The sequence below is a fragment of the Microtus oregoni genome, unplaced genomic scaffold (genome assembly GCF_018167655.1).
Source record: "Microtus oregoni isolate MIOR12 unplaced genomic scaffold, Mior012 000117F_ref0000505, whole genome shotgun sequence".
NCBI lineage: Eukaryota > Metazoa > Chordata > Mammalia > Rodentia > Cricetidae > Microtus > Microtus oregoni.
Genome location: NW_024544746.1, coordinates 2234728 through 2356623, shown reverse-complemented (window position 1 = coordinate 2356623; position 121896 = coordinate 2234728). Strand labels below are relative to the sequence as shown.

The window sequence follows — 121896 nt, the reverse complement described above, 5'->3', positions numbered from 1 at the left end:
GTCAGAATCAGGCTGCAGCCTCTGAGGCACCCTGAGGCTGGCCTCTGTTTCCCCCTGTACCCAGGCCCTCAAGTACTACCTGTGCCCTGAACTCACATCTGCCTCCAGATTGTGGGCGCAGCCTCACCCTGGTCCTGCCTCTCCCTTCTGGTCTGAACCCCTGAGCTGAGGGCCCTGGAGCCCACATACTGAGCTACAAGGAGACGGGGTGTGGGGATATGATACCACACCACACATGATCTCTGAGGAGCCCCGGCACAGAGCAGGCCAGGGGCTCGGTCAGCAGGTGGCCCTTCGTAGAGCAGCCGTGGACTCGTCAGGTCCGCACAGGTAGCAGCTTCTAGGAAACAGCAGAGTGGATTGGTAGCCAGCTAAAGCTACTATACACCCCACAGAGCCTTCCAGGGCTCTGGCCCAGGGCCATGCCGGTTTGTGAAGGCGTTGGTGCAGTGAGGCCTGCTCACAAGACCCTGGCCACGCCAAGGCTCTAGGATTCTGCCTCCCGTGTGTGGGCCGAAGTCTTCCCAACTGTGTGGGCAGGCCACTTAGGTTGGGAAGGAACAACAGCCCACCAAGCAAGGTAAAGGGTACCGAGAAGTTCTGGGGTCCCAACACCCTCATGGGTGGCTCACAGCTGTCTGTAACTCCAGTTCAAGGGGGGTCCTATGCTTTCTTCTAGTCTCTGCAGGTATCAGGCACACTGGTAGGACACAGACATACATGGAGGTAAAACACACACACACAAACTTTTTAAATGAATAAATAAATATTAAAAAAGAAACTGCCAGGTGGTGGTGGCGCACGCCTTTAATCCCAGCACTCAGGAGGCAGAGGCAGGCGGATCTCTGTGAGTTCGAGGCCATCCTGGTCTACAAGAGCTAGTTCCAGGACAGGCTCCAAAGCTACAGAGAAACCCTGTCTCAAAACCAAACAAAACAACAGCTGAGGTTTCTGGAGTGGGCTAGAGACACAGCTCCTTCCAGGTGAGTCCGCTACACTCTGGAGAGGTCACGGGGGGAACACATGGCCACTGCCTGCTGGGGACTGGCGCTGAGAGCAGAGAGGCTGGCTGCAGGCCACTTTCCTGCCAGCTTGGACAGGTGGGACAGGGAGAGGCGAGAGTCAGAGCTAGTCCTACGGCTACGAAAGGGGGCTCTTTGGGGTCTCCAGCTCCTTGCCCCCCAAACCCAACCCAGTAGAAAAAGACAAACAGGTGACACGAAACATTAAAAAAAAACCTAAAAAACTAACTTATTTTACTATAAAACAGCTACAGGACGCTGACAGTGGCGTCCTGAGCCCTGGAGTTCCATGGAGGGGAGGGGTGGGCCTCTCACGCCAGCCGCTGTTCTACCCTTAGCCCTGGACACCAGCTGCAGGGCTGAGCGTCTGCTCAGGTCTGGGTTTCCGTCCCAAGGGTGGTGTCATTTAGCATTCAAGGACGGCCGTCTGTGTTGCTCCAGCAGCTCTTCGAGGTGGTTGACCCGCTTCACAGCAGCCTGCGACACAGTCCAGTCAGGCCCTGGATGCCCCCACTCCAGGCTAGACCATCACAGACCCACGGAGGGACCCACCTCATGCTGCTTCCGGAGACTGTTAACGGCCTCCTCCTTCCTCGTGAGAGCTATCTTCACCCTGTGATGATGTGCAGTCCCAAGTCAGCCTGGGGGCTGTCTCCTACCGCTTGGTCTCAGCCCTGCTGACCCTGACCTGAGCAGCCGGCCCTGGGCCACTGTCTCCAGGAGAACCAATGCTAAAGTGGCCCTAGGAGGGGGCTGGGCATGGCGCCGCGCAGACCAAGACAGATGAGAAGTCACCTCATGGCTCTGCCTTACTCTCTGTTGGTCACGTAGGCAGGCAGCCTCAGAAGGACTGAGAGTCTGGGTGCTCCAGCCAAGACCCTGCCCACCTCCCTGGAGAGGTACATGTGGGCCCTTGAACTAAGTGACACTCGGGCGGAGGACACCCAGCGTTCCTGAGCACGAAGCTATGTCTACGTAATGTGGGAGACAGTGTCAGGACTTCAGGTAGAAAGACGCGTGACTGCTCCCACCGTAACTGCTCCCCATGTCCCTACCTGAAGTCCTGACCACCCACCTCTGATGAACCTCATCTAGCTCCATCTGCTGGTGGGCACGCAGCTCAGCAAGCTCCGCTCTCAGCCTCTGGTTCTCCTCCTGGGAGGCTGCCAGCTGGTCTGTGAACTCCTGCCGGACCACCTGAGCCAGGCTGGCCCGTTCACTGCACATCTGTGTGTTCACCTGGACGGCAGGGGAGGCTGTGATCGGGCTGCAGGGACGGAGGGCTCATGGAGAAGGGGCCTGAGGCTACTCACCGCCCGCACGTCTTCCAGCTCCTTCTCCTTCTGCCGCACTAGGGACTGCAGGCGCTCCTTCTCCCCTTCGGCCTCCCCAAGGCGCCCTTTCAGCTCCGTGCACCGTTCCTGGAGTCTCCGCTCGGACTGTTCCAACTCGGAGAGCTCCACTTCATACTTGTCCCGCACACGCTTCACACTGGCAGGCGGAGGCAGGTGGCGGTATGAGGATGAACTGCAGCTCCCACAGTCCAGCTCCGGCCCTCCCTATCGGCGGAACCAAAGGCAGGAGGCAGCTCACCGGCTCTCGGCGGCCCGCTCGCTCTCCTCCTTGGCCAGCGTCATGTCAGCCTCCAGCCGGTGGATGACCAGCTCAATCTCCTGGTCTCGGCCTTTTCGGATCTCCTCCTTCAGCTCCCGCTCCCTGGTCAGCAGCCACGCTTCCTGCGGGACACACAGCGGTGAGAGAATCCGCCACCAGGACAGAGGCAGAACAGCCTCGCGGGCTCTAGGGAATGGTCCCTGCTTTGAGCCACAGGGAAATAAATACACCCATAGGTCAGGGGTGAAGGACTCCAGGCTGCCTAGACCCCCAGAGGGCAGCATCATGTCTTCAGGACCTCCTGGGAGCACAGAGGCATGGGATAGCCTTGGCTAAGGAGGCTGTTCCTTTCTCTCAGGTAACTAGAGTCCGAGACAACTACTACTACTGCCTGCTAGACAGGCCGAGCCAAGGTGGCAAACCTGCCCTGTGGCCAAGAGGCACAGGGTCTTAAGGGCACAGGTGGGGTGACTCCTGGAGAGAGGGACACGTCCTCTCAGGTCCCATTTCCTCCTGTTCTGCTTCTAACCTTCCTGGATCCCTATGTAGGCAGCGGGCAGCATGGCACAGCTGGGGATGAACCACCATGCCCCCCAAGCAGTTAGGAGTGACCCCCAGAAGCCAGCGCCCAGAGGGCCCTGAACAGCAGCCCACCCTGGCTGGTCCTACCTCCTTCTTGGTGCAGTTGGCCACCCACGCCTGTCTCTCAGCTTCCAGCTGGTCCTTCAGGGCTTTCAGCTCCATCTGGAGGGGACAGGCTGTCAGCTGACTGAGGGCCACTCCAGGACCCCGGTCACCCTGCTGAGGGGTCGGGCAGAAGGGACCCGTCCTCCACTGGAGGCCAGCTCGCTAACCTGGTGCCTCTGCTCTTGCTCCTCCCGGCTCCTCTCAAACTCGGCTCTCAGGGCTCGCGTTAGCGTGGCGCTGCTCTCCTCCAGCTCTGCCCGCTGCCTGCAGGCCAGTGCGTCAGGGAACAACGGGCCATTGTAAGAGGGGTTGGGCAGGTCAGGGGCAGCTGAAAGAACAGCCCGCAGTGGTACCTGGCTGCCTGCTGGCCCAGTCTCTCCTTCTCTTCCGCCACCTCGTTGTAGAGCCGCCGCCGCTGCTGCTCCAGGGCCCGATGCTCCTGCTCCAGGTGCTGCTCAAACCTGCAGGATGGTGAGGATGCTTACACCCACGGTGGGCGGCCATGGGAGTCAGCGTCTGCAGTTGGGGGGCTGCAGCCCCCTTCAGCTGCAGTCTCATTCAAGGCTGTGAAAAGGCCTCAGCCGGTGGCTCGCTGTGTTCCACACACTGGCCTGGCTCTGCTTAGTTCCACTCTCGGAGGAGAGCCAGGGACCAACCAGAGACTTGATCCGAGCAAGCCCCTGCCATGGCTGGTACCCTTGTCCTTCCCGAAAGTGGGAGAGCACAGGTCAGCCAGACGTGTTTCGAGGGCCAGTAGGTCACGTGGGAGGAGCCAGGCTGGAGGCACAGACAGTGGAGGAGGGGTCGTATACTGCTCACTGGTCCCTCGGCCACCAAGCCCAAGCTGGACATCACAGCCTGGTCACACCTTAGGAGGTGAACCCTCGGGCTGAGAAAAGGAGGCAGCAGAGCAGCCTACCCATCACCCACACATCACCCACACGTCACTCTGGGCTCAGCTCAGCAAGTCCGGCTATCTGAGTTTCATGTGACCCCATGAGGGAACCTCACAGCATTGGCCTGGTAGGTGGGCTGCATGAGTTCTACCCAGGCTGCTGCTGCCCGCGGGAAACTCCAGTGCCCTCCTACCGCTGCTGGGCGCGCTCCCGCTCCTGCTTGCCCAGCGCCTCCTTCTCCCGCTCCAGATGCTCCCGCAGCTCTTCTGCCTGGCGCAGGTGGCGCTGTGCAGCCTGCTCATCTCTCTGCAGCAGCTCGGCCTCGTGCAGGCCCCTGAGCCTCCGCACCTCCTGCTTGTGCTTCGCAATGAGTTTCTGGATCTCGGGCTCCAGACCTGCAGAGACGGAGGTTGCACTGGAGACAGGGCTGCAAGGCCCCTCCGTCCAGCCACAGCTTCAAAGCATAGCAAGCCTGGTATACTATGGAGAGAAGAGCCAGGGACTGCATCCCAGAAACCTACCTCCAGGAGTGTCCTGAACACAGTGGCTTTCCCAGCCTGCGGTATGCACGGCTCCCCAGCCCCTTGGTGTGTCTCCCAATGGCACAGTGCCTAGGATCCTGGTCAGGCCAGGTTAAGAGTGCTCCCTAAAACCACCTAAGAGTCCATAGTTTCTTCACATCCCAACTCTGTCAGCTTGAGGGGTCCTGGAACTTCTTTCCTATGCTTTTCTCTAATGTCTGCGTGACCCACACGACTGCCTTGCTGTTCCCGCACAAGCCTCCACAAGGTGGAGGCCCCCCTCAGGCATCTGGGACTGAGGGTCAGCAGCTGAAATGGAGTTTGTATCTACCTGCCACCGGCAGCCTTAGCCAGGGACAGCTCTGCTCGGTACCACAATACATGGGACAGGAGTTACCATTCTCTCTGTAAAGTGAATGAGGAGTGAAGGCCCCACCTCTGACTGTGATTTCTTTGATCTTTTTCGTCTTCTCGTTGATCCACTTCTCACGGCGGATCTTCTCAGTGGCACTCATGAGCTCTTTGAGTTTCTTAATCTCCTGGGTAAAGAACACAGGAAGTCGGAATGCAGAGATGAGGGGGGCATCCCGAGCCCTGTTCCCTTGCCTTCTCCTGGGCCTGTGTTCTGCAAGCTCCTTCCTCTCCCCAGGTAGGGCGATTACAGCCACTGGCTTGGAGAAGTCTCATCCCGAGAGGGATGCCACCACACCCTGGAGCTGAGACCTTACCGACAGGCAAAGAAGGGGACACAGGGAGGAAAAGCCCCTCTGTCTGGGAGCTGCTGTGCCCTTCCTGCTGACAGATGCTAACCACAGGGACGAAGCAAGCTTTCCTAAAGACACCGCCCACAGAAGCATTAAAAGCAGCAAGGAGACTAAAGGCAAACATGATCACGACCTTGTTTCAGCGGCTCTCTCTCATCCCGAAATCTAAGCCTCATATATTCATCCTGCAACCTCACTTAAGAAATTCTTTGACCCTTCCTTCAGCCTTGCACACTACACTCTCACGGTGTAATGCAGAAAACTGCGGGCTCTCACAGTCACCCACTGTGAAGAGAGCCCAGCTCCGCTTGCAGGAGCCCGCTCACACCTGTAGGTCTTTCAAGCACCTATATCAACTTCTAATAAACCCCGACTCTGATGGATACCAAAGCTCTTTTCTACAGGGAAGCCAAGGACCAAGGCAGAGAGGGAGTTCCTTGGGCTGCGTGGATGGTCTGGAGCAGTGACTCCATTCCTGCCACTACCGACAGGACCCAGGACCGCCTGAGAGCTGCAGTCTCCAACCCTGGCTGCGGGCTAGGGATGCTGGGTCTCTTTAACAGAGCCAGCCCACCCTCACTTGGGTCTGGGCTCCAGCCTACAGGGCCTTTGGGGATGCCGAGCCTATGCTCTGGGGACAAGTGCAGCCAGGTGGCTGAGACAGACTTTTAACCAGCTTCTGCTGGCCAATCAGGTGGGAGCTGAGGTGCCTGGTACTGCGAAGATGGGTGGGTTCTGTTACTCAGGACTTGACTGGAGCAGGCCAGGCTTGGACTCCTGTGAGAAGCAGGCCACTGTCCTGTGAGAAGGGCCAGGCGGGCCGTGCATGCTGGCCCGGGATGTGGCAGCCCACACCTTAGGACCTGTCCCTGTTGAACTTGGATACAGTTCAAGAGGGAGAGAAGAAAAAAAAAAAGCTGGGTATGGTGCCATAGGCCTTTAATTGCACACTCAGGAGGCAGAGGGAGGCAGATCTCTGTGACCTCAAGGCCAGCCTGCTCTATAAAGTGAGTTCCAGGATGCCAGGACTGTTACATAGATAAACCTTGTCTGAACAAACAAACAAAATCTCAAGAAGAGGGGAACAGGAACAAAGGAACCGGCGCTGGCAATCCTGACCTGCATCCTCAGGCCATGATGCCGTGTGCCCAGAACCTGCTCACAGCCTGGCACCAGCCAGGGGGCTCACCAGTTCGTGCTGCTCCTGCATCTGGGCCACGCGCTCCCGACACCGCTGGTCCCCTTGCTTCAGCTCAGCCACCACCGCCTCGCACTTCTCGCTCAGAATCTTCTTGTCTTCGATCAGCTGTGATGGGGGTGGGGTGAGGCTCTTGATGCCACCCCAAGGCACCTCTAACAGGCCCACTGGAGAACCACGCTGGGGCCTCGGCCACAGAGGTCCTGCGGTCAGCATTACGCTCCAATCTCGGGACAGTGACACCAACCCTGGGTCTGCAGACCAAGTGCTCTCACCCCACATGGCCTCCCAGAGCTGGGTCACCTGGTCGATGAAGGACAAGTGCCGTTGGATGGTGGCCTCGTAGTGCTCCTTCTGCTGTCGCAACTGCCGGCTCAGCTCCTTCTCTGTCTCCTTAACACGTCGGATGGTGAGGTCACGCTGCTGCTCCTGCAGGGGGTCACCAGACCATGTGGGGCATAGCCTCAGGGGTGACGATGGCTCAGACCTCTTCCGCAGGGTGCTGGCAGTCCCCAGCCCACGCACCCTGGGGTGACGGCTGATGCACTCACCAGAGCTCTCTGCAGTAGAACCATGGCCTGCTTCTTCTCCTCCATCTCCAGCTTCAGCCGCATCATGGATGCGCTCCCCTCAGACCCCAGTGCCGGGGGCCTTGGGCCCGCCTCCAGCACTAGGCCCTAAATACACGACAAGCCTCAGGCAGGCCACCCAGCAGCTACTGCCCGTTTGATGCCCACCCTCCACGGGGAGTCACTGTGTCACAGCTCCACCCGGCTGTGAGGGAACAACACCTACACAGGGCATCTGGTCAAGGGGCAGTGGGTGACAAGCCAACCCTGGGAACTGTACTTGTTCCTCGGTGCAGAGAGAGGCTGCAGCCTTGACACTAACACAAGTCACCAGATAGGAGCGATCTGTTCACCCCTGACCTTCTTGCCCCCACGGAAACAAGACATCACTTATCGTTGTCTCTGGTGTTCACTCAGGAAAGACAGCCCCAGGAGACCAGAGCCCAGGATGTCAGGACCACCCACCTGGACAGGATAACCCCGTCTAGACAGGAGCCCTGAGAGGGACAAGAACTCAACAGTTGGACTGCCTTCTGCATAAGGTCCTTGCAGGTGATCATGTCCCACTGGGCACCACCCGGGACTGGCGGCTGGCTACCTCCCGCTGGGATGCCGGCTGGTCCTGCCCCGACTTCTCCATCTCATCCAGGAAACTCATGATGCTCTGGAGCTTGGCCTCCGAGAGCAGAGTCCCGTCATCAGGTGGGCCCGGGGGTGCACTCAGTTTCCCAAATTTCTCCAGGTTGTCGGCTGTCAGGGAGTTGGTGTCATCTTCCTGCAGGTGGCCCAGCATTGGAGGCTGTTAGGGAAGCTCGAGTACCTGGGGTCCCTCGGGAACAGCGGGCAGTGAGGTGGGTCATTGTGTCTCAACCTCAAGGACCAGACAGGAAGGGAGAGCAGAGGTCAATAGGCCACACCTGGCCCTTGTTAGGGCCTTGACTAAAGCAGGGATATGGTGGCACCAGCCTTCCCTGACCCCTGTGGAGGCCTCTCGACCTATGCAGATGGTTGTCAGCGCCAAGGGCCTACTCGCCTCGTCGATCCAGGCATATCTGTCTTTGTGATAGGTCTTGGGGCGGGGCAGTGGTTCGGGCTCCTCCTCCAGTAGCCTCAGTGTGTCTAGCAGCTCATCCAGGGTAGCTCTGGCCCTGGCCTTGCTTCTGGAAGTGCCCAGCACTCCCAAGTCCTCTCTGACTCCATCCTGGGACGGGACGTCCTATAGCAGAGAGGCAGGAAGGGAGACCAGCAAGGCTGGTGGAGACCAAGAGCCGCCCCACATACAAGGCCCACCCAGTGCGGAGGGGCAGGAGCCTTTGTACCCATCCCCAGTGGTCAGCACATCTATGTAGCATCTGATACACATCGGGAGAAAGGCCCCGCCCAGTCTCACACTGAGCAGCCTGTGGCCTTGCTCCCCTTTGATGGGAAGGAACACAGGAATCCTTCCCCAGCAATGTGAACTCCTAGCAGGATTCCAGAACAATTCTGTGAGACCTCACTTCAGCGAGACCACCAGGCTGCTATCTGGCATCCCCCTGGGTACCCTTTCAGGACACAAGGAACCCCAAAACTGAAGAGAGGGCAGGGGAACGGCAGCTTAGGTCACCCAGGCATGGACATTGCCCCAAAGCCAAAATCAGAGGGGAAAGGAAAAGGCGCTATGTCCAGACCTGTGGCTTGTCCTCTGGAGGCTGCTGGGGCTCTGGGGACGACTCAGAGACAGGAGGGCAGGGGTCTCCAGGGCCTGTGGGGCAGACGCTGGCATCTGTAAAACCAAACACTGTGTCATCTCTCCTGGAGATGCCCTGGGAAGGAGTCAGGTATAAGCTCAGAGACACCGAGGGGTCCCCTGGCCTTCCAGGGTACAAAGTTGAAGGGAACAGGCATAATTCCACAACGCCGGGCCTCAGCTAAGAGGCCCCACTGCCAGGATGATTTGTCGAGGCCTGGGCACTCTCCAGTCCAGCGCCACAAGTGACCCAGGCAGAAGCAGGCGGGGAGCAGGCCAAGATCCCAGTTCTGCAGGGAGAGTCACAAGCCTGGCCACATGAGGCCCGAAGCTCAGCAGAGTGCGCAGTTTCTCCCACAATCGGGTAGACTGAGAACCACTCACGAGCATTGTTGGCCTTGGGGGCCTGGTGGGTGCCGCTGCCCAGCATCAGCGGTGGCTCCTGGGTGGGTGGAGGCTGTCCTAGTGCTCTGGTCTCGGGTCTGTCCTTAGACAGCCTGCGCTCAGCCTCGCTGGCCTTCTGGGCTCGTTTCTGCTGTAGTTCCTGTCAGAGTAGAGCCACGTGACCCCTCACCCTATGCAGCCCACCTGCCCTGAGGCTCGGTGTCCCCAAGCATCGGTGTCACGCAGAATGGGCCGTGAGATGCTACCCGGTACCTGAATGGCTGCCTGCCTGGCCCGGCGAGCCTTTTCCTCCCGGGCCTTCTTCCTTGCCGCCTCCTCCTGCCGGTGCAAGTCCAGAAGGTTCCCGCTGCCCAGCCGTTGCCTCTGCCCCTGCCAGGGAAGCCGAAGCCATGAACTTTACAGAACTGGAGGATGACAGAGCCCTGGAACGAGCTGGGAGGTCTCCACAGGACCCTGAGAGTCATGGGAATCTGCAGAGTTCACTAGTGGAGAAGAAATGAGAGCTGAGGGCACTGGACCTGCCACCTTGGCTCAACAGAGAGCCAGCCCCACCCTGAGATGCAGGGAGGCACAGCAGGGTGACAGCTCTGTACCCCTCAGCCAGGACTTGCTCAGAGAGTCATCCTGCCAGGAGCCGGTATCCTGACACATCAACCCCAGCAGCAGCCTCAGGAACCAAGCAAGGCCCACAGAGGGGGTACGTGCTTGAGGGTAATCCCAGATCTGTCTTAACGACTCCACTGTATGCTGTGAGACCCTGAGGACCCATGCCCAGTCCCTGGGTGAGCTTAGGCTGACTTTACACAATCACACTGACCTCAAGCTTGGACGCCAGCAGGTGTTCAAGGTTTGCTGCTCCTGCGCGGCGCTTCTGTACCTGGCGGCGGTACCAGCGTTGGATGGTGACTGCGGCCTGGTTTACCTGGTGGATAAACCTGTCCAAAGAACCAGAGTCAGGATCAGAAGGGGTCCCCAAATCCCTGTGCCCTAGAACAAGAACCTGTTAGTCAAGAGTCCATGTGGAAAGAAACACCGGAGGCTCACACAGTCCTTTCCCATCAGGCCAGGATGTGGAAGGCCAGCCCCTCTGGGCTCCTTTCAAACTTAAACCCACCCTCCTGTGAAGCTGCCCGGCTGGCTTTGTGCTTATCATCAGAAAGGGAAAATGGCCAATGAGAGCTGACCACAGGGTGAACAGGGATGATTCCAGGCCACAGGATACTGCTCGGGAGCAAGGGCAAGCACCTGTGAGTCGTGCTAAGCACAGAAACCCTGGGGCCACAGAGAGGCCAGAACATCAGAGCACATGAAAACAGGTCCGTGGCTGCTGAGGTCAGGGCGGACCAGGAGATACAAAGGGTGGGTGGGCCGGGCGGTGGTGGCGCACGCCTTTAATCCCAGCACTCGGGAGGCAGAGGCAGGCGGATCTCTGTGAGTTCGAGGCCAGCCTGGTCTACAAGAGCTAGTTCCAGGACAGGAACCAAAAAGCTATGGAGAAACCCTGTCTCGAAAAATCCAAAAAAGAAAAAAAAGAAAACAAAGGGTGGGTGGGCTGAGGGAACTGAGGGGAGATGAAATAGTCTATTTTAGTGCTGTTTGTTTGTTTGTTTATTTTTTAAGGCAGGGTCCACGTAGCCCAGGCTGGCCTCCTCCTCCTCTGCCTCCTGAGAGTCAGGATTAAAGGCGTGCGCCACCCACGGTCTCGTATTTGTTTTTGTTTTTTTTTTAATATTTATTTATTTATTATGTATACAATATTCTGTCTGTGTGTATGGCCAGAAGAGGGCACCAGACCCCATTACAGATGGTTGTGAGCCACCATGTGGTTGCTGGGAATTGAACTCAGGACCTTTGGAAGAGCAGGCAACGCTCTTAACCTCTGAGCCATCTCTCCAGCCCCTCTTATTTGTTTTTTGAGATGGTCTTGTGTATTCCATATGGCCTCTAATTCACCATGTAGCCAAGGATGGCCTTGAACTCCCGATTCTCCTGCCTTTACCATTGAAACACTGGGAGTGCGAGCACGCACCACCACACACGCTTGTCAAGTGGGTACATCCTACAACTGAACCCCACGGGCTGGGAACAGAGCTCAGTGGTGTATCCCCTGCTGAGCACGTGCAAGCCTCTGGGTCTCAGCCCAGCACTGGAAGAAAACTGATTAAACAAAAACCCGTCAACCCTGACAGAGGGCGGAGTAGATCCATTTACCACAGATGCCAGCAGAGGTTCAAGTGTTTTCGGCTGCCTGCAATAGCAGCCCTGGCTGTGGAACAAGGCCCAACCACAGAGGAACACCAAGATGGAGCTTTGGGGAGCCCACGGCACCCCCCCTCCATTGTCTACTTGCAGGACCCCTCCCCTATACTCAGTCTTGAGTCACAGGCCAGGTAGGTGGTCTGGGTGGAAGTCCCGAGACCACCTAGGAGGCTCCAATGCAGCTATTCACCCGCTAAGGGGGCCTGGCAGGGAGCCACCATGGTAGCTACAGACCTCTCCGCCTGTGCCCACCCCTGTAGCCCCAGAGGGCACTACCAAGGACAGCCCCACAGGCAGGTGTTTTGTTCTGCTCCGTCTTTTATCTTCTTTCTGCTAAATGTGTTTTTAATTACCAGTTCTACCGAGGTGCAATTACCACACTATAAAACCCTCCCGTTTGTGGCGTACAATTCAATGCTCTTTACAGCAAATTTACAGGGTTGTGCATCCATCAGCACAATCCAATTCTAGAACATTCCCATCACCCTAAGAACAATCCCTGTGGTATCCCGGTTCCTGCCAAGTCCCAGGCAACCGCAGCCCCCTTCCCTGCTACATAACCATCTTGTCTTTGCATTTTATACACATCGAGTCTCACCAAGTGTGGCCTTCCCAACCCTGTTGTCTAAAAACCATCAAGTGGAAACACTGATCACTGGAATCATAGGTACCAAACCCTTGCCCCTTGCCCCCCACCCAGCAGTCACCTCTCAGCTTCCTCCTCCGTCACCTCCTTCCGCCTCAGCAGGCCGGTGGCGCCCCTGATGGAGTGATTGGCGCCAGAGAAGTTCTTCCGCGGCTTCCCAAAGTCGCTGCCCTCGCTGGCCTCGCGGGCTGCAGCCTTGATGAGGTTGCTGACAGAAAGGGAGAGAAAGGACCCTGACTCTGTCCCCGGCTCCGGGCAGGGTCCCTGAATCATCCCATGGCTCCAAGACTGGAGGAGACCCACAGGCCATGGTGCCCAGAACACCCTGCATCCCCAAGTCCCACTGACTGCCACCCCGGTAAATGTTAAAACAGCAAGAGGTTCTCCATATAGGTGTCCAGAGCCAGACAGACTCAAGAATTCCGAGGGTCACTGACTCTAAGTAAAGCCCTGGCAAGGGTACAGGGCTTCTCTGCTGCTTGGTTACCCCAAACTGTGGTCCCTTTCTGGTTCTGTGTGTGGGTAGGGGCTTCCTTCCAGGGCTCTACCCTGAGCAGAGGCCTGGCTTCCCCAGTCAGCTGCTGTTCTCCCTAGGGAGCTGCTTTAGCCCAGAAGGGAACAGCACCATCACTGAGAGCCAAGAGCCCTGTCACATCCCTGTGCTCTCGCTGTGCGCCCTACCTGGGGCCCAGCCCAGCCCACATGCTTCCTGCATGCATGCAGGCAGGCCTTACTTGAGGGAGGGGGCTGTCTGGTTGGAGCTCTTGGGGGGTGACACCTTCTTCAACGAGCCATAGTGGTTATGCACCATGGTTGTGACACAGTTGCCCACGGCGCCTTTGTTGCTCCTGCCAGAGAGATGGTAGGGAGAACACGATCAGGCTTTGTCTGCAGCACACGCGGATAGAGAAACTTGGTGTGTACAGCGGCAACGATCAAGCACACCCAGGACCCCATGGCCTGCACCCCAGTGGCCAAGCCTTTTTTGGGTTAGAAAAGCCCTTTCTTGTACCCAAAGGAGGGGGATGGTGTCCCCTGACCCCCAAGGTCAAGGGACACACAACTGCTTTGTAGGTGGCCTAGCCTGTGTGGCTTCTCCTGTCTACCAGGGAGGCCTCCGCACCAGGACCTCCCATCTTGGCTACTGTTCTCAGACAGGCTTTGATCTGTCATGTCCCTGCTGGGCCTGACCCCAAGAGTGACAAGCACAGCTCTGATACAGGCTCACCCTTCCTTGGCAGGCAGGCTGGGAGCCCAGAGGTGACACAGTCCCACCTCCCCAAACCTGATAAAGCCTCCAAGTCAGATATAGCTGGCTCTGAAGGAGCCTCCTAGACCTGAAATTTCTGGAAAGCACAGCTGGGTGACTCTGGCCTTTAGAAGGAAGGACAGAAGAGGGGCATTCCCGGAGGTCCCTTCTGTGCGGGATACCACCTGAGAGCCCCTCCGCCACTCAGTCACTGACTTCCCCAGTCATCACAAAGTAGCTTCATCCAGCAACATAAAAGACAGGAACGACAGAGCTCAAGGACCAGGAGTGTCCCGTGGAATGATACCTGTTGTTAACGGTGAAGCTGGGAGCCAGAGTACACTCCTTCTTCCGTGGGCCCAAGGCAGAGTCAAGGGTGCTGGGACTCTGGTCATTGGCTGGCAAAGCAAAGCCCCTAGGCTGGTCATCCTGTGGACCACACAGACACTTCTCAGCCTGGGACACTGGGGACACAGCCCAGCCCAATACCAACAGAGGGCCCTTAGCAGCGAAGCCCAAGGGACCAGTGTCAGGATCAAAGCTCACCAAGCCCAAGAAACACCCTCTCTGCGGCTATTGCCCCTTTCTTTGCAGAGGCGGGAAGAGTGTGGAAGGAACTGGATGGTGATCCTGGCAAGAATACCAGGACTCACGGCTGCCGCAATCTACCCTTACCAGGACATTCCATGAGGCTCCCTTCTCACTGGGTGCCTTGCTGAGACTGGCCACCCTCCTTCTTCCACTGGTACCACCCTCAAAGAGCATCAGGAAGTCGCTGGGCTCTGCTGGCCTGTGTCAAAAGAGAGGTCAGCACACAAAGTCAGTCGTCAGAGATGCCAGGAAGGAAGACAGGCCTGCGTCTTACAGAAAATAGGAGGGCATGGCTTCAGGACAGGAGTCTGGTCTCAAGGCCGGTTTACGAGCTGTTTCTTGGGGGCTGGAGAGTTGGCTCAAAGGCTAAGAGCACTTGCTGCTCTTGCACAGGACCGAGGAGGTTTGGTTCCCAGCACCGACACAGAGGCTCACAACCCTTTGTAACTCCATTTCCAGAGAGTCTGACACCTTATTCTGGCCTCTGTGGGCAGCAGGCACAAACGTGAGCACATATACTCATATAAATGAACCTGATGGCAAGTTCAGGCTGTGCATAGGGCGGCCCGCTGCAGCCATGCTTAGGCAAAGCACGGGTGCTATCGCCTCGAGCCTGGAAAGCACGACACTTCGGGAAGGGCCAGACACCGGAGGCTACGCTGCATCTGACTCTGGTTATGAGAACGTCCCAGGGACAGGATGCAGACTGTGGCCGGCAGGAGCTGGAGGACACAGACGGCCTTAGCAGACCTGGAGTAATGAGCTCTCTCGACAGGACACTGAAACTAGAGTCTGGCGTTTGCCTGGTGCCTGCATGGCCCTGGGTTCCATCCCCAGCACCAACAAATTAGCACACCTGTGAGGTGCCCTCGAAAGGTGAGCTGTGCGGCACAAGAGCTACATCCCGACAAAGCGGACAGGCAAAAAGCAGCAAACGTGGCACCCCCCAGCTCTAGGCTGCCATGTCCACACCCCCAGCTCTAGGTGGTACCACAAAATCCACTTCCCTGCGGAGAGGGGTGGACTCACTCTGCATGAACACACAAGGCAGGGAGGTAACAGGGGAGGGACAACTTGTCCTGAGTCACAAACAGTGGAGGAGAGGAGACTAGACACACTGTAGTGCTGACATCCAGCATGGCCGCTGGGCACAGAATCAACCCTGAAGCCCATCAGACACAGGTGAAGAAGACCCAGCACACAACAGCAGCAATGTAAGGCCCTAGACCATCTAGTAAGAAAGATGCAGACTCTCATGAACACTTGGGCTGGTGGAAGATGGATCAGAGCGCACACGGGAGTGGAAACAAGCAAGGCTCTTCTCTACTAAATAAGCATGGGTACAGAGGCCAGGAGACAGAATGGGGCCGGCACAGTTAGACACAAAGGGCAGGGGATAAGACATGAGGCCCTCCAGAGGCCACGGCACTACGGAAGCAGAACACTGTGGTTTGAATCCGAAATGTCCCTCATGCATTCAGTCCCCAGCTTGTGGGTCAGCAGGCCCAGCCTTTCTGACATACTCCCACCAGGCGGACCCACTTCCTAAAGGTCACACTTCCCGTTCAGCATGCTCCTCCTCACCTCTTGTCGGCCACAGCCCACGAAGTTGCCATCCCAAGCCCCCACTGTCTGGTGATAGCCATGCGGTACACAAGGAACACAGAGAATGGGTACAAAAGAGGGGGGCCGTTCTGTGGTGAACGGAGCCATGCTGGCCTTGGGAACCGGTGTGGGAACATTTGGATTTGGGGCTGTAGGCAAGAGAAGCCCTAGGATGCTTTCAGCAGACCCAAAATGCTGATGGAGATAGCAAAGACAGCTCCAGGGGCTTCAAATGGAAACAAGGACCTTGTGTCAAACGGCGGCTATCTATGTTACACTGTAGCGACAGAGATGGCTACATTTTGCCTAAGTCCTGAAATCCTAGGTGAGGCTCAATTCAAAAGCAACAGACTAATGTAGTTGGCGGGAGAAATTTCATGACAGCATAGCTGAGACTTTTAGTCAGATTTACATTGAAAACTAGTGGGGGAAAAAGGCCTGCAGAAGAGTCTCAGGGATGCCCTGCCCCAAACAACCAGCTAGGGAGGCATTTTTCTGCATCTGGCTGCTGAGGCCCTATGAAATCCAGATACACCTGGAGTTGGCAGAACTTGGCGCTGGCCTCATGGTGTCGGTATTATAGCATGCGGAATGCAAGAGTCACAACGGTCAAGGAGGCTGTGTGAAGTGAGGGTGCATGGAGCACTTGAGCCAGCAACGTATGAGGACGTCATGGTGAAGACTAGGTTGCAGTGTGGACCCAGAATGTGTGTCTGGGAACCAAGCCTTTTGAAGTCCAACTGAATACACTATGAGCCCCCAATGCCAGATACGGCTGCAAGACTCGCTGTCTGCCCTGCTGGGTTGCAGTTTGCACTGCTGTGACTGTTTCTTGCTGTGCACTTCCATTTTGGAATAGGGATTTAAAAAAAAAAAAAAAGATTTATTTATTTATTTATTTATTTATTATGTATACAATGTTCTGTCTGCATCTGTGCCTGTCCACCAGAAGAGGGCACCAGATCTCTTTATAAATGGCTGTGAGCCACCATGTGGTTGCCAGGAATTGAACTCAGGACCTCGGGAAGAGCAGCCAGTGCTCTTAACCTCTGAGCCATCTCTCCAGCCCTGGAATTGTAATCTTACTCTGTGCTCTCACGTATTAGATATATGTAACTTGTTTTTTTTTATTTTACAGGAGCTCACAGTTAAATTTATAGCGACTTTTAAAATTGGACTGAATCCAGGCAGTGGTGGCACATGCCTTTAATCCCAGTACTTAGGAGGTAGAGATGAGCATATCTCTGTGAGATCAAGGATAGCCTGATCTACAGAGCAAGTTCCAGGACTGGTTCCACAATTACTGGGAAATCCTGTCTCAAAAAACCAAATAAATAAATAAATAAGTAAAGTTGTACTGAAAGCATTTTATATGAGGACACGGTCAGGAACCTAAGAGGATCAGGAGAGAGACCGTGGCTTAAGTGATGTGTTTGGCTGTCACGCCGATGAGGGGTGGAGTTGTGCTAGGGTTTGTCGTCTGCCTGACAAAATCCACAGTCACCTGGGAACCGGGCCTGTGAGCCTGACCGTGTGAGATTATCTGTGATCCATTAATGTGAGGGAGGGAAACAGGCCCACTCCTCCTTCCCAATGTGGGTAGCACTGCTCTGTGACTGCGATCCTGAACTACACGCGTGGAGACGGGGCTGAGAAGCAGGTGTCCTGAACTACACGCATGGAGAAGGGGCTGAGAAGCAAGCATCCGTTACCCTCCTCCAGTTGCAGAGGTGACGTGACCAGCTGCTTCAGGCTCCGCTGCAGTGATGGACTGGATCCCTGCACTGTGAGCCAGAATGAACACTTTCTTCTTTAATGGCTTTTTGTCAGGGTATTTTTTTTTTTTTTTTTTTTTGGTTTTTCGAGACAGGGTTTCTCTGTGGCTTTGGAGCCTGTCCTGGAACTTGCTCTGTAGACCAGTCTGGTCTCGAACTCACAGAGATCCGCCTGCCTCTGCCTCCCGAGTGCTGGGATTAAAGGCGTGCGCCACCATCGCCCGGCTTGTCAGGGTATTTTAAGAACCAACAGGAAAGAAACAAAGCCAGACATTCAACTGCTCACACAACCAGGCCTGCTCTCCACCAGCCCGAGAAGGGCAGGTGTGTCTGCAAAGGGTTTCCTGGATGTCATTTAATAGACATAACCACAGACCACACACATGCACATGTACACAGACAGACGCAACCACACACACCACACACACACACACACACACACACGTGCGCGTGTGTACACGCACACACACGTGGGCAGACCCGCACACACACTACACATACCGAGCCCACTACAAAACACCACGCAGCTGCACATTCATAACCCCACCCACACCACGCAAACACACCACAAACTATGAATGCTCACACCACACACGAAGCATACTCTACAAACCCGCATGCCACAGACATGTGCATGTATGCATCCCGTGTCTGGCATTGTCGCGTGTGCCCAACACCCTCAGTGGATCCTGCACTTTCAGCCACCGGCAATCTGGCAGAGTGGACATCCTGAGTATGGCACACTGTGGCACACTGTACCAGCAACAGTCCCAGCCTATTCTCTGCTACGTCCACCCTGGCCCCCGAGGTTGCTGCCTGGTGGACACTGTGGTGTTGAGGAGGCCTGCATCTGCAGTTCCCGTGGGAGGGCTCATCTCTGTTGGCTCAGAACCTATGAGCATACGATTGAGTCACACTGAGTCTCTCACTGCTTGGGAACAGTTCATGCACGAGGGCCTTGCTGCACCCTCTCAGCTCAGTAGCACTGGCCACTGCTGGCTCTCTGCTGGCCTTCCCAGCACTGAGGTTCCAAGACAGCTACACTGGTTGAAAACGTGCAGGGGGTCTGACGAAGGTTCAGAAACGTTCCGATACCAATGCCTCCTATTAACAGTGGGTTTGACATCCAAAGGCCAAGAGAGGCTACGGATGAAAGATGTGGAGATAAAGACCCACTTGCATAACCAACCTCACTGAGTTCTCTTGAGAAGGTAGGACAGAGAAGAGGTGGAGGAGCAGGAGGGACCAACCCAGAGCGCCCAGGATCTAACGTCCAGCACAGATGTAGCGGAAGAGGATGAATGCTCTCACTGCCCCCAACCCTCCTAGCTCAAGAGAACAGAGTGGGCCACCAAGGCCAAGCAGTGTGAAGGTCACCAGACCCCACTGCCCAGCAGAGACCATGGCCGATAGAGCTGGAGGAAGAAGAGGGGTAACTGGCAGTTGTGGGTGACCCGGAGTCACAACAGATTACCTGGGGGAGCCGGTCCATGACTGGTTGACCTGTGTGGTGCTGTTAGATCTTCGAAGATTGTTGATAGCCCGAGAGCCCCCAGGCCCCGTGGCCTCCTGTAGAAGGGGAAAAAGAGTCTAGTTAGGAGAGAGGACCTTAGACACTTGCCAGGATGCTCAGCCAGACCAAGCCTTAGGGAAATCACTGGGGAACAAAAGAAAGCTCTGGGTTCCAAACCAGCTGGGAGTCTCTGAAGGAGGACATGGTCACAGGACAGGATGGGCAGTAAGCAGTGTGAGGCCCAGCGATCACTGGGTGTGGGACACTGGGCTCCAGCCTCTGAGAGCCTGGGTATATTGTACAAAGTAGGGAGCCCTTCGCCCCTGCAGCGGGGAGGGCCCAGGAAGAAGCACAGGGCCTGACTAGGACCTGTGCGCTGTGCGCCTCTGCTGTCATCAGTGGTACGCTTAGCGCTCTCAAGAGGTGGAAAAGCTGCATTGCCGGGACAGGGAGAGCAAGAAAGCACAGCGGAGCATGCGCCGTCTGCAGGCCAAGACTGGCTAGGCGACTCTAGCAGCAGGCTCACCTCTCCCTTCTCTGGCCCTCTGCACTTTAAACAGCAGCACGTCTGACCGACCCTTTTGTTTCTTCCCCCCTGGTTTTCTAAGACAGGGTTTCTCTGTATAGCCCAGGCTGTCCTGGAACTCACTCTGTAGACCAGGCTGTCCTGGAACTCGCTCTGTAGCCCAGGCTGTCCTGGAACTCGCTCTGTAGACCAGGCTGGCCTTGAACACAGAGATCCGCCTGCCTCTGCCTCCCAAGTGCTGGGATTAAAGGTGTGCACCACCACTGCCTGGCCTGACCTACTGTTAATAATTGCTGACTATATCAACACCCAGCATCAGCACCACAGCAGCTGGTCCAGGGATGCCCCCCTTTCTTTTCCATTTTCCTGATGGCAGGTTTATGGTCTTCACACCAAGGAAAGAGGTGAGCCTTGTGATCACCAAAGTGGAGAAGAAGTGTATGTTAGATAAAGAGGGTCATGGGCTACACACCTGAAATGCCTGACTGACTTGACGCCTCAGGTCCTTCCTCCACTGCAGGAACCTGTCCAAACCAAAGGTCCTCTACGGGATGGCTCTCCCTATCCCAGAACTCAGCCTACCCCACCTGACACAGGGATGTAGGCCTACCCCACCTGACACAGGGATGGTTCTTTCAGGAAGTTAGGGGAGGTGAGCCTTTTATCTAGGAAGGAAGCTCAGACTGTCAACCAGCCCTTCACCCTCAGCAAGGACTACAGCCAGCATCGAGGCCACGCCCAGGCTCCTCCCTGTTCTAGAAGTTCAGGCCAGACTCAGGCACAGCCCTGGTCCCCAAAGGACTTGGCCTGGCTACAATGCCTAGCAGACAGCAGCTTTTGGTGGCAGGAGTCCAGCTTGGCCACTCATGGTCACCTTATGGATCTCTGAGTGACACCCTGACCCATGCCCCACAGGAACAGGCTGGGGAAGGAAAGGTAGCTATCCCCAAAGCCCCAGTTCCTGCCCATCTGTCACCCACCCAGTTTCTACAAGGCCACAGTAGCTTGTCACCCTCCCAGTGGTCCACTGACTCAGAGAACCTAAAGGCAGTAGAGTAGGAAAGGCAGGATCCAACGACAGAGGATGAGGATGAGGGTCTGCCCCAGGGCAGCTCGCTAGGCTTGTGTGGGCCAGTACTCCTTGTCCACAGGATGACCATGGATATGACACAGATGCTCTTGTGAGGAACCAGAGACCAGATGCCACCCCAAAAGGGCCTGGCTCCCACACTCACCAATGCCCTTTTCCTCGGCTCACTGCCCGTGACCACAGACACGGATCGGACGATAGACTTGGTAGCAGAGGCACTGCTGGGCCTCTGGGACACGGGCGGAGGGAGCCCAACCAGACTCAAGTCCATACCTTCTGGGCTGCCTTCAGGGGGAGCACTAATAGTCCGTGAACCTTTCATGGTGGACCAGGCTGGCCCTGAGAGAGAAACGAAGAGATACAATGAGACATCTCCGTAGGGGCCAGGGATGTGGCTTAGGCTAATCTCCAGCATGGTGTAGAGCCAGGTATGGTGGGATATGCATGTAATAATGGTGCTCAGAGGTGGGGGGAGGTGGACCAGAAATTCAAGACGATTCTCAGATATATAGTAAATTCAATTCAAAGCTAGCCTGGGCTACAAAAGACCTTGTCTAAAAACAATGGGGATGGGGCTTAGAGACGTGACCTGGTGAGTGCCTGCCGCTCTTCTAGAGGGATACAACCAAACATGCATTTTAAAATACGGCAATTATACCTGCATAGTCATATTTTTTAACATAAAAGATAGTCCCTGTTCCTATTTTACAACCTCCTAATTCATTAAACCTGGTAACTCCAGGACCAGAGGATCTGAGCCTACACTATATATAGTCCTGCCTGGTGCTGCCATGCCTGCCCCACCACAGAACAGGGCTCATGGATGTTCTGTGGTCTCTGGTCTCTTCCACACGACATCTCTGATCCAGCCACTTGGTCCTTGCCTTGAACAAGTCAAGCAGCCCTAGCTGGCCAGGGCTCAATCTCACATCAGTCTGGCATTCTCCTAAACTGTGTCCAGCTTACTCCACACCCTAGGGGAAACGGCTTCTCAAGACAGCAGAATAAATCTGAGCACCTGGTATGTCCAGCTCTGACCCTGTCCTCTGCACCCGCAATCCCCCTGCGCCCACACTGCCCATTGGATTTCCTTCTATCAGACTTTGCTCTCTAGGACACCCTTGAAAGGGCAGGGACCAGGTGGTCTCAGCCCCTGGCATGTGGGGCGCACTGAAGTGGTGAGTTCTCAGGTGAGAGATAGGGACACGGGGCACATGCTAAGTGATTGGACCCTTGCAGAGCCCAAGGGTCAAGAGGATACATTCACTATGGTCCAAAACGATGCTGCCTTGGTCCCAACATCCAGGTGTGTGTGGTGCGGGGCAGTGTCCCCACTCTGAGGTTGTCCTGCCATCAATCTGGCCAGCGTCCTCAGTTACACATTTCTGGTTGTGTGGGTGAAACCTAACACCTTCCCCTTCTTGGCACTGGTCACACCCGGGTGGACTCTGGCTGGCTCCTGAGCTGATGGACATGGCTTTCCCAACCCCTCGTGCAGCCAGTGAGGTTCCGGGCGGTAAACATAGCCTCTCCCTGGAAACCGCCAAGCCAGATGAAGGAAAGGCTGGTGAGGCCAACCTCACCCTGGACAAAATCGTGCCGCAAGCCCGCAGAACCCAGAGGGGCAGGAGCCTGCTCCCAGGCCCTCGGGGGGCAGCTGACCCCCGAGCAGGGCCCTTGAGCAGTCCAGTGCTGCGCTCCCCCGCAGGCAACCCGCATCTCCCAGGCCTCTCGGGGTTTGAGGCAGGAGTTGCGGGCCGCCTGAATGGACCCCACGACGATCTCCGGGGGCGAGGGGTACTGCGCACAGGCCATCCTCGCTGCAGGGCCCGATCCCTCACCGCGCGATGCCCCTCACCTGCGCGGGCCCGGCCTGGGGCGCAGGGCTCGTGGGCTCGGCCTGGCGGGTACGACTGCAGAGCCACCCGGGGCCCCACGGGGCTGGCCTCGGCCGTGGGTGACAATAAAGAGGCGTCCGCAGGGGCGAGTGGCGGCGGCTAGCAACCACCCTGGCGCCTCCTCCGCTGTCCGTCACGCCGGCCCGCCTTTACAAGGCGCGCCGCTCGGGGATTGGCTCTCCGGGCGCCCTCGGCTTGTCCGGCAGCTCATTGGGCCGCTAGGCTGTCCTGTAAGTTCCGGCGTGGGAGGAGCAGCCGAAAGCTAAGGTGGAGAGGAGGCTGGCGGAGGGGCGGGGCTTCGCGGGGGCGGAGCCTGCAGGCTCCTGCTCCTCCAGAGGCTGGGGTTCTAGAAAGCCAGGCTTCCCGCTTCACCCTGTGTCCTCTCCCGGGCTTCCCTGGACCACGAGGTGGTGTCTGTTTTCGCCTCTTCCATTCTTTCCTAACTGCTTTCAAAAATGCTTGCCGAGTCTCCGGTGGCCCCACTCGCTGCCAGGTGTGCAGTTGTGGGCTCTCCTCCCTTTGCCCAAAGGTCTCAGGACACCGAAGCTCAGCTGCCCAGTTCAACAGAAGTTAGTTAAATAACAAGTTTATAAATTCAAATGCTTAAAGAAATTATCCGTATATAGTTATTGATTTGTGTGTGCGCGCGCGTGTGTGTTTGGGATGGTGACCCAGGGGCTTGCACATGCTGAAGTAGGGCTCTGCCACTGGCCTCAGCCAAGTTTGCTTTAAGAAAGGTCGCGGGTTAGTAGTACACGCCTTTAATTCCTGCACTTGGTAGGCGGATCTCTGAGTTTGAGGCCAGCCCGGTCCTCAGAGAGAGTTCCAGGACAACCAGGATTACACAGAGAAACCCTGTTTCAAAAAGGAAGGAAGGAAGGAAGGAAGGAAGGAAGGAAGGAAGGAGAAAGAAGAAAGAAAAAGGGTCTCATGTAGCTCAGCATGGCTTCAAACTCACCACGTTGCTGAGAATGATGCTGAACATCTCCCAAGTCTGGAATTACAGGCAAAGTGCCACCACACCTGGCCTTTGCGTTCTTTCTTCTTCCTCCAACTCCTTTTAAGATTTATTACGTAGCCAGGAGGTGGTAGCAGCGAATGCCTTTAATCCTAGCACTCGGGAGACAGAGACAAAGTCTGAGTTTGGGGGTAGCATGAGCTACAGAGCGAATTTTAGGACAGGCTCCAAAGCTACAGAGATACCCTGTCTCAAAAAAAAAAAAAAAAAAAAAGTGTATGTGTTTTACCTGCATGTATGTCTCTGCTGGGAACCAAACCCTGGGTCCTATGCAGGAACAGTGTATGCTTTTAAACATTGGTGGCTTCTTTGTTAACAGAAAGCTTTGATTTCTACATATTAACATTCGCATCCTTTTGTTGCGGTAACCATCCCATCCGCTCAGACGTAGTCACTCTTCTTCCTCCATGCACAGCCCTGTGGAGTCTTTGTCTCACGCCCCACTTCCAGCACATAGTGTTTTCCTGTCACCCCACCGGAAAGCTTTGGGGCGCATGCTGTTGCCGCTCTCCCCAATATTCCAGCCCGTGATGACGTTACCTTTCTTATCTCTAGAATGACCCAGGGTTTCATCCATGTTTGAGTAAATATGATGGAAGCGGGTGAGGACACTGACCGACTTTTGTATAAATATAGCTTTTCACTTGTCTGCGCAAATTCCTAGGACAGGAATCAGTGCTATTTGAGAAGCTGCCGAGTTGTTTTCCAGACCCTGCATGGCCGGTGTCACATGAGCTCCAGCTGGTGTGTGCCCCTCAGCTCTTGGAGGTTAAGATCCTGTTCTTTTAGTCCATTAACAGGCGAGCGGTTGTAAGTCACGTGGCTTAGCTGAGCTACCTGCTTAGATGGTGATGATCTATGTGTGCCCTTACCTGCCATGCTTCCGACACATTCCTGCATACGTCTGTCCAGATCTTCTATACACTGTGATCTGGGTGGTTTTCTAGTTCACACCATGGGATCCATGTAGAGGTGTGGGTGTCAGTCTAGGTTCTCTGGGGCCACGGAATTCACAGAACAAATTAATCTTTCTCTTTCTCTCTCTCTCTCTCTACACACACACACACACACACACACACACACACGTAATTTATTGGAATAATTTACAGGCTGCTAGTCCAACAATGGCTGGCTGGGAAGGGAAAGCCCAAGAATCTAGCAGTTGCTCAGTCCCACGAGGCTGGTGTCCCAGCTGCTCTTCTGTAGATGCTGGGATCCTGAAGAAGTGGACTCCAATCTGAGGGAATGGATGTGCTGGCAAGGCAAGCAGGCAGAGAGAGAAAGCTTTCTTCTACATCCTCTGTAGACGTCCAGCAGAAAGAAGGCCTGTGTCTTCCCATTTCAAGATCAGGATCATGCTGAGTGGCAGGGTGGTGGTGGCGTATGCCTTTAATCCCAGCACTCGGGAGGCAGAGGCAGGAAGATCTCTGTGAGTTCCAGACAGCCTGCTTTATAGAGTGAGTTCCAGGACAGCCAGGTCTGTTATACAGAGAAACCCTGTTTAGAAAAACAAACAACCAAAACAACAACAAAAGATCAGAATTAAAGGCGTCTCTGTCTTCCCACCTCAGAGGTCTGGACTAGAAGTGGACTCAACCACTTCAAACTAGCAGAAAATCTCCCGCAGGTTCGGGAGAAAACCTCCACTATTCTGGATTGTACCTCATTCCAGAAAAGCTGACAAACAAGAACAGTCAGCATAGCTCAAAGGATGACCCTCGTTTTCCTCTTCCAGCACGAAGGTGCCAGGCTGTGTGCAGGGCAAGCACCTTTACCAGCCTGGCATTACAGTGACCCGTGTTCTTGACAAGTTTTCGCGTTGGTCTACATGAGACATCTGACCGCCCTAGAACTCCCTCTGGAGAGCAGGCTGACTTCAGATCCACAGAGAGTGGTCTCTCTGCCTCCTGAGGGCTGGAACTAAAGGGGTGTACCACTACAGAGCGTGTCTGATACTTAGGCTAAGGCTCACTTTAAGTCTGAGGGGTGGACCAAGGCGTTTTAAGTCTTTTTTTACACATTGACAGCTCCAGCCCCACTACTGGAGGGCACTACCTCATCGCTGAACTCCTGCAGCTGCAGAGAGCCACCTGACTAGGAGTGTGACAGACCGTGCGGGCACCTAACACCCCAGGCTCCACCTCCAGGATGTGGACGCTGTTGTTGACCCTATTTGTGTAGATCTAACATCTTGTTTAAGACCTGTTGCCAGTCTTGGCGAGCATAGCTGTGGTGAACCAATCAGCCACAGGAGACCCTTACCGTATCCGTTACCATTTCTCACAGGAGGGGAAGGACCGCAAGCACCTCCCCCCACCTGTCATCAGCAGTTACTAGAAAAAACACTCCAGCAGTTCCCATGAGCCTTCCTCTGCTCTTGCAACCCCGATGGAACCCTGATTCACCACCTGAACCTGTGTGGAAATGTTTCTGTATCCAGGGTTAACAGAAAGACTCCCAGAAAAAGCCACACTGTAGAAGTAATATTCTGGGGCTGGAGAGATGGCTTAGAGGTTAAGAAGACCTGGGTTTGGTTCCCAACACCATGACGGCTCACAACTGTCCGTAACTCCAATTCTAGTGGATCTGACTTGCTCACGTGAACACACCCACAGGAAAACACCAATGCCCATGAAGTTTTTCCTGTAAACTCTGGTGTCTGTTCACTACATAAACATGAAGCTAGGGGGGCTGGAGAGATGGCTCAGTGGTTAAGAGCATTGCCTGCTCTTCCAAAGGTCCTGAGTTCAATTCCCAGCAACCACATGGTGGCTCACAACCATCTGTAATAAGGTCTGGTGCCCTCTTCTGGCCTGCAGACATACACACAGACAGAATATTGTATACATAATAAATAAATATTTAAAAAAAAAAACATGAAGCTAGGACTACAGCTCAGGGGAACAGCACTTGTGTCTGAGACTCTGGTGGGGTTTGGGACAACACCTCACGTTCATAACTCATCCTGAAGTGGGGTACCCACAGCTTCCATTCACGACATCCTGTTGCCCCTTGAGGGTGAGCACAAAGCAATACCAAACACTTAAGGAGAAAACATCCGTCTCACTCAGGAAAAGGAGTCCCTGAAGTGCGCCCCTTATTAGTAACCACCAGCCAGAGCGGTCCGTGTAAACATTGGTGTTTATTGGGAAAGTGCACGCCGCCGCCTCACAGCCGCTTCTGAGATGGACAGGAAGGTTCACTGGACTCTCCCAGGGTCTGCAGATAACTGTGACAAGCTGAGCATCCAGAGCAGGGTCCGACAGGGACCCGACACTGGACATACCGCAGGGCACTTGGCTAAGGAAGCTGAGAACCAGACCTTTGGATCACAGGCACAAGCCCCCAGTGCCCTACCCTGAAGGCTGTGGCTCCCAGCTGCTGTGACCTCCCTGCAGGAGGATCCGAGGTCAGAACAGAGTCAATGTTTCCAACCCTGACAAGTGCTCATTTCTGAGGGGCAGGCAGGCAGGGCTTGCCCAGGGCACCCAGGTCAGCACCTCAGCCCTGCTACCTGCCAGTTGCTACCATAGGAACTCAGGTCCACACAGCCACTGCCAGCACCTAGCAAAGGGACCATCTGGACAGGGACTGAGGTAGTGGGGAGGGGCGAGGGAAGGGTCCGCCTCTGTGTTTAGCCTTCTGGAGTCAGAGCAGCATGGGGCCGAGGCACTGTGGCCAACAGCCCTGAGGAAGCCCTGGCCTGGAGCTGTACCACATGAAGAAGGAAATTTCTGAGGTGGCTCCAGCCATGGCAGACCTCTTGCCAGGAGGAGAAGGGAGGCCAATCCCAGGAGCATGGCCAGAGTCAACTTCCCAAGAAGCCACGGGGATCTAGACACCCTCTGAGGCACCATGACCCTCTTTCCCACACTTCCATCTTGGCTGGTCAGCACTGAGGGCCCATGTCTTCTTCAGTGACTCTTCTGACCACTGGATGGCCTCACGGGGCTCGGCTGGCTCAGAGACTGCTTTACCACAGCTTCCAGGTGAAAGAGAAGGGCCAGAGGGGGCGAGAGGACCACTCTGTGGTGGACACGAGGCCATGAGGTCCTCTCAGTCCTCAATATGAGGACCAGGGAACTCTGAACGGCAGGGCCCAGAGAGTCACATGTTTAGAAACGAGAAAGCGGATGGCTCCGTGGTCGCCTTCTGTGGACCCAGCTGGAGATCCTGCAAGCCGGGGCAGGGCAGGCGGGGACAGGCCACCAGCTCCATCCCCTCAAACAAAGAGTTGGGGCTCCACAGGCACGTACTGGAGTTTCCCTCTGGGGTATCTGTGCTCTCCAGGTCCTGCTCACATCCTGGCCCCTGTTCACTAGAACATACTGACTGGGTTTCGACCGCACTGGCATCCTCCAGAGCGGGAGGAAAGGTGTCTGGAGAAGGAGCAGGCACAGGGTTCCTGGGCTCAACTGTGGTAGAGCTTAGAGGCTGGAGGAAGACCTGGCTCCCAGGAGGAGGCACAGGGCTGGTCAGCAGATCCGCTGGGCCCATGAGGGTAGCTGCAGAGCTGGGCTGGGCACAGGGCCTTAGGGCAGGGAGCTGCTGTCTGCAAGAGGCTTCAAAGTGTCTCAGGATCTAGAGGAAAACAGGAAGGAGGGGGTTCCTGTTTAGTGCTGGGAACAGTGAGGCCGAGGCAGACACCCAGCCGTGTGCTGCTGGAACGGGACACATGAAACAGATCCCACTGAACAGACGCACGGGCAGTCCCAGCCTCAGAGCCCTCCAGACATCACGGGAACTGAAGGTCCCGAGGAGACCCAACGTATCTGGTCACTCTGGACGTGTGTTCCTGTGATGTCACCCCAGGTTTACTTGGTGGCGTGACCAAAAGGGAGCTAACAGGTGCTAACGGCATAGCCAACCTGGACTAAGTGTCTGGGACACTGCAGTTTAACAACGACAGAGAAAACACCCCATCTAGGTGGCACACGCCTTTAATCCCAGCACTCAGAAGGCAGAGGCAGGGGCAACTCTGGGAGTTTGAGGCCAGCAAGGTCTGCAAAGAGAGTTCCAGGACAGCCAGGGCTACACTGTGAGGCCCTGTCTAGAAAGGTAAAACAGAAGCGGCTAGGGATGCAACCAAATAGCCAGGAAGGGCATGAGGGAGACTCCCAGGGACATGGCCGAGACCCTAGTTTGTGAAAGAACGGAGAGCTGCAGCCGAGGGAGACTTTCTGGAGAAGGTGGACCGTGTGTCCGACAGGCGGGGGAAGAGCCCAAGGCACCCACAGTGCCAGAGCCCAGGGTAGGCGGGCACCACACACTGAGCAGGGCTGTAGGAATGCGCCCACCAAACACTGATCGCGGCCAGCTAAGGGACCACTGCCAGGGCAGTGGGTGGTGAGAGAGACTCTGCTGTTCCCAGGGCCCACTGCCCACCTTGGTAGCTTTGTTCGTCACAGGTCCAGGGCTGCCTGCACCAAGTTCCTGCAGCTGTTGCCGGCAGAGGAGAAGGACTTGCTCCTGAGGCAGGAGGTCAGCTCCCCCAAAGGAGGCAATGGCGCACAGCGCCCTCTGTGGGTAGGAAGCGGGGTGGAGGTGTGGCCAAGTCAACTCTCCCTGGCTCTACACAGAGGATGCCTGGGGCCCAGCATCCCTACCATCCTCCACAGCATCCCCACCATCCTCCACAGCATCCCCACCATCCTCCACATCTTCCACAGCATCCTCCCCACCATCCCCCACAGCATCCCCACCATCCTCCACAGCATCCCCACCATCCTCCACAGCATCCCCACCATCCTCCACATCTTCCACAGCATCCTCCCACCATCCTCCACAGCATCCCCACCATCCTCCACACCATCCTCCACAGCATCCCCACCATCCTCCCCACCATCTTCCCCACCATCCTCCACAGCATCCTCCCCACCATCTTCCCCACCATCCTCCACAGCATCCCCACCATCCTCCACATCTTCCACAGCATCCTCCCCACCATCTTCCCCACCATCCTCCACAGCATCCTCACCATCCTCCCATCCCCTGCTCCCTCAGGCTGGTCCTCACCATCTGTTCGCACTCACTGGTCCCGACCAGCTGGCGGAGGAGCAGCTCCAGCACAGCCTCACAGTTGAGCAGCCCACACCTGCACAGGGAGGGGACACAGAGGAGGGATGGGGACAGTCATAGCCAGCTCCCCCACCCCTCAGGGGCCAGGCGCAGGCGGGCAGCTCACTCTTTGATGAAGTGCTGGGTCTCCTCACGGCTCAGGAAGACACGCGATCCTTGTGTCACGGCTCTCACTAGGCTCAGCTCTTGCTGGCAGTCATTTAGGGCCATGGCCTCAGCCCTGGACAGAGCAAAATGACATGGCCAAGTCAGGATATCAAGGTCTCAGGTAAACGGGTGGGACAACAGCCCCTAAGCTCCCACACTGGGGGTCAAGGAACCTGCTGGCAGCCCCTCTGGGAGAGGCGGTGGGGTGGTTTGAAAGAAAATGGCCCCCAAAGGAAGTGGAAACATTAGGAGGTGTGGCCTGGTTGGAGTGGGTGTGGCCTTGTCACAGGAAATATGTCAGTGTGGCTTTGAGTTCTCATATGCTCAAGATACTGCCCAGTGTTTCAGACCACTTCCTGTTGCCTGCAAGATGGAGGACTCTCAGCTACTTCTCCAGCACCACGTCTGCCTGCATGCTGTCACGTGTCCCACCACGATGACAATGGACTGAAACTCTGAACGGTAAGTGAGCCACCCCAATTAAATGTTTTCCTTATAAGAGTCGCCACGGTCACAGTGTCTCTTCACAGCCATAGAAACCCTGAGACAGGTGGCCACGTATCCCACACACCTTTCGGTCAGGTCGCTTGGCTCGCGGCTGGCCCCAGAGTGGCTGTCGCTGCCAGACCGACTGCCTGAGTCCGAGGCCCTGCTCGGGTTGCTGGTGTAGGAGGAATTCTGGGAACTGGGACCACTGTCCAATTCGTCCCAGCCTCCTCCAGCCTGCCCAGGCTGGTGTCTCACAGCTGAAAGACAGAATGGTAGACAAGACCCCAGGGCTTTCCACAGGCCTCATGCCGCCTCCTTTAGGCTCTGGCCTAGGAGACAAGGGGCTGTGGCCTAAGCTTACAGGGCAACTCCAGAAACTCCAGGCACAAAATGGGTGGATGTTTCCTGCTGGGTAGGAAGCCTGGGGCTCCTGCAGTCAGGGCAGCGTTAACATTCATCTCCACACCTGTAAAGTGTCTCACTCCCTGCCCTAACACCTGACAAAAAGGAAGGCCCCAGATCCACAGAGAGGCAACCCTTGCCTCCATACCTTTGGCCCCAAGGATTAGATTCCCAGTGCTGGGATGTGTGTGGCCAGTTGAAGGTGTCACTGCAGGCTGGTAGGTGTCACCGCGTGGCAAGGGCCCCTGGGTGCTGGGATTCTCAGGCCCAGAGCGCACAGCATTAGCCACTACCTCTGCAGCCCTCTGGATCGTGGAGAGGAAGCTTTCACCCGCAGAGCCTGCAGACAGCAAGCTGGCATCAGCAGGAGAGGGTGCTCACACCCTGGCCCACCTTCCCTACCTCCAGTCAGGCTCTCCAGGATGAGGCCAGGGCAACTGCCTGCTCGGATCCAGGGAGGTAAAGGCATGTGCTGCGGGTACCAGAGCTGCTACCATAGATACTGGGCATCGTGGTCTGGACACTTAGTCTACAGCAGCCACGGTGAAGGGTGTTCTAGGGGAGCTGCAGGAACTGAAAATGTCCCAGGCCCTTCACTCAAGTGTTGGGGGCCCATCCTCGCTTTTGAAGAAGGGACAAGTGAAAGCATCAGTCAGAGGCCCCGGAGATGCACAAAGGCCCATCTGTAACAGCTACAACACACAGCTGGACACAGCTGGACACGGCCTCGCATTCTGCCCCAAGGACAGCTGAGGTTACTTGCTCCGTTACGTGCTACTCTATAGACCTTCGACAAATAAACTTCCAGTGTCTGATGGCACAGGTACCCACATACACAACACTGTTACAGCCTGCACAGGTGACCCTCTAGGTCCCTGTCACAGCCTGGACCCTTGCCCCTCAAGCAGCAGAAAAGGCCGACACAGCCAGCTGGACTTAAGTCTAGTTTCTCCTTGTCCATCAAGTAGAGCCGGCCAGCCTGCCTTGCCTTCCTCCCAGCTGGGCAGAGGAAGCACAGGAGAGTGCACCGGGAGGTGGGTCCACAGGTGTAGCTAGGAGATGCTCATGAGATACCAGTGAGGTCTGACCCTGGTCCCTTCACATCCCTACCCAGGAGCCCTATGCCATACCTGTCCGGCCCCATGTCTTTGTGTAGCCGAAGCCCTGGAGAGCACTGTTAGGTCTGGCCTGGGCACCCATGCCTAAAAGAGGACACTGGCATCAGTGTAGGCCTCCATGCAGACCAGCCCACGTGTACCAAGAGGGATCACCCCCGATGGTGGCTGGGGGTGGTCACCAGAGCGGCATACCTGCTGGAGGCAGGGCCTGGGGAGGCTGGGAAGGAAGCAGAGGCACGGCGTCTGAGAACAAGGTGCTACCCAGGTCCTAAATGAAGAAGTGGTCGCTCAGAGTCCCAGCTGAGATTGCCACTTGGCCCATCCCTACCAGCTCTGTCGCTTTAGACACCTGTCCTGAGCTGCCCCACCAGGCACAGGGGCTGTGGCCCGGCAAGGAGCAGAGCCAGTTCTGTGTGGCAGGACCACAGCAGGCCCCTCACAGACATCCTTCCTCTCCATGTGGCAGGGCCACAGCGGGCCCCTCACAGACATCCCTTCCACTCTGTGTTCTGTGCTCTGGTCCTGTCCTGGGCTCACCTGGGCAGCTGCCCGCACCTTCTGGTACAAGCTGTTCCCATGAAGAGGGTCAGGGGGGCCCGAGAAAGCTGCAGGGCAAAAGTCAGACGGGACAGGCTGAGCCTGGGCATTGCTTACGACCCACAGAATCCAAACACAACCTTCCCAGACGGGGTGACCCTGAGACCCTCCTCGGGACCTTCAAACATGGCCTCTTGACATGTTTGAAGCAGCAGCTCCACCATCTACCTCCACAACAGTCACTCTGTCTGCCAGAGACCACGCCGACACCCACACACACTGGAAGGAACTGCTTCCTTGGGTCCATTCCCTCCCACCTACCTGCAGCAGGAACCTTTCAGAGGTTTCTCAGGGCCTGGATGGTAGACCTGAGGTCTCTATAGGGCCTTCAGGTAGGATCTATACACTGACTCCTAGGCTGGTGTGGCCCGAGCTAAATTCCCTCTGCTAAAAAGTTTCCATCATGGAAAATCGGATTTTCTTCCCTCACACCAAGCCACCCCCAAGCTTTCCCTGGCTCAGGCCCTTGCACATGCCACAGCCCCTGTCCATGGCAGTTCTGCGTCATCCCTCCAGGGCTAGGAGCCACTCCCCAGAGACCCTTAGTGGGCCCCTCCAGCCCAGACACATTTCCATTTGTAAGCCTGGGCCAATGGCGACCCCAAGCCCCAAGCCCCAAGCCCAGCACGAGGCTTATGTCTCCCCACCCAGGGCTGCTTGCCCTGGGCACACCTGTGTCTTTGCATGCCTGTGGCTTCCTGGATGAGAGCAGAGTTTCGTCTGAGGATGAGCAGGAAGGAGGAAGAGCCATGACCACACAGGTAAAGCAAGATCTTCAGCACCTGGAGAGTGGACAGATTCCTGGGGCTGGCCTTGGCTGGGCAGTGGCTGAGCCCTGTTCTGCTGTCTACTACGCGGGGACTCACCTTGAGCTTCACGTGGCCAGAGCTACTGTCCAGGCGGTTCAGAAGGTACTCTAGTAGGCACTGGCTGCTGCCCAGGGACTCGTGGGAAATTTCTAAGAGTCATCTGGGTTAAGGAAGAAGCAGACAGACACCCACCAGGCGAGACAAATCCTCCCTCCTGTGACCATGACCCTGTTTAGGTCACACAGCCTGAAGATCATTACCATCTGGATCCTGAGAAAAAGCACTTGGTGCTCCTGGGATAGCAGAAGAAACCACCCTTGTCCCGGTAACACTTCCCGCTGTTGATAGGGTGCCACTGTTTACTCTCCCCTGCCCCTGCCAACGCAAACAGTGCAGAAGGATACTGGCAATCTCTTCAAACAGGTAGCCTGGACATGGGGTGTCATCATCTGAGGTCCCCTTCAAGAGAATGGGGAGCTGAAGAGGAAAGAGGATCGTGAGGAGCTGCCACCTTACACAGGGTAGGTCCCAGCCACCAAATGACACGCAAGCAAGTCTCAAGCTTACTGGCGCTAAAAATGCCCAGGAGACTGCCTACGAGGGACCAGAATCACCCTAGTACAGCTTTAGCCAGGCTCTGGCAGGGATGAGTGACCCCAGGAAAGAGGGAAATCAATACAGGCTCTCTTAAGATCAAGATGAGGTTTAGCCCCAGCCTCTTACAGTCCTAAATGGAAGGATATTTTAAATACACCCATTTATCAACCAGCAGCAGCAAGAACCTCAGGGCTTTCCATGTACTGGATGGGCGCAGTACCAGACCCAACGAGTTAGAACTGCTCAGCCTGATGGGTTTTGTGGCTCCTCAAGAATGGCTAACTTAAATTCTATATAGTCATGCAGTAACATGGCCGTGTTGGCCTGCTGGCAAGTGTATAATATTTATTTGGTTGAAATCTGTAAACATGTGTTTCTCATGACTCAGTATCTGGGCAAGAGGGTGGGGTTTGGGAATATTTCAGACAGACACTGCTAGGGTCCCACACAACCTCACCAAGCTCTCTGTCCACAGGGATGGAGGAGGCGCTCTGCAGAGTTCAGTACATAAGAACCTGCTCGGGGGCTGGAGAGATGGCTCAGTGGTTAAGAGCATTGCCTGCTCTTCCAAAGGTCCTGAGTTCAATTCCTAGCAACCACATGGTGGCTCACAACCATCTGTAAAGACATCTGGCGCCCTCATCTGGCCTTCAGGCATACAGACAGAATATTGTATACATAATAAATAAATATTTAAAAAAAAAAAAAAAAAAAGAACCTGCCCTAGCCCCTACATAAGAGACCTGACTTCTGCAGCATGGCTTCTTAGCCGCCTAAGAAGGATCCCCGGGGCCACTCAGTATCCTCAAGCTCCAGTCAGGAAGCTTAGGGCAGTCAGATTGTTTCATTCAACAGCTGACCATAGGGCCCAGCCTTGACAAGCTAAACAGAGGCCTGAGTTTCGGTGGTTTACCCTAAGGCAATCAACACCGGGTTCCGACAAAGACCACAAACTGAGACTACCCAGGAACAGACCGTCCAGAGAATTCCTAACGTTCCAACCTGTTGTGGATAGGGTCACCCGCCAGCACACACCCACCGCTTTTCACCAGGACACCCCTAGACAAATGTCAGCCAATCAGGGGTCCTGAACCTTATAAACCCCTCAACCCCACCTCTGCTACTATAAAAACCCAGCTCTAACTGAGCTCGGGGCTCTCCGACCCCTACAATACGTTGGACACACGGAGAGACTGAGTTTGCAAACTTGTGTAAGAATAAAGGCCCTTTGCTTTTACACAGGACTCGGGTCTCCTGGTTGGTTTTGGGGGACTCCGTGATCTGGGCATAACACTGACCACAGGCTCCGCCTTCCCCACCCTGTAGTTATGGCCTTCCAGATGCCTCCTGTCCTCCAGAGATGTGCGAGTTTCCAGGATCATTCTCAGGAATGAAGCCTGGGAAGCCGAGCGGGCCCCGCCGGAGATCGCCCGCCGCCCTTGGCCTCCTAGTCCTCCTGGCAGAGCAGGCTCGCTCGTTCTCGGCAGCTGCTGGGCAGCCCGTCCCCGCTAACCTAGCGAGATCCCCGGGCGCCGGGTGTCAGCAGCCCCTGCGAACTTCACTCACCCTCTGGAGGAAGCTCAAGCGGTCCCGGAGCGGCGGCGCTGCCGCCATGGTCCAAGGAACTCCCCCCAGCCTGCCCCGCTTCCGCCAGGCTTCGCTCCTCCAATCACCGCGCAGCTCTGGCTCCTCCAGCCAATCGGCCTCAGGAAGGGGGTCCCGTCCGAAGTCCCAGTTAGAGACGGACAAGGACTAACACCAATGACTAAAGAACAGGCCAGCGACTCTGACCAATCATAAAACAGTATGGGCGGAGGGGCCGGATGTTTGCCGATTCGACGCCGGAAGAGGCGGGAGCCAATATGGCGGCGTCCACAGGAGCCTGGGAAAATCGCTCATGTCCGCCAACGGAGCCGTTTGGGGGCGCGTGCGGAGCCGCCTCCGAGCCTTCCCGGAGCATCTGGCGGCCTGCGGGGCCGAGGTAAGCAGCAGGCTGAGCCGGATAGCCGGAGGTGGGGAGGATGGTGGCCCTGGGGAGGCCGCACTACCGTCGGGTCTTCCCTTAGGCTTCGGCGTACGGCAGGTGCGTGCAGGCCTCCACCGCCCCCGGAGGCCGCCTGAGGAAGGATCTGTGCGCGCGCGAGTTCGAGGCCCTGAGGAGCTGCTTTGCCGCCGCGGTAGGTGGGCGCGACCCGTTTGGTTTTCCCTTTCCGATGTTTGGTGGGTGCCGCCCGATAATGGGGACTTGGACTGCAGAAGTCTTAGGTCCTCATTCTAGGATAGGTTCCTAGAACGACACTAATGCTGGCCGCCTCCCGGAGCGCCACGAGTGTTACCGAGGGCGGCTAATGCAGAAACAGCACCCAGTAGAACGTCCACTCAGTCACAGGGTCCAGGCTTTCATCTTTTAGGTGAGCTCAGGTGCCCCACGTACACACCAGCACCTCAGCTCTTTAAGGTGTTTGGAGACTGCAGTATTTGATGTGGTCGGGGCTTTTAAACCATAGCTAACTTGGACATTAACCCTTTCTCTTTCAGGCCAAGAAGACCTGATGGAGGCACCTAGGAAGGGCTGTGGGCACAGGCGCCTTGTACTGATGACACACGGAGAGCTTTGGGGACTGAAAGAAGGTGTGGCTGGAGGCGGTCCTGGTGTTTATGTTTCTTCTAGGCTTGAACCTTGGGCAGGGCAGGGTTTGTTTATCGATCTGATTTCGATTAAGATGTAACAGAAACAGCAATGAAGATTATTTAATTCGGCACAGTTTCATGTTTTTATACACAGAGCATGGTGTACGGAACTGGTTTCTCCCAAGAACAATGTATCCTCAGCACACCTGCCCCTCTCCCCCCCACACACACAAAAAAAGCAGGTGGCATATCTGGATCATAGAACTCTGCCAAAGGATCCCACTTAGAACTGTTCTCACCAAGGGCCAGAGAAATGGCTCAACAGTTAAGTCAAAATTCATTGCTTTCTTAGAGGACCCAGGTTCAGTTGCCAGCACCTACATGGCAGCTCACAACCATCTCTTAACTCCAGTTCCAGGGCATCCAACACCCTCTTCTTGCCTCTGCAGGCACCAGGCACACCCATGGTCCAGACATGAATGCCGGCAAAACATAAGATTAAATAAATCTTTTTTAAAAAAATCCAACCGTTCTCTCATCAAAAGTATTTATTCTCAGCCTAGCATACCAGGTCCTGGATCCAACTTCCCGAAGATGCCTCAGCAACCACACAAGGGGAGCGAGCCCAGTGTGACAAGTGCCGTTCAGATGGCGGTCCAGGAATTGGGCAGAGGCTTTTCTGGGCGAAAAACAAGGAGGTTCTGCTTCGGACTTGCAGGGCGGGGACAGCCATCCCTGCAGCCTGTCCTGGGGGATGGCTCCTGGCTTTCCTTCTTCCCCTCTTCATATAGTAAGTTTAAAAATTCAAAGTGTAAACACACCTTTAATCCCAGCACCTGGGAGGCAGAGGCAGGCGGATCTCTGAGTTCAAGGCCAGCCTGGTCTACAGAGGGAGTTCCAGGACAGCCTGGTCTACAGAGGGAGTTCCAGGACAGGCTCCAAAGCTAGAGAAACCCTGTAAACAACAAAAAAGCAGAGCGCAACAAGGGATTCCGCGGGCACGAGTGCCACCTGCTGGGAAGCATGGGAAGTGCTCGGTCCCACTTCTCGGTGTGGAGATTGTGCTGCTGTCCTTGAACCAGTTTGCACCTGTCTGAGAGCCTGGGTTCTGGGAATGGGGCCAGAGGCCGGCGTGCCCTACACTTTACGCCAAAATCGGCCTCCCTGCGGCATCCAACTGCTACTCTGGAACTGGCCTGGCTTAGCAGGCTGAGAAAAGCCAGATTTTCTAGTTTGAAATGTATTTAACGCTTATGGGTATTTTAGATGTATGTGTGTGCACTGTGTGTGTGTTTGGTGGCTGGGGGAGGAGGGCACAAACAAGATGTTGGATTCCCTGGAACTGGAGTTAGAGGTAGTTATGAGCTGCCACATGGATGATGGAAATCGAACCTGGGTCTTCTCTAAGAGCAACAACTGAGCCATCTCTTCAGCCTCTAGGAAACTGTGTGATAGATACTCTTGAGTCCACCTCCAGACATGACTTCTTGGCTATTGCAGACAGCCAGGTCAATTAGTTTCTGTCTCAATGGACAGTGGTGTCTGTTCTCAAGGGACCTGATGGTGTGACTGGACGGTTGCCCAGGGATACAAGGTTGCCCACCATAGAAGCACCACCTACTCAGAGTTCTCTTCCCCACTGTTGAGACTTCCCAGCCTTCCACAGCATCCTGAAGTCCTCGTGACAGCTCAGAGTATAGCTCCTTTCTCAAGTCTTCCAACTCGGCCCCACTGAGCTCAGGTCCCCTCAAGCTTGTCTGGCAAACTGTTCTCTCTTGCTGTCTCTTCATCCTCCCCTCTGAAGTGGCAGGTAGACATCCACTGCCATTCCCGGCCCAGCACAGTCCAGGCCCACAAACTCCGCAGCCCGGCCTCCACTCCATCATCATTTGAATATTACATTCCTGTACACACCCAAACCCAATTCTTAGTCCCCAGCTAGTGGTTCTATTTTGGGAGGTTCTAGAAATTTCAGGAAGTAGGTCACTGCAGGCATGCTCTTGAAGGTTGTGCCTGATCCCCAATTCCTGTCCACTAGGCTGTGAGTAGAACCCTGAACTAGGGGTTTACAAAGAATGCGGTGCATTCCTCGCAGCCTGGAAGCCCGGAGGCTAAAGGTGAGGCCCTCCTGCTCAATGTTCAGGGGACCGAGGAACGCAGTAAAAAAGATGCCTCAGAGAGGATGTACCTTTGTATCCTAAGCTCTTAAAGCCTCCTGGTATACTTACTTGGAAGCCCCGAGCTTTAGAGGGGCCACACTGAACCACAGCAGATGTCTTGGCCTCAGATGAGATCTCTTGTTCCTTTTTGTTGTTTTTCTGGAACTCACTCTGTAGACCAGGGTGGCCTTGAACTCAGAGATCTGCCCGCCTCCTGGAGTGCTAGGATTAAAGGTGTGCACAGCCACGTCTGTTGTTGCTGAGAACTTTAGCTCCTCTATGTTCCTGTCCTGCTGTTGCCCCGGGAACAGAAGCATCCCTGGCCTGTAGCACGGCAACGAAGAGTACCTGTTCTATAGCAGAACCATCACGGGTAGGCACCACATCGCAGTAGCCTACGCCAGGTGACCCAATACCAAAGACTGCACTGGCAGGTGGCTTCCTGGTGCCCCAGCCTTACAGGACCCAGATGGAGGTGCTGTCTCCTTCAGCACTTCTGCAGTTCAGCAGTAAGCCCCCACCCGCCGGTCTGTGCCTTCTGGAGGAAGTATTCTCATCTGAAGGCTGTTGGACAAGGGCTAGGGGGGCAGCTAGGAGGCAGAGATGGGGCAGGGGCAGCGCCGTCTGCTCTACAGCAGATGCAGACCAGGAAGAACCCGTGTCAAGGGGGATAGTCAAGAAAATCAAGCTGTGTGAAACCCCAGTCCCAGCGAGGGGACGAGAGTTACAACAGTCCAAGAGGATGACAAGGTGACATCTAACCACCCAATAATCGCTCATCTGGAAGCGTGTTTAGTCAGGCCGCGAGGAAGCCTGAGACCTGCCTTCCATTGGCGGGTCCCTCCGTGAGCCACACTTAGTCCGCCCAGTGCAGTTGCAGAGGGCCCCTGGAAGCTTCCACTGCTGCCATCTGCTGGTTTTCAAGCTGTCCAGTGACATCTTGAGAGAGAAGTGTCTGAGGGCACTGTTCTCACAGAGGGTCCAGGTTTGATTCCCAGCAGCTCAGAGCGTTCGTAGCTCCTGCTTCAGACCTCCAAGGGCACCGCATGTATCTGATGCAGATATAGGTGAACAAAACACTCATACACATAAAAAAAAATCTAAATTAAAAAAATGTAATAAAATATATCCCAAGAGATGGGCTGGAGAGATGGCTCAGAGGTTAAGAGCACTGACTACTCTTCCAGAGGTCCTGAGTTCAATTCCCAGCAACCACATGGTGGCTCACAACCATCTGCAATGAGTTCTGGTGCCCTCTTCTGGTATACAAGAATACACCCAGGCAAACACACTGTATACATAATAAATAAATAATTAAAAAAAATATATATATATATCCCAAGAGATTCCTGCAGAGAGAGCACACAGTGGGCCTGGCTCACCATTGAGACTCCGGGGCCTTCCAAGCCCTTCATGGCAGGGCTTGGGGACAAACCAGATTCTTGTCCCTCAATCTCTTACTGGGCGAGGGGTTGACAAAACAAAACATTGTCTCTGCTCAAAGACAACACCATCATGTGTTCCACCCTAACAGCTCTATCCTGAGTCTGAGGCCACACAGATGCATGCGGCATCCCAAGGCTCGTCCTGGTGGTGAGTGTGTCACTGTTCAACCTCCTCCTGTCCTGGTGGTGAGTGTATCACTGTTCAACCTCCTTGTCCTGGTGGTGAGTGTATCACTGTTCAACCTCCTTGTCCTGATGGTGAGTGTATCACTGTTCAACCTCCTTGTCCTGGTGGTGAGTGTATCACTGTTCAACCTCCTTGTCCTGGTGGTGAGTGTATCACTGTTCAACCTCCTCCTGTCCTGGTGGTGAGTGTATCACTGTTCAACCTCCTCCTGTCCTGGTGGTGAGTGTGTCACTGTTCAACCTCCTCCTGTCCTGGTGGTGAGTGTATCACTGTTCAACCTCCTCCTGTCCTGGTGGTGAGTGTGTCACTGTTCAACCTCCTCCTGTCCTGGTGGTGAGTGTATCACTGTTCAACCTCCTCCTGTCCTGGTGGTGAGTGTGTCACTGTTCAACCTCCTCCTGTCCTGGTGGTGAGTGTGTCACTGTTCAACCTCCTTGTCCTGGTGGTGAGTGTATCACTGTTCAACCTCCTTGTCCTGGTGGTGAGTGTATCACTGTTCAACCTCCTTGTCCTGGTGGTGAGTGTATCACTGTTCTACCTCCTTGTCCTGGTGGTGAGTGTATCACTGTTCAACCTCCTCCTGTCCTGGTGGTGAGTGTATCACTGTTCAACCTCCTCCTGTCCTGGTGGTGAGTGTATCACTGTTCAACCTCCTCCCTACAGCAGGGATCAGCATGACACAGAAGACTGAGCTGCCTGTGGGCTGTGCTCACCCCTCTGAGTTGAGGGGACCCCATGACCTCGAGGCCCCGTTTGGTGCCATCCAGGATCCTTTAGGTAAACAACTGATTCACTAGATATTAGTGGTGTTTTATTTTTTGTTTCATAATCAATTTCAAAGAATGCAGATGACAGGAAACCAGGAGGGCCTTGTTCCTCCTCCCAACCCAAATCATACCCAATCCTGGGCCTCCCTGTGGGGAGACAGAGTCGCCTATGGCAGGCTTCCCACACCAAAGAGAATATGGGACATCAAGTCAGAGTGGAATCTGGCTGTGACGGGCTGTAACTGCCCGCCCTGCTATCAGTGCTGCTGCTGGTGAATCGGGACAGGCAGGCGTTGCTACCGTGCAGCGGTGAGGCTGACCCTCGATGCTGCCTTTCCAAGGCCGACCTGGGCAAGTGAGTGCCCTGACAGAGCCTTGGTGCAGGTGTTCCACAGAGTGTGGTAATATGTCTGGGGGCATAAGAAGTGGCCTCCAATCAGGTGTGGCTGGATAGCACCAGCTACTGTCCGATGCCTGGTTCTCACGCTTCTTCCAGCTCTCCAGGCAACTGTTTGATTTGCCGGCTGTGTACCACCTGTAACGCAGCCCCTGCAGCCTGCCGGAGCTGGGAGTCCAGGGCGCTGTGGAGGTCGTTCACCTGTACGTTAGGCAGGGAGTTAAAGCTAATGATGACTCCATCCTTCGGAGCCAGCTCCTGCTCTGGGTGAGAGGAAAGATCCCGCCGTCTCCTCCGGAGGTCAGAGTCAGCCTGTACTTTCAGGTCTCGGTTGGGTTTGACATTCTCTGGCTTCTGACCCTCCGGCACAGCTAGCTCTGGCCTCTTCTTTGTCTCCTGAATGGTGGCATCCCCCTTTCCTCCTTGCTGCCCCTCAGCAGGTATGTGAACCCCTCGGGGAACCTCACTTCTTACCTCTGGGTGAGAATCCTGACCTTTGTTAGGGATGGCCTGGGGTTCTTGCTGAAACCTGGCCTGGGGCTGAGAGCCTCTGTCTGCTGGCTTAGCTGAAACCACGGTGGGTCCTGAGTGCCTGGACTTTGTGCGAGAGTCCTTAGCCTCTGCCCCTGCCAAGGGCTGCCCAGCCTCTTTGGGAGTATCGGCACCAGCGGCTAGCGCTTCCTTTACAGTTTTCTTCCTTCCTTGGGAACCTGCACCAAAGGCATCTTGGTGCTGCCTGGCGACTTCCTCTGCAAGCTGCTTCTCTGGACTCTTGGGGGCCCCAGCAGAGTCTGGCTTGAGCACTGGCTCCAAGTCCCCAGGGACCAGCTCCCTCACAGCTCCAGACACCTTGAGCGCAGCGTCCTTCTGGTCTTCTCTCAGCTCTTTGTCAGGGCCACCAGGAGGAAGGTCAGCTAGGTCTCTGCCCAGCGCTGCCTTAGCTTCCCCCGGGGGTTGCTGGCCCATCTCTTGCGGGAGAGCAGGATGACCCTTAGGCTGCAAAGGCTGTGGAGGGCCACCTTCCACTGTCTCATCAGCACGCTCGTCCCCGGCTTCCTCCTCCTGTCCTCTGAGCGTGTCCACCCCAGGCTCTGGCTGCAGGTCAGCTGCAAATGAAATGAAGGTGAGTGTCAGTTTGACCAGAGTGAGGAACACAAGCTGCTGGGTCTGACCAAAAAGAAACTTTCAAGCAGCTAATCACTAAGAGCTGGAGAGATGGCTCAGTAGCGAAGAATGCTCGCTGTTACTGCTGAAGACCAGAGCTGCATTCCAGCAGCTACTCAGGCAGCGCACAACTGCCTGTAACTCCACCTCGAGGTGATCTGACATCCTCTTCCAGCCTACACACATCCATAATAAAATATGCAAATAAACTAAAATTAAATAGGTAAATGAATGGATGAATGGATAAATAAAAAGGATCACTCATCAAAACCAAAATCCTCCTCCCACACTTCTGGCCACCCAGCCTGAGGTCCAGCCCCAGACCTGGCCTGGCTGGCTGTCTGCTCCCCAGGGTTCTACCTACCAGGCTTAGCCTTGTCCTCTTCATCCTCCTGTCGCTGCTGGCGGATTTCCTTGTGCTGCTCCTCGATCACAGCCAGCAGCTTTTCCTGCTGGTCCAGGAGGCGTTTCTGCTGTACCTGCTGCTCTTTGATCACCTGCAGCAGCACGGCGTGGTCCAGCATCTCGGCCCTGCCAGCTTCTGGTGGGGACACACGCAGTCAGATGCACTCTCGGTACCACTGCCAGAACCCATGGGACTGATGGCCCCGCCACGCCCATCTGTCTGCATCACCTCAGTCCCACTGGCACCAGGCACAGAGTTAAGTGAGGCTGGAGGGAGAAGCCCTAGCCAGGGTGGGCCTCCAGGACAGCCTCCTCAGCAACAGGGCTGCCTGCTTTTACCCTCACCCTCAGAGCAGAGGCACGGGCGGATCCAAGCTCCCCGCCTGGCTGGCTGACGAAACTGAAGAGGGAAAGGACTAGGAAGTTACAGGTTCCCCGAGCTGGCCAGTCTCCTCCTGCCTCACAGCTGTTCTAGGACTAGCACAAGAGAAAAGAAAACCTAAAAACTATTTAAAAAGTTTTAATATTTTAAGATTTCTTTCAAGATGAGGAGAATCTTAAAAACAAAGGAAGTCTTCAGGTGGTGCATGAGAACCTGCCACTGTGGCCCAGACATGGGGGAGGGGTTCCTCAGGAAGGAGGGGAACGCCATCTTATTAAGGGGGGTGAGCGGGGGGGGGGGGGGGGGTCTTCCTAGACACATTTGCTGTGTCCCACCCATGCGACACTGGCGGTGTGGCCCAGTCTCATCCCTGCTTTTGGAGGCCTCCTACAGTGCGGCAGAGCTGGCTGGTCTTTTCCTACAAGCACTTCCGCACTGGCCAGTTCTCCACAGCAGGCAGCCAGGGCAGGTCAGCTCCACAAGTCACACGTTTTAAACCAGTCATCGTGAGAAGACACTGGGTGAAGGAGTGGGTGTCAGAACCTAGGGACGTCTTGTGCAGAGGTGGGTTGTGCAGAGGTGGGCTGTGCAGAGGTGGGCTGTGCAGAGGTGGGCTGTGCAGAGGTGGGCTGTGCAGAGGTGGGCTGTGCAGAGGTGGGTTGTGCAGAGGTGGGCTGTGCAGAGGTGGGCTGTGCAGAGGTGGGCTGTGCAGAGGTGGGCTGTGCAGAGGTGGGTTGTGCAGAGGTGGGTTGTGCAGAGGTGGGCTGTGCAGAGGTGGGTTGTGCAGAGGTGGGCTGTGCAGAGGTGGGCTGTGCAGAGGTGGGCTGTGCAGAGGTGGGCTGTGCAGAGGTGGGTTGGAGCCTGCCTGTAATCCTAGACAGGAGCACAGGCAAGCAGATCTCTGTGAGTCTGAGGCCTGCCAGGGCTATATAGCTCTCAGACGCAGGGCACACACTCACAAGTTAACTCTCTGAAGCAGGTCATGGTTAGTGACATCCAGGGGCAGTGATAAACTCCCATGAACACCCTAGGTCTCCTCAAACCCCTCAGTGGCCAATACAAGGAAAGAAAGACAAGTTGGAGGCCAGGTAGTGGTGGCATAGGCCTTTGATCCCAGCACTCAGGAGGCAGAGGCAAGTGGATCTCTGTGAGTTTGAGACCAGCCTGGTCTACAAGAGCTAGTTCCAGGACAGGCTCCAGAGCTACAGAGAAACCTCAGGAAAAAAAAAAAAGAAAAGAAAAGAAAGAAAAACAAATTGGACAGCGGAGAGGATCCTGGGGCCCACCACAAAGAGAACAGACCTTAGATTCAGACACTGGCTTGGGAAGGAAAGGCCTCATAACACAGGGCTCCTTTTTCTCCCTTCCCATAGAAAGCTCAAAGCGTCTCTCCAACAGGCTACACGGCACCAGACTCCATGATCATATAACCAGCAGTTGTACGGAGACAAAGCTACACGTGTTGGTGGCGCTTCCACACCGTGAAGAGCAAGGTTCTGAAAGAGCAACCCAGAGCTTAGTGCTCTGAGTGGACTAGCCGAGTTGGTTCTAGCAGAGAAAGGAAGGAGCCATGTCCAGCTGGAAGCCCCATGTGGCAAATGCAGACAGCATGGTGACTGGCTTTTCCCAGCCAGAACCTACCAGGACAAGGTGCACAGATGGGATGAAGATCCCACACCAGACACAGTGGGATTTATGGGTGCAAGCCACACACGGCATCAGCAGGTACATGCAGCCCACCCTGTCTCGCCACTCAGCTGTCCTCTGGGGCCACAGGCTGAGAAGAACTGAAGTTGAAAGGAAGAGGGAGCTGGAGTGTCAGCGACGCCACCTGGGGGTGCACTGTACCTGGAGGGCTGTGCTGCACCTGGAAGGGCACGCTGCACCTGGAGGGTTGTGCTGCACCCGGAGGGGGGCACTGCACCCGGAGGGGTATGCTGCATCTAGAGGGGTGCTGCTCCTTGGGCCGGACACACATTCACGCAGGGCCCTCACAGGTGTAGGATGCCACCCAGGTGCCGTCCCCACACTGTCAGAGCCTCCACACACATGCTTCTTTACAACACAGTCCTGAGCCATACCTGCTACTAGCTTTTTAATCTCAGCTGTCCGTCCCATTGAGAGCATATGAAAGAGAGGCACAATAGGGAATAATGAAAAGTCAGAAAGAAAAAAACAGAGAATCAAACATGTTCAAGTGACAGATTACAGAACTGGAACCAGCAAATATAGTCGGACTAAAACCAGAGAGGAAAACAGCAAGCATGGGGAGTTTCCCAAGCAATCTGGGAGCTGCAGCCAGGCAAAAGGAACCAGAAGCTCCATCTTCCAGGCTTCACTGAGACATCAGCCTGGAGCAGCCGCTCAAGTCTGACCTTCAGGGCTGAGTGAGAAGCAAACCCTGGATCTTTTCACACCACTGCGAGGTGAACCATGAACACGTAAGGAAGGCCCGGATCAGAGACGGCCTGGGTAGTCCTGGGAGTTCGATCCAGGAGAGCCAAGCAGTCCACTGCCTGCTCCTTACAACAGACCAGGGGTGAGACTTCAGGTGGGCTTTGTGAAAACAACTGGACAGGTGGTCACTGCAGGGCTTCTGGGCATGACCACCACCTTCCCCATACATAAAATACTATAGGATCAACCATAAAGATTCAAAATGGACATGAAGTCCGTGAACTCAGGGCAAGTCAGCCATAGCAAACTCCGTGTGCCAGGGCAGGCCTTCGCTTCAGGTGTGGCAAGGACTCAGGCCATGCTGCTGACCACCAACGCCACGCCAGCCCCACCTAAGGCACAGCTTTCAGATGAGCCTTCACACCCGGTGCTGTCTTTACACACGAGTGGGGTAAACAGCAGCACACGTGCTTTAAGATGGAGTGAAAATGGAGATTAGAAGCCATGTAACTATGTGACACTTTTCTTTAAAGGGAAAATGGGGAGATAAAAATAGTCCCAACAGGTGTGGAGGAAAGCCACTGGCAGGAAATAGCAGGGTTCACTGGCGTGCGTCCTTAGCATAGAAACCAAGGGACAGAAACCATGGAGTAGGAGAGATCCAGGAGCGCCACCCCACCCAACCTCACTCTGGACTCTGGGGCTCCTTCCGAGGGGCGGTGCAGACTCACCTTCTAGCTTGCTCCCCGCCTGGTCTCCACCTGGTTGCTCAGCCTCTTTCTGCTCCCTCTCCTCTGCAGCCTCTGGCCTTTGTGCAGGGAGGTCCGCCTTCCCACCTGCACACAGGGAGACTCAGCTGGTTTGTTGAAAAGTCAAAAAGTCAGGGGTGGGGTGAGGGGCTGGCAGATGTTTCCGAAAACGACTCCATAGCTAGCCCCCCCAACACAGTTTATATTCAACCTGATGATTACCAGGAAAGTAATAAAAAAATATTTAACAATCTCACAGGCTGATGGCAGCGAGCCAATGTTAACCACCTAAGCCAATTAAAATGCAAGCACCGTCCTAACCAGCTCTTAGACGGGCACTTAACAATGTGTTACCTGTCAAGCGTTCCTGCACTGTCCCCCGTGTGCGCCCAGACACGCGAGAACAGCATGGCACCTGACATTTAGTGGTCTGGCAAACAACCGCGTGACAGATATTACAGGAGCTGTCAAGGCACCAGGCTCTTCTCCACTCCACCAGCTGCTGAAGGGGCTGTGACATTCACATGCTAATCTTGTGAATGAGAGAGCCTGGACTGAGGACTGAGAGGGACTAACCGGGACTAACCGGTTCCTGCGGCAGCAACCACAGGAGCTGCCCCCCCCCTCCCCCCAGAGAGGCAGACACTCACCAAGGTTGCTCTCGGTGTCGCTCTCTGCGGGCTTCTCTTGGACCCCTTCAGCCTTCTGGGCAGCCTCTTCACCGCCCTCACCTGCCACCACAGCATTCTGTTCCACAGAGAGCCTGGACTGGGGCACTGGATGCAGATCCCTAGTGTCTGGTCTGGAATCTTCCTTCCTGGGCTGGACAGGTGGCTGACCATTTGCTTCTGGAACCTTTTGGGGATGCTCGGCTTCCACCACTGCCGGGGCTTGCTCTAGTCTCTTCCCTTCCTCTGCCCTCTCAGGCTCCTGCTCCTCCCTCTCTGACCCAGGTGGAGGTGGTGCCACCTGGCCCCTGGCCCCGGGGTCCCCTTCATCTGTGAGCTTGGGAGGTGGCTTTTTCTCCTCTGGCCCTTCTTGGTCTTGCCCTTCATCCACCACCACCTTGTCATGAGGGATGGGAGGCTCATGGCGGTGGGCCTCGCCCACAGGGACAGCAATACCTGGAAGGACACAGGACAGGCTGGAGTCATACTGGAGAGAGACCCCACTTCACCTCCACAGCTCTGAGGACTGGCAAACCTGGAACATCAACTTTACAAGAGGAGCAGCAGCGGTAGTCCAGGCCTCTCGCGAGGCTGCTGAAGCCTTTCTCTGTCAGGGCGGCTAATGCTTTAGTCACTCACCTTGGCCAGGCCGATCCAGCTGTGCAGCTTCCTGCTTCTCCTTATGGGCCTCCCCTGCAGGCACGTCCACGGGACCCTTAATCTGGGCCTGCTCCAGTACCTCTTTGTCCTCTTTGTCCTCGGGCGGCTTTGGCTTCTCTTCAGCGACCACGACAACCGGATCCTGGACTGCAAGCAAAGCACAGTGAGCCGCCAGCAGCCAGAACAGACTGGGTGGTTCTCCTAAGATCAGGACCACATATCAAAGCCAAATGGCAGAGTGGAGGTGGGTTTCTTCCTCTTCGGTCATTATTATCAGCTAAGCAGCAAAGAAAATATTTTTTCATTCATAGTAAAAAAAAAAAAAAAAAAGGTCAAAATTCAACTTCTATCTATAGGCAGATGGCCACTCTATGTAATACGTGTCCACAACCACCAGGTGGCAGCATGAGCACACAGCCAGGCAATGTCCCTAGGGTCTCCCAGCAGGCACCAACTGCCTGCCCTAAGGCCTAGACTGAGGCCTTTAAGGAAAAGAGGACACTGGCTATGGTTGGGCAGGCCTGTCAACCTCTTGCTGTTGGTGAGGAAATTCACACCCCAGGGTGAGAACAAAAGGAGAGGCTGTCAAAGCCGCCCTTCCCATGCCCACAAATGCATGAACTCACGCCCCACCAGGAGCAGTAGTCACAGGACTGGAGAAGCCGTTTCGTTGAGAAGACTAGTTTTGAGAGCTGGGGATCTAGTTCAGCTGGTAGCATGCACAGACCCCAGTCAATCCCAGCACGGCATAAACTCGGTGAACATTATAGATTCAAGGTCATCCTCAGCTACAGAGAGTTTGAGGCCAGCCTGGGTTACCTGAGATCCTATCTCAAAACAATAACAACAAAACAAGATGGCAGTGGTGGTGCATACCTTTAATCCCAGCAATTGAGAGGCAGAGGCAAGTGGATCTCTGTGAGTTCAAGACCAGCCTGGACTACAGAGTGAGTTATAGGACAGCCAAGGCTACACAGAGTAACCCTGTCTTGAAAAACAACCAAAAAGGAACATGCGCTGTTTAGCACACCCAGCTCCCAACAGCATCTGCATGCAGTTCTATGGTTCTGCATCCCCCAGCTCTGTCAGTCCGGCCACACAGAGCCAGTTACACCAGGACAGCTTTCCTCATTGTCCTCCTCCAAGGGAGGTGATCCTACCACATCCGCTACTCTGAGGGGCCATCATGTGAACCCCCTGCACCCCCACAAAAGAATCCCTTGGATTCCTGGCCCTAGGACACTTTGCCTTTCCAGCATGGAGTCTAAGAGGCACAGAGATTGTTTTGGGCCTCTGAGAAGAGATGATTCTGGGTTTTTGTTATTCATTTTTGGTTTATCAAGACAGAGTTTCTCTGTGTAGCCCTAACTGTCTTAGAACTCGCTCTGTAGACCAGGCTGGCCTCCAACCCAGAGATCCACCTGCCCAGCCTTCCAAATGCTGGGATTGAAGGTGTGTGCCACACCACCACCTGGCAAGCAGCACCTTACGTAATAGGCAAGGAACTCACTTGTTCTGGGGCACAGCCTGGGCTCCCCTGCACTGCCCAGCGGTGCAGGCAGATGGAGCACACCAGTCTTTATCATGCAGTAACTCCCTGCACCTATCAATCAGGAGGGAGAGGAGACAGACGCTCCCCTGACCAAAGCACAGTCTATTCTGAATGGTGTCTTTTTCATCTTCAGGTGAGGGGCAGCCAGCAGCTCATTGTGTGGAGCCCCGGGGAAGCACCACGTAGCAGCACAGGGTATGAGTGGCCATGCAGGCATGGAGCTGCCCTGAATGAAGCTCCTCTGGGAGGCCTTGCAGGAACCACACCCATCCGTATTCTAGGACAGGAACTGGACTGACAGAGACTGTGACCAACCAGATGCTAAAACACTGTGTCTCATGGATGTGCAAGAACAGCCCCACCTTTACGGGCTCAGCAATCCAGGGTTCTTGAAGAAGCAAGAGAAATGGCCCAACACTTTTCTGAAAGCCAGACTTCTCTGGGAAGCTGCTGCTTTGTTCTTCAGACTTCAGTGAGAAAATGTCACTTGCTGAGGTCTGACTTCCGGGCTTAGCTGGATAGTTCCATACCTCACCTTTCCAAATATGTTCACACCATAAGCTCCTGGAGCTGAAGGGCTGGGTTGATGGCTGGGACCAGCACTGTGGAGCCCTGGCATCAGCAAGGAAGCCTCCCTTGTTCTTCACTCTTGGCTCTTCCTCAAACTGGCGTGGGTGGTGGGTGGCAGGGGAGCCAGTGAGGCACCTCTCGGGCAGCGCCACGGTCTCAGTGCACTTGGATCTGACCAGGCCAGCAGCTGCCCATGGGAACCCTTCTAATCTGGCAGGTCCTGTGAGTACCATCGCCTCAGGGGAAGTCAGTGGAAGGAGCCCACTGCTATCTCCTGGCACACCAGCAGAAAAGGGAACAAGAATAGAGTAAGAGCAAGGGTCACATGACACAAAGAACTTTTAAAACCTCATCAAGGCACAAGGCAGAGGTGACAGGAGCCCGTCAAGGGGTCAGCCAAGGAGAGACCATAGCAACAGGACTCTCCCAGACACTATCAAAGAGTTGCCAAGGCAGGCAAACACAGAAAGCATGGAAGGTCCCAGAAAGGGAATGATAGCAAGAAGACAGAGGAAAGGTCTACCCACTGGAGGACTCCTGAAGTCACCCCATGCTTGCACAGCATGTCCCCCTAACTTCTACTTTCGGCTAACCAGTGCTGCTCCCATGCTGGGGAGAAAGGGAACTGGGGTGCAGACCTGGGTGTTGCTGCCCCACGGTACACACGGTGGGTGGGTGGGCAAGAAAGGGGACAACAGGATGCAGTGGCACCCAGAGAAGGAGCTGGGGCGCCACAAAATCCAAATCCATCCCAGGACCGTCTAGGGAATCGTCAGGCACAGAGACAAATGCCCTAATTAGACTTTTTAAATGGATAATTGTCTCCTCGAGCTTTCAGATGGGCTCAGCCCAGGCTCACCAAAGGCCCCAGGCTGCACCTGATGGTCACGTGTGCCCTGAGAGGGGACAGCACAGGCACAGCACATGCTGGGCTCTCTCTCACCAGAGCAAGCAGACTGTGACCCCATAACATCAAAGAGACCAGTAAACACGATGGTGCAGCTGACAGGAGAGCCAGAGAAGCCCCAGCCCTAGCCCTGCCAAATGAGGCACGCCCTCAGTGGAGAGGCTGGGTGGCTAGAAAACAGAGCTAGCTAAAAACAGACGGCGTGTGGTTCTGAGAGGAGCCGCGTGTGTTGTTATAGCCTTGTGAAGAAATGGAAACCAGATGTGGCCTTGGAGAGCACAGGTGAGCAGCGGCCCATGTGTGCTGTGGAGATGGGACACAGCTGCTGCACGGCGCGGCAGCCACAGGAGTCTGGGTGTGGACTGAAGAGAAACTCTCCACCACCCCAGTGGGGCACCTTGGCTCTTCAGGACGCTACCCTCACCACCACACACCTCTTCCTCTCATGTTGCTGTTCCCATGCCAGCACCTGTTCTCTGCCCGGTGGCATGCACGGTGACATCAGGTCGGCTCTTCCAGAAGCACACGTCCATTAGCCAGGGAGGGCATGCACACGCACCTCCTTCCTCAAGCAGACTTCCTCCCAGTCCAGATTACCAAACCCACTGCCACACCGTGTAGCTTCTCAGCATTCCGTCTTCAACCTCTGAGAATCCCAGCTGTCCACCGGGGTCCTTCAGTGACCTTGTGTGTTTCTTTGCCTCTTGATTCACGGGATCTGGGACAGGAGGACTCTTCTCTGCCTTTGCCAATCCAAGAAGACAGAGAGAGCATTCACAGCTACTTCCCAGTCCAGGGCTGCACGAAGAGGGTAGCCCAGGAGAGCGCCTTGGGCAGCCAATAAGGCGACGGCAGAGAGGACAGAAATCCGAGGATCTCAGGAGCATCCAGCAAGTGCATCACATTGTCAGAGGACTCAACAGGACCTTCTCTTCTGCACACTACAGGCACTGTCTTCAGGACATACGACTAACCAGCACCCATACAACAGCCTCAACTTTGCCAGGAAGGATGGATCTTTCTCTACCCATGCCTCCCAAGAGCCAGAACTAGACAGGTGTTCCATAAATCTGGACCCAAACCTCACTGACCTTTAGTCTAATGTATGACACCCACCACTGCCAGAGACAGAAGCCCAAGATTACTGTTACCCAAGGCAATAGCCACCGCAATGCCCAGAGCTACTGCCACTCACAGCCACTAGGCAGGCAGGGGGCTCAGCCCAATGGCTAATGCTGGCCCTGTGTTACCTAGAAAGGCCTGGGGGCACCCCAAACAGACACACAGAAAGTGACACTCTGAAGTATACATTCTATACCCCAGTGGCCACAGATGGGGGTGATGGAGCCTCACCAAGACTCGTGCTGAGGTAGCCTGCCACCGTGTGATGAACTCGTGATTCTGCCAAGACTGTAAATCATGAAACAGCAAAGAAGCTGAGATATACTACTAGCTGGTCCTGTCAAGGGCAACACTGGCTCAAACTTACAGCCTCAAAAAAAAAAATGTGGGTAACACTCGTAAATCTACATACCTTTTAGTGTCCATGATGACCAGGTGCGGAGATCTGAACCCAAGCTGGCTCTGGGCCATCCCCATGTCACCTGCACAGAGGTGGCAGCACACTGGCCAGCTCCCGTGTCGAGAGCAAACCCTCATGGAATGGAATTAGTGGGGCCCAAGGCTAGAACCTCCCACTAGCTCCATCACTCACAGCACAGAGGTCACCAACAGGGAAAGCAAAATCCTCGAAGAGAAACTAAGGGGATTCTTGGAAAGCACCACCTACCCCCATCCTGAGTTCATGCCGTGGATACACACAGAGACAAGTTCAGGGGACATGGGTGGGGCCTGTGTGTGTACCTGACAGCCGGGCCGCGTCCACTTTCACCCCGCCCTCGGCATCTCCTCGCTGGCCACTTTGGGCTTGTTGGGTCAGGTCCAGAGGGGTTTCTTCGCTCACAGACAGGGTAGTGAGTGTGCTGACCACCAGGACGCCCAGGCCGACCCAGAGCACAACCTGGACCAGAAACCCCAAGACAGGGAGTCAGGACAGTCCCTGGACCAGAAACCCCAAGACAGGGAGTCAGAACAGTCCCTGGACCACAGACCCCAAGACAGGGAGTCAGAACAGTCCCTGGACCACAGACCCCAAGACAGGGAGTCAGAACAGTCCCTGGACCACAGACCCCAAGACAGGGAGTCAGAACAGCCCCTGGACCAGAGACCCCAAGACAGGAGTCAGAACAGCCCCTGGACCAGAGACCCCAAGACAGGAGTCAGAACAGTCCCTGGACCAGAGACCCCCCAAGACAGGAAGTTAGGACAGTCCCTGGACCACAGACCCCAAGACAGGGAGTCAGGACAGTCCCTGGACCAGAGACCCCCAAGACAGGGAGTCAGGACAGTCCCTGGACCAGAGACCCCCAAGACAGGGAGTCAGGACAGTCCCTGGACCAGAGACCCCAAGACAGGGAGTCAGAACAGTCCCTGGACCAGAGACCCCAAGACAGGGAGTCAGAACAGTCCCTGGACCACAGACCCCAAGACAGGGAGTCAGGACAGTCCCTGGACCACAGACCCCAAGACAGGAAGTTAGGACAGTCCCTGGACCAGAGACCCCAAGACAGGGAGTCAGAACAGTCCCTGGACCAGAGACCCCCCAAGACAGGGAGTCAGGACAGTCCCTGGACCAGAGACCCCAAGACAGGAAGTTAGGACAGTCCCTGGACCACAGACCCCAAGACAGGGAGTCAGGACAGTCCCTGGACCAGAGACCCCCAAGACAGGGAGTCAGGACAGTCCCTGGACCCAGCTGGAAGCTGGGGAGGCTGAAGCTTCCTAGAGGAGTGGGGCTCTCTTTTCATTTTCCTGACACAGGGTTTGCTACACACTCCAGGCTGGCGTCAAACTGCACAGCGCTGTGCAGGGAATCTGGGTTACACAGACTGCACATCCAGCCATCATGTTACCCACAGCAGTGACAATAACAGCTGGACACGTGAGCTGGCGAGGGGGGTACCCTACCGGACCAAACACTAAGACAACTTCACCTCTCACCCGAGGTGGGGTGATCATGTTGCTCGCTTTCCTAGGGCCTTTTCCTCCTGACGGGCCTATAATCGATGGATTCTGCCGCACTGCAGACCCTCGTCATGCCCCAGGCGCCACCTAAGCCCCTCTCCACTAGGCATCTGGGATGACCCCAGTGCAGCTGCTGCTATTTCTGACTTGGCCTGGCCTCCTCAAGATTCCTGAGAGGCACTGGTTCCTGGTTCCACAATTCTGTGAGAGGAAATAGCGAGGAGGCCTCATGCCTAGTCAGGACCTTTACTGGTTCCCTGCTTTGATATCTAAGAGTCAAAACTCAAAAATGGCTTCTGACTTGTAAAGATTTATTTGTACATACATGTGTGAGTGCCTACACATGTGTGTGTGTGTGGCACATGCATGCCTGGTACCTGCAGAAGACAAAAGGTGCCAGGTAGCTCTGGACTCAAGTTATAAGCAATCGTGAGCCCCCAGGGAATGGAGCCTGGGTCTTTTCTAAGAGCAGCGGCATTCCTAACCACTGAGCCATCTCTGGCCTACTCTTTAAAGTAAATCAATAAAATCAGCACCAAAGAAGCCAGGCGGTGGTGGAGCACGCCTTTAATCCCCTGGAGGTAGAGGCAGACACCTCAGCAGGCCAGAGCCTGGTGTGCCTCCTAGATGTGTGGGGCTCTTTAGGAAGCCCTGACCTTTCTGTCAGGAACCATGTGGGGATGCTATCTTACCTGTGTCCTCTTAAGTCAGCACTATGTCCTACAGTACCTGGGTTCAGGGCCCCTGGCCCCCATCACACCCTAAACTCCTTGCTTAAGCTCTGTGAAGCCCCCGCTTCCTGAGATTCAGCATCCTAATCCTTCTCACAAAGAAGGAAAGACTCAGGGAACAATGCTTATGGGGATGGCTAATCTCAGCACACTAAAACAGGTCCGGCCACAGCCTCCACAGGCATCTGCTCCCTAAGGAGCCGGTGGCAAAAGCTTGCACAACTGAGGGTGGCTGGCGCTGAGGCTGTCATCAGAGCCCTGATGACCCGGCTGTGCCCCCATGGGCTGTCCTGTATCGAGGCTACCCTCGTTTTCAAGGCTCCGGTCCCCTAGCACCGCCACGGCAGGGAACAGAAACCAGGCTCTGGACACAGAGGCCAGGACCTGGATGGAAGTTAAATCAACCACTGAAGGAGTCTAGAGAAGCTTCCTTCCCATCACGGTCTACGGGCCCGGAAAGCCCTTCTCCATATGGGCACGAACTCTTGCAGGAACCAGAGCCAGCCTCCCAGGTCACTTTCTAACCCAGCTCAATGCATTCCATGTTTCTTCCAGCAGAAATGACTTTTCGCTGAAGCCACAAGAAAAGTCGCGTCTCCCCAGATGCACTTCCCACCAAGCAGTGGGCAAGGCAAGACCTTGAGGCGTAGCGTGGGCTGGAAGACAACAGACTGCTGCTGCATCCTGGGTCAGAGATCCCTGACAGGAACAGAGCCCAGGGGACTCTGGTAGGCCCTGGTGCTCTGCCCCTACGGACCCAGTGAAGTAGGCTCTCCTAAATGCTCTGAACCAAAGAGAAAAGCACCTGCTGGTCATGTTATGTCGGTTGTTTTCAATGGGGATTATCATTTACCAGCTCCACGGAGACCGACGAGGAAAGAAAACATTTCCTCCGTGACTTTGAATGATTTATTTCAACCTTCAGCTTTTTGAGCTTAACCAAAAAGAAGAAAATTAAATCACCCAGAAATAAGAAACGTTAACTCTGCAGATGCTGGGAGACAGCTTCCTGGAAAACTCCATCAAAGGCCCAGTGTGGTAGGGCAGAGGCAGGGGGATCTCTGTGAGTTCAAGGCCAGCCTGGTCTACAGAGCAGTTCCAGGACAGCCAGGACTACACGAAGAAACTCTGTCTCGAGAACAAAATGAAAGATCCCCATTAGGATCTGCCTTGGAAAACGAGTTCACAGTACAAAGTTCCCACGACCAAGTAGAGCTGACAAGAAGCCCCAGTCCCCACTTGCCCTCCACTTCCTGGGCACAGGTTGGCGAGCCAGCTCAGACCAGACAGGCACAGTGAGAGAGTAGCAAGTTCTGGTTAACTTACCCCGGGGCTGTACAGGAAAGGGCACTGTGCAGTATAGTCCAACCACAATCTAAGGAACCCAGAAAACAGACTCCGCTCCACCTCAACATACCCCCAGCTCCATTCTGAAAGCAGATGCTGGCTCCTGTAAGCCCAGAGCCAGCGGGATGCACATCAACTGTTTCTGGAGTCCAGGGAAACAGGCTCTGCATGCTGGACACCACACACGCCCCGTTGATGGTCTCCAGCCTCCCCTTGCTGGGCTTGTCCTCCTCCTGTTACACAAAGCTGCCAACTGCTGGCTCTGTGGGCAACTGCTGGCCAGGACTGCCTCACCACTGACAGTGAGACCCCAAGAGAGAGCTCTAGAGCTTGAGAGAGCCGAGGGAACAAGGCTAAAGACAGAGGCTGTCTTCTCACCCAGGGTGACAGCACCTATCAGCAAACACCTACGGGAGCTCTTGGCGACACTTCTGCCAGAGCCACAGCCAGAGCAGAACGTACCAAAGACAGCACTCAGTGCCGCTGACACAGACACAAGGTGTCCGGCGACACTTCTGCCAGAGCCACAGCCAGAGCAGAACGTACCAAAGACAGCACTCAGTGCCGCTGACACAGACACAAGGTGTCCCTTAGTGAACGCGGCCAAGCAGGAACTAACTTCCCGGGGCAGTGTGGGAGGCCAGGGGTCCAGATTCTCCTGAAGCCGTCCTAGGCTGAGGGTCGGTACCCCTCACTGCCGACCATGTACGATGAAGTCCTCTGGACTCCAGCCCTGTCTGCTAACAGCCTAGCTGCTACAAGGAAGACTGAAAAGTCAGGGAGGGGATTCCATCCCAGGCAGCCGCAGGCTCAGGGAGAGACTGGCATGGCCTCAGAGCCAGGCTAGCTCCCGCTCTGCTACTGCTTCCTGCAGCGGAAGAGCCGCTTTGGAAGCGGGATCTCGGTCGATAAGCAGGATCCGGTGTGCCAGACATCTGATTTCAGAGCGCCCTGCTGACTGCAGTTCTGGCATCGATCCATCCTAATGTAGTCCAGAGCTGGCCAGCAGAAGAGACACAAATCCACCCCCTACCGTTCACTATTCAGGCTTGGGAAATAAGAGGTCTTACCAAGGCCACGGTCCACAAACATCCTACAGCCCCTCCCCCCAGTTACCCGAAGCTGTGGCTCCACAAGGAGCCCTGACTCCTAACCCAGTAGAGCCCCAGAAGTGGACAGGCAGGGGACATACTTTTTCACTCAGGATAAAGAAGTTCAGAGACAGAACATACAGCCGAGACCAGGCTCCAGTCAACAGTGTGGGTGTCTATGCCCCCAGGATCAGGCAGCCTCACTCTGGCTGTGGGACAGAAGGCTAGCTCACTCTGGCTGTGGGACAGAAGGCTAGCTCACTCTGGCTGTGGGACAGAAGGCTAGCTCACTCTGGCTGTGGGACAGAAGGCTAGCTCACTCTGGCTGTGGGACAGAAGGCTAGCTCACGGCTTTATGTGCAGTGTACACCACTCACACTCGCCCAAGGGGCCGCAGGCACCCACATGGTGTTCCTCTACGGGGCCTTCCCTGCTAGAGGAATCTACTCCTCTTGTAAGCTTCCCTGGGGCTCCAGCACCCTCTGCTGGTTTCATTACAGAAGAGGACAAGGCCACCCAGCCTCATTCAGGATTTGTTGTTGTCCCCACTGTCCTGCTCTCTGATTATTCTTACTTCCACCATCTTCACGCCAGCTGCCAGCAGACATGGACTCCTTTTCTGGCTCATTGTGAGGTCCCTAAGCAGAGAGCAAACCTGGACCATTCAAAAGCTCAGCTGAGCTGCGGAGCCGCTGGTCCAGTTTGTTCTTTCTGCAGGAGCAGCTAGAGTTCCCAGGACAGGGCCTGGCTCCCAGAAGGGTCTCAGACCCAGCCACACTCCCAGAGCGTGTTCCTCGCAGTATGGCAGCTACTACGTGCCCTAGCCGGCCTGTTTGAGAAGAGTATAGAGGTTGTGCGTGCGTTCATGGCAGAACTACCAGTATCTTCCTACCTCAGTCAGAAGATACTTCAAGCATTCTCAATCCTAAGAAACATAGTTACACAGGCACAGATCAAGCCTTGGCATGATGTAGTGTGTTTACAACTGTGGCACCTCAAGCTGTGGCCATGCTTGCTCATTCCTGTACATGAGCTCAAAAGGCCAGGCAACTGAGGCAGGCCCAGCTGGGTAAGGACAACACCACAGTGCCCGCTCCTGCCACAGGCACCATGACAACAGGCACACTCTGACAGAACGGACAAAAGAAATGGAAATGTAGGGACGGGAAAGAAGGAAGTGCACCAAGAGATCCAGGGGGGGCTCAATGAAGTGAGCAGGAAAAAATGACTGCAGGAAATCCACAACTTCCCTGCACACAAACAGCCAGTCAGCACGCCAACAAAACAGATCACACACAGAAGCCAAGTCCAGAAGACCTGAGCTGACAGCTGAGTCATCAAACCGCGGCCACCTGCTGCACAGGAAGCTGCGATGTGCAGGGCAGAAGAGTTGCCACACAGGCACACGCTCCTCAGCTCCTCCGCAGAGTCAGGAATTCCAACGAGAACAAAAACAAAAGGGACTGCCATCTCTTAGATTCGTGGATACAAAGATTCATTCATAAAAAAAAAAAATCCAACAGCATCCAGACCATTATTAACAAGAACAACGAGGAAAGAGGAGACCTTAGTGTTAAAGAGCCAGGCTTGGGGGCGACCACCTTTAACCCCAGCACTGAGGAGGCAGAGGTCAGCCTGGTCTACAGAGTGAGCTCCAGGCCAGTCAGGGCTATGCAGGAAAACTCTATCTCAAAACAGAGAGGAGGAGGCAGGGCTAGCCAACAAATGAGAGAGGGAAACGCAGGAAGCCGGCTAAGGATGTGGCTCAGTTTAGGAATCGAGTCCAGCACGCATGACGCCCTAGGCTCAGTCTCTAGCACCGTGTGAACCAGGCACGATGGTGCGCACCTGGGAGACCGAGGCAGGAAGAGCTGAAGCTCACGGTTATCTTTAGTTACACAGAAAGTTTGAGGCCAGCCTGCGGTATATAAGATCCTATCTCAAAACCCAGAATAGTAAAAATAAAATGCAGCAAGGTCTGTGATGCCACAGTGACAAAAATCAACAGAGAAAGGGGAGTCCAACCAGCAAACTAAAGTCCCTGCTAGGGCCAGAGAGAAGGCTGCTCTTCCAGAGGACCTGAATTCAATTCCCAGCACCCCAATGGCAGCTCACAACTGTCTGTAACTGTACTCCCAGGGGATATGGTATCCTCACACTGACATACGTGCAGGGGAAACAACAATGTCCCCACTAACCCCGCTCTCCAAGAATATATCAGATGACACAAAGTTCTCTCTGTGAGTGCCCATGTGGGTGCTGGGGACCAGGGAGCCAGTCTCAGGTCCACTGGAAGAGACCTTTTATTTTTTTTAAACTCACTCTGTAGTTGTAGACTAGCCTCAAACTCAGATTTGCCTGCCTCTGCCTCCCAAATGCTGGGATTAAATTGTGTGCACCACTACCGCCCAACAAGAAATAAATACTCTTAAACACTGAACTACCTTCCCGCCCTGAGAAAGTCTTTCTTTAATTTTTATATTTTAAATTTTATGTATGAGGGCTTTGCCTTCACATATGTGCACCATGTGCATGCCCCATGCTCTGTGGGGTCGGAAGGTTACAGATGTTGTGAACCACCATGCAGGTGCTGCGTTCTCTGCAAAAGCCACAAACCTCTTCTGCTGGCCCGGCTCTTCAGCCCCTAGAAAGTCTTTCTAACTAGGACTCCCTCGCACCCCATTCTCCCCAGACCACATGATGGGGTTAAAAAAATCGAGGAAAACCATTTGCAGTCTGACAGGCAATGGGTTAATCTCCCTAACCTCACTATCAAATTGCTACATCAAGCTACAACAGAAAAGCGGTGCCGTGCTGGTTTTCCCATTTAACTACAATGTTAGACGAAAATACTAAGGTCAGCCCGCTTGAAGACATGGGCAAACAACTCCAGGGAACACGGGTAAACATGCAAGGAGAGGCCAGACTTGCATCCAGGACACTCAGTCAGGAGTGCCAGACAACACAGTCTATAGTCTAGACTCCAGAGTGACTCACCAGGCTGGCACTGAGAACAGGGAGCGGGGGCTCCAGCAGCCGCAGCCTGAAGAAGGAAACAACCACACATAAGTGTGCGGCCCTGTGTATGCCATTCTTCTGAGGTATGAGCCAGCAGCACGCAGAGCACATAGGGAACAGGGCAGCTACAAGATGAAAGCTAAGTGAGGGCCAACAATCTGCAGCCAAGGTCCTAGCAAAGGGAGTACACCCAAGCCCTGTTTACCCCAGCTTCAACCTCCACCATGCTGTCATTGGGCACACCAGGGGCCACACCACTCAGAGCCTGCATGGTTTCTTCAACACAATGACTGAAAAATACCAACCATGCCAGCAGACAGGACTAAGGACCAGCAATGAAACATCAACTGGAACTGAGGGCAGCCGCTCCCAGATTTACAATGGGTTATGTTGTGATGAACCCAACATCACCTGAAACTACATAAAGCTGGAACAGCAGCTTACCTTGGGCTGACCACCTGCTTTCGGTTTCCTTCCTGTTGCTGTGATAAAAAGCCCTGACTAGAGCAGCTGAAGGGAGGGTTTATCCTGACTCACACGTGGTTCTCGGGTATGGTCCACCATAACAAGGTGTGTAGCAGGAGCCTGAGGTAGCTGATCAACCCCATCCTGGGGCAGGGAGCACAGTGAGGACAGTGCTCTTGTTCAGTGCACTTCCTCCCTTCCATGCAGTCCAGTACCCAAGACCAGGATGGTCCTGGCCCACTACTGCAAGGAGACTGGGACTGAAGAGAGAGAATCCTTCACAAGCATGCAGATGCTAACCTAACCTAAGTAACCCACCATGCATGCAAGCGTGCGTGCGTTTGTGCATGAGAGAGTGAGAGAGAGAGTGGGGGGGGGGGGATTGCAGATGCTGTCGAGTTGACAGCACTAACCTTCATGCCACCCTGGTCTCAAGAGTCACTGACTTCTCTGTTGTGGACCAGGAGGGAGCTGCAGCCACTGTTGCCCAATATTGTTGTGGGGTATTTGATCACACTGTGTGAGGATGGGGATGAAGGATGAAAAGAAAGAAAAGGGGAATACAGAAATGGTAGGATAAAAGGGTAGATGATTGAATCTACTAAAAGCAACTACCAGTTCAAATATTTTACATTGGTTATGGATTTCTGTATACTGGCACAAATTTAAGGTTATTCTTGTTATAACATACTGTATATATCTACTCCTCTTGAAGGTATTGTACATATGCAGCTCATTTAAAAATGAAATCTAAAGTTCTAGTCCTTGAAAGCTCATATTACAAACTGTTTGGGATAATTAGGAAATGAAGGTTAGGGGCTGGAGAGATGGCTCAGTGGTTAAGAGCACTGGCTGCTCTTCCAGGGGACCTGGGTTCAATTTCTAGCACCCACATGACAGCTCACAACTGTGTAATTACAGTTCTGGGGATCTAACACCTTCACACCAATGGACACAGAATAAATTTAAATAAATTATTTTTAAAAAGGTTAGTAGTCATCTATGACACTCAAACCTGTAGTTATATTAGGTATGTGTTCAAGGTTAAACAGATATTTTTAGTTAGAGAGGTAATCTTCAAACGCTTCAGAGATCTACAGAATGTGGGTTTAAAATGTTTTAATAACATAAGGCTTTTCATGACAGTGAGATACATCTGCTCCTGGCAGCACCAATCTACTCCAGAGAAGATGATGGGCATCAGAGAACCTCCATATGGAGTTTGCTTTCAATATGGCAAAGCTAGCCACTGGGCAAGAAACCGTCCTTGCCTCAACTGCAAACTGGACAAGCAGTACAAAAGGAAGTTGACTGTCAAGCTTTGCCAAGATAGGGTAGGCCAGTCTTTCAAAATCCCTGCTTCACAGAAAAGTCTGTCAGATATCCTAGGCTTGTAGGCTGAAGATGGATGCCCCAACATTGCAGAGGAACCTTGGGTGACTGTCAGACAGCCAGCTGTCTCTGACATTTCTACAATTTTAGAAGTGGCCTGCTCTGTACTTCCTGTTTACTCAGGTAATATCATATCCTTCTCAGGTCTCTGATGGGGTTGAAGATGATATAGTTATAGTTTTACCATTTTCTTTGTTACCAACTTCAAAAAAGAAACTCACAAAAGAGATGTAAAATTTATAAAGGTTAACAGATATAAAAGCTTGTTTATATAAGAAAATGTTTCATGACCTAAAGCATATTTTTAGGTTGGTGACACAAATTATGGTACGAAACTTTGGACTCACCAAGATAGGATATATAATAGAATACTTTCTCTGAATCTGCCACATACAAATGGACAGGACGTTGGGAATGTAATTCTTGCCTGATAATTGTTCTTATTGTGTATAGTTTTACTGTGTTAGAGTTAAGAGCTTTACTTTATATTTTAGATCAAAAGGGGGGAGTGGGGCAGTGGTGGTGCACACCTTTGATCTCAGCACTCGGGAGGCAGAGGCAGGTGAATCTCTGTGTTCGAGGCCAGTCTGGTCTACAGAGAGAATTCCAGGACAGGCTCCAAAACTATAGAGAAACCCTGTCTCGAGCGGGGGGTATTATTGTAGGATATGTGACCATGCTGCATAAAGATGTATCTCTGTCCTTCCTTGCCTTCTGGTTTGTTGACTAAAGAGCTGAACGGCCAATAGCTGGGCAGGAGAGGATGGGGAGACTTCTGGGGAGAGAGAAGAACTTGGGGGAAGAATCTGAGAGGTGGGGATTCACCATCCAGACATGGAGGAAGTGGGATGTACAGTATTCAGGAGAGATAATGAGCCACGTGGCAGAACAAAGATTAATATAAACGGGTTAAGTTAAATTCTAAGAGCTAGTTGGGAACAAGCCTAAGCTAAGGCCAAGCATTCATGCTTTCACACTTAATAAATAAGAAGTCTCTGTGTTGTCATTTGGGAGCTGGCAGTCCAAAGAAAGACTCCTCACACAATGCCACGAGGGTATTGCAGATCACTGGCTTCGGAAGAGCAAACTTCCAAGCACAGCTTCTGTTGAGTGTGTGACCTTCACACCACTGAAATCAAAAGGCTGTGTGGGCTGCTAGGAGAACCCATCCACAGCAGAAACAGTAACAGTGCGGGGGGGTTGTGAGCGGGCTTAGCTGGTGAAGTGCTTGCTGCACAACCACGAGGGCCTGGGCTCTAACTCCAGCAGTGAGGTGAAGGCCGGAGACAACGGCACACACTTCCACCTCCAGAGACATATGGATCCCCGAAGCTCTCCGACCTGCCAGGATCCCCAAATCAGTGAGGGAACCTATCTCAAAAATAAGGTGGAAGCAACTGAGGACGACGCCCAATGTCAGCCTTAGCCTCCACACACACACATGTACACACAGAGTGAACATGCACACACACACACACATGTACACACAGAGTGAACATGCACACACACACATGTACACACAGAGTGAACATGCACACACACATGTACACACAGAGTGAACATGCACACACACACACGTACACACAGAGTGAACATGCACACACACACATGTACACACAGAGTGAACATGCACACACACACGTACACACAGAGTGAACATGCACACACACATGTACACACAGAGTGAACATGCACACACACATGTACACACAGTGAACATGCACACACACACATGTACACACAGTGAACATGCACACACACACATGTACACACAGAGTGAACATGCACACACACATGTACACACAGAGTGAACATGCACACACACATGTACACAGAGTGAACATGCACACACACATGTACACACAGAGTGAACATGCACACACATGTACACACAGAGTGAACATGCACACACACATGTACACACAGAGTGAACATGCACACACACATGTACACAGAGTGAACATGCACACACACATGTACACACAGAGTGAACATGCACACACACATGTACACACAGTGAACATGCACACACATGTACACACAGAGTGAACATGCACACACACATGTACACACAGAGTGAACATGCACACACACATGTACACACAGAGTGAACATGCACACACACATGTACACACAGAGTGAACATGCACACACACATGTACACACAGAGTGAACATGCACACACACACAGATGTACACACAGTGTGAACATGCACACACACACACAGATGTACACACAGTGTGAACATGCACACACATACACACTCGCAAGAGGGGAAATGGCTCAGTGGATAAAGCATGTGCTAGGTTTGGAAACTGTAAAAACTGAGCATGGTGGCATGCACTGCGATCCTGGGGCTCACTGATTGTCTGGTCTTCCCCAAACAGCAAAGTCCAGGTTCAGTAAGAGAAAAGGTAGAGGAAGATGGAGGAGAAGATGCCGGAAGTCAACCTTTGACCTGCATACACACTAGCAAACACAGCACACACATATGTATACACCCCCACCCCACCTCCCACACTGATGAATAATGACCTGGTGTGGCTGGAGCTGCCTTTGAGCCCAGCAATCAGGAGACAGAGGTGGTCTGGTCTACAGAGTAATGACAGAGAAACCCAATCCCAAAAGACAGAACAAAACAAAGAAAGCAAATGGAAATTCTAGCCTAAATCAGTGACCGCACCGGCAGTCAGCATCCCCGGCTCTGTAGGCAGCGGGCAGGGCACCAACATTCGCCCTCACCCGTCTGCCCCTGCACATCAGAGTATGAGGAGGAAGGAGACACGGAGGCCTATGCTGCTCTTCCTGCCACTGGGACAAGCACCGGATGAAACCCTTAATGACAGAAGAGTCATCGAGGCTCTGGATGGAGGGTAGGCCAACACGACAGAGGGCATGGTGGCAGGAGCGTGAGGCGACTGGGCACACTGTGTTAGCACCAGAGCAGAGAGATGAGGCCTGATGCTTAGCTCACTCATCTTCTCTCGTCCACCCCAGACTCCGTCGGCCCCAGACCCTGTCAGTCGCAGACCCCCGGCCCACAGACGGCAGGGAAGAGTGTGGCTCTTCGCACATCAGTTTTGCCACACCCAGGTTTGTCTCGTGGATGATTCTAGATCCTGTTGACAGTCACTTTAATCAGAGAAGGCTAAGCTGGGCAGAGCAGAAATAAGGCACCTACGACACCGCCTCAGAGGAAGGGTTCCCAGATGCAGGGATGCTTCACAGGCACCGCACAACTAATAACAGCTTCCAGCTGAAAGCAGAAACTGGAAGAGTTACAAGGAGAAATAAATCTACAATTAGGAATTACTTTACATTTCTCATAACTGATAAGATTTTTTTCTTTTAGGAGACAGGGTTTCACTGTGTACCCCTGGCTGTCCTGGAACTCACTATATAGACTAGGCTGGCCTTGAACTCACAGAGATCAGCCTGCCTCTGCCTCTCAAGTGCTGGAATTAAAGGCATGCACCACCACCGCCCAGCTAAGATTTTTAAAATATCAGTACCAAAATGTCAAAACTGAAGACTTCAGTGTGTGACCTTAGGACTAAGCATCCACAGAGTAGGCCACATATCAGACCACAGAGCTCACTTCAACCCATGTAACGGGCCGAAACTCTCCAGCGTGCATTCTAAGAGGCCCTAAAAAAAACCCCCAAATGTCTAGGACTTATTATGGTTTGTATTTGAAGTATCCCCGCAAAATGTTCATGAGCCGAATGCTTGGTCTCTGATGGTGACCACGAAGGACAACAGGCTCACAAAGGCTTTCTGCCCCTATCAAGGGATGAGGCGATCCGCTGACAGACACTGGTGGCATTATGGAGGTGGTGGAAACACCAGGCGGTGGTGCCCCTGCCCCTCTATCTCGCTTGCCCTCTCTGCCTCCGGCACACCCTGCCATCACTGCAACAACTGTAACTCGTACCTAAAGATGAGGCTGAGGGCCACAGCCCAACTCTGAGACTGTGAGACAAAATATATCTCCCTCCTCCTAAGCTGCTCTCTGAGGCATCTGTCGCAATGATGAGACGTCTAAGAGGCTGTGGGCAAGAGGAAATCAGCAGGAATCAGAAAACAGAGAGGCGGCTCAGCAGTTACAGCACACACTGCTCTCAGAGGCCTGAGTTCTGTCCCCAGCACCCACGACAGATAGCTCACAACAGCCTGTGACTCCAGCTCCAGGGGAAACAATGTCTCTGGCCTTTGTTCACCCTCGTACTCAACACACACACAAACCCACATATATGCACATAACTTAAAATAAAATAAATCTCTAAAAATACTGTAAGCTGAAGGATGAAGTCACATCTTCGATCTAGTCTTGATGCAACCCCACTAAAAATGTCAGCAATTATTCTGGAAGAACCAAAGGCCATTGCAGGAGCTGGCCAAGCATGCAAAGGAGCACAGATGAGAAGGAAGACCTTGAAGGGATGGGGTGATATGCCTCCCACCACCAGCCATGGGGGGAGCACAAAGGCTCAGAACATGAAGCAGGCAGAACTGGTATGGGGGACCAGCATACCAGTGAACACAGGCGTCCCCAAGAGTCTCAGACAACAGGGACTGAGAAGGACACAGCAGGGGACAGAGCGGATCAACTGGACAGCCACATGAGTCCTGCCTCACTTAAACTGATCCCAAGTGGGGTGAAAAATAAAAGCCACCAGAATAGATCTTTAGAATTTAAGGTAAGCAGATATTCCTACTTTTCTTAAATAGAACCAAAAAAGCACCAAAGGGGGAAAAAGTCAATAAACTGGGCCAAAGTAAAATTCACAACTTCTGTCACCAAAAGATGTCCAATGCCAGGTGAAGTAAACTAACCCTGTAACCCAGCACCCAGGCTACAAAATGAGATGGTGCCATCGAGATGACTCAGTAGGGGGGCTGGAAAGATGGCTCAGTGGTTAGAGCACTGGCTGTTATTCCAGAGGGCCCGGGGTTCAATTCCCAGCACCCACACAACAGGTCACAACTGCTTGGAACTCTAAGATCTGACACCCTCACACAGACATACATGCACACAAACCATCAATGCACATAAAATGAAAATAAATAAACTATATGTGTGTGTATAAGTTTTAAAAAAGCCCAGTAGTTTAGGGACACATGGGTTCAGTTCCCAACATCCTCATGGAGGTTCACAATTGTTTCTTTTTTCTTTTTTTTTTTTAAAGTATTTATTTTTTCAAAGTCACTTTTTTTTTTTTTTTTTTGGTTTTCCGAGACAGGGTTTCTCCGTAGCTTTTTTGGTTCCTGTCCTGGCACTAGCTCTTGTAGACCAGGCTGGCCTCGAACTCACAGAGATCCGCCTGCCTCTGCCTCCCGAGTGCTGGGATTAAAGGCGTGCGCCACCACCGCCGGCCACAATTGTTTCTATCTCCAGTTCCAGGGAATCTGACACCTTCTGGCTTCCATGTACACTAGGCACGCCCATACATACATATTAATCAATAATAAATTTTAAAAACTTAAATGGAGCCAGCAAGATGGCTCATCGTGCAAAGGTGCAAAGCCTGACAACTGAGTTGAACTCTGACCCTCAGAGAGTGGAAGGAGACAAACAGCTCCACAAACCCTCCAGCCTCCCATGCGAGCACATGCACACTCAGGCAGACAAAATATGTAAATGGAATTAAGGGGGAAAATAGATGGTCTGTTTTTGTTTTTGAAGACAGGGTTTCTCTGTGTAACAGGTCTGGCTGTCCTGGAACTTGCTCTGTAGACCAGGCTGGCCTCGAACTCACTGAGATCCACTTTCATCTGCCTCCTGAATGCTGGGGTTGACGGTGTGCGCCATCACCGGCAATTTCTAAAGGGGACAATGGTACGTGTGCAATCGGGGTCACTCTTAATGCTATAACTACAGGCACCACTTCTGGAACCCCAAACCACTGCAGAATCTACAAAAGCTAACTATGACACCACAGGACCCAGGTACCTTCTGGAAAAGTACAGAGTGACAGAGCTGCTCACCCATGGCGCCCAAGGGAGCAGCCAAGCATCAGAGTCTGACTAGATATGACATGTCACATGACAGCTTGCCTGTATCTGGAATCGACTGAAATTCAAATTGCTGTGCACTCCTGTGTAGGACTGTCTTAATCCGATTTGAAGCAGAAGACCCGCCCTAATCTGTGCCACACCCTCTGGTGGCCCTCACCCTGATGGCAAGTTCATCTTCCTTAGTGTTTAGGCTTCCATCGAAGACTGCAGACCAGCAGCAGCTCTCCCAGGACCCTCCAGGTCTCCAGCACCAGACTGGGACTGCAGAGACAGCCATCCTCAGGGACTGAACAACTACCAGGTTCCTGGCTCTCCCTGGATCGGCCACTGCTGGACTGACTACCCAGACACAGCTGTGGCCATTCCCATATGCTCCCTTCTCTAGACTATCATCCTACCAGAGGTTTCCAGGGGGTGAACACGGTGAGCGAGTAAGCAAGCCCAAGGCCTTCTGCAGTGGCTCTGACCACCACACAGCACAGGCACAAGATGCCACTTCCTCAGGCTGGAGCCTCCAGAAGAGACAACAGTCACCTGTGAGATGTGGGTGAGGTGACGAGAGGGGGAGGCAGGATATCCAGCTTGCCTGGATGGTTTTGGCTAGGGTCACACTGACCCTGCAAAGATATGACAAGCTACATGTAAGAACTATGCTTTTCTATACACATGTACATTTCTTCCGTGTTCGTATATGTGAGTCTTCTTCAACCACTCTCTACTTTACTGATGCAGGGTCTCTCTCACTGAGCCTGGAGCTCTCTGATCAACTACTCTAGTGCCTGGCGTGCTCCTGGGATACCGACTCTGCCTTCTGAGTGCTGGGATTGCAGCTGCCCGGCCCACCCAGATTTTACAGGGGTTCTGGGAATCTGAGCTCCAGGCCTCAGACTTGCACAGTGCTTTAACCGCTAAGCCACTGTCCAAGCCCACACCTTATTTCTTCCTTTTTTAATAAATAATTTGTCTTTATTTTATTTCTTTGGTACTTTTGCCTACATGCATGTCTATGTGAGCGTGTCGGTCCCTGGAACAGGAGTTACAAACAGGTGTGAACTGTCAAGTGGCACACACGTAAGCACTATGACTATGCACCAATAAGGAAACATTCAACACTCCCCTGAAAAGGAAGCAAAACACAGGCAGTACAAAGAGAAAAAACATACGCGGCATTTGTGTCCACAAAACAACATTTCCACTCATTCAGGGAAGCCAAAAGTGCAGAGGACAATGCAGACATGGTGACAGACACACTGTGGAACTGTGACCTCACCAGGCACAGGGCAAAAGGAGTCTCATTTCTGGAATACTTTCTATAAACGCAGTCCCGTGTATGGAAACACCTGTGCACTGTAACAGCAAAGGGCTGGACGGCTGCGTGGGAGACCAGGCTATGGAATTTCCCTACAGGAGCTCCTGGGCATCAGCTACAATAGAAGGCAGCACTGACGCTCACACCTGCGGTTGAGCAGCAACCGGCTATGGGTGCTGAGCGAAGACAGCAGGAAGCTGTATTACTAAAAACAAACCAAACCCAAACAAAAACGCTGTCATCCTAGGACCGCCACCAATCTAGCAGTGGTGCTCGCTGTGGGAGACGGTCTGGGGGCGGCCGGTAGTCACAGCATGAACACACGTTAGTGTCCTGTGATAGGTAAGGAAGAGTAATCGTCCCCTCTGGGGAAAGCCCTGATACACACGGGGCAGAGACTGAGCCACCTGTCTGGCCCATTTCCCGCATCTCCTTGACCAAGTATCTTTTGGTAATAAAACACTGAAAATGAGGGGAGGAACCTGCCTAAAGATCCCAGGTGGTGACTGTATTCAAAGGACCTCTCCCTGACTAGACTGACGGCCAGGGGCCAGGCCGTGTGGCCAACATTCACCTGCATCCAAGGCACAGGTGCACAGAGCTGAGGGGAGGGACACACTCACCTGGGCTGAGGGGGCATTCTTGTGGGCTTTCTTATAGATCAGAGCTGGGCAGATGAAGCAGATGAGACTCCCCATGGTCGCCCCTGTGAAGCCAAGGATGGTTTCCACTGCAAATGAACAGACAGCAAGGTGTGACTGGGAGATGGTGCTCACCGGGCATACGGGTGGACAGGACCACTGTGAAGGCTGCCTGAGAGCCCGTGAGCAGACATCCACGGTACCCATGGGGTCCACTACCACCTCTCACTGGGCATACAGGTAGACAGGACCACTGTAAAGGCTGCCTGAGAGCTCGTGAGCAGACATCCACTGTACCCATGGGGTCCACTACCACCTCCATGTTTCTCCCCCTCCTCATACACTAAGATTTGTCAGAGCAGAGCAGAGCAGTCTGGGAAATTCTGACAGCCCATCTTTAAATGGTCAAGAACAAACTGGGCAATGATGCAGAGGCAGGCAGATCTCCGAGTTCGAGGCCAGCCTGGTCTACATAGTGAGTTCTAGGATAGCCAGGGTTACACAGAGAAACCCTGACTCAAAAAAAAAAAGTAAATAAGTAGACAGACAGATAAATAAATAAAAGGCCAAGCACAGGGCGTTTCCAACCAAAATCAGAAGCTGGCTCCACACGGCCTTACACTCTGCCTTTGCTCAGCAGGAACCTAGCGCCTTACCCTAAGATGCGCGACAAAGGGCACGATGTGCTGGCTAAAGCCATTGCTCCTGTGTTTGGTGACAGAGGAATGGGTAGGACCTTGAATTTCTAGGCAGTTTTTAGCACACCAGAGAAAATGGCATAGACTTTGTGGAGTAATCTTAGCTAAATGCTAAGCATAGGCTAGGGACATCCCTGGGCTCCCCACGCAACAAGAAGAATGAGGGAAACCAAAGGCGGACAAGAGGCTGCAGGGCTTACCATTGGGGATCAGGATCCCACCGACCATGGTTCCAAACACCACCGAGAGGGTGAGGACTTTAAACCGGAGTGGGGGCATGTAGCCCCCTGCAGCAAAGGTTCCATCTTTCTGCTACATGAAAGAAAGCAAAAACAACCAGTTTGGAAAGGACCACACAGGGCTCTACCGAGCAAGCCTATCTCCGCTTGAGTCCAGTGGGAGCTACCTGACAGGTGAGTATTCCAGCACAATCAGATCTGGTTGAGCAGCTTTAGTGGAGGGAGCCTGCAGACTGCCAAGAAGCCATAAGCTTTGCTCCAGGCATGGGCAGTACATCTCACAACTTTGGTTTGAAATGTTAGTATTACGCTCTTCATTTTCATATTTTCTCTTAGTGCAAAGACACACAAACTGGACAGCAGAGTAAACTCCAGAGGGACAGTCCTGCGGAGTGAGTCAGCCTATCACCAGCGTGCAGCTTCCAAGTCCGTGTTGAAGCCCTACATACACACATGCGACATACCTGCACTCACGCACACATGCGCGCTTACCTATTATCACCATTCCCAACAGATCCACGCTGGGCACTTAACAATTCTGAAGTTCAGGAAGGAGGAGGGAAGTGGAGAAGGATTTGCTGGGGCCCAGCCCAGTTCCCCACCACACCTAGTGTGCAGGACGTCATCTCAGGTGTAGCAGCACAAGAAGAGGTAATGGCCTCAGACTCCCACACAGCCTGGCTGAGACCCTGGCTCTGCCAGCACCGGCTGTGTGCTGTTCCCTCTCTGACAACAGACGTATCTCCCCATCGAGCCGCTAAACCTCATGTGAACACACACAGGAAGGGATGACCATAATGATCTTTCTTGGGCTAGGAAAAATGAGCCTTCCAGGACTAGAATTCCAAAGCAGTCTATTTTCATAACAGACAATGATGCAGGATGAACCTCAGTGGCTGGATCCTTCGTTAAATAGGGATGAGCTTATCCATAGCCCAGGAATCCCAGTCATAGCACTGGAAGGTGACGAAGAAATTCTCTAAGGGAGGAAGAGAGAACCTGTGTGCAGACAGGCAGAAACACCATCAGCAGGAGAGCATCTAAAGATGGGAAGAACAACAGATAGAGATGCTGTGGTTTCCATGAACACACAACAGGTAGAGATGCTGTGGTTTCCATGGACACACATACAGGCCCCCAGTACAGCTACGGACAACAAAGGGAAAGGAGAATGACACTGTAAACAGACACAGATACGGGGAAGTGTACACATGCACATGAAGGAGAAGCTGGGGAGTAAACGCTTTTTCTTTTTTCTTTTTCTCCTCTCTCTCTCTTTGTGGTTTTTCTGAGACAGGGTTTCTCTGTATATTCCTAGCTGTCCTGGAACTCACTCTATAAACCAGGCTGACCTTGAACTCTCAGAGATCCTCTAACTCCTAAGGGCTAGGACTAAAGGCCTGAGTCACTACAACACATCAAGAAAGTGGTGAACTTTCTTAACACTTCCCTTTGTTCCATTACTGATCTTTAGCACTTGGGAAACAGAGGCAGGTAAGTCTCTGTGAGTTCAAGATCAGCTTGGTCTAGTTAGTGAAGGTGAGACCAGCTAAGGTTACACAGTAAGACACTGTCTCAAAAACACAACAACAACAAAACCTTTGCAGAAGCCCAGTGGTGGTGGCGCAGGCCTTAATCCCAGCACTCGGGAGGCAGAGGCAGGTGAATCTCTGTAAGTTCGAGGCCAGCCTGGACTACAAGAGCTAGTTACAGGACAAGCTCCAAAGCTACAGAGAAACCCTGTCTCGGAGGGCGGAGGGGACACTTTGCAGAAGAGAGGGACATTATGCCAAAAGCACTAACAGTGCTTCAATCTGCAGCATACGCACACACCACGCTCACATGAAGCATTGAGGGGTGTTTGTGTACCCCACAAGTGGCAGTGGTACAGCATGAACCAGGACAGAGAAGGGTGAGCCTTTGCCCCTTCTGGTAGTTTGAATGTAACTGGTCCCCAAAAGCTCACAGGGAGGTATGACTTTGTTAGAGTAGGTGTGGCCTAGTTGGAAGCAGTGTGTCACTGGGGGGGTGGGCTTTGTTATTTCCTATGTTCAAGATGTTGTCCGGTGTCTCAGACCACTTCCTATTGCATTCTGATTAAGATGTAGCCAGCACCGTGTCTGCCTGGTTACTGCCATGTTCCACACCATGATGATAATGGACTGAACCTTTGGAACCACAAGTCACCACCTCAATTAAATGTTTTCCTTTATGAGAGTCGGTGTGACCGGGCAGTGGTGGCGCACACCTTTAATGCAAGCACCCAGGAGGCAGAGGCAGGCAGATCTCTGTGAGTTTGAGGCCAGCCTAGTCTACAAAGTGAGTTCCAGGATAGCCAAGACTGTTTCACAGAGAAACCTTGTCGCAAAAAACCACAAGAAAAAAGAAAAAAAAGTTGCCGTGGTCATGGAGTCTTTCGACAGCAATAGAAACCCTACAACACCCCTCAAGGGGCAAATCCTAAATCCTCCTTTGCACGGCATCCAGGTACATAAACACTGGCAGAGGCAGACAAGAGACCACCTGTGAGAGGCACTCTGCCCGTCACCAGCAGTGGATCTGTAGGAAGGGGGCGCAAACAACAGCGCTGCCATGGCTGGAGCAGACTGGGAGCACTGTGCCAGCTGTACCACTCTTTCCGCTGGACTCTACTCTCTGGGACCAACACTGCGCCCCTGACCACTCTTTCTACTGGACTCTACTCTCTGGGACCAACACTGCGCCCCTGACCACTCTTTCTGCTGGACTCTACTCTCTGGGACCAACACTGCGCCCCTGACCACTCTTTCTACTGGACTCTACTCTCTGGGACCAACACTGCGCCCCTGACCACTCTTTCTGCTGGACTCTACCCTCTGGGACCAACACTGCGCCCCTGACCACTCTTTCTACTGGACTCTACTCTCTGGGACCAACACTGTGTCCCTGATCCTAAGTGTTTGAGGGACCTTGTATTTGTGGCCACGAGGAGTCCTGGCTGATCAGACAAGCCAGGTACTAAGACGTCATCATAGGAAGCAGGCCAGCCAGTGAGGCTACTTTACTGGATTCAGGAAAGGGGGCCCTGTGAACAGAGGTGAAAAGCTGAGATGGGCAACAGCAAGCAAGGACCAGAGCCTCTCAATTTCAATCCTTGTAATCTGAAAGCTCTTTGTGGGGGCTGGAGAGATGGCTCAGTGGCTAAGAGCACTGGCTGCTCTTCCAGAGGACCTGGGTTCAATTCCCAGCACCCACAGGACAGACAGCTCATTGCTGTCTATAACTCCAGTTACAGGACATTTTGTATCTTCACACAAACACACAAAAAAAGAAATTATTTTTAAAAGTTTCCTGTGAAGGGCACACACACACACATACACACGTGTGTGTGCACACACACACTGTACAGGGCCTCTACCAACACGCCGCACTGAAGTCACTACAAAGTACAGACACAGCACAAGCCCATCCCATGACACCAGTTGTCATCAACGTCAGCCAAGGGATTTGTGACCCTGCTACGTCCTCCCCAGGACTGTTCTACAACGGTCCTCATGTCTCAGGGTCTCCCTGACTTGAGGTTGCTAGGCCAGAGATGAATTGAGCTGCCTACATAGGCGGCATGGCCCAAAGGGCACTCCTCTGTGCTCCTTTTACCAAGGCTAATCAAGCCATGCCTAGTCAGGGAATACACACAGCTCAAGAGCAGTGAGTGTGTTTGAGCACAGACAAGACCTTAGGCTCAATCCTTAGCAACAAGGAAGAAAAGGAAAGAAAGGAAGGAAGGACGGTCTCTACTGAAAGCTTCCTGCTGGGGTCGGCAAGAAAGGCCCAGCAGGTAAGAGCACTTGGTACCAAGCCTGACAGCCTGAGTTTGGTGATGGGAAAGAACTGGATCCCGCCAGTTCCCTCTGACCTCCATTCAGACACCAAGGATTGTAAGCCCCACTACCACACTAAATAAAGAAAAAATTTAAATTACAAACAAACAAAAACCCGGGGGCGTGGAGGACACACCTGTGATCCTAGCACTCAGAAGGTGGTGCTAGGAGAGAGAGGAGAACCCTGAGCTCAAGGCCAGCCTGGAAAACTAGCAGACTCCCCTCATAACCCGAGACCTCATTTCACTTCATTGGTCAGCACGACAGCCCAGCAGGTAAGAGCACTTGCCACACAAACCAGACTCTGGGTTCAACCTCTAGCCCCACAACAGGAGAGAATCAACTTCTAAACGATGTTTTCTCTCTCTCTCTCTCTCTCTCTCTCTCTCTCTCTCTCTCTCACACACACACACACACACACATACACACACACACACACATACACACACACACACATACACACACACATACACACACACACACACATACACACACACACATACACACACACATACACACACACACACACACACACACACACACACACACACTAATAAAAGTTTACTGATAACTAGAAAAAGCTCCACCTGCCACTGTCATAAAAACAGAGTTAGCCCAAGGGAATGAAAGCTCATACCTGCTGCTCAAACAGAAGTGTGTTCAAGGCCTGCCTGCATGGCAGGATCATCATGGGGAAGCCCACGGCCACGGACATCATGAAGCCCACTCGGATCATCTCTGTCACCAGGTTGGAGGGGAAGTGGATCAGCACGTTGCCTGCAGTGGCATCGGTGAAGCTGACGTAACCAAAAAACCCCACCTGTCAGAGGACGAGAAAGAGCAATGTGGCTAGCTCAGTCTGCCAGAACGCCACCAGCCACTCTGCTGCCTGCCTGTCTGATTATCTGTCTGCCTTTGTCCCAGATTGGCCTCAGAGGACCTCCCCAAGGAAGTTGGCACAAGATCCACCTGCCTGGGGACAAAAGCCCTGCTCAGCTCCCCAGTCATGAAATTCTTGACAGCCAGAGGTGAACTGTTGAAGTGTAACGTCAACACAACCATAAATGAGGCAAAAATGGAGCTGCCTATATGGAAAGGAAGGTTCTAAAACGCCTCCAAGCCCTTCAGGAGCTGCCTTTTTTCTTTTTTAAAGATTTAGTTATTCATTATGTATACAGTGTTCTTCTTGAACGTAACCCTGCACGCCAGAAGGGGGAACCAGATTCATTACAGGTGGTTGTGAGCCACCAGGTGGTTGCTGGGAATTAATCTCAGGACACTTGGAAGAGCAGTCAGTGCTCTTAACCTCTGAACCGTCTCTCCAGCTCCCCCCCCCCCTTGTTTTTCTTTTTCTTTTTGGTTTTCCAAGGTACAGTTTCTCTGTGTGGTCCTGGCTGTCCTGGAACTCACTCTGTAGACCAATCTAGCCTCAAACTTATGGAGATCGGCCTGTCTCTGCCTCCCGTGTGCTGGGATTAAAAGTTGTGTATCACCGGAACCTAGCTCAGAAGAGCCTCTCTCTCTCTCTCTCTCTCTCTCTCTCTGACTGTCTCTCTCTCTCTCTCTCTCTCTCTCTGTCTCTCTCTCTCTCTCGATTTTTTCATGACAGGGTTTCTCTGTAGCTTTGGAGCCTGTCCTGGAACTTGATCTGTAGACCAGGCTGGTGGCAAACTCACAGAGATCCTCCTGCCTCTGCCTTCCAAGTGCTGGACTTAAAGGCGTGCGCCACCATCAGCTAGCAGAAGAGCCATTCTCAATCTGATTTCAAACCCAATCAGGAGTTGGATATAGGGCACAGGCCTGTGATCCCAGGTTTCGGGAGGCAGAGACAGGAGGTTAGAGAGAGATCCACGCCAAGCTGGGCCACACAGTGTGACCCTGCCTCAGTCAAACAGCTGTGGAGTGAAGAGGACAGAAGACGCCCCACCTCCCACAGCTGGATGATGCTCCAACACCACAGCAAAGGAAGGGACTGAGCCACAGCACTGACACCCTCATTTCAGACAGCATCTTCCCTCCGCAGCTCTGGGGGTCAAAGCCAGGGAGGCAGGGACGCTAGGCAAGTCCTCTCCCCACTAGGCTGCACACCTGGCCCTGTGGAAGGCAGACTGGTGTAATCCCAGCTCTTGGGAGGACGAGACAGGAGGATCATGAGTTCAAGACCTAAGCTACATACTACGAGAATCTGTCTCAGATAAATAAATACAGAATGAGAGGGAGAGAGAAAGAAAACAGTTTATTAATAAGAGCCAGGCGGTGGTGGTGCAGGCTTTTAATCCCAGTGCTTGGGAGGCAGAGGCAGGCGGATCTGAGCTGAATGCAAGACTGACCTACAGAGCGGGTCAGGACAACCAGGCTTACGCAGAGAAAGCCTGTCTTGGGGATGGCAGGGGTGAGATGTTTATAATGTTTGTGAACTGGGATATTCTCTCACACTGGTATCTCATGTACCCTAATTTCTTTTTACTGGAATGTTCCTCGGTAGAGAATTAAGAATGGACATGGAGGCCTGACTAACATGCCAGAGCTCTTCAGACTAGATAATGTCAACACGACTGGGCATGGTGGTGCTCACCTATGATCCTAGCACTGAGGATGCAAAAGCAGTAGGAGCACCCCAAGTTTGAGACCAGTCTCATATGCATAGCAAGTTCAGGCCAGCAGGAATACAAAGTAAGACCCAGTCTTAAGAACCAGAAAAAGATGCAGCGTGGTCCAGGGCAGAAGCCACTCATGGGTGCCCAGGCCAGAAGGCCAGGGCCAGAGGATCTGAGCTGCTCTGGGTCTGGGTCTGCATCTGCAGACACTGGCATGGAAAAGGTGAGAGAGAACGGTATGTCTGCAACCCGGAGAGACGGACAGTGGAGGACAGAAGGACAGTGGAGGACGGATGGACAATGGAGGACGGAGGAACAGTGGAGGACACATAAACAGTAGAGGATAGATGGACAGTGGAGGACATGTGGACAGTGGAGGACAGAGGGACAGTGGAGCACACATAAACAGTAGAGGATTGATGGACAGCGGAGGACAGAGCGACAGTGGAGGACAGAGGGACAGTGAAGGACACGTGGACAGTGGAGGACACATGGACAGTGGAGGACACATGGACAGTGGAGGACACGTGGACAGTGGAGGACACGTGGACAGTGGAGGACGGATGGACAGTGGAGGACGGATGGACAGTGGAGGACACGTGGACAGTGGAGGACACATGGACAGTGGAGGACAGAGGGACAGTGAAGGACACATGGACAGTGGAGGACGGATGGACAGTGGAGGACGGATGGACAGTGGAGGACGGATGGACAGTGGAAGACGGATGGACAGTGGAGGACACGTGGACAGTGGAGGACAGAGGGACAGTGGAGGACAGAGGGACAGTGGAGGACGGATGGACAGTGGAGGACACATGGACAGTGGAGGACACGTGGACAGTGGAGGACACATGGACAGTGGAGGACACGTGGACAGTGGAGGACAGAGGGACAGTGAAGGACGGATGGACAGTGGAGGACGGATGGACAGTGGAGGACAAATGGACAGTGGAGGACACATATGGACAGTGGAGGACGGATGGACAGTGGAGGACAGAGGGACAGTGGAGGACAGAGGGACAGTGGAGGACACGTGGACAGTGGAGGACGGATGGACAGTGGAGGACGGATGGACAGTGGAGGACGGATAGACAGTGGAGGACACGTGGACAGTGGAGGACACGTGGACAGTGGAGGACACGTGGACAGTGGAGGACGGATGGACAGTGGAGGACACATGGACAGTGGAGGACACATGGACAGTGGAGGACGGATGGACAGTGGAGGACGGATAGACAGTGGAGGACACGTGGACAGTGGAGGACGGATGGACAGTGGAGGACGGATAGACAGTGGAGGACACGTGGACAGTGGAGGACGGATGGACAGTGGAGGACACGTGGACAGTGGAGGACACGTGGACAGTGGAGGACACGTGGACAGTGGAGGACGGATGGACAGTGGAGGACACGTGGACAGTGGAGGACACGTGGACAGTGGAGGACACGTGGACAGTGGAGGACGGATGGACAGTGGAGGACACGTGGACAGTGGAGGACACGTGGACAGTGGAGGACACGTGGACAGTGCAGGACACGTGGACAGTGGAGGACGGATGGACAGTGGAGGACACGTGGACAGTGGAGGACACGTGGACAGTGGAGGACACGTGGACAGTGGAGGACACGTGGACAGTGGAGGACACGTGGACAGTGCAGGACACATGGACAGTGGAGGACGGATGGACAGTGGAGGACACGTGGACAGTGGAGGACACGTGGACAGTGGAGGACACGTGGACAGTGGAGGACACGTGGACAGTGCAGGACACGTGGACAGTGGAGGACGGATGGACAGTGGAGGACACGTGGACAGTGGAGGACACGTGGACAGTGGAGGACGGATGGACAGTGGAGGACACATGGACAGTGGAGGACGGATGGACAGTGGAGGACACATGGACAGTGGAGGACGGATGGACAGTGGAGGACGGATGGACAGTGGAGGACACATAGACAGTGGAGGATACATGGACAGTGGAGGACACATAGACAGTGGAGGACGGATGGACAGTGGAGGACACGTGGACAGTGGAGGACACGTGGACAGTGGAGGACGGATGGACAGTGGAGGACACGTGGACAGTGGAGGACACATGGACAGTGGAGGTAACATGAGGTCTTACATGCAAGAGGCAGTGTGCTGTGCTAATGCACATCAAGGAGAAATGTGGAACAGCTCCTACCATGACATAGAAGGCGGTGACCACGTTGAGGGAGGAGGCAAATATGGAACTCATGGTCTTCACCGATGGTTCATCCAGGCTGTCATAGGTAGGCAGGACCTGGCTGTGTAAAGACAAGCGAGTTACACAGACTCCAGACAAGCAGGTTCCAGAGCCTCACCCCCTCCTAGCAACTCCTAGGCCCTCTACAACAATCCAGGCAACAAGCCCCTGGCACTTCCTTGCCAAAACATTCTCCACAGACCATGGTGCCACAGGCAGCAGTCGGGTGACACTATGGAGGGTGGCATCGTGGTAAAACCCCAAACCTACACCCTGGAAGGCTCCACACTGACACCTGTACAGCTAGCCTTTAATCCCAGCACTCGGGAGGCAGAGGCAGGGGGATCTCTGAGAGTTCGAGGCCAACCTGGTCTACAGGGTGAGTTCCAGGACAGTCAAGGCTGCACAGAGAAGCACCACCTCCACCCCCACAAAAACAGAAAGCAGATCTGTAAGCAGCAAACAGGAAGCCACTGCAGTACCTCTGCCAAGGGATGGGAAAGTTAAAGAAACACAAATCTGCTGGCCACGGCCACCTCGGCTGTGAACAGACACAAATCTGCTAGGGGCGGCCACCTCGGCCCCGTGAGCAGACACAAAGATGGGCAGGACGAGGAGACAACCTATGCACATTGCCTGACTCACAGCCTCTCATCAGGGTGACGAGAAAACTGGCTTCTGTCCTAGGTCTGGTGCCAGGAGTGTGCTTCTGCTGGACAGGTGGGAGGGACCCACATCACTGGCAGGACAGGGATAACCTCATGGAGGTTCTCACTCTGAAAACAGCATGTCTGAGGACTTGGGACCAAAAAAAAAAAAAAAAACACTGAGGAGCATATAAGCATATACAGAACCGGGCACCTGCAAGGTGTGGGGAGCCAAGGTCGGAGAGGGGACCTAAGAGGAGAAGCAGGAGCTGCGTTTGAGATGTCTTTACACAGCCAGGTCCTGCCTACCATAAAGAATTAAGTTAGAACAGGAGGAAAACCTGGTAGCCACCCTCATGCACTTCCCAGGTGGCTATAGCTTTCCGGGACAAGATCAAAGGCACTAAGGAAGTCGGACTAGGAACAACCAGGCAAATGGGTCTGCGCATGTGTGCAACCAGACATCTGCATGCTGGAAACCAGCAACCAATAACAGATCGGCACAAAGATCAGTGGAGCCATGCCCAAAAATGTCTTCAAAAAGTCCAAGAAAAACAAAGAGACAAACTAGCTTGATCAAAAAGCAAGCAAGAATAAGTGGGAGGACAAGGCTGCAATCCTGTCTACCCCAGGCTTCCAAGTCAACCTCAGCACAAGAGGCCACCAGAGTCGTCAGCTAGGAGGAAACGAGGCAGCCGCACTCCACACAGCTTCAGGGACAGTGAAGGGAAGCTAGCATGAGCCCTGTCTCAGCTCGGAGGCCAGCAACAGCTCCTCTGGCTGACCCGGACACACGTGCACACACACAGATGCATGTGTGCATACACACAGACACACATGCACACACAGGCCAGGGCACTGCGGTGCTGGGACACGGTGGATGTGCCTCACACAGAGAGAAAGCTGACCCATAGGCTTCTACTGGGTCCCAGCTGCCCTCCCACCTCACCCCCCTCTACAGAGAGCAGCTTCTGTGGCACCACACAACTCTTGAGGTGCCCTCACTACTCCTAGGCTGCAAGTGAGATCTCTGGGTGCGCTCTCTTCTACCGAGACTTTCTGCGTCCTATGCGGACATTTCTCCAGACACATGATCAAGGTTCTGAGTAACACAAGATTCACTGACCACCAAGAAAGATCAAAGGGTCAGATGATGACAGCAAGAACTATACCAGGCAGAAGGCAAGGGAGCCACTGGCTGCCATCCCAGGAGGGACAGGCCTACTGGGGAAGAACTCTTGTCACCTCACCTAGCAAACACTCCAGGGCTTATAGCCTGGGAACGGCAGGTGACCAGCGCAGAAGAGAGCACACTTATGAGCCCAGGCCTTCGTGGAAGGAAGACGGACCCTGCACTTAGACAGTGGAGGGCGTCCACCCTCCAGGAACCCGTCATTTGCACTGAGAACCAACCCCACAGATGTGCGCGGCCTGCTAGGAGGCCACCGCCAAAGAAGCCCAACCGCAGGCTTGTTTTCTGAAAAGCAAGCACGCAGGCAGAAGGGACAAGTGGTAACTAGGTACGCTGCACAAGAATGTAACTTCTGTCACCGACGATAATGGGGACATTACACAGCGAGGCTGGAGCTCGTCTGGCGGAGGCAGAGCTGCCAAGAGGGAGCCGGTGAGTGGGAATGACGATTTGGAACTCGCATGTGGGTGTAAACACAGCAGTGTGAGCAAATTTTCTGTCACACTAGTTTACGATTGGCACAAGACATGCTCACTGACACCACAGGAGGGGGGGCTTCTCTGCCAGCCCCCCAGCACACATGCCGATGGTCTTTTCCCACTGATGTCACATTTACACGTACTGTTCCCACCCGGGCACGCGTCACAAGCTCCTGCCACCCTGACGGGGAAGGTAGCGCGGCTGCGACGGTGGAGCAGCCCGTTCTGTGCTCACAGAGCTCCACATGCCAGCGCCCGCCTGCACACACAGCCTCAGCCATCCGAGCAGCAGCCTGAAGTCAATGTTTGTGGAAGAAGAACAGCTAAATTCTGGCAAAACCCTTGGGACTCTGCACAATCAGATGGCTGGGTTGCTGCTGCACCCCATAGCCAGCTCTCCTCTCGTGGGAGCTAGGTGCCCTCGCCAGCTAGTCCAGCAGAGTTCACTTCCAAGAGAGCACAAACTCTCCTTCAGCCTAGAGGAAACGAAACAGGCCACTAGAAAAAGTCATCATTCCTCAGTGGTCAGGAGTAAGCAACCCAAGAAACAAGCAAAGCAGGGCTCTCTACCCCTCCACACCCTCATACCCACCCCTCCACTCAATGGCACTTACGACTGACAGGCAAAGGACATGCCGAAGATAGGGACGCAGCGGAAAATGCCCTCCCAGCGGATGTAGCTGACCCGCTGCAGCCACTGCCCACTGAAGAGGCCATGCTTGAGGGAAGACAGAACAATCTAGACCAAGGAGAAACAAGGGCATAGGGTCAGTAGTCAGTGTGTAGCTCTGCCCACTAGACAGACAGCATGCCTCAGAGGAGGCAGGAGACACGCAGCTCCTCTCTACATCAGAGATGGCTTATTCTGTAAGCTGAGCTGTGTGGAAGGGCAGGGACACCCCTCGTCTGATTCTCTGGACCCTGGCTCATACTCAGTCCATACCTCAAGCTGAGCACTGCTGAGGGGTGAACCCGGCTGCAGGGCTTTCTCTGCACTTGGTGGAGCTCCTCCTGTCAGGTCTCTCAGTGGAGACAGAAGCAAAACCTCACTCACCATCCCAGCCCTGATGTCTCTCTCAAATTACAGAATGCAGACCTCTTCATAGGGCATGTCCTCCCTCTTCTCACCCTGACCCAGGCAGACACAGTCATCTTCTAGGAGGTCAGCCACTGAGGATGTGGCTACCTGAGTAAGGAGTTAACTGTCACTGGGCGGGTCCTCAGAGTGCTGAGGGGCACTGGCAGGCCACGGCTGCAATGAGAAATCTACAGCCTCAATCAGTACAGACCTCCTGCAAGGACACATGACCCTGCTCTCAGGAGGGGCGGCTTCTCCCCTGGCCAGTGAAAAGGAGTCCTGCGGGTTCAGCGAGATCGGGCAGCCATGGGTGAGGACCCTCTCGGAGGTCCCCACACGTCATCTTCCACGCTGTCCTCCACAAAGCTTTTAGGAAAATGACAACTGGCACCAAAAATGACAAATGCCACCATGGTGGCATCATACATCTGGTTACATGTTCCACATGAAAGATCTTCCCATAAAACACATAGCTGCTACACTTGCATTTTCCAGAGCCTTGATAGAGAGATGTGGTCTCAGAGCCCCTGGTCCTGCTGTTCAACTGCCCTGCTTCAGATGCTCACTATCGGACACACATACGGCCTCCGTGACATGACAGTAACTCACCATCTTGTAAGACTCGGAGTCCCCCCTCCCATCCCCCATAGGTAGCTGATAGCTGCCCCAGACTCAGGCATGAACGCTTAAGGTTACAGGAAGGGCTAAGCCACTAACACCCCCTTAGCAGTGTGTGTGGCGCTCACCACAAACATGAAGATGGTGTAGAAGAGGAGCGCCATGGCGCTGAAGGACTGGATAGAGGCCATCACGTTCCTCTGCAGGCTGAGCGGGAGCACGATGCACAGGGACACTGTGAAGAGCAGGAACACGCGGAAGCTGTTGGTCACCTGGAAGGGAACCAGCAGAGTCCTCTGGGTCTGCGGCCTGAGCTTACTCGCTACCAAGGCTCAGCTTGCCAGTGGCGCCAGGACAGGAGCCGCTGCAGGCCGAAGAGCACCTTGAGGCCTTACACAGAAGGTGGCGGGGTCAAGCCTGGCATGTCACTCTGAAAGCTCCCCTCCCAGCAACTGTGCCATGTGGACCTAAGTGCTAACCACCTCTGGCCCCGATGTGGACCAGCCAAGCTCCACAATGAGACTCCCCTGTTACACAAGAGCGGGCAGGAACCATCCTGCTCTGGGCATTCCCTGCACAGCTAGTGCCCAGGGTTGGGGGAAGGAACCACCACTTCTCCACATAACTCAGGGCCAACTCTGCTGCAGAAGGAAATTGTGATCCAGAAAACTCATCGCAAAACCCCAGACAGCATCTGCCAGCAAGCAAAGGTCTGGGGATATCTACCATCTAAGTCAGCTGCAGCCAGCACTCTGACTTCCGGGACGGGATCCTTCTGCACAGCTGACAGCACAGGTGCAGGTGAAGAACTCTGCCAAACCCTTGAAGCATCCACTCTCCAGCTACAAATGCCTGCGTATCCAAAACAACCCCACGGCTGAGCGTGGGAGCAAAAGGCAGACAGGCTCTGTGCATGCCGGCTCTCTGCGCAGGAGGCTTGCAAGGCTGCAGAGGGCAATACTGTCCGTCCTGCAAGTCTCTCAGATGCCTGGCCCCAGCACAGGTCAGGAGGTTTTGAGAAAGGACCCAAGCATCTGTGTGATGGTCTGCTCCGTAGCTCCGCTGGACCCACAGGAAGAGTGGGGGGATGGAAAGCAAACCGGGCAGATACCTTCAGAACACAGACCAGGGCTAGGCTCACAGAACACTCACTGAAAACTTCTCCAGCACCGTGTAAATCCAACACATTGCATTCCAGAGCAGGGCCTCCCCTCAGCTGTCATCTTTACAAACTAAATCCATCTCTACCATCGTCATATCTGGTAAACAGGTGTGAAGGACTCTCACAGGAGAGACCCTCCAGGGCCATGTGCACCCTCCCTAGCCACTCACTGGCCACAGCTGTTGCCCAGTAGGGGAGGAAGACCATGTGGGGCAGAGTTCACAGGTGGGGTCCACCAGGGACAGGGAACGGCAGGTTTGGAGAATGCACAGAGCTACGTCATAGGCCCGGATTGGCAGTGTCTTCACGCCTTCCTCAGCAGGGTGGTGACTCAGCTCCCTGACTCAGCGTACTGTCAACGGCCAAGCACAGCAGCCACATGAGCACCTGGCCTCTTTTGCCATTTGATGGGCAGCAGTGGAAGGCTGAGGCCCCTGGGCTGCACAGCGGTGTGACCTGTCATGCCTCTCCTCCTTCCCGGCCCTCACACTACAGGCTGTCTCACAGCCTGCTTTCCCTCTCCTGGAGCCTCTCAGACACTACCCCAGTAAAGTCTCTGAAATCCAGGCCAGGAACCTGAGTAACAGTTGGCAGGCATGGGAAGCTTCTCTGGGCCACGTACACTGGTCTCAGCTGGTTTCAGAAGAGGAGACACTGGGCGGCAACCACAAGCATTTAAACAGACCAGACAGCTAACAGTGCCTTACCCGTAATCCAATCAGTGGAGCAAAGAAGTTGGAGCCCAAGTCACCAATCACGACGTAGAAGGTAATGCAGGTCCCCAGCATCAGCCCAATCATGCTGCAAAGACAGAAACCAGGCTTTGGGATCGACTTGAAAGAAAGCGCTGCTTGGTGATGAGAACACAGCACCTTTGCAAGACGCACGACCCAGGCGCAGCCAGCCTGGCACCTGGGGCAGAGCTGTGCCGACATGGCACTGCCAGAAAACTGGCTGAGTAAGAGGCAGTTTTATATGTCCACACGCACAGGGCTGGCTGTTTGGGGCTCTCTCCATTGCACTGGGGGTGACTACTGAGTCACCCTCAACTATTCTCTGCGGGGTACCCTATTTTCCTTCCACAGGAGCTTCAGAAAGTCTTCCAGGTGCAACAAAAACTCACAGTGATATCAGACAAGTTAAAGGAATAATCAGCTGCTTCCAAAAAATATTTTCTTCTGTTTTTACAATTCCCTGATTTAGAAGCCTAAAAGTGTAATTCCCCGACAATTTTTTCAACTCATAAAATTTTACTCTCAATGAAAACAATGTGACATTTCAGTTTAGTGCCTCCCTTGTGCAGGAGAGTTGGGGACACAGTTTAAAGAACAGCACTGAGATTAGCTATACCAGGAGAAACGTTTCGCTATGCTCGCCAAGTTTCCCATTCTCACGTACTAAGTCTCAGCAAGACTTAACTACGGCTTTCAGCTTTGACAGCTATCATTTCGGGGTACAGTGAAGGGATTCCAGCTATTCTCTAAGTAACTCTTCAGGAGCATGGCAGAAGTGGTGAGTCAAGCCACAAGGGGAAGCAGCCGCTCGCTTCCCAACAGCTCCAGCCCCTCCACTGCTGCAGGAAGAGGGGTGGGACCCCACACGGCTCACTGCTTACCTGGTCTCCACCAGCATCTTCCCGGCCTTGCCGTAGGCATGGAACGCTGGGAAAGAAAAGAGAAGAAAGCTCAATCCACAGTGAGAAAGACTGGTAAAAAAGCTGCCGAGGAAAGCTGTGGATGAAGTTTGACAAGCATCGTACGCTAGAAGTTTCGTGGATAAGGAAATACATTAAAACTCTAGTCCCTAGACTTTTTTAGGACTGCCAACCTCAAATAAAACAACGTGAACCATAACAAAGCAAAGGAAGCATGGGCAGGGGTTTTCGCCATTGTTTCACGTGAGATTTTAAGAGGAGGAGAGGAACCCAGGACCCTTAAGTAGTGCGTTCTGCCCACGGCGGCTGGAGTAGCCTGCTTGGAGCAGTGCCAATACAGCCCCATTTAAAGGCAGGGGAAGAGGGAGACCATAAGAGGAGCCCAGGAGGTTCAACCCTGCTCTAGAACTGGTACTTGTGCCCTGCATCACAGGGATACTGCCAAGGGCTTCGTATTTGTCCTCTGGTTATGATTCACAGAAAATGGAGCCTTTGCAAGCATGATGCTCCGGGAGGAAGGAACAGGAGCTCTGAGACTCGCCAGCGCCCAGGCCAGCCAGTAAAAGGACGCTGATCATGGCCAACATGCATGGCACAGCAGTGTCCTGCCAGGAGAAGGGGCTCTGTCTTTCACTCCTGACCCAAAACTGTTTCCAGCAGATGAGAAATTAAAAGCTGACTCAACAAGGTCCTTCGTAGGACCTTAGCAGATATCCGGTCACCCAGTGCTTTCCCCATAGTCCAGCCAGATGAGGGCAAAGGGAAGTTCTGTTCTTCTGGGAGCAGCCAAAGGCAGCGCATGTGACAGGATGGCCTCAACCTTGTCACAGCCCCAGCTTCCTGCCCGTTTCCTCCCTCACTCTGGGCCAGCAGCCCTCTGAGGCTGAGGAGCAGGAAACACACATCCACTGGGTATGAATGAACCAAACAAAATCCGTGCTACTTTTAACTGAGGAGGAGGCAGAGTTGGCAGAAGCCAGACAGTTGGCACCAGCCTCAGCCTGGCCTGGGAACAACAAAGACTTCGGCCTCCAGGGGTCACTCTGGCCTTTCCCAGACTCAGTTGGGAAAGAACCTAGCATACCCATCAAACCCAGTTCAGAAAGTTACCCAAGGTCTAGACCAAGAATTTCAAAAAACTAAACTCCAGAGGCGATGATATTCACAGCTGCCTGTCATGTCACCAAAGGACACCCTCCAAGCCCTGGGCCAGAACACTCAGCATAGGACACAGTCATTCCAACGGCCACTCTCAAGCCTTCAAATACAGAACAGCCTGCCCTAGAAAATTCCAAAACACACATGCTTCCCGTCATCAGCTAGCCAAAAGACCAGCGGGAGCTAGCACTCTCTTCTCCCAGACCACTCTCAACAGGGCCCAGCCCAAGACCAGGCTTTCTGCCCACCATGCCTGTCCCTAACTTCCCTAAGAAACAGGGCCACAGGGGGCTGGAGAGATGGCTAAGCGGTTAAGAGCACTGACTGCTCTTCCAGAGGACCCGGGTTCGATTCCCAGCACCCACATGGCAGCTCACAACTGTCTGAAAATGCAGTTCCATGAGATCTGACACCTTCACGCCAACAAACATAATAAAGTTAAGTAAATAAATAAAAAAAAAGTTAAAAAAAAAAAAAGGCCGGGCGGTGGTGGCGCACGCCTTTAATCCCAGCACTCGGGAGGCAGAGGCAGGCGGATCTCTGTGAGTTCGAGGGCAGCCTGGTCTACAAGAGCTAGTTCCAGGACAGGAACCAAAAGCTACGGAGAAACCCTGTCTCGAAAAATCAAAAAAAAAAAAAAAAGAAAGAAACAGGGCCACAGGACACCAGGCAGAACTGATTCTTCCTCCACCTGCCCACAATATCCAGCAACAGCAAAGTGAGAAAGAGGTGCTATTCAAGATGGGACACAGAAGAGGCAGGAAAGAGGCTGCTGTTCATGACTAGGGCAATGCAAGGCAGGGAAGGCTGGCCAGTGACTTTAACTAAGCCACTCCTGGCACAGTGTAGGAGGAACAGCCTTGAAGAAGGATCCCCACTGTAGTATGGGCACGGGGCCAGCAGAACTGGGCAGGTGCACAGTAAACATCTTCAGCTCCAGGAGGCTAGGGCAGCATAAAAAACCAGGTGTCAGAGAGCTCCACTTGGCAGTCTTGCTCACCAGCCCAAAGGGCAGGAACATAGGCCACGGCACTCAAGAACGTGCAAGAGACACTGACCCAGCATGCCCTTGCAGGTACCACTCTAGGCCCACGAAGACTGAGAGGCACACTGACCAGGAGTCATGGAGACACAGCTCCAGCAACATCCACAACTGACGTGGAAAACTCCAGACGCCAGGGGACTGGCACACAGTTTCCACTGCTAGAGAGGTGGCGTCCCCCGCCAGAGCACACACTCCCAGGGCGGGGTCTAAAGCTCGAGTGTCCCAGGAGTCCCTGGTGTGTCTGTGTTAGTTTCCATCATGGTTGGGTTTTTTTTTTTTTTTGTCAACTTGACACAACAACATCTAGGAGAAGGACTCTCAGTCGAGAAAATGCCTCCATCAGATTTCCCGCAGTAAGTCTGAGGGCATTTTTCTTAGTCAACGATTGATGTGGGAGGACCCAGCTCACTGTGGGTGGTGACACACCGGACACGTGGTCCTGAACTGTATAAGAAAGCAGACTCAGCAAGCCAGTAAGGAGCACCCACCATGGTCTCTGCTTCAGTCCCTGCCCAGACTTCCCTCAGTGATAGAGACAACCTGAGAGTTGTAAAATAAAACAAGCCCACGGGGCGGGCAGTGGCGCACACCTTTCATCCCAGCACTCAGAAGGCATAGACGGGTGGATCTCTGTGAGTTCGAGTCCAGCCTGGTTTATAGAGCAAGTTCCAGGACAGGTTCCAAAGTTACAGAGAAACCCTGTCTCGGAAAACCAGAAAGATAAAATAAACCATTTCCTCGCCAAGCTGATTTGGCCAAGGTGCTTTATCATGCACTAGCAACCCTAATACACCTTCTGAAATGAGATGAACTCAAAAGGCCATGTGGACCGTGACAGGCTGGGCACAGAAGCCACCCGACAATCGCAACAGCAAGAACAAACTGGTGCCCAAATCACCAACAACCCCCACTGTGCTGTGGCTCTCCACCCTGTAGACATCATTCTCCAGGGCTGGAGGGGAAGGTGTCTGTCAGATAAGAGCGGCCACTGCCACAGCTGGTGACACCTAAGACTTAAATGCAAAGGAGCCCATGTGAGAGAAAGGTCCCCAGACTCCCCTGCAGCACAAATGGTTAACAGGCTCCTGCTGAAGACACGCCCACTACCCTGGACATTCTTCACCTTCATCCATGGCCTCCACATGAGGACACAGGCCATCTGCACACCTCATCTACAGAGCCTCAGTCTGTGACCCGAACCAGGGTCCTCTCATGCATCCAGATAGAGGCCATCTGTCGGGTCTGCTATACCTTGAGGGAATGAGGGCCTCACTGTCCGAGCACCCTGACGGGTTATGGCATAAGCACACAGGGACTCCTGGCCCACCAAGAGGACAAAGGACAAGGGAGAGAGCTCCACACTGCTGGTAGGGCTGGCCATGGCAGGAGGAGGCACAGGAGACCCTCCTCCCTGCTGCTCTGGCCCCCACACACCTAGTCACACCACCTCATAGACAAAGGTAAACAGTGCTGAGCCGACAGCCCTGAAGACTGTCTGGGGACCTAGACACTGGGACCAGGGAGACCAGGATTCCAAGGAATTGTCTAGGGGTTCAGAGAGCTCTGAGGGCCCAGAGAACTATCTGGGGTCCTGGGAGACTGAGGGCCCAGGAAAGAGACTGAAAGTCTAAGAGACTCACATGGAGCCCACACAACTAAGCCACGTTGTCCAAGATCTGGGCAGTGGTGGTGCACACCTTTAATCCCAGCACTCAGGAGGCAGAAGCAGGCAGATTTCTGAGTTCAAGGCCGGCCTAGTCTACAGAGTGAGTTCTAAAATAGCCAGGGCTACACAGAGAAACTGTGTCTCAAATGAACAGAAAAAAAGGAAGAAAAAGTTGTTTCCAGTAAGTTACCACACAGTCAATCAAAGCCCGAGCCCTAGGAAGCCAGCGTTTAGGTGTCCATTTGACAATTTTCCCTCCATCTCCCACATCTAGACAAACCAGTTTGAGCCCTCAGGGACTTTCGAAGAATGACTGGCTGGCCGGCCAAATGTAAGAAGCCATGGCTTCCCCAGCCCAGGGCCTCACGTCTTCTTTGAGGACACAGGAGCTGGAACCCCAGCTACAAAACATGGACAGAGATCTCAGAGGGAAAGGAACACACACTGCAACATGGCTCCCTACCACTAAGGGCATGCCCATCCATCTCACCCCTGCATCCTGGTAGGCAGAACTGGCTGCCTCAGTGGGGATCAAGTTCCACTGACAAACCTCACTTCCTCAAGTGACAGGAAAAGAGAAAACCACTGTCAACTCAATAGAGAAGGAACTCATCCCTTGGGTTCTGAGGCCAGGAGTGGACATCAGGGTACTGGTGCCACTGCAAAGCATGCTGGGAAGAAAAAAGCGGCCACACTGCAGAAGCCCATCTGTGCACCTCCAGAAGAGGACAGGTGGAGGTGTGGCACCTCCCGCCTCTCTCTGCACTTCCAATTCGGTTCTCAAGAACAACTTCATCTCATTCACTCCAAACCCTGCACCGTTTTCCTCACTGGACAGCGAGTGCGAGAGTCAGAGGCCAGGTAAGAACAGCGGTCCAGAGGCTGGCTGGGGGCCAGGAACATCCCCAGGAGGCCGGGAATTTCCTTCCCACTGTCCCCCACGAGGCCAAGTTCCAACAGCAGAAGAGTGGCCCTCTGACCCTCAGGTCAAGTAATCTCAGAATGAGCTAGACAGCAAGAAAGTCCAAACCAGGTGGGCAGAAAGAAGCAAAGGCCCCCTCAGTGCCCTTGAACCCACACTACCCAGAGAAAAGCGGGGTGCAGCATTTAGTCCTGTGGGTGAAACTGCTCGAACTGAAAAGATCTAGACGGACAGAACGCAATCACCAGTCCTGGGGGAAAAGCCTACCCCTCGGGCAGATGGGCACCGAGCCCCAGCCACAGCTGACTGAAGGGCGTCCACCGTGGGCACCTGGTCCCTGCCACAGCTGACTGAAGGGTGTCCACCGTGGGCACCTGGTCCCTGCCACAGGGACTGAAGGGCGTCCACCGTGGACACCGAGCCCCAGCCACAGCTGACTGAAGGGCGTCCACCGTGGAGTTCTAGGAGTTGGAGGTGTTCCTTTCAGCAACCCCAAGGAAGGGTTCAGGGTACTGGGAGCCAGAGGCAGCAGAAGGCTATGGGACAGTGAGTCTACCGGACCTGGAGGGCAAGTATTGCATCTGTTTGTGCAAAAGAGGCAGGAGTGCAAGGGCGAGAAAGAGGCCTGTTGCTTGTACCCTTCGCCTCGGTTCACTTCTGAGACATGATTTCTCTGTGAAGCCCTGGCTGTCCTGAAATTCACTCTGTAGACCAGGCTGGCCCCAAACTCAGAGATCCACCTGTCTCTGCCTCCTAAGTACTAGGATTTAAGTTGTGACGGCCAGGGTTTTTTTGTTTTTTTAAATTTTTGAACAGTGTTATTATTATAAGTTTTAAAAAATTATTTTATTCAATACTTAAACAGCAAAGGCAGGGAGGGGGAGGAGAGAGAGTAGCAGAGAAAAATATATATAGCGGGCTGGAGAGATGGCTCAGAGGTTAAGAGTGCTTCCTGCTCTTCCAAAGGTCCTGAGTTCAACTCCCAGCAACCACATGGTGGCTCACAACCATCTGTAATGAGATCTGGCGCCCTCTTCTGGCCTGCAGACACACATGCAGACAGAATACTGTATACATAATAAATAAATAAATCTTTAAAAAAAAAAAAAAATATATATATATATATATATATATATCTCAATAAAAACGGCCTGGCAGTAGTGGCACACGCCTTTAAGCCCCGGACTCAGGAGGCAGAGGCAGGCGGATCTCTGTGACTTTGAGGCCAGCCTGGTCTACAGAGCTAGTTCCAGGACTGGCTCCATAGCTACTGGAAAACCTGTCTTAAAAAACCAAATCAAAACAATGGATAAGGTCCATAGTTCAAAATAAAACAAAAAACAATTAAAAAAAAAGAAAATACAAGGAAAGGAAAAAAAATAAGCGGCTTTAATTTTCTTTCATATATATAAGGCAAGTAGGTCTCTGTGAGTTCTAGGCCAGCCTGATCTACACAGCAAGTTTCAGGACAGCCAGGACTGTTACACAGAGAAACCCTCTCTAGTTGTAGTCATTATGGTGTGTGCATATGTATGTCTGTATTTGGGCCATGCTGGACGCGAAAGTCAGAGGACACCTGTGGAGCTGGTGCTCACCTCCTACCGCTATCACCTGAATGTGGTTCCAGGAATTGAACTCAGGCTGCCAGGCTTGTGCAGCAACTGACGTACCATCTCACCAGTCCTGATTTCGTTTCACAGAGCCCAAGCTGGCCTCAAACAGGCTGTGAAGCCAAGCATAGGATGGCCTAGAACAGCTCATCTTCCTGCCTTTCCCTACCAAGTGCTAGGATTATCAGACAGGCACCATCATACCCACTTTGCATTAAAATTAAAAAAAAAAAAACCCGGAGTGTGGTGGTGCACAACTTTAATCCCAGCACTTGGGAGATGAAGCCAGGAGGATCTCTATGAGTTCAAGGCTAGCCTGGTCTACAGAGCAAGTTCTAGGTCTCGTAAAAACAAAACAAAACAAAAAACTCCTTAGAGGAAATAGAAGGGCCGGGCAGTGGTAACACACGCCTTTAATCTCAGCACTCAGGAGGCAGAGGCAAGTGGATATCTGTGAGTTCAAGGCCAGCCTGGTCTAAAAGAGCTAGTTCCAGGACAGGCTCCAAAGCTATACAGAAACCTGTCTCGAAAAAAAAGAAAAGAAAAAAGAAAAAAAGAAGAAGAAGAAACTCGGGAGGTAGAGGCAGGCGGATCTCTGTGAGTTCGAGGCCAGCCTGGTCTACAAGAGCTAGTGCCAGGACAGGCTCCAAAGCTACAGAGAAACCCTGTCTCGAAAAACTAAAAAAAAAAAAAAAAAGAAAAGAAAAAGAAAAGAAGAAGAAATAGAAGAACAATAACTAAACCAGAGGAATAAGATTTCCCCTAGACTCCCCACGCAAGAATAATCGCCTTCGCCAGCACGCTGAAAGTCGGGCCTTACCCAGGCCAGCATAGGTTCTCCTCTTGCTCAGGCTGGCCGACTTCACCAAGAACATGCATGACTGGTGTGTCATCCAGGAGCAGAAGACCAAGAGCAGGGCCCCCAGGACGATGCCACACTGTAGGGTGGAGAGAAAAAGACACATTTGCAAAATCAGACCTTCTTCAAGTCTCCAGTTCATACATCCGTAGCAGTCGGTGCTCATGCAGGACCTCACTGCTCCGTCTGCATCCATGGGAGGCCCTGACTTCCCGTGGGTGGCACCTGAAAACGGTTCCCTAAAATACAAGCCCGAACATGGAGTACTGTTTTAAAAGAGGCTTGTTAGTCCCAGGTCAACCGGGTGAGACCGTCAGCAAGCAGCCCATGCTCCCTACACCCAGCTCACATGGTCTAGAAGGACTACTAGGAATGAGTGTACCTTCCTTATAAACCGAACTCTCAGGCCTTTCCCTAACAGAAATGAAATGTCCACGCACAAACCTGTACATCCGCAGTGAGTTTAATAGCCATAACCCCAAAACAAGAAAGCAAGCCCATGGCCTTCAAAGGTGATGGAAAAACAAGTAGCCCAGCCATGCAGAGAAATGTCACTTAGCATTTCGGTCTAGAACCCCCAACCCTTCCATGGCACGGATACACCACGCTGTAGGAGAGAAGGGGCCGGGAAGGCAGTATACAGTGTGTTGTCACATATACAGGAAAGACTAATAGTGGGGACAGACAACACGTCCTGCAGCTGAGGGAGGGAGAGCTGCTGACTACAGAGGGGCAGAGGTGACATTTGGGGATGACAGAACTCTGTTCCATGTCCTGACCACAGGAGCAACACTACTGTATGCATACATCAAAACCCAAGAAACCACACCCTGAAACAGGTACAAGAAAACTACCCCTCAATAACTCTTAACACTCAAGGCATCAGGGGTCTGGGCCAGGCATGATGGTCCACAGTCTTAATCCCAGTACTCAGAGGACAAAGGCAGGTTCCTCTCTGTGGGTTTGAGACCATCCTGGTCTACATAGCCAAAACCAGGCTAGCCAGGGCTATATGGTGAGACCCTGTTTCAAAAAAAAAAAAAAAAAAGAGCCAGTTGGTGGTGGCGCATGCCATTAATCCCAGCACTCAGGAGGCAGGCAAAGGCAGGAGAATGTCTGTGAATTTGAGGCCAGCCTGGTCGTCAGATAAAGTTCAAGACAGCGGGGCTACACAGAATAAATCCTGTCTCGACATCAGTGATCTGAGGGTGCAGCTCAGCACTAGAATGTTTGCCTGGGATCAGAGTTTCAACACTACAAAATATTTAAAAAATAAATAAACAAAATAAAAAAATTAAACAAGACAAAACACCACTAGACCAGTTCAATCTGCTACCAAAAGGGGAACTGGGAAGAAGGATATGGGGGCTTCCTGTACTTTCTACTCAGTTGGCCACAAAGCTGAAACTGCTAAAAATAAATAAACAAATAAATAAACAACAAACCACAAGGTAACATCCAATTCTCACCAGTATGGCTCCAAGACCCATGAAACCAAACACTGCGGAGGACACCTGTGCTGGCAGCCTCCCCACCCTCACCCCCTAGGTCCCTAGGGCACGATCCATGTCTCCCAAAGGAACACAGGCATGGTCTGCACACAACATGAACTGACAACCAGATGCTGGCTCATACACATGATCCCACCTCCTCCAGGTCAAACCACCAACCTCTGGCACGAGCCCGTGGTAGGTGGTGGTTCTCTGGCGGGCAGGAGCAACTGGTAAGTGTGCCAGCGTGGTGGGATTCCTTCGTGTACAGCAAGGTGCTCTATTTCCCTTCACTTCATGAAAATTCAAGAGTACACCAAAAGCGTATGCTGTTTTCTACACACTGAATGACCATAAAGTGTTTCTCTTTTTTTTTTTTTTTTTGTTTTTTTGAGACAGGGTTTCTCTGTGGTTTTGAAGCCTGTCCTGGAACTAGCTCTTGTAGACCAGGCTGGTCTCGAACTCACAGAGATCCGCCTGCCTCTGCCTCCCAAGTGCTGGGATTAAAGGCGTGCGCCACCACCGCCCGGCAGTGTTTCTCTTTTTTAAATGGCCAGAATCACTAAACAAATTAGCATTAAACCCTGGATTTTTTTTAACACATACACACATCCCCAATACTCTCTCCCCTGGATCAGATGGCTGTGCCCCAAGGTCCCTGGAGGAGATATCAGTCCGGTGACAGGCGCAAGTGGTGTGACTGTTTCTAGTTTGGCTTGCACACCAGACTCCCCTACTACATTTCAAGCTCTTTCCAAGTAGTCTCCAGGTGGCTCATCTTCACAGGTTCCAGCAGAGGCCTAGCAGCCATGCATAGTAATGGTCCAGCCTCGAATCTGCTCAGTCACCGCGGCCCGGGACATCTACCTTCTCAGGCATCTACCACAGAGCCCAGGGAAGGGTCACACTACACAGACAGGCAGCAAAGATGACAGGGTTCACGTGGAGATTTGAAACCAGCCAACACTCCCTATCCCAGGATGCAGTTCTGCTGACAGGCCAGTTGCCATGGACACTGGGACACGTAGACACTTCAGAAACACCCAGAAGTGGCTGACTCAACACTGGGGTTCACAACACAGATGACAGCACAGAGGGTCTAGCTCTGTCCTTCCACGTTCATCAACCATATCAGTCCCCACACGGGAACCTCAATGCCGTCTCAATCAGGAGAGTATACAGAGGATCAAAAAAATTTTTTTCTCTTTAACCCTGGAGATGTGAAATGTAAGACATTCAAAGTGGTTTTAATCTAATATTAAATTATCAACAACCCACTTTCACTTCCAAACGTCTATTACAGAATCATTCTCTACATCACCTCTTCGGTTCATCAGGTGGAAGTAGCGAGTCTTTGCCCTGAGGTCCCACTGCCTCCACAGCAGAGGACCACAGCACACGTGGCATCAATGAGTGGAGAGCAGACGGCTAAGCCCCACCACGTCTTTACACGATGTGACGTTTCCATCGGCTTCCGCAAAGCATTGGTAGATTAAACAGAGCCACGTAGAAATGGCCATCTTTTCGCGTGGCGCTCAACGCTGAAATAACTCCAAACTTTTCGGTATGCCTGTTTTTCCAACTAGGGTGGTATAAGCACAGAGCGGACCAAACGTACAGGGTTTGTGCAACAGAGCTCTTAGAAGAAGTCAAACCTAGGCAATGCTTTAAATCACCTTGATTAACCCTGTTGGAAGCCGGAGCCGAGGATCTGCGTGCTTCCGTGCAGTCGGTCAGAGTCACTTAACAACAGGATGAACAAAAACACCATTAATCCGCTAATTTCTCTTTCAGTGTGCCCTTCCGTGGGGTGTTGTTAGTGGACACGGAGCGCACAGATACAGACGACAACACGCGGCGAGGACGTTGCCTGGGAGCCCCTTCCCTGCCCGCTGGGCTCACACAAGCTTCCACCAGCCCAGCGCTTCAAACCGAAGGCCCCCCGCCCCGATCCCGACTCACCTGTTTGAAGCAGAAAGGCATGGTGAGGACGCTGACCCCCACGATGCTGTTTACGACGTTCGTGATCAGCCCCCATTTGGAGGTGGAAGCTGCGGTCATTTTGAGGGTCTGGGGGCCGGGACAGCTAACGCGACCCTAGCTAACCCTACACCCGCAGCACCGGGTCCGTGGACAGGCGTCGCGGAGATCAGCCTCCAGACCCTGCCAGGCTACGCAGCTGCCTGACAGCCATGGTTCCAGGTTCCCGCCTCCACCTCGCGGGAGTGCAGCAGAGACCCGGAAGAGCCGCAGGCAACGCCAGCGACACCTCAGCTCCGCTTCGCTGCCTCCGGCGCACAAACTTCCGCCTTCCAAGTGTCCGCTGCCAGGAAGTGACGGTGTCATGGGCGGTATGAGGCGGGACGCCAGCCAACAAGAAGCGAGTGTGTGTACGCAGGGAGCTTGGGTGGGAGGAGGCGTGGCTTGAGTGGGAGCCTGAGGCGGGGCGGGATGAACTCTAGCCAATAAGAGGTGTGTAGGGGCGGGACCTGTGGGCTGATGGGCGTGGCCGTGGGGCTAGATCGGCGGGGCGGTGGGAGGTGATGGGCGGGGTTTGTTGCGGTGGGCGGGGTCGGAGTCAGGGCGGGGCCCACACGTCATTGTTCCGGGTTCCACGCTCAGTCTATGAACTTTTGCTCCTTCTCTCTGGGGCGCTGGAGGACAAGTGATTTGCGGGGTACAGCCTCTTGCCGGAAGAACAGGAGAGAAATTAAAGAACTAACCTCCGGGTGAGAAGTGGGATCTTAAGGGTTTATTTTCAGGTCTTAGCCCACAGGAAGGATTTTTGGGTCGCGGTTGGCGGGAACCGTAACTGTCTAGACTGAAAACCAATTTATTGGGATAAAATTAGCATGTGTGTTTTACTACGAATGAATCTCCGAGACACCGAGAGGATCAGAGACTCCGCCAAAGTCAAACAACTTGTAGAAGGGAACATGGGAATGTGTCTGCTTGGTACCCAGAGCACCAAGAGGAAATAATCTGCTATCCTAATATGAAAAAAAGCAAAGGAAAGAAAGAGGGAGGAGAGACCAGAGAAAGCTAGAACTTCAAGAGACGGTGGCTTCTGGACTTGAAGGACTATTGATAATTCTTCCTGGAGTAATGGACACTAAGGAGACTTAGAGCAGAAAGAAATCCATCCATCGCGTCTATGGGTTACTGGCACCTGGCAGCATCTGAGGACCTGAGGTCTGAGAGATCCCACAATAATTCCAAGTGGCTAGAGTCGCTAGGCCGCCCTCGCAAGGCCATGCATGCATCTTAGACGAGGAGCAGATTCTTCAAGCATCAAGCGAGCAGCCTCTGGGTACAGAGTTGTACTCCCTCAGATGGGAGAGGAAAAACCAGGGTAAGGAGTAATCAAAACCAAATAAATGTATATCTGAATACAAATAAATGTCTGTATTCATTTTTTGTAAGTGAACAGAAATTGTACTTGTCCCATTAATGTGTGGCTGTTAGTTTGTCTCAGGTAAACCTAGAAGTAGAGTTGCAGACTCAAGAGCATGCATGATAATGACCTCGCTTGGTCTTGCTGAAGTTGGATGGGTACTGCCCCTCTTCCTCAGTAGCTCAGGAGCACAGCACTTGCCCTGCATGCACTAGGTTCTGGGTTTGATCCCAGGACGGCAATTAATTCAACACTGAAATGGACTGCCTTGGGAATGGCCTCCTGGGAAGAGTTGTACCCCTCAGATGTTACGGTCTATTCTGTTCTGTAGCTCAAACACTGCCATGAGCAACATATAAACAAGTGGGTGGGTATGCCGGTAAGACTTTATTTATAACAACAAGGCCTTGCCCGATTTGGCCTAAGGGCTCTAGGCTCTGGGCCCCCAGCTCTGTAGTGTCCCCAATACTTGTCACCATCAGTTTGTCCAATCTGAGGAATCAAACAGAATCTCGTTCTTTGAATTTCTTCTTTCTAATCACGAGTGAGGTTAATCATCTATTCATATTTTTACCATCTATTCATTGTTCTTTGGTGAAATGCATGCTTTTTTTTTCTTTTTAGCAATTTGTTTTTTGGAATTTTGAGTTCTTTTATGTGCTTGATAACTAACCCTGTGGCCTCCTTGCGGGTTTGTCTGCTGTCTCCCAACATCACATTAGGTTTTCATTGTTGCTATAGCAGACAATCACAAATTCAGTAACCAAGGGGCTGGGGAGATGGACTCAAAGTGCATGTTGCAGTGCTATAGGACCAGAGTTCAGATCCCTAGGCCCGCCTGTAATCCCAGCCCTCTGGCAAGAGAGACAGGAGATCTCCAGAACAAGATAGCTAGTTAGATTAGCCAAACCAACGAACGCTGGGTTCAGGTAAGAAGCTGACTCGCCATAAAAGGCAAAGAGAAGGAAGACACCTGATATTAACCACTGGTATGCGTGCACACACCCTCACAGAAGTGTGCCCACCTGCACGTGACTGTGAACACACAGTTTTAGCAACTGGTTACAAGGTTATTATCTCTTGATTCTGGAAGTCAGCAATCAGTTCACTGAACTAAAATCAAAGTGCTGGCACGATTTGTCCCCTCAGAAGCCCAGGGGAGAGTCTGGTTCCTGCTCCTTTGGCTGTTGGCAGAGCGCGGTTCCTTCCTCGGGGTCTGGGGCCGTTTTCTTGCTGACTGAAAGCCGAAGGAATTTACCAGTGTGCCTAGTACAGGGAGGGATTCCTACCACAACCTTCCAAGTTAGCAGCAAAGGAGAGACAATCAAGTCTTTTATATGACATCTTTGGCTCAGCTGGGGACAGTTTTCTGATTTCAGGGTTTCTTGCAATCCTCAGATGATCCAAGAGAATCTGCCTCCAGGGCCTAGCACCTCAAATATGCAAAATCTGCATGCAAAAGCGCATGGGCATGTTCTCACGGGCTCCGGGAATTAAAGGGTGCATATTTTCCAGGCGCTCTTCTCCTGTAATTGCCCCCGTGACATGATTTGGTTTGTGTCCTTTTCCTGGAAGGTTGCTGCGTTTTATTGACAGGCTCCTGTCCACAGGACTCACCCCAAGCTTCCTGCCATCCGGTCTGCAAGGGTCTACCATTGATGAGGAGCCTCTACCTGCACCCCCGGATTCACACACTGAAGTCTTTGTTACCTCAGAATACAACCTTCTCCGGGAACTTGGTTCTTTGCAGATGTCCTTAGTTAAAATGAGGTCACAAGGTCATTCTGAATTAAGGTGTTCGCTACCTGCTGTGTGACTGGTACCTTTATGAAAACAAAGAGGCTTGGGAACTGGGGAATAATAGCTCAGTTAGTAAAGTGTTTTGCGAGCACGAGTAGCTGTGCTCAGTCTCTAGCACCACTGTAAAAAAGTTACTGAAGTGTGGGGGTGGCACATGCGTGTAACCCCAGGAGCGGGGAGGCAGAGGGAAGATCCCTGGGATTTATGTCAATGAACTAAAATCAGGTTTACTGAGAGACCCTGATGGGGAGGGGGGGATATTAGATCACACTGTAAGCCCCAAGTTTGCATTTGCATTAATTAAATAAAATTAACCTTGGGTCAGGAGGCTGAGTGAGCAACTAGTTGACAGAAAGTAATCACAGAGCACCAGAGGGCAAGGGGAGAGACACAGGAAGTAGTAGGGAGGGATTAGGAGTCGCAGCTTTTTCTGGTTTGGCAGAGCTGAAGAAGCCAGCAAGGAGAGGAAGGTTTGCTATTTGCTTCTTGGTCTCTCTGAGCTTGTAGGTTTTCACCCCAGTCTTTGAATCTCGAGTCCTATTTATAATTAGAACGATAAAGATTTAGTTAAAGCTACCTTTAGTGGCAGCAACAGGGCCAGTGCCTGCTGGAGCAGAATTCCCGCCAGGCGGCTACCTGAGCAGCCAGGCCACTTCTAGAGAAGCCAGCTGGTAACTGGAGTCACAATTGCTGGCTGAAAGAGCAGATTAGGGCGCAGCCACTTGTGCCGAAGTTCAAACAATAAGACCCTATCTCGAAACACAAGGTGGGGCTGGGTAGATGACTCAGAGATTAAGAGCACCAATCTCTCTTCCAAAGAACCCAGGTTCAACTCCCAACACCCATATGGCTACTCACAGCCATCTGTAACAGCAGTTCTAAGGATTCCAGTGCCCTCTCTGGCCTCTGTGGGAATTACAAACGTGCACACAGACGCATGTGAGAAAAACACTCAGAAACATAAAGTTTAAATTTTTTATTCTTTTAAAGATGGACGGCTCCTGAGGAATAACGCTTAAAGCTAATCTCTGATCTACGCACATGTATGCTCTGTACACACACACACACACACACACACACACACACTGAATGAATGAATGAGTCAATAAATAAATATAATAGAGCCGGGGTAGATGGTTTAACAGGTAAGAGGTCTTGGTACTAAGCATGAGGACTTGAGTTCAAATCCCAAGAACACATAAAAAGCCAAGCATGGCTGCACATGCCTTTTGTCTCGGGGTCCACTATGACTGACTTTACCCCACAAGGCCAAGGCAACAAAGCCAAGTGACCATGGACTGAACCCCCTGATATCAGGAGCCAAAAACAAACCCTTCAGGTTGGTAATCCAGGATGTACTGCACAGTAATGGGACACTGACCAGCACAGGTCCACCTCTCTAGGACTGGCCCTCGCTTTGCAGGGCCTCTTCTGCTCACCACAATAGCCAGCATTAGTCTCCGTCCTTACACCCCCAGCTAGGGCCCTGCAGGTGTCCTGCACAGTCCACAGTCCACCCCAAGATGTCCCCAGCATCCTCTCCCCACCTAGCCCACCTCCACCCCAGTTGCACTGGTGGGTCCTTCCCTGACGTCTATAGATGAGAAACTGAAGCTTAAGAAATTGCTCTAACCACACAGGTCACTGATTCTACAGTTGCCGTCCCCGTAGGGACACCCACATCTAACCTCTCTGTAAACTGAGCACATTTCCGGTGACTTTGGCTGCTGCCCTGTGCACTTGCTCACTGGCTGTGCCCTGTGCTTTGGGAAGAAGAGGACAGAGTGAACGCACCTTTAACCCTTCAGACTCCATCCTGCTGGTCTGGAGCAATGCCTAGGACCTTGGGGCCCAACTTTGTGGGCCTCCAAATGAAGTGGGAATTGGGCCCTAAATAGCCTCCTCTGCAGGGGTGTTAAGGTGCAAGCCCTTGCCAGGCCCAGAGGGTGAGAGATTGCTGTGTTCCAGAGGATGCAAGTCTTTGTCTTTCCAAGTGGGGCCTGAGAGCTTGGGTGGCCTTCCCCCACTCCTACCCAGAAAGCCACACAGGGGAAGCCTGACAGTGTGACCTTTGCAGATGTCCCCTGCTCAGACAAAGGCTGCAGATTATAATCTTGGCCACCAGGAAGAAATGTCCCCTGAACCTTCCATTATCACGCTGTAATTAGTGGGGGGCCGTTGGGAATTGACAAGATGGAAAACCTGCTTTGCTTTCATCTACATGTTTTTCTCCTTTTCTTAAAATTCCAGGCGAGAGAAAGGAGAAGGCTTGGGCTCAGTGTAGTCAGCCCGCCGTCCGCTCCTTGGACACGGAGATACAACACGGTGCATACACGCAGCTGCCCCTGAGATTCCTGCAGACAGATCCTGATGAGAAGGGGCGCCATCTCAGCCCCCCGCCCCAGCCCCAGCAAATTCAGATGCCATGAGTCTTGAGGCAGAGCCTCAGGGGCACAGGTTCGGAGAGGACAGAGTATGAGCACACTCTCCTCCTGACAACCTCAGCAAGGGACAACCGTGGCCCAGAAATACCGCTTCCAGCAGAAACCTCAGTCCTCCCCATGCTAGGGCAGCAGGCTGGGGCAGCTGGGCCACCCTGGCCCAGCCTCAGTCTCAGAGCTTGAGGGGTTGGTTGCCATAGCTGAGATCCAGCATGCTCTCAGCTTTCCGTGTCCCGCCCCTATCCCCCACCAGGGACCCTGTGGCCCAGGAATGCCAGGGAGGAAACATCACAAAATCATAACTGAGACTTCCTACTCCTCAAACTGCACCACAGACGATGGGGTGGAATAGAGGGATCAGAAAGTAATAGTGGACACCCCCCAACACACACACACACACACACACACACACACACACACACGTCCAGGAGTGCCCCAAGGGCTCTCTGGCCGTGGATGGAAACCGTGAAGCTGCATTTAAGAAAGAACCGGTTACCGATGCCTCCCGTGCCTTGCTCAAGGTTTCCTGAGGTGTGGGTGGGGAGAACCTGGGGTCCCTACCCACTTCCTCCCCCACCCCACCCCACCAAGGGTCTCACCATGTGCTAGGTACCTACTTTATACTGAACTATATTCCAGACCTTGAAAGATTCATTCTGCTGACTTCTGGCTCATCCCATCAACAGACAAAGAGCAGAGAGCTCTCCTGTCTCCCACAAAATTGTGCCCCAGTCAGGACTCATCTAGAAAACCTGAGTCCTATAGCTCCAGGGAAGGAATGACCCTATGGTACAGAGTGGCTGGCTAGACCTCAGAGAATCCAGTCTTGTGAGGGAATTTCTGAATGTCTGCTGGATCCTCACTGTCAGAGCGTCTGGTGTCAAACCCTCAGGCCTTCTCCAGGTGCCCCTTCACTGTTAGACTGGGAGATGGGGCAATGATGGGGGTCCACGGATCAAGCAGACACAATTGAGAGTCCTGGGGCACAGTTGGGCTGCATCCAGGTCCCTGTGCAGCAGCAACTGCAGCCCTGAGCTCCCTGCACCTCCCCTTGCTCTCAAAGGTGGCTGCACAGTAGCCCCAGGGAGGTATGCAGGAATGTAGCAGGCCCAGGCCCAGCTCCCCAGCCTCCCCAGATGTGCCAAGGACCACGCAGATAGAGCTGGTATGAGAGCCAGAATAGGAAAGCAGATGGAGCCAGGAGAACACAGGGCCCCAAGACGCTGGGGTCGGGGCTGGAGGGGCAGGGGAGGTGGCAAGTATGGAGGCTTAGGGCAGGGTGTGATCAGTGGGTAGGGGGCCTAGAAGCAGCAAAGTCTATGTCAGGAGATTATTTATGCCAGGCCTGCCCTGACTCTTGTCCGGTCTGTATTCTGTCTGGTATGTCACCTAGCGGCTTAGTCAGGAGCCATGGAACATCTGCCACCAGCAAAGGCCTGGGTCACATATGAGTCCTAGCGGCAGGGAAGTGAGCCCAGTATCTCACTTGCTTGTTTCCCACTAGAGACCCCACAGCTACAAGGGTCCTCTCATAGTCAGGAATTCCCCTTCAGTCCCCAAGGCAGAACCCAGTGCCCCACAGTGGGGTCTCCAGACAGAGAGTCTGTTATGTCTCACAGGGAGCCCTGCAGGGAACGAACTTTCTTTTTGGATATGCCCACAAAGCCCCAGTGTTAGATGACTAAGTAGAGGACAGAAATTGGTTGGTTATGGACTCCTGGGCACACAGACAGCTCCTTCCAGGAGAATCTCAGGCCGTAGGGAAATGTGCTGAGTGTGGCGTCTCCCCTGCCTGGGAAAGATAGTCAAGTGGGCATTGTGTTCAAGTCTATAACCCTAGCAGCATTATTGAGGTGGGGTGGAGGGATCAAAAGTTCAAGGCCAGTCTTGACTTCATGAGATCCTATTTTGTTTTTTTTTCCTTCCTTCCTTCCTTCTTTCCTTCCTTCCTTCCTTCCTTCTTTCCTTCCTTCCCTTCTTCTTCTTCCTCCTCCTCCTCCTCCTCCTCCTCCTCCTTCTTCTTCTTTTGTTTTTGTTTTTTTGCTTTAGTTTTTTGTTTTTCAAGACAGGGTCTCACTGTGTATTTCTGGCTGTCCTGGAATTCACTATGTATACCAGGCTAACCTCGAAATCATACTACGCCTGGTATAGTTTTTTGTTTTTTCATTAATAGTACAATCCCATTCAGCACCCCAGGAGGTGACAAGCCACAGAGAGCTAGCTGCTATGGAAGAAATAAGATCTTCATCCTACGTTCTAGAATTCTCCTCGAGAAAAATTAGGGCATCTGCTAGCAGAAGAGGGTTGTGCAAGGGTCTGCCCAGAGCCAAGCCGTTTTCCCTCCCGGTATCCACTTAATAACTTTCTAAGTATGGACTGTGCCGCTCCATAAGAAATCAGAACCGGGGCTAGGCAATGGTGGTGCACGCCTTTAATCCTACCACTTGGGAGGCAGAGGCAATCAGATCTCAGTGAGTTAGAGGCCAGCCTGGTCTTCAAAGCAAGTTCCAGGACAGCCAGGACTGTTACATAGAGAAACCCTGTCTTGAAGAAAGAAAAGAAAAGAAATTAGACCCACAGTAGAAAGTGGTTAAACACACTTGCTCTCTTGCAGAGGTCATGTGATGGAGGAGGCGGCTTGTTGGTTCCTGGCTGCTCAGCCCAGAAATCATCACACAGAAACTATATTATTTAAAACATTGCTGGCCCATTAGCTCTAGCTTCTTATTGGCTAACTCTTACACATTAATTTAACCCATTTCTATTAACTGGTGTATTGTCACATGGCTGTAGCTTACTGGGTAAAGTTCCAGCGTCTGTCTCCTCTCCAGCGCAACTACATGGCTTCTCTCTGACTCCACCTTCTTCCTCCTAGCATTCAGTTTAGTTTTCCCCGCCTACCTAAGTTCTGCCTTGCTATAGGTCCAAAGAACTTTCTTTATTAATCAATGGTAATCACAGCACACAGAGGGAAATCCCACATCAGGACCTGGGTTTCATCCCCAGAACCCACGTCAGGTTACTCACAGCTGCCTTTAATACTCCTTCCAAATCTGATGCCCTCTTCTGGCCTCCATGGGGCGCTGCATACATGTGGTATACATACACTCAGGTACACACACAGACACAAAAAATAAATATTAAAAAATTAAAAAGAAGCTGGGCAGTAGTGGCACACACCTCTCATCCCAGCACTCAGAAGGTAGAGGCAGGCTGATCTCTGTGTTTGAGGTCAGCATGGTCTATAAAGCAAATTCCAGATGGCCAGGCTACACAGAGAAATACTGATCTGAAAAATCAAAGATAAATAATAAATAAATAAATAAGATCAGAGCCTCCAACCAAGGACTGCCTTTTTCTCGGGAGTAGTTGGGAGCTGCCCACTTCAGAGAAGAGTGGAAAGGGTCCGTCTATCACTCTTTTTTTTTTAAATATTTATTTACTTATTATGTATATAATATTCTGTCTGTGTGTATGTCTGCAGGCCAGAAGAGGGCACCAGACCTCATTCCAGATGGTTGTGAGCCACCATGTGGTTGCCGGGAATTGAACTCAGGACCTTTGGAAGAGCAGGCAAAGCTCTTAACCACTGAGCCATCTCTCCAGCCCCCTCCCCTTTTTTTTTTTTTTTTTTTTTTTTTTTGGTTTTTCGAGACAGGGTTTCTCTGTGGTTTTGGAGCCTGTCCTGGAACTAGCTCTTGTAGACCAGGTTGGTCTCGAACTCACAAGAGATCCACCTGCCTCTGCCTCCCGAGTGCTGGGATTAAAGGTGTGAGCCACCACCGCCCGGCTCGTCTATCACTCTTGATGGGCAGGGGCCAGGTATTGCAGGAGAACAGAGAGCTCTGAGTTCAAGGAACAGAAACTTCCCCCGTACCATTTCTTCAGTACTCCCCACAGGCCAGGCCAAAGGGGAATCCGACTGTGACATAACGCCAGGCACTATCGAGAAAAAACCACCCCCTGGACAAATACACAGTTGCAAAGCAAAATGTGGTAGGATCTGTCTGTAACCCCACACTCGGGAGCAGAGACAGTTGGATCCACAAACACTCAAAGCCAGCCTGGGCTACAGAGCAAAACCCTGACTGAAAACAAATTTTTTAGGATGCTGGAGAGATGGTTCAGCAGTTAAAAGCACTGGCTGCTCTTCCAGGGGACCAGGGTTTAAATCCCCGGCATCCTTATGGCAGTTCACAACTGTCTGTGACTTCAGTTCTAAGAGACCCCGACACCCTCACACAGACACACAAGAAGGTAAGGCACCGATGCACTAAAAATAAGAATAAAGTTTAAAATTTTTCTCTTAAAGAAAAGAAAAAGAAAACATGCCATGAGGGCCACCGTGGATGCTTTATCATGTTCCGTGTCAGAAGTGACCTCTGCACCTTGCCGTCAGGGCTTGTCCCTGGAAGGAGCTGGGGCAGGAATTCCCTCAGGAGAAGCGCCCTCAGACTTTGACAGGGTGGGGCAGGAGTGAGGGTTTGTGAACAAAGACCAGGTGAGGACATAAATCAGCCGCCCTATCACATTTCCTGCCCTGAAAGCTCCTGTAAAACACGGGAGAAAATTGACCTGTCAGGGGGATAGATGGGCAGTACCGGCACTACCTCCACAGTGGCTCCCAGTCACCCTGAGGTCCCACCTGCACTGTGTGCCCCCACACTGAGCAGACCGCCACTGCCCAGCGGGCGCTAGGGAGAAGTGGCATGGCCCAGGCAGCCTGGGGCGCCTGGCTCCCAACCCTCGCCCCTCCACCCGCCCCTGGCAGACAGGCCCAGCTGCTGAGCCTGCGAGCTGTAAACTAGATGGAGACCAGGCATGGTGTCAGGAGACAGCTAGAGTGCCTTTTAAAAAATGTAATCTCTTTCTATTTCCCCCACTCTGCCCTTCCTCCCTCCAGACCGTAACCTCCAGTCACTCCTCCTTGCTTCCTGTGCCGCTGGAGGTGACCTTGGTGCCCAGACCTCGGTGTGCGGCAGCTACAGCCAGCAAGGATGCCCTTCTCACCTTGGATATCTGTGTTGGGAGCCTGCTTACACTGTGGGAGCAGAAGGTGGCAGTCTGTGGTGTGGCAAGAAGCCTCCCCTTCCAAGGTGACCCACCACCTGCAGCTGCCCAGTGCGAGGGCCTGGACACCTAGGATGGAGCCCTTGAGGCTTGCAGTGAAGGGCAGGGGCCTTCTGCAATGTACCCCTCTGGACAATGGAGGCTGACACCTCTGGACTCCAGGAGCTCGGCAAGGCTGGGCCTGGCCTCTTGCAAATTACTACCAATACAGCCCAGCTGTTTGCTCTCAGCCCCTTTCAGGTAGAGAAAAGGCAGCTCTGGAGGTTGCCCGTGGCTAGTAGTGGCATCTATCTGTGTCCCTCACGAATGCCCAGGGTCTCAGCGCTCCACTGCCGTGAGTGCCTAGCTGATCCCTCTAGCCACTAGGTCACAGCCACAAGGCCCCCAATGCCTGAGGAGGCCATGTTCATACACCTCTCACCCTCTAGGGGGGCCAGGTGACAAAACCCAAAAGGATGGGAGAGAAGACCCTTCACCTAGCAGCACAAGGCTTCCCTCGGGACCAGAGATCAGGAAGAAAGTGTTGTATTGGTCTAGTCTAAAAAAGATACCAGACTAGAACAAAGCCCCCAGACTTTGGGGGAGGGAACCATGGAGCCCATGATCTTCCAGGCAAGACTGGGTGACCAAAGCAATGGACCATGGAGACCACATGACCAGAAAAGGGCTGGAGTTGAAGATCTACCAAGAGACACAGACAGATGAGAACTCAAGAGGCAAGGGCTGGGCAGAGCCAGGAGTCAGCCCAGGTGCCCTCCCAGGTGCAGAATTCAACACACAAACCCAGTCCTCCCAAGCCTGCGTGTGTTGGATGAATCTCCAAGACTCAAGGAGACAGCTGCCTAGCCCTCCTCTCCGTCCTGTCTCCTGAAGCCTCCATGTCTGGATATGGAGGGCTCTGGAACCAGCCTGGGGCTTGGGTGTAGGACATTGAAGGTACAGTCAGGAGGGCATTATCAAAGATGACACAGCTTCCACCCAGGGAGCTGAGGTACGTCCCTCTCAGGGCTCAGCGGGACCAGCGTTCCCACCAGATTTGAGCCTGGACTCTCTGCAGGTGCTTACCGGGGACCAAACACACCATCGTCTCATTCCTGCATCCCTCAGCCAAGAATAAGGAGGCACCTCCAACACAGGCTCTCTCCACAGATGCTCTTAATCTTAATCTGATTGGTCTTGTGATTAGCACCTGCCTAGGGCATCTTATCATAGCCATAGGCTCCCAGCCTTTCCAATGCTGTCCCCTAATTACTGACCTGCAAGATCCCCAGACGTCCAGGTTTTGATACCTCATCCTTAGTATTCCCAGCTTCCCAGGCTGAGGTCTCTGGGACCCTGAAACAGCCCTAATCTCCTGGCTTCCAGGTTCAGCTTCTCCATCTTCCTGGAAGCACCTAGCCTCTCCTGTGGTACCCACTCTCCTTCCTCAGCTCTTTCCCCAGTGCCACATGGCCACATGGTTGTGCCTAGACCCCAGTGGGTGTGCATCCTTCTCTCAAAGAGAATGTATATATACAAGTGCACACATGTGCACATACATGTATGTATGCACACCTGCACACCCATTGCTCCCTGTTCTTAGGCTGTCACACATAGGTTGAGGATGTCCTCAGGTTCGTGGAGACTTGTCCTGCGGGTATGTGTGTTCAACAAGAATGGGATATTCTGGAGGCAATGAGGTTATAAAGCCTATGCATTTATCCCACAAGATGGTTACTTGGGGTGCAGGGTAGAGGAGATTCCTTTGCTTATCTTCCTCCCTCCTCCTCCATTTCCGTTCTTGCCCAGCCTCTGGTCAATAGAATGCCTGAGGGAACCTCTTAGGACTAAACGCATGCCCACAGTGGTCACTGTCCTTCTGTCAGTCCAGCTGCCCCCTTTTCTCCGCCAGACCACCTCATCCTGCGCATTCTCCTCTTCTCCGTCAACTCCATCTGAATTCCAGGATATTAAGCAGCCTCCGGACTCCCCACAGCCCAGGAATAGACTTATGTAGGGCAGCTTTTGCTCATGGGGGCCCCAGACATGGAAAGCAGGCTTCAGCCACCACGCCTGAAGCCAGCATGTGCTAAGAGACAATGAATAGCCATGAACAGACCCTGGGACGTGGAGCCAGTCCAGTTTGTCTGAGAAAACCCAAAGGTGACTGGGCTTGAACAAACAGTCATGCCAAGGTCACTGGGGACCTTCTGAGTTCCTGAGTGTCCTTGGCCAGCCCAGGGCTCTAGGGCATAGTCCCATCTGGTTCCAAATTTTGTTTTTGTTTAGTTTTCTTTCTTTTTAAATTTAATTTTTTTCTACGTCTCAAAAATTGTAAGTTTTCTAACTGATGGAAGAAAAGAAAACTCAGGAAACCTGCAAGGTTGGAGCTCATGTTAGCTGGTGTTTCTGATTTGGGAGGCTTCAGCGCAGGTGGTGGGTAAGGAGGCTGAGACCAAAGATCTGAACCATAGTGGGTTGTGGTCTCTGCTTCAGTCACTAGGGAGGGAGACCTAGGGGCTCTTTCCCCTCCTCTCTCAGGACTGAAGATCTGAGCCTGAGATTCTCTCTTAGCCACCGGGCCTCTCCTTGCCTACACCTGACTCCTGTTCCTCAGTGGGTCTGGACAAGGTTGCCGGAGCTCTTTCTTCCCAGATACACAGCTCTCTCCCACAAATAGTTTAATGCAACTTAATGGCTTGAAGTTGATGTAAAAATTACAGGCACACGGCTGGGGTGGGGTGGGGGCCTCGTAAGAAATCCTTTAGAAAATATAATTGAGTTAATGGAGCCATAACTGCGGCTCATTTTGGGGGTAATTGGCCCGCTTTTTGTCACCCCGTCCATTTACATACTCCTGTTTTCTTTTCGCGATTGATTTTTTCTTTATAAAGTGGGCCACTTTACTGCAATTTTTAAGGCCCCAGTGATGAATAAAACCTCATCTTCCCGCTCATTAAGACGCTGGAATTAGCCGGGCCCAGGGCCCCACCAGGCAATTTGCTTAACAATCCCAAGGCTGCCGGCAGCAGGAGGGGCCAACCTCCGGAAGGTGTGTCCAGGACCCCGATCCACCTCCCAGGAAAGAAAGGAGAACAGAAATCTCCAGCCTCCATGCCCAACCTTGAACTTAACACATCCTTCCTCTCCTCCCGCCCGGCCTTCCTCTCCTGCTGGAAGGTTTCAGCCTTGGACTCTCCGCCCTGCAGCCTGCCTACTGAGGCTGTCAATCAGAGGCCCCACCCACCTGCCTCTGCAGATCAAGGTCACACTTCCTAGAAAATATGTATTTTTTAAATTATAAAATCCATATACACACAAAGTGAGTCTGATAGCACAATGAGACAGAAAATAGGAACTGAACTCTGTGGAGAGCCTAGGCATTCTCTCTGTAAATGGGGGACGGGGTAAGCAAGCACCCTTGAATGTGTCTGACCCCACTTACCCGCCACTGACAACCTGGTGTTTGGTTTTGTTTAACTTACTTTCTTCTCCTTCTGGTCCTAGAGATCAAGCCCAGAGCCTCTCGGGTTCTGGGTAAGCGCTTTACAACTGAGTTCTGTCCCTCCTCTCTGTTTACCTTCTCTTTGGAGTCGGTGTCTTGTTAAGGTGCTCAGGCTGAGCCTGAACTCTCTGCAGCTGGCAGGCCTTGAACTTTCCACCCTTCTGCCTCAGTCTCCCAAGAGGCCTGCAAACACCGGTTCCAAGTATACCCATTGTCAGTTGGCCAGCATCCATACAGCAACTGATCTTCTGCACAGCGAGTTCTGGGACAGCCGGGGCTTTGCAGTGAGACCCTGTCTCAAAAACAACAATAACAGCAACAAACAGACAAAGTAAACGCTTACAAAACCAACTTAAAGAAGGAATTCCTATGGTCAGTCCATTCTGTGGTAACCAATCAAACCTCCCCTGGCCCCAGACACTGACCAAACAGAGCATTGCTCAGACATGTTTATTTCTTAATTTCCTGGCCCTGTGTTTGGATTTTACAAAAATACCTGCCTATTCCGTGCAGCCTCTCCAGTCTCAGCCCCTTGGAAGTCTTTCTGGACTGTAAGGGGCCCCACCTGTCACCCAAACACAGTTCAGACTTGAACGACACCAAAGCCCAAATACAGGCCCACCCAGCCATTTCCACTCCGTAGGTCTGGGGAGCAGACTGGAGCCTGCAATAACAGGGCTTGGGTGATACTCTGAGCCGTCAACACGGTGCACAGTGGTCCTGCCAATATCCCCTCTTCACCTATGCTGGGGTGGTCGGGGAGGGGGCATCCTTAGAACCCCCAGAAATCCAACACTCCGCTATGCAGGAAAGGAAGATGGAATTCAAGGCACCATAGGCCTTATCTCTGCAGCCCCCAAAACTACTGGACCACCCGCAAATGGCGCCCTCTGCTGGCCACCCCAATCTCTGGCGGAAAGGCTAATTGGCTCCGGACTCAAGTATAGTTGGCTCTGATTGGTCACACTAGGCTGGTGGGCTAGGACACCGGTGACGGACAGCCAGGAAGCAGTCAGTAAGAAAAGCAGTCTTGTGGCTCTCTTGTTTGGATCAAGCTCTTCCTGTGGACGCGAAAGCCCTTCTCCTTCCCACCTGTGCAGCGCCAGCCCTGGCCAGTCAGAGTTGGAGGTGCTTCTGACCCAGAAGCCTCTAAGCATGCTCCGTTTATGATAGTGTCAGGAGGGCACAGCCACCCCAAGAGAGCTGTTTGGTTTCCAGTCCAGAGGAAAAAGCATTGGAGGTTACTACATGCAAAAGCGGACCTAGGTTACCACTTTTGATTCCTTGTTCTCCTGCGCAGTGTGGGGTACCTGGGACACCCAGCGTGTCTGTACACTAGCAGGCAGTGTGACAAACACTCCTCCACTTTGTGGGATAGAGAATGGGCGGTTCTGTCCCCGGGGATGGCTATCTACTTCCTGGACCAGGGTGTGGATGGAGGTGGTGTTAGTTTCATTCATGGGGAGTCCTAGAGACATCGGGGGTGTAGGATGGCTTTGCCTATACCACTGGGAATCACCTCCTTTGAGATCTGAGTGGAAGGGTTCTTTGCCAGGTCTGCAGTGCAGGTCATCCATCCTATACCAACCAAGGCTCCTCCAGGCTGAACTCCCTGTTAAGAGGGACAAATATCCCCTAGCTTTCTGTGTTCTGGTCCCCAGGGTAGAGGAGCACAGAAGTGCTGCCTCACCAAGTCGTACCCATTTCTAGGAACCTGACCCTCAGTGGATGGCCCTAAGTCTCTACCCACAGTCCCCATCCCATCTCCTGTCCCAGCTCCTACACAAAGTAAAAAAACGGAACCTGTCAAATAGGCCTTCAAGTTCAGCAAGGCTTCAGACAGTGGTCAGGGTGGGGTTCAGGAAGGCAGAGACCCAACCCAGATCTGGGACTGGCAAGGATTGCAGAGATCCCACATCCTAAATCTCAGGCCCAGAAATGGGGTGGCCCAGTCAAGTCTAGCACATGACCCTAGACTATGGTGCTCAGTTCATGGAACGCCAGCAGGGCGAGCAGGACTCGGGCTGTCTCATAGAGTTTATCAGTGTCTCATAAGCTGCCGTGAGGTCCCGAGTGGGTCTCCAGATCTGGACCCTCAAATAACAAGTCAGATTTGATCAGGCCCTGTAGCACTCAGGGACAAGATGGACTGGATACAGCCAGGTCAGCCCTACTCACCAGCCTTCAAGGAAGCTTCAGGCCCAGTATGGAGTCCCAGCTCTACAGGGTTAGCATCAGGCCCTCACCTGGAGGAGGCCTGAAAAGGCTCAGGCTCAGGCTGGGCAAGGGAAAGCCTGTCTCACGGAGGGAGGCTGCTCCTGGGCCTGAAGACTGATTGAGTGGGGTCTCGTCGATGTCCATACCGATCCTACTGCATCTCATGAAGTTAGGATAGCTAGAGGCTGGCAGGCTGGCTCCACAACCCAAGCCCTGTGCCCCAAAGCCAGGGGCCCCTCAAGATGGAGCCAGTGTGTTGCCCCCAGGCAGGAGGGAATAGTGGAGCAAGGAGAGAAGGCTCTGGAACCCCGTGGTGACACACAGGCTCAGCCCACCATTGCTCCACATCTGACCTCAACTCCTCCCCATACTTTCCCTCCGGGTCAGGTGAGTCTGTGTCACACAGCAAGGCTCTCTGGGCAGGCAGGGCAGAGAGAGCTGCAGACCCTTGAGGAGAGGAGGCCAAGGCTGAGGTGGGGACATGAAGGACTGCAGGAAAAACCCATTCCACAGTGTTGCTACTGTTCGGGACACTGTAGTGACCGCAGCGAGCACCAGACCTAAGGAGAAGCCTGAGTCTCACGGGAAGCCAACACCATGCTAAACCTGCCTGGGGCTGGGGATGCTGAGACCTCCCTGGCAAGCAATCAAACTTCCCACACTCCACCCAGAATCTATTCCAAGGTGCTCCTGGTTGGGCTGGTTCCCTACAGTGTGTCCTGACACCTTAGACCCCTTCACAGTCACTCCCTGCCCTCCCCCCGACTCCCACCCCTGTCCTTCTGCTCCACAGTACCCCCTCTATCCCTAGATCCCTCCACCTGCCTCAGAAGGGTCCACAGATCCAAGTGGGCTTTGTGGTCCCTGGGTTTGGAACCCCAACTGCGGCAGCCCTGTCCTGGTATTACTACTGATCCTGCTGCCTGGGGCAGGTCTGGTTCTCACTCAGACCCCTAAGCCTAGTACTTGTCGGCTAAAATTCCAAGGACCTCCCTCCTCAGAGGACAGAGCCTCTGAAGAGACAGCAGAAAAGGAGGCTCCCCTACGGTTTCCAGTCCCTCTGCCCAGTGCTAGGGGTAAAGAGAGTGTGCAGGAGAAGACGCCACCAGACATCTAGTCTGTCTCCACTGCAGGATTCTGATCCACTTTCCTGGGAAGGTGTGGTGGGATGGGGACACTGGGTAGGGCAGGAAGGAGTTTAGTGTTCTCATCTTGGGGGATGGAGCGTTGGTGTGACTGTTGAGAGCTAGACATTTCTCCACACCCAAATCCTACTCAAGCCCCCTGGCTGCCTGTCCCCACACGTCCCAAGCAACTCCCAGTGAGGCCTGGCCTGGAACTTGCAGCAATCCTCCTGCCTCAGCTTCCTGAGTGCTGGCATTACAGGTTTGCACTGCCATGCATAGGCTCCAGCAGCTGTTTTCTGGAACAACTGGAGGCTGAGGTCACCAAGAGGCCACCAGGGTGGGAGAGGCCCGACCCCTCCAGCAGGAGACTCCCCCCTTCTGCCCCCCTGGCCTGGTTGGCCCTGGGCCCCAGAGAGCTGGGGGTGGCTCCACAGCCCAGGAGCCGCAAAGGGCAGAGAGAGTGCAGTGTGGCGGCCAGCCGCCAGCAGGGCCGCCAACAATGTGGTTTCAATCTAATTGTCCCAAAATATTGTTACAACACAAACCACGTGCCATCCATTCACCTGCAACTGATCAGTTGCAAAGCTACCGGATAAATGGGCTGCACACCCCGGCTGGGCTCTGCACACCACGGCTGGGCTCTCTGTCTGGCCTACTTTCTGCCAGGGCAGGGCTGGTCAGGACAAGGGGCTGGGCTCTTACTCTCCCTGTGGTCCTTTAGCCCTGTGGTGGCGTAGAAATTCAACACTCTGAGTCTCAGAGGGTCAGAGAGGGAGCCAGGGACCGCAGTACAACTCAAACTTGGTCAGCAAAGGTACATCCAGGTTGTGTGGCCCAGGAGTGGCACTGTTTTTTCTTCAACCCATCCCAATGTGGCAGTGTTAGGATCTTGAACCTGAATGTCCTTCGCAGTAGCAGGAAGTCAGGCTGCTAAGGTCCCCAAGTCAGAGCTCTTGATCCATACTTAAGACTGGAGTGACCTTCTTCATGGCTGGAGTAAGCTGAGGACAGCTCTACTTAGCCAAGAAGGAAACTGAGGCCCACGGAAGGCCCAATGACAGAGGGCTGGGGTGGTAAACACCAGGACCCTGCTGGTACCTTGCACTCCCAAGACACAGGCCCCCATAAAGGAGCCTGGAAGCTTGACTTGCAGGGGCACAGGTTACAGGAAACATCAGCAAGTGGTAGAGTGGCCAGCACCTCTGATGTCCTCCTGGGGACAGAGAGCAAGACCTTAAGCTCTAATGGTGTGAGAGGTGGTGAGAAACAGGAAAACAATGACCCAAACAGGTCACAAACAGACACTGGTAGGTGGTGAGGGACAACCCAGCGCTTCACAGGGACTTGGGACCTTCCAGAAGGAAACGCCATCAGAGTGAGCAGCGATGGCCACAACCTTTGGAGGGGAGCTGGGCGACCGTGCTGAGAAGGAGGGCTGGATGTGGAACCCAGGGGGCTTACACAGATTTGTCCTCTAAGGAGCATGGAGCAGAAGTCCTGCATTAGGGTGCTATGATAATGCCGGCCCCTGGGGAGCTCCAGGAAGACCTGCTCCTTTCTATCCCAGCATCTGGAGAATCTCAGAGTCTCCAGTACCCTGGGTCCTGTCACCGGCACTCCAGCCCTGGCCCCAGACTTTACGCAGCCTTCTTTCCTGCTGTGGCCCTTCTCTCCGTCTCTCCCCTTATTAGAACATGTCCTGCTGGATTTAAGGACCACTCTGACCCAGCAAGACCTCATCTCAAGATCCCTAAGCGAGAGACTAGAAAGACAGCTCTGCAGTTCAGAGTGCTTGCTGCTCTTACAGAGAACCAGAGTGCAGTTCCCAGAACCCATGTCAGAAAACTCACAAACACTCCAGCTCCAGGAGATCTGACACACCTGCGTGTGCATGGGTGCGCATACACGTGTGTAAAATAGGGTAATGTTGGGGTTTTTTGTTTGTTTGTTTTGCTTGTTTTTGGTTTTAATCCTTACGTGAGATTCAGAGATGCTAAGCGATCCACCTGGAGCCAGCACAGCCAGGAAGCAGCTGATTTTGAGGTCTGTGCTTTGCTGCAGGATAAAGTCTGAAAACTACCAATAGAAGCTTGGTGCCTCCAGGTGCTGGAAATATGGGCATGGGTGCTTGGCAGAGAGGAGAACAATGTCTCCAGGTGCCACCGTGAGTCTATGTGTCTCGGGTCTGTACATGGAGGTAGTTATTCATCCGAACAGCTCTGTGCAGACTAGGCAGCCCAGAAGGGCTGTAACACGGCTTGGCATCACACAGGGGGCAGAGACAGAGGAGACACTGATGCAGCTCACACTCTGGAGTCTGCCTCCCAAAGTCACGGGCCAGGACAAGCCTTCGGGATCACCACAGGCAACTCTCACATGGATGGAGCTGAGCACCTCTTCAAAGAGGTTGCCTTGCAAGTGGGTAACAGTGAGATGTGGGTCATACAGAAAAGAGATGCAGCCGGGGGATGGTGGCGCACACCTTTAATCCCAGCACTCAGGAGGCAGAGGCAGGCGGATCTCTGTGAGTTCAAGACTAGCCTGGTCCATGACCAGTGTCCTGGAAGCTGCTTGGGGTGGCAGCGAAGACAGAGCCCCAGCAGTGGACACTGCATGAGAAATCCCAGAGGCCCCAGACCCCCATTTGTGCTACTGGCAAACTCCCCTTTGCTTCCAGTCTCTGGACACAAACCAAAGCAGGCAGGGCTGCTTTGATCTCCTGTTGAAGCAGAGATAAAAGCTGGGGTGGGCTAGGAGGAGGCTCTGGACTTCCAGCCCTTAGAGGGAACCCAGACAAATGCCTCAGGAAGCACCCCTGCTTCTCATGGGCCTCTGCTTTCCTTTCTGAGACTGGCTCTCGTAGTCATGACTAACCTCAAACTCCCAATATAGCTGAGGATAGCCTCGAACTTTTAACCTTCTTGCTTCTACCTCCCAAATTCTGGGATCACAAACAGGTACAGGCACATCAGCTTCAAACTAGGCAAGCCCCACAGGAGAGTGATGGGGGCCAAACTCAGGTCCTCTGCAAAAGCGGTCTGCACTTCTAACCCTGAACCATCTCTCCAGCCCTGACTGCAGTGTCTGGACCACCACATTTGTTATCTTCTCTTCCGTGGGTGGGCAGGAAGGTTGTTTCTGTCTTTCAGCTCTGTGAATGAGGAGCTCTGCAGAGGACAGTGAGGTCTGGGCGGCTACACGCAGGCAGCATTTGTTAAGTTGTGATCATTCTATGTTGAATTTCTTAGGTGACACCAAACCTTTTGTCAACCCAGATTTTGGTTTTTCTCTTTATTGTTAGGTTCCATCCTTTGCAGCGCTGGGATTACAGGCATGTGCCACAAGGCCTGGGTAACCGTAGATGTGGGAGGCTCCCCTCCAGCTCGGCACCTTTCCCATGATGCAGGTGCCTGGCTGGGGTGGGAGGAGGGTACCTGCCCCACAGGAGCTTCCCGCCCCACCGCCCAGCCCCCAGAAAGGTTGCAGACCCTTCCCACTGGTTTTGCCTGTTTGTCAGGCTAGTGGATGGATGACTCACGGCTAGCTGGGTGCCCCCTTCCTTGCACCCCTGCCCCAGGTGAAGTGAGGAGCAGAGGAGCCCGCGGCAGGACAGGTGTGGCTGGCTGCAGCCTCCCTCCCACACCCACACAGGCCTCGGGCCAGTGTCTGGGGCCAGCTTGCCTGTCTCCCAAGCTCTGAAACGCCAGATGCCTCTCCCCAGGCCTGGAACAGAAGTCTGGGTGGGCCTCGGGCAGTCATCGCAGGCTCTACCTCTCCTGGGACCACCTGTCTTGACTTCTGGCCATGACCTGGGACTAGAGCGGCCTTCCACCTGTGAACTCTGTGGTCTTGGACAGCTTCTGCCCCTTCTCTGGGCCTCAGTGTCTTACCTCTGGGTGGTTCATTGGTTTCATAATCACCTGTGGGCCCCTAAGACCCAGAGCTCCTTCCTCCTACCCCCAAACCCAGAAATCAGGCACCTTCCTTACCTGGATCATGAGGGCAGGTGTTCTGGGTCAGGAAACCAAGCCAGTGCCAGGTGGAGGGGTCAGGAACAGTGTCTAAACTGTGGGGTGGCAAGTGGCAGAGCACCCCAGGATACTGCACCCCAAGACCCTGCAGTATTAGGACCACCAGGTTCCAGGGAGCTGGAGCCTTCAAAAGGAGAGCAGGACAAAGACCGCATTTCCACAGAGGAAAAGCACAGGCTCCTCCCAGCCCAGATACAGCCTGCTGCAAGGGTCAAGTTGGGGATCGTGGGGGACGGTTATTGCTCAGTGCCTACCGGCTGCCTTGGCCCATGCCCAGCATCTCCCTTCCCAGGTTTAATCTAATATTTTTAGGGCATCAGTGATAGGGTGTCCTAACTCCTGATGAGGAGAGAGGCAGGACTCAGACTGCGGGATGGGTTTGGGTTTGTGTTCTGTCCCTGCCTCTCTTCCGTCACCAGTACTTCAGGGCAGCTACTGTATTCCTGGGTTCCAGGCTGGCTGCCACTCAGAGAACACACACTCCTGCCTGGGGAGACGATGCCAGTGGGTGAGGTGCTTGCCAAGCAAGCATGGAGACCCGAGATTGAGTCCTTAGCACTCATGTGAAGGCCAGGCACGGCAGAATATCTGTGATCTGTGGGAGTCAGGCGGAGGGGGCAGGGTGATGGTGTGTTCTTAGGAGCTCGCTGGCCGGCCAGTCTGGGTGAAATGGTGAGCCCCAGTCCAGATTCAGTGAGAGATCCTGCCTCAAAAAAATTAGGTAAAGCAAAGGTTAATCATTATATAAAACGGGAGAAAGGGATTTTGATATCAATAAATGTTTAAGAAGAAAGGATGGAGTGGGGGCTGGAGAGATGACTCAGCAGCTAAAAGCACTTGCTGCTGCTTTTCCTGAGGATTCAGGTCTCAGCACCTACATCAATCAATCTCTCTCTCTCTCTCTCTCTCTCTCTCTCTCTCTCACACACACACACACACACACACTATAAATAAGGTGGAGAGGAATAAGGGAAGATATCTGGAATTAACCTTTGTTCATCTCATGCACGTACCCTTGCATGCACACACCCATGCACCCTTGCATGCACACACCATGCACCCACGCATGCACACACCATGCACCCACGCATGCACACAATGCACCCTTTCATGCACACATCCATGCACCCTTTCATGCACACACCATGCACCCTCACATACACAACCATGCACCCTTGCATGCACACATCATACACCTTGCATGCACACATAATAATAGGAATGTAAGCTTTCTCCTGAGCCTGCCAGGTGCTGCCAGGGGAACACACACATGAAATAATACCTACTTGTTTAGGGCACTGACCAGGGCTTGAGATCCTCAGTAGCATTACCAGAAGTGGACTAGGAAGAGACTGGGAGGGGTGAGGCCAGGTGGTCAGCTGGTGTGGCCTTAGCAAGCAGAGTGGTCCTGAAGAAGGACATCCCACATGTCACAGGACTAACCCAGAGTAAGGATGCCACATACCTGCCCGAAACTCCTGGCCTCAGGGAAGCCTGCAGAAAACACTGGAAGGCTTGGAGGCTGGACCTGGACCTACCATACGCATCTTTCTGCCTCATCATGGATCAGACAAATATCAAAGGCAATCCTGGCATGACCAGGCCCTGCGGAGGGCTAGGGGCTTCTCCACGCTCACTGTGAACTGAAGGAGCTGAAGGCCCCCAGCCTAAACCTGGCAGTGACTGAACAGAGGTGGAAGAGCGCACATCACTGTGGGGGAAAGCACACTCCAGAGGCTGACCCTCCTTAGAAGAAGTAGGCAGGCTTTGGGGGTGCTGACCACACAGGACTCAGCCCCTACCTCCTTGCTGGGATCCTTGGGCACTGTATTGTAAATCTTGACACTTGACCTTTCTGATCTTTGTTTTGATTTTTTTCTTTTGTTTTCTCCCAGACACGGTTTTTCTCTGTCATCCTGGAATTGCTCTGTAGACCAGGCTGGCCTTGAACTCACAGAGATCTGACTGCTACTGCCTCCTGAGTGCTGGGATTAATGGCATGAGCTACCACTGCCTGGAGAACTTTCTAGTTTTTGAATTGGAAATACCTGTAACAAGCATATGGCGCCAGACTAATGATGGTTTGACTTAAACATTTTCATCTTGGGGCTGGAGAGGGAGGAGGCTCAGTGGTCAGGAGCACTGACTGATCTTCCAGAGAATGCAGGTTCTAGTCCCGGAACCCATATGGTGACTCACAACCATGGGTAACTCTGGGTACAGGGAATCTAATGCCCTATTCTGGCCCCTTGAAAAAGAAAAAAGGTGCCTTAACTCAGGAGGCAGGGCAGATCTCTGTTAGTTTAAGGCCTGCCTGGTCTACGGAGCTAGTTCCTGGACAGCTACGACTGTTTCTGTTTCGCAGAGGAGACCCCGCCTTGAGGAAAGAAAGAGAGAGGGAGGGAGGAGGGAGAGGAGAGGGAGGGGGGAGGGGAGGGAGGAAGGAAGGATTTTTATCTTCTTGATGGTGTGAAAGTGGGGTACATTCAAAAGCTCTTCTTTGAATTTTGACCTTTTTCTGACTTTTGCTAAGAGGTCTAATCCTGGAGACTAGAGGGGAGGCTTGCCAAGGACCCCGGTTCAGTTTCCAGCACCCACACGGTAGCTCACAACTGTAGCTCCAGTTTCTCAGCACCCAGGGCTCCAGCCACACGGGCTGGCTCAGGCCTGCTAGCATTGACAGGGTGGGAGGGGATGACCTGAGCCTGTCTCCTCTGTCCACTTGGTTCCTGAGACTCCTCGACAAGCCAGGCCAGCACTGCTGCCCTGTGCTTCCACATGGGAAAGATCTCCCTGTGCCTAGGGAGGGTCAGTAAAGCCAGACAGGACCGAAGACCAGTGCCATAGAGCGGTTTGAGGGAAGCCAGGGCCAAGTGGGGCACTGACTCCTTGAGGCACGAGAGACAAGGCTGAGAAGTGACCTTGAGTGTAAAGAGACAGCAGGGGCCAAGCCAGAGGCTAGATAAGGACAGGGAGGCCCCAGCGTGGAAGAGGGCTGGTCTGGTCTTAGGGTCCTGGTCTGGCTGGGCTCTAATGTCCTCCAGGAATGGTGACTGAGCTACAGCATCTGCCAGTGCCTGTCAGTGGCGAATATCCTTTTGAGGCTGGAGACACAGAGAACTTCAGCCACCCAGGGCAGCGGGTGGGTGAGAGAGGGGCAGCAATCACTTCCAACTGTCGAA

General features: G+C 53.3%; 4 protein-coding genes across 11 annotated transcripts; 1 reads left to right on the top strand and 3 right to left on the bottom strand.

The window, feature by feature from the left end:
• Positions 1-925: 925 nt before the first annotated feature.
• LOC121444103 (centrosomal protein of 131 kDa) lies at positions 926-22650 on the bottom strand. The gene is made up of 26 exons (XM_041645876.1): positions 22518-22650; positions 20805-20998; positions 19005-19099; positions 14235-14349; positions 13867-13988; positions 13045-13158; positions 12372-12518; positions 10223-10340; positions 9658-9774; positions 9385-9544; positions 8942-9036; positions 8305-8487; positions 7870-8046; positions 7254-7379; positions 7006-7131; positions 6694-6810; positions 5177-5279; positions 4413-4614; positions 3677-3784; positions 3491-3587; positions 3306-3380; positions 2616-2758; positions 2336-2513; positions 2098-2261; positions 1575-1635; positions 926-1499 (listed from the first exon to the last, which is right to left on the bottom strand). The coding sequence occupies exons 2-26, from the start codon at positions 20979-20981 to the stop codon at positions 1425-1427; spliced, it is 3195 nt and encodes a 1064-aa protein (XP_041501810.1). The 5' UTR covers positions 20982-20998; positions 22518-22650; the 3' UTR covers positions 926-1424.
• A 4057-nt stretch (positions 22651-26707) lies between these two features.
• Positions 26708-35448, bottom strand: LOC121444048 (AP-4 complex accessory subunit Tepsin-like). Of its 4 annotated transcripts, none has more exons than XM_041645784.1 (13): positions 35379-35448; positions 33620-33692; positions 33273-33364; positions 33095-33188; positions 32347-32414; positions 32002-32077; positions 31822-31893; positions 30840-31031; positions 30372-30546; positions 29760-29873; positions 29591-29669; positions 28961-29095; positions 26708-28156 (listed from the first exon to the last, which is right to left on the bottom strand). In XM_041645784.1, exons 1-13 carry the CDS (start codon positions 35424-35426, stop codon positions 27683-27685), a joined length of 1692 nt encoding a protein of 563 aa, XP_041501718.1. In that variant the 5' UTR covers positions 35427-35448; the 3' UTR covers positions 26708-27682. The 4 variants fall into 4 exon arrangements, with proteins under 4 accessions (XP_041501718.1, XP_041501717.1, XP_041501719.1 ...); XM_041645783.1 differs by lacking the exon at positions 35379-35448 and adding an exon at positions 35132-35209; XM_041645785.1 differs by lacking the exons at positions 33620-33692; positions 35379-35448 and having other exon boundaries at positions 33079-33188; positions 33273-33370.
• Positions 35449-35669: 221 nt separating this feature from the next.
• On the top strand, positions 35670-36572 carry LOC121444131 (NADH dehydrogenase [ubiquinone] 1 alpha subcomplex assembly factor 8). The gene is made up of 3 exons (XM_041645920.1): positions 35670-35793; positions 35879-35989; positions 36351-36572. The coding sequence occupies exons 1-3, from the start codon at positions 35710-35712 to the stop codon at positions 36363-36365; spliced, it is 210 nt and encodes a 69-aa protein (XP_041501854.1). The 5' UTR covers positions 35670-35709; the 3' UTR covers positions 36366-36572.
• Positions 36573-41032: 4460 nt separating this feature from the next.
• On the bottom strand, positions 41033-97484 carry LOC121444105 (putative sodium-coupled neutral amino acid transporter 10). Of its 5 annotated transcripts, none has more exons than XM_041645877.1 (17): positions 97113-97484; positions 93622-93739; positions 86362-86407; positions 85454-85547; positions 83713-83856; positions 82503-82627; positions 79529-79631; positions 75384-75566; positions 70848-70959; positions 69932-70038; positions 52716-52872; positions 47803-47970; positions 47146-47619; positions 46478-46582; positions 45431-45454; positions 42927-43103; positions 41033-42504 (listed from the first exon to the last, which is right to left on the bottom strand). In XM_041645877.1, the coding sequence occupies exons 1-17, from the start codon at positions 97209-97211 to the stop codon at positions 41483-41485; spliced, it is 3258 nt and encodes a 1085-aa protein (XP_041501811.1). In that variant the 5' UTR covers positions 97212-97484; the 3' UTR covers positions 41033-41482. The 5 variants fall into 5 exon arrangements, with proteins under 5 accessions (XP_041501811.1, XP_041501812.1, XP_041501814.1 ...); XM_041645878.1 differs by having other exon boundaries at positions 42927-43100; XM_041645880.1 differs by lacking the exon at positions 45431-45454 and having other exon boundaries at positions 42927-43100.
• Between the last annotated feature and the right edge of the window lie 24412 nt (positions 97485-121896).

Bases quoted from the DNA above. Each gene is read 5' to 3' on its own strand.
- LOC121444103 (XM_041645876.1), bottom strand. From the start codon at position 20,981: ATGAAAGGTTCACGGACTATTAGTGCTCCCCCTGAAGGCAGCCCAGAA. The intron at 4,615-5,176 runs GTGGGGCCTTCA...CCGTCTCTGCAG, and splicing joins CAAAGAAATCACAGTCAGAG to GTCTGGAGCCCGAGATCCAG. The intron at 2,514-2,615 runs GTGAGCTGCCTC...TCCGCCTGCCAG, and splicing joins GAGCGGGCCGCCGAGAGCCG to TGTGAAGCGTGTGCGGGACA.
- LOC121444131 (XM_041645920.1), top strand. From the start codon at position 35,710: ATGTCCGCCAACGGAGCCGTTTGGGGGCGCGTGCGGAGCCGCCTCCGA. The intron at 35,794-35,878 runs GTAAGCAGCAGG...GTCTTCCCTTAG, and splicing joins TGGCGGCCTGCGGGGCCGAG to GCTTCGGCGTACGGCAGGTG.
- LOC121444048 (XM_041645783.1), bottom strand. From the start codon at position 35,194: ATGATCCTGGAAACTCGCACATCTCTGGAGGACAGGAGGCATCTGGAA. The intron at 31,894-32,001 runs GTATGCCGCTCT...GTCCTCTTTTAG, and splicing joins CCAGGCCCTGCCTCCAGCAG to GCATGGGTGCCCAGGCCAGA. The intron at 28,157-28,960 runs GTGGGCAGTGGG...GTTTTCCTCTAG, and splicing joins TGACGAACAAAGCTACCAAG to ATCCTGAGACACTTTGAAGC.
- LOC121444105 (XM_041645877.1), bottom strand. From the start codon at position 97,211: ATGACCGCAGCTTCCACCTCCAAATGGGGGCTGATCACGAACGTCGTA. The intron at 85,548-86,361 runs GTAAGCAGTGAG...CTGTCTTTGCAG, and splicing joins AAGATGCTGGTGGAGACCAG to CATGATTGGGCTGATGCTGG. The intron at 83,857-85,453 runs GTAAGGCACTGT...GTTCCCTTCCAG, and splicing joins CTCCACTGATTGGATTACGG to GTGACCAACAGCTTCCGCGT.